Source organism: Ochotona curzoniae, unplaced genomic scaffold (assembly GCF_017591425.1).
Source record: "Ochotona curzoniae isolate NIBS_2020 unplaced genomic scaffold, NIBS_Ocur_1.0 contig_2723, whole genome shotgun sequence".
NCBI classification, from domain to species: domain Eukaryota; kingdom Metazoa; phylum Chordata; class Mammalia; order Lagomorpha; family Ochotonidae; genus Ochotona; species Ochotona curzoniae.
In genome coordinates this window covers 2,761,720-2,883,615 of record NW_024465573.1, presented here as the reverse complement: position 1 = coordinate 2,883,615, position 121,896 = coordinate 2,761,720, and the positions used below count along the sequence as shown (strand labels likewise).

The 121,896-nt window shown below is 44.7% G+C and overlaps 2 protein-coding genes across 2 annotated transcripts; one reads left to right on the top strand and one right to left on the bottom strand.

The window, feature by feature from the left end:
• Positions 1-9,519: 9,519 nt before the first annotated feature.
• JHY (junctional cadherin complex regulator) lies at positions 9,520-74,431 on the top strand. Its single transcript, XM_040977204.1, has 7 exons — positions 9,520-9,871; positions 24,135-24,651; positions 46,306-46,419; positions 52,839-53,500; positions 58,730-59,021; positions 72,490-72,618; positions 74,234-74,431. Exons 1-7 carry the CDS (start codon positions 9,555-9,557, stop codon positions 74,429-74,431), a joined length of 2,229 nt encoding a protein of 742 aa, XP_040833138.1. The 5' UTR covers positions 9,520-9,554.
• Positions 74,432-95,025: 20,594 nt separating this feature from the next.
• BSX (brain specific homeobox) lies at positions 95,026-98,527 on the bottom strand. Its single transcript, XM_040977203.1, has 3 exons — positions 98,266-98,527; positions 96,211-96,407; positions 95,026-95,274 (listed from the first exon to the last, which is right to left on the bottom strand). Exons 1-3 carry the CDS (start codon positions 98,525-98,527, stop codon positions 95,026-95,028), a joined length of 708 nt encoding a protein of 235 aa, XP_040833137.1.
• Positions 98,528-121,896: the final 23,369 nt, after the last annotated feature.

The following is a 121,896-nucleotide window of genomic DNA, read 5'->3' as shown; positions in this document are numbered from 1 at the left end:
TCCACGGGTCCAGGAACATGTTGCAAAAAGCTAGGCCAGGAGAATTGTCCAACCTCTTCTGCTTTCCATCCTTATGCTCCACTGACCTAGCTGGGCCAGCTGGCATGTCTCCTGTGTGCATCTGGGCATGCTGACCACTGCACAGGCATCAGCAGCTGAGGAGGCCCAGTCCTGACATATGTACTACAAGGTTAGGTCACTTATATTATGATTTTTCCTGTAGCTAGGATTTGAGCCTAGCCATTTTGGGGGAGAATCCCCCAAGAAAACTTGCCTTGGGTGACCCAAGTGCAGGGTCAGGCTTGGTACATCACCTGAACCACTCAATGCACAGCCAACAGATACAGCTGCCTGGTCAGTTCTACCCCAGCCCCATCTCTCATACAAACTGATGGGTGTTGTGGCCTAGTCCAGCTCAACCCACCAAATGCCTGGTGTTGCGGCCAGTGAGGAATGAGCCAGCAGATGGAAGATCTCTCAATCTCTCACTCTCTTTCTTAACTCTGTCTTTGAAATAAATAAATAAATAAACTTAAAAAAAAAATACCACAAAAAATTGACAAAACAGTTGAGGAATACTAACCCCTTGGTTTCTTTTTTTAAAAAAAGATTTATTTATTCTTATTGAAAAATCAGATTTACAAACAGAAAGGGAGACAGGGAGAAATATTTTGCACCAATGGTTCACTCCCCAGTTGGCTGCAATGGCCAGAGCTGACCAAGTCCAATGCTAGGAGCCAGGAGTTTCTCCTGGGTCTCCCAAGTGAGTGCAAAGTCCCTAGTTCCTGGGCCTTCCTCTCTTGCTTTCCCAGGCCACAAGCAGAGGGCTGGATCAGATGTGAAACAGCCAGGACATAAACAGTAGTCCATATGGGATACTGGCACTTGCAGCTGCAGGATTAGCCTATTGATTCACCATAATGGGTTCTGCCTCTTTCCTTACATGTCACATAAATCCCTAAGGACATTCCATGTTCATCCCCACCCTTTCATTTTTTAATAGATTTAATTACTATTTTTATTGGAAAGGCAAATTTACAGACAGGAGAGACAGAAAGATCTTTCGTCCACTGGTTCACTCCCCAAATGGCTGCAAAGACCAGAGCTGAGCCGATCAAAAGCCAGGATCCAGGAGCTTCTTCTGGATCTCCCACGTGGGTGCAAAGTCCCAAGGCTTTGGCCATCCTCAACTGCTTTCCCAGGCCACGAATAGCGAGCTGGATAAAAAGCGGAACAGCCACAACACAAACCAGCGCCCATATGGCACATGCAAGGCGAAGGTTTAGCCGTTGAGCCATTGCACCAGGCCCCATTTCTCACTCTTTTGAAGAGAACCAAAGAATAAGGAATCTCCACTTAATGGATCTTCTTAATGCTATCTTCGGGAACAAAGTCAAAGGGTGCTTCTATTACCTTCTCTCCAAAACAAAGCCCAACCTAAAGTGCTCTGGCTCTAAGTGTTAACTATGCCATCTATCATTACATGAAAATCAGAAGAGCGAGGAGATGCCATTCCCCAGCAGACGGAGCAGCTGGCACTATGAGGCCCACTGCCCAGGAAGATGGTGGTTTGAACTGCTGATTGTTAATGAGCCTACTCATTTAACCCAACAACATAATCTCCCATTACTTCCCTTGGTTGCAGTCATAGCAATTTGCCATATTTGCAGTGAGATTTTGATCTAGATGAAATATACTTCTATTTTTGTTATGTGGCACCTTCTAACAGAGAAGCCATCTTCTTTCCTGTAATGTATTCATGTGCAAATTTGTCATCATTGGGCATTAATCTAGATCTGTTAAAATGTGGGGTTTTTTTCCCTATCTTTTCTGCTGAAGTTAGCAAATGTTTCTTACACTCACCCAGAAATGCATCATGGCTGTATCTTGCCCCCTTAGAAGGCCCAGCTTCCTGGAAACCCTCTGTATTAACACTGAAAATTTGGGGGTGGAGATAAGCCTTGCAATTAACTGCCTATGTTCATGCTGGCTGCTGGCATGGCAGGCTTAACTTGATGTGACACAGGGCCAGTTCCCCCCTAATATTTTAAAAATAAGGAAGCAGAAAAGTAAAATGAATTCCTAATGATTTTCCACTAAAATTCTTGCAAAATCGGGTCTGGTGCCATAAACTAGTGGCTGAAGTCCTCACCTTGCATGATCTGGGGTCCCATATGGGCACTGGTTCTAATACCGGCTGCTGCACTTCCCATCCACCTCCCGGCTTGTAGTCTGGGAAAGCAGTGGAAGATGGCCCAAAGCCTTGGTACCCTGCACCTGCATGGGAGACCCAGAAGAAATTCCAGATTCCTGGCTTCGGATCAGCTCAGCTCTGTCTCTCCTCTCTGTATATCTGACTTTGCAATCAAAATAAAGTAAATTTTACATAAATCAATAAATAAGTAGGAGATAAAGTTTTGGTGCCAAAGATTTTGAACTCAAAACATCCAAAGGCTCTTCAGAAACTTCACAAAAAACACATATGAAAAGATCATGCAAGAATTCCAAACTTTTGGCCCAAAATACACATAATTTTAAATTCCATTTTTCCACAGACTTCTGAAAATGCCATATTGTCACTAGAGCTTCAATCCACAGAAAATTCCCAATGCAGAGTTATTCTAAACAATCTTTTTTTTTTTTTGGCATTTGAGGGTTTATCCCTTAGGCTTTTAACCATTTTTGCATTTTGGATAAGTATTTTTTAAATATCATGTACTTTTATCCTTTTGGCTAAGATTTAGTAAATTGATTTACTCCATATTTAAATCAATAATCATTATGAAAAATCAGTCTTTATGCTTGCTCTGGCAGTGTGACTCACACATGAGTAATGCGGTTGCTTGTTCCCCACACTGAATGAGCCAGGTTGCGTTCTGGCTTGCGTAGCCCTTTCTTCTGGGACACTTCCGTCTCTATACTTGCTGACACTGCTCCCCATCAACCCAGTCTAATTTGTTCCTTCCAATTCAATGTATGTGAGGAGAAATCCAACTCTTTCCCTTGAGATGGAGACTGTTCACACTTCTTGGCCACCAGGACAGTTTCTGCTTGTATCTACTAAGCATCCTTTTGTTTTTAACTCTTGCCTGAATTTTAATATTAAATTGTCTGATCATGCTGGTGGTGAGTCCATTAAGAGAACATCCCTATGAAAGAACAGGATGCAGGGGAGGAGGGACAACAACACTGTAGCACATCAGGTTAAGCCTCCACCTGCGGCACCCGCATCCCACATGGGTCCTGGTTCGAGTCTCTGTCTCTCCACTTCCAATCCAGCTCTCTGCTAATAGTCCAGAAAGCGTTGGAGGATGGCTCAAGAATGTGGGCCCCTGAATCCATGCAGGAGACCTGGAGGAAGCTCTTGCTCCCAGCTTCAGGTTAGACTGGCTCAGCTCTTACCTTTGCGGCCAGTGGATGGAAGACATATGTGTGTGTGTGTGTGTGTGTGTGTGTGTGTCTTGAACTCTGTCTTTTCAAATAAAAAGTAAGTCTTTAAAAAAAAATACTTTTACTAGTGTGTTAAGAGGAGTAGTGGACTACACTTTCCGGCTCTTCATTCAGTTGGTAAAGCATAAGGACCTTGTGGCTTTTCTTTGGTGTTTATTGAGCATTTACTATGTGCCATGGGCAATGCTTGCCCTCATTTTCAGGAAGTGTAAGAAGGTAATCAAAACATGCAAGTAATGTTGGGTCCCCCTGTGCATCAGTGTTTGTTTATTTTCAAGGCTGCATGAAACAGCAAGATGGAGAGAGATCTTCCACCCACTGGTTCACTCCCAAACAGACACAACAGCCAGGTTCAGGACAGACTTCCATCCTGGTCTCCCTCATTGGTGGCAGCACTCAAGTCTTTGAGCCACGTCCCACTGCCTTTCCTGGGCATGAGCAGAAAGCGGAGTAGCTGGAAAAATAAGACACAAGTCACAGCTTGGCTTATTATACCGCAATGCTGGCTCCTCACACAGGTAATTTCAATGCAGTGATGTACAGCATATAAAAACAGACCCTAGGGCATCCCCTTGTGTCCTGACCACAGGCTAAGTACTATTAACCTAGCACAGCCAATCTCAGCCTTCTTGGAGTGGGTCATTTGGGGTTGCTATCGAGGCAATGCCGTACACTGTGGGTACGATGTTTAACAGCATCCTTGGGCCCAGCCTATGAAGGCCAGAAGCGTTCCCTCCACCCCGGATTGTGACCATGAACAATGTCTGCTGACACTGTCAAATCTCTCCATCAGGACAAAACGATCCAAGTTGAGAATTCTCCGAGACCCAGAACCACGAGGACGCTGCAGGGGACAGAATGGCAAAGCCGCGTGGCCTGAACAGACATCAAACCAAGAGCGGAAAGGAGGTGGAGGAAAAGTCTTGGCGAACGGCTCCGGGAGATCAGTGCGGAGGCGGACCCCGAGTGTGCATGAACGGCGTATGCATGAACAGAATGGGGCAAGGTATGGGAGAGAGTGAAATTCGGTTTAGTATCAATAGTGTACGTATTTTAGCAGTCTGTGTTGTTTTCCTCATTATGTTTTGGTTAGTTCAAGGTCAGGTTGGCAGCTGAATTCTGAACACACAATATATGCAAAAGCACTTTGCAAGCCCTGTGAAGTGCTATTCATATGGAAATGAACAATATTATTGCCATAACCGCTGATGAAAACGATGGCTTTGTTTTGTTTGCATGCACTGCACAGTCCTCAAGAATTCAGAAGACAGAACATTACCACGTTGCTTATTGTCTGCAAACTCTGAACCCCAAACCGTTTGTCTTCCTGGAACAATACAGACCAAGAGGTTTCCTTTGCCATCTGGCCATTTGCCACCAGGGGGCAACAGCAGGCCACCACAACCTGGATTAAAGGCCATTAGTCCGTTCTCTGCCTCCCATTCCCCCCAGGGTCACCTTGTCTCCTCGGCCAGCCGAGCAGCTGTTTTTCCAGGAGCAGCAGCTGACTCCAGTTTAACCCATATTCCCAGAACCAGCTCCATGAAACCGTTTAGAAACACCAGCAGATGCCAGCTCCGGCTCTCGGAGGGATCCCAGCTCTGGGCAGGCTCAGCTCTGGCATCCGTTTATGACTCCAGGTTTCTCTCTGTGTCCCACCCACCTAGGGGGAGAAGCTGCTTCTCATAGCTACTGCACCCATGTCAGGCCTGCTTGCTTTTAACTTTTCAGTTACTAGGCCTTTGTGCCGAGTGATTTCCACTGACGTGCCTGCTATGAATTCTGTCGCCTGAGCAGCCCCAACAGCCTTGAGTCAGTCTCAGTACCTGGAACAGCCACTAGAGAGGAGGAAGTGGGATCTGTGAGATCGCACTTGTTGCAACACACAGTGGCATCCACAGACCCCTGAGTCATACAGGGACCACTAGGTTTTAGATAAAGCAAAGTCAGGTCTCTCCCAGAAAGCCCTTGATGAGTGAGTTTGAAGAGCCGCAGCATCAGTCCCTCTTGTGAGAAGCAGGACAAGAAGTGAAGCACTGGTTCCAGGATGTGTTTCTCCAGCTGTGAGGAGGGATACATCTTTCTGCCCGGGCTGGTTTTGCACAGCTGAAGCTGCTGTCGCAATGGCTTATATCCTGTGCTCGGCAGAATAACACCGGTGCTTGCAACGCCTTTGCTGATTTCTTCCACAGATAGCAAGGTGCTGTGGTACACTCGTAAGATGAGATACCTGCCGTGGGACAAGTGTGCCCGCAGCCAGGTAAGCTGTGTCTTGCAATGTCAGCCTCCCATGCTGGAATGCCAGAGACACAGCCAAGGCAGCAGCAGAGGACGGCGCAGGTGCTTGGGCCCGTGCCACCCAGGAGGCCTCCATGGAGTTTCTGCCTCCTGGCTTTACCCTGGTTCAGTCCTTGCCATGGCAGCCATTTGGGGAATGAACCAGTGGATAGAGGGTGTCTCTCCGTCTCTCCTTGTCTCTGTATCACTCTGTCTTTCAGACAAATCTTTAAACACACACACACACACACACACACACACACACACAAGCCTGCAGTTAAAAAAAAATTTTTGACTCTAACAAAAAGCCAAAGAAAACAGTCCTACTGGTTACATGGGCATTTCCCAATTCCCTATGATTCCTAGCATTTATTAACCAGCTGATATGGAAGCAACTTTGCCTCTTTAAAGACTCACATTGGGTCAGGTACAATGGATAGATTGACTAACCCTCCCCCTTCAAGCACTGGGATACCATGTGGGTGCCACTCACTTCCTGTCTGCTCCACTTCCCAGCCAGCTCCCTGCTTGAGGCCTGGGGAAGCAGTCAGGAATGGCCCAAAGCCTTGGGACCCTGCACTCATGTCACTAGCATGGGAGATGCAAAAGAAACTCCTGGTTCCTGGCTTCAGCTCAGCTCTGGGGATTGAATCAGCGTTGGAAGATCTTCCTCTCTGTCTCTCCTTCTCTCTGTATATCTCACTTTCCAATAAAAATAAATAAATCTAAAAAAAAAAGCACCCCAAACCATAGTTCTTCTTTGCTGGATAATTGTGGCTGTTGCACAATACTGTGTTTTTAAGATACCTCGGTGAAGCTGTAAGGAACCTTATTTCATTGAATCTTATTGTGGAGGTAGCCCTGCTGTCTACCATGCCTGTGTAAGGAATACTGTGATTTAATGAATAATTCTAGAGTCAACGGTTATTTCCATTATTTCCAATCTGGGCATACATAAGCCAACTCTTCTTATGCATAAATATCCTGAAGAAATTACAGCACCCTATGGGGCATCTATCCAATACAAAGGCAACCGCTTTTTTTAGGTGGTGGCACCAGCTCCCACCCTCAGCAGCAGTACACAGGATTCCCACCCCGCAGCCCTCCATCCTCGCCGGGTCAGGCTTTGCAGCGGGTGTGACAGCACTGTTTTAACTTGCCCACTTCTGCCCATTAGTGAGTTAAGCGCCTTTTGAATAAACATCAAATATATACTGGCCACCTGATTTGGGAGTCGAAGGTGAGGGGGAGTTAAAACTTGCATTCCATTCATTTACCCGTTCATTTGGGGGGATTTCTTTTCTTAATAATTTTCAGGAGTTCCTGGTATCCTAGTCATTTTATTTTCGGCAACCGTCTCCCCTTGTCCCCCGACCCCGGCCTTCCACCCTCCCAGGCGCCCGCGGGCCAGCAGGTGCCGTTCGGCGCGCGCCCCGCCTTCCTGGCGCACGGCGACGCGGGCCCCAGGGGCGCGGCGGGCTGTGTTGGCCGCGGTCTCCAAGGCAGCGCCGGGCGGGGACGGCGCGGAGGATGCGGGGTCGCCGGGGTGGCGGCCGCCGAGGAGCAGGTGACCGGCCTCCCGGGCCCGGGGAGGGAGAGGGGCCCCCGGGCCGGTGGGTCGGAGACGGGAAGCTTTGGACGAGCCTGGGACGCGCCGGGGCGGCAGGGCTGGCGCCGCGGGGACTTGGGCGCCCAGGCCCACCCAGAGGCCCGGCCAGGGCGCACGGCTCGCGGGGGCCGTCACGCTGTGCACCTGAAAATGCCCCTGGTCCCTCAGAAACCGGGGAGGGAGCAAGAACACCGAGTGGCCCTCCAGAGCCGCGCACTTTCCGCCTCTCACCGTGGTTGGCTCCGCCAGAGCCCCTGGTCCCCTGTGAGAGAGGAATGGGGTCTGTCCCAGGACCCGTGGCCTGGACTCAGGTCCCCCAGGTCTGGCCATTTCTTCTTCCCTGGACATTCCGAGGTACACCCCCCACCCCAGCCGGCCTGGATAACTTAGGGTGTCGGTGGGAAACTTGGGCACCGCAGCCGTTTGCATTCTGTCTTAAGACTCCTGCTTGCTTTCGTAAAACCCGCACTCGCCATCCCTCCCGGAAACCCAGGCTGCGTGCCCGTTGACTTTACTCTTCTGAAAATAGCAAAATAATTACGTTTTACATTGTCTTGTTTATGAATTCCAAGAAACCCTAAGAGTGTTCGGGAGAGGTGCGGAACTGACGGGGATGAAAGAGCAATTCTACACTGAGCTATGACTATGATTTTATTCTAAGGGTGACTGTAAAACCCGAGTTGCGTAGCTGCTTCTCTAGTTGAGTGTCTGAGTTTGAGGTGGACTTGTTGCTTTATTATAGTATCCTAAGAAGCAGTGGTCAGTCTGTTTCTGAACTATGGCAGAATGTGTTTTTGAAGTCAGAGATTTAAGACTGGAAGTTGAGCTGGAAAATTATGTTTTCCTTGTGTTCGTCTGGCAACAGAGGAAAACCAGCTCGTGTGTATTCCCATACGAAGGTTGCCTTTTGTCTGTGTTTGTCACGGTGCTCCCCCCACCTCCCCCCGCCCCCCCGACTGGCCTTCCTTGGGTCAACGTGGCATGCAGTCCGGAGAACAGCGACCAGGTCTTATTATTTAGTTAAAAGTTAGAATTCACCCCAAGCGTAAGAAAGAGCATGGCGTTAAAAACAAATGTTATGGTAATCAATAGTAAAGGTTTCCCTTAGCTGATTTGTGGGGATGAAGGAGGGGGAGAATGATGCAAGGATGTGGGGCTGGAGGAGGGGGGGTGGAAAGGCGGTGAAAGGAAAGATAAGCCAAAATAGAAACGCAGGGTAGAGATGAAAGGAAGTACAATCCAAAAACATCATGTGCTTTCAGTCCTGTGTGCACTCAGAGCCCCCTTTCTGGAGAGTGCTTCACGGGCATTATAACAGCCCTTTGAGCCAGCCAGGGTTCGCTCTGAATCACTCTTAACAAGTCGGAAGAGAATGCCACTAACTCTCAGCTGTTATCCAAGCCGGTCTCCCACCCACCCGACTTTCCCCGAATGGCTTCGCTTTCAGGTTTGTGGACATCAGCCTCTGCTTCCTTTGAGTTTGCTCAATAACACAATTCACAAGGCCACTTCATCTTTTGCTGAGCAGCTTTCATCCTTATTCTGTTGCCTTTTTAAAATACTGAGCTGAGGTTGGTCGCCATGTCATGTCTTCCTAAGTCACATGGTTTTAGCCACCTGAATGTTTCAAAAAGTCTTTTCCAAAGGATATGGTCAGTTGAAATAAAACAATGCACCTGTTTATACTTTCCTTCCTCTTGTCTTTACTTTCCCAAAGGTAGACCCTAAATCTGTTATATTCTGTATATTTATTTGATAAATACTACTGAACAGAGCATGTGTATATTACTGCTTTTGGCGTTTAAGACGGTCAGAGCGCTGGGATTAAACACTTAGCTTGGCGTGTGTTTCTCTGTAGCCAGCCTGGGGAAGCTGGAAGCAGCCACTTGATTTCCTCAATAAACTACACCCAGTGTTTCATGCTGTTGATGAACTTTATGTCAGATATATTTCTGTAGGTAGAACAGCAGTGTTGTTTTTTTTTTCTGTGTACCTCACTTATAAACACAAAGGGGCAAATGAAAAAAGCCTGCAGGTGCTAGGTTCCCTGAGTCACCTTTATCATAAACACGGCCATTGAGATCCCAGGAATCCCAGAGTGACAAAAATGTATTTTGTTTTTAGGTAATAGTTTTGTGAAGCACAAGGTTAAATCAACCCGCTGCTCCTGTCAACCGATCAACACAAGTGACCTCTGTGACTTCTCTTACTTTTCGAGATGAGTCATAGCAGGCTGACGCCCAAGCTCTCTGCTCAGTCCCCTGTCCATCATCCCAAGCGAAACCTCCCTTCCTCGGACCCACCTCTGAAGAATGAAGACTTACACCTGTCGAAAGACTCCCTGGAATCTGACAGCCTTGCTCCAGAGATGCAATCCGTTTCTGAACAGGGCAATGACGTGGAACCTGACAGTCTAGAGGAGGGTAGCCCTGATTCCGACAGCCTGAGTGAGACACAGGACGAAGCAGGCAGAAAAAGGGTGGAGACGGCCAGGCAGGAGGACCTGGGTTCCTGGGATAGTGCTGCGAAGGCCAGGTAAGGAACTGGATTGTGCGGGAAGATGATGTTAACTTGAGTGTGACTTGTCGAACATTGCAGCCGAGAGTCAGAGGGCCCTCCCGACAGGCAGCCTGAAATGTGTGAGATTCGGTCCCCCGGCCCCCCCGGCTGCTCAAGACGACTTGGTGACACTCTTTTTCATCACCTTGTTTAATGTTTTTTAATGCAATGATTATTGTGAAGTGCTTTTATATTTCTTATACTCTTTATGTCCACATGTGTCTTTCGAGGTGCCCCTCTGCTGTGAGCTCACCTTGGAGAAGGCCCAGGAAGCATGTGATTGGAGTCTGGTGGTCTCGAGTTGGTCCCGGCACTGCTGTTTAGTGTATAACTGGGAGTTAGTCATCTAACTCTGATGGCTCATTTTGCTTCCACCAAATGATGATTTGGCCTGTCTGTCTCACAGGACAGCTATGAATGTCAACAACATACAGATAATTGAGGAGAGACTCCCTTGAGGCCCCTTCCGAGTTGCACCTCACCAGCCTGCTCTTTATACAAACACACAATCTAAGAGGCTGGAGTTGAGGCATAGTAGGTTAAGCCGCAACCTGCAACACTGGCATATTGTATAAGCACAGGTTTGAGTCTCAGCTGATTCCCTTCCAATCCAGCTCATTGCTAATGCACCTAGGAAAGCAGCAGAAGATGGCCCAAGTACTTACCACCATGTAGGAGACACAATTGAAATTCCTGATTGTTAGTTTTGACCTGACCCAGCCCCAGCCATTGTGACCACTTAGGAAGTACAGCAGCGAGGAAAGATCTTTCTCTGTCTCTCCCTGTCTCTGTAATTCTGCCTTTCAAATGAATCAAGCAATCTTGTGAAAAAAGAAGAACATGGGATGCTAACTTTGTTTTTAGTTACCAAGAAATGTCCAAGAATATGAAACACTGCAATATCACTCTGTCTTAAGGAAACATTAGATGATAAAGCACAGAACAGGAATGGAAAGCTCTGATCAGAAAGGGGTTTTAGTGCAGTGAGCAGACCTTGGGCTCAGAGGCTAGTTCTGCCACTGATCCTGGTCAGATCTACTTAATGCCTCTGTGCTTCAGTGTCGTCACTGATAAAACAGAAGGACACAGTAATAAAAGCAATCTCATGGGCTTGTCATGAGGCTAAAATAATGTATGTTTTAACAGTGACTGGGTCTTTCTATCTTGACATGGTATAACATTTTTTATTTATCTTTTCCTTTTTGTTTGTGTGGCAGCAACACAAACCAAAGGAAACAGAGAGGAGGATTTTCCCTGCACGAGTTCCCTCCACTGCCCACTACAGTCAGGGCTGGACCAGTCCGAGACCAGGAGCCCAGAGTTAACGCAGGTGTCCTGCGCGCATGGCAGGGGCTCAGCTACTGGCGCCTTACTCTGCTGCGTCTTGTGCTACGCATTAGCAGGAAGCTGGAATGAGAAGCAGAGCCAGCCCTTGAACGTGGGTGTTTTGATAGGGGATGTTAGCATTCCAAAGCAGTATCCTAACCACAACACCAGATGCACACCCTAGTTTGTGGGTTTTGTTAAGTAAATCAAATACATTAATGAAAATGTATTGAAAATCTTGGCTCTTGGGTGTGAGTTTCAAAAACAAGGTAAGATTCAGAATCAGAGGTGTCACCTTGGCTTAGCACATAAAGCGTCTGCCTGTGGCACTGGCGTCCTGTATGGGTACCAGCTCAAGTCCTAGAATTTCAGTTTAGTTTCCTGCTAATGTCTTAGGAGGGCAGCAGAGGGTGGCCCAAGTGCTTGGGACCCTAGACCGACTTGAGAGGCCCAGAATGCACTCTTGGCTTCAGACCAGTTGAACTCTGGTTTTTGTGGCCATTTGGGGGAGTAAACCATCAGACCTCTCACTCTCTGTCTCTTCTCTCTCTGTAACTCTGCCTTTCAAATTAAAAAAAAAAAAAAAACTCAGAACAGAAATAGAACAGCGTGTTTGTGGCATATTAGAGAGCCAGTTGGATGGCAGAGCATTTCTTTTAGGCATGAGGAAGATAAACGGACTGAGTCTGGGGATTGATTATAAGGACCTCGACAAGTTGCTCTTGGCATGCAAGGTGACTTTTCAGATCGTGGAGCTGGACCACCCGCCCCACAGATGTCTTGGGCCATAAATGGAACCAGAGAGGGCGCCCAGTCCTGAGGCTTTCTTTTCCTTTCTTCTGCTCCTTCCTTCTTTCACTGAGAGGGCTGAATTCAAACAAACTGCTGTATGTCTTTGGGGGTCCCTGAGGGCAGTGGAACTACTAAGTGCCGTCCCCAAGGCACTGAGGGTGGAGAAGCACGCAGGAGACCGGTTGGCAATGGACTGGGGTGAGTCAGCCAGGAGGAGAGATAGTGGAGTTTGGGGGTGGCAGTGAGCTGAGGCAATGCAGAAAGAAGGTTGCTCCGCACACTGATGCGATTCGCATTGTGATGTCAACACACAATGTGCAAAGCCACTGCAGCATGGTAACGGCAGCAGTGCAGACAGCATCGCTGTCACAGGCCTGTCCAGGGCTCCACTTCGTTCGTTGGTCAGTCCTGCAGGTAAGCTGTTGCTGCCCCCGGAGATGAGCTATAGGCACCATGCTCTAAAGGAATACTGTTGTTATTAATATTTTTCAATTACAAAGAAAGTTCTAACCTACAGAAGAATACAGTAGACAGTATGGTAAGGCTCTAGTACTGCCGTATTTGTTACAGATGTATTTGAAGTAAATAATTCTATAGAAAACGCTTCCTTGTGTCCCTTCTCAAACCTATTCCCCAATCTTCCTCACCAGAGGTAGCCAATACCTTTGCTCACATGGGTGTGCATCAGTCTTGTCAATCTTTTGCTCGTTTCTTATGTGGATTATCTAGAAGTAGTGACTAAGAGTGTGTGTGTGTGTGTGTACTCACCGATTATATGATCAATAGTATGTGTAGGAAAACCTAGTTTTTTCACTTTAAGTTCAGGGGTTGGCATGTTACCATTATATATTTAAATTAAACAGATGGTCTTAGTTCATGCATTTTTAAATTTTTTATTGGTTGATTCATTTGATACACTTGGGGAGGGATGGAGAAAGAGAGAGAGAGAAAGAGAGAGAGAGAGAGAAAGTACACCTGCTGATTCACTCCTATAAAGCCTGCATCGACTCTGAAAACCAAGAATACAATCCAGTTCACCCATGTAGTTGACAGAAACTCAATCACTTAAGATCTGTGCCTGCTGCCTCCTGGGATCTGTAGTAACAGGAAGTTGGAATCGAGGTTTGGGGACATGGCATGTTATCTGCCAGACCAAACATGGGTCCCTGCTTTAATTATAATGCATACAAACATGCATGCAATTTATGCATTTTCCTGTTGGTAACACAACAAGAGTCTTTCTTCCTTTCTTCTGCTTCTTCTTTCTTTCATTGAGAAGGCTGAATCCAAACTCCTGCATGTCTTAACCTAGCAAGTGCCATCCCCAAGGTGCTGGGTGGAGGGTTCCCATTTCTGTGGGTGCCAGTTTCCATAATTCAACACAGTGCTCTATGCACATTTTTTTGTGTCTCTGGGCGGGTGTAAGGATGCATGTATTCCGGAATAGAGTTGCTGGTTTGTAGGAGAGTGGACATCCTCAGCTTTTCCCACCTTGCCTGCACGTTTCCAGCCCTCACAATCACCCAGCCTTTTATTGTTGATATTCTCACGAATTATAAAATTCTATCATTTTATAAATATACTTGTCTGATTTCTTGTGAGCTTGAATATCTTTAAAGATTTCTGTATGTATGTATGTATATATTTGAAAGAACAAAATGGAGAGAGATAATAAAAGAGAAATCTTCCATCTGCTGGTTCACTCCTCAGTTTTACTTCTATTTTCCACAACCGTGCAGAATTGCCCTTGCATGTGAAAGAATCAGCAGAGGTTGGTGACAGATGAGATACAGCAATCAAAGGGAGAAGCCACGAGGGTTCTGGTCACAGGAGCCAGCATTTATTATAACATGTTGATGGTGGACTGAATGCTCCAGCCTTGTGATGGCTCTCATAAGTGAATACTGCAGTGATCCCATTGTAAGGGTTGCAAATGAAACCAAAAGAAGTTACTTTGCACACATTCACCGTGTCTAGTGAATGGTGGAGCAGAAAGCTCAGGAATCTGACTTCATGCTGTAAACCATATTTTTATGCTGACTCTACCCTGAAGGGTGGTCTCCTGTGTAGGAAATAGTAGTCGTTTTATTTGTAGAAATGACAGCATTGGAAAGGAGGGACTTTCTGCCATAGTTGAGTATTCTCAAGATGAAGTCATCAAGAAGGGTCCTTCAAGGACCTTATTTCTCTCTTTCACCCAGCTGTCTGACTTTAACCCTGTTCGTCACCAAACAACTAAAATACTCTTAGTGTATTATTTCAAGATAAACGATACTGCTCACACAAGTCAAAACTGGAGTTTTGAAGAATTAGGGCAATTTTCTTCTGACTTAGAGACCCTTCAGTGTTACTGCTTCCCCCATGTTGATTGACTTTGGAAACATTTACTCATAGACTGTCAGCCCCAGGATTTGAATGCATGTAAACATACTTCATAGTTTGGCTACACAATTCCCTGAACACTAGCAGGCCGAGTTCTCTACTGCAAAGCAAAGCAGGACTGAGCATTTAGCCAAAGGATGCCTTAAAAACGTTATTTGGGTGGGTGTGTAGTTACTGGTCCCTTTCTCCGCCCTGCCTTACTTGGAAACCTTTCCTAAGTGCATTATTGCTTGGATCTGAGTAGCTTGTGAGCCATGAAACACACAAATAAATGGATCGCAGGCTCTCAATATGGCATTCAAGTAGGCTTTCAATTCTGCAAGGTAGACAGCATTCTGGGAATTGTAGTTCAAAATAATTAGTCAAAGCCTTGCCTTAAAAACCAAGGCAAGATCTCTTTCTTCTTACTTTTATAAGTAATAACTGTAAAAGCCGCCTGACAGATCACTTAGCCCTGCGTGTGTGTTTTGATGTTACTAGAACCTCCTCAAAGCAATTACTCCTTTGTATCTCACCAAAGTCAAGCCATAGATCAACATATATGGATTAGAGAAAACCTTTTACTTAATAGAAATTGGAGCAGTATTGACTGGAGTGAATGAGTCAGGAGTGGAATGAGGATCTTCATGTGATAATCCTTAAACCCCACTCCAGAACAAGCCTCGTGACACTCAGAGCTCACAAAGAAAGAGATCAATGTAATGCCAGGGGCATTAGAAATAACCTCTTCAGTCCTGGAGCTCTCTGAAACCTTACATGTCAGGAAAGAAAGAGCAGCAATGGACTACTTCACATATGTGTCTAATAAGGTCGTCTTTACAGGAATACTTACATAATTAACTACAATTTTCTTAAAAGAGCCTCTTAGCTGCGTATTATTTTCCCCGTTAGGCAGATAGGGGACCAAGGTACTGAAATTTGTGGAGGTGCACAGACTTAGGCAGTGGCAGGGCCGGAAATCCAAATGAACTCCCTTAACTGAGGAGCACCATCCCCCGGGGCCAACGTGGTGGTGCTGTAGGTTAAGCTGCCACTTACAATGCTGGCACCCATAGCAGCACTTCTGCTTCAGCTGCCTGAGAAATCAGCAGGTGATGGTCCAGCCATGGGGGGGTCCTGCATCCTATGTGGGAGATACGTGAAGCTCCTGGTGCTTGGCTTTAACCTGGCCCATCCCTCACAGCTGCAGTCAGTTGGGGAGTGAACCACAGGACGGTAGACCTCTCGCTCCTTCTCTGTCTCTATCACCCTGCCTTTTGAGTGAATGAATGAATGAATGAATGAGAGGGTTTTTTTTGTTTTTGCTTTTTTGTTGGTGGTGTTTTTTGTTTTGTTTTGTTTGTTTTGTTTTTACTTAGCCCAAGTCTCTAATCATAAGCATCAAAGCATCATAACAGATCATCACAGACTGACCTGGTGAAAGATTCCAGCTTACTAGATAGTGAAAATGAACAGCGTCACAATCTCCATATGGAGTTAACCAAGGCCAGGGTAAATGCCCATATTCAATTATAAGTTTAGGAAAAGCCTAAGAATTTTAAAGAATATTGCATCCTTGGAATAAAGACTAACTGGATTTTACTTGTGACAGTTGGGGGGTCACACTAGTTTTCATCCTTCAGCACCTCTCCTGGGAAGCAGGCGTCTTCCTTTCTTACTACCTGGAACCACAACCTGCACAAAAGGGCCATTTTCCGTCCAGTCAGCCACCTGAATTAAAAGTGAACAGAGACAGTGAATCCTGTGAGCGGAGACATCCAGGGTATGAAGGGCGTTGCTGCAAAACCAAAACAGAGGCATGATGGGCTGAGAAAGACTTGGGGAGTTCAAAGCTCCAGACTTTGATTCCCTCCCCCAACCCCGCTGTCCTTACAGAACCCTCAGAAATATGTTAGCTGGACTAGATGGCAGTCTCACAAAGATGATGTGGTGATGTTTTCACGCTGGTTGGAAAGGTAATACAGAAGGATTTTAAGACTGATTCTGAGATCCTAGGAGTGTTGAGAGCGTTTGAAGAGCTTCCAGGGTCAACATTACTGCTGTTGGTTTCTGGAACAGTCATCGGGGGTCACTGTCTGTTGTCTTGGATTTGAATTCGTTGGTTGACGGGTCTCTTCAGATGCATTACAGGAGTTTCACAGAACACAGCATTGGGGAAACCACTGTGCGCATTTTAGTTCTTTCTTTCCGAGCACGTAGAAACAGCAATATCAGAGAAGCGGCTTTCTGTTGCACGCAGGTTATTAGTCATTTTTTGTTTTGCGTTCCTTCATCTACTTACAAACTCTGCATTAGTTAAACCCTGACGCACTCGTCAGAGCAGGCATGGTGCCATCGTAACAGATGAGCAGTCGTGTGCGTGGGCATAAATCCTGGCTATTAGAGGCAAAATCTCCGCCAGAAACGCCGAAGCCACAGTGGCTCCTGGGGTTCATTGCCCCAAGAGACATCCACTAGTTCCTTTCCAGCTTAGTTCAAAACTGCGATGTGTTATTCTGTTAAAATAAGTAAATAAATAGCCAGTTTGAAGCTTCACAGACATTTACATGTATATCACCACAATCCTGTGCGTTTCTCAAGAGGATCAAGGAGTCGAAAACCAAGTTACCAAAGGGATGGTTTAATTCAACAGCCTTACATTTTTGTTTATTTCCACTTCCTGATATATCTGAAAATATAAACAATCTTGGTTAGTGTAAATTTTTTTATTTTATCGATTTCAAAAGATTTTCCCAGGACTTACTTCCACTGCTGGTTTTTCACATTCCCAGACCCAATCCAACTAAGAAAATAACAGATTTTCAGAATGGTTGAGGTTAGTAAAGGTCACCCTGTTTGCCTACTGCACAAAGGAACCCAGTATCCAGAACCAGGAAGAGACTCATCCATGTGCACGCTGTTGGTCAATGGCAAAACCTGGCCTGCACCCCAGGCGTCCCTGGCTTTCCCCAAAATAGCACAGCCACCTTGGGAATCCAAAGCTGCCAATGGCTGAGATTTCAAATACAAGAAACTGGATCTGAAGAAAGTACAGATCCCTGGAAATTGTATGACTCTACATCTCTTCCACTCTCTCCACCATTGTTTTGGAGAATGAAGACAACACCAGAGCCTTTTGCGGCCAATGCCTGGTATTAGCGTTGTAAACTCACTGAACGAAAGGAATTATGTTTCTAAACGCTGTGTCATACAGTATTTCCCTTGTGAAGGCACCGCTTTGGTTTCACATAACATAGCCTTAATAGAAGTGAGGCGCTAGAATTTTACATTGCAATTACTAACATGTCCTCTTTAGATAATTTGTTTTCGTTTAGCTCAGAGATTGTCCTTGAATCAAGACTAGTAATAATAAGGACAGGAGACAGATAGCTGGGTATTTTTGCAGCCTGAAATCTGTTTCAAAGAAAAAAAAAGGGACTTTGGAATTATCCAATTACATAATTGCTGCAAATAAAATTCACTAGGTAACTCCCAAGCCCTTTCCCTTTATTTTTCCAGATGTGAGCCTGGCTTTCAGCTGATAAACCATCCTTTTTGTCTTAGAATGTTAATTTTTTTTAGCAGAATAATTGCTCTCATTAAATGAAGTTTTCACCAGCAAACACTTCCATGTATTTGTGGAGCCATATTCTTTAGTACTTGCAAAAGTGAATTTTTAATCTTTTGGATTTATTTCACTTTGTTTACATAAGAGCCATTGATCAGAAGACTAAGATGAGCATAGACTTCATAAATCCTTGGAAACCATTGTCAGTTTTATAGTTTTTTAAAGAAGCATTAAAAACTTTACACTTAGACAAAAATTGAATTCACTGTTCATATGCATAAAAGATTTAATGGCATATAAATTGGGAATAATTGTTCTGTTTAAAAGGATTAAATTAAACCTAAATCAATAATGACATGTGCAGTTTCAATTTAACTGCCTACTTAAAATAAAGTGGCAAATAAATAACAGCTAAATGATTAATAGCAATGCTTTTATTCACCTCCTCAACAGGCAAAATGGCCAGTTATTGAATATTTTATTGTGAGTGCACAGGATGTTAATTGTACTAGAAACATGCTCTAATTTTAGTAATTTTTTGATTAAATACAATGCTGAACGTGAGGCTCTTCATTACATGGAGATTTGATTTTATTTTGTTTGAAGTTATCACAGTAAGTACTCAAATAGGGTCCATTAGAGCCAGCAAATCTCATGGCCTATGCATGGGAGAGCACTCCCACCCCTTCGCTCATCGCCTGCATGGCTGACCTAGGCAGCTAAAGAGGGGACCCTGCATCTGTTGTGTGAATGGCAACAAAAGAGTTGTGTACTCATTGTCTGCGTAACCTCTCTGTCACAGAGGGAGGAGAAGAGGTGCATGTTTTGTGTGCAGATCATTACCTATGAAAGGACACTCTACACTCATTTTGTCCCACTATGTTGACCTGACCCATGAAACACAATGGAGCTTCTTAGCACACAAGCCCAGAACAATGGAATTCTCTAGTATCATGTTCCATCCCAACCATTAGATTTGTTCCTGTGAAGTATTACAGCTTTCCATGCTCATGATTTTTGCAAAGCACAACATCCCATTTGTTTCAGCATGTTTTGCATCAAACTAGGGGTTGTTGTAAGACTGTCATTGCCGGTATAAATGGTGCAGCTTAATGAAAGCTCCTAACAGAGCCTCATTTGCAGACTTAACCCTCCTATAGATGCGTCCTTTGGGTTTCTCTTCAAACAATTGGTTCAAGAATGTTTTTCTCTGTCAAAGCAACGCATTCATTTCCAAACCCTTTGGCTTTTCTAGGTTAATTTTAAACATCGTTCTTTTCTGTAGAATGTGATATTGCTTCTCCAGTCACCTAAGAATGAAAATTTGTTGAGGTGAGAAACTCCAGCCTTTTAGAGGTCTACAATAATGTTGCTCCCCAAGTTTTATCCCCCTCATATTAGCTTTCAGTAGACGTGAAACTATTCCATCATATGGAAACGCTGACATCTCTTAATCCTGTTTCTTAGATTGTTATTCAGACATTATCCACAGTGTTAGTTCTTCACTACCACTTAGTGCACCACAAGATGAAACCTTAGGCACTGGAAATTACTAAGGCCCTGGAGAGAAAAGAATCCCTTGAGCAGGATGCACGGCAACAATGTTGCATCATGGGGACCGCATGTAACACTCAGCAAGCCAAGACCAGGAACACAGAGCTCTCAGACACAGGCTTCCCCAGCACTGATATGACCCTCGCCCTGTCCCAGGAAGATAGTCCTAGACGTTTGCTTGTACTCATTTTGCACATAACAACGCTAAGAGGAAGGTACTGCTATCATCCTTGTTTTACCAATAGGGAGGCTCAAGCACAAAAGGTGATCAGTTTGCCCAAGTTCATGTAGGAATGACTGGTGCCAGGAGTTCAGTGTAGAAACATGGCGACCAGCTGGAGTGCACCAGTTTTCTTAGTGTCACTGCAGACATTGAAATCAGGGAATCCATTTTCTCTGTCCTTAAAGACCACCTACAAAAGCCATCATGGGCTTTCCTCAGTTAGTAACTCTTATAGGTCTATCATTGAATCATAGAATAATGGAGTTGTAATGGGCTTTGAGAGATCATCTAACAACAATGTAGAAATAAAAGGCAGACATAGTTCTAAAGATAAAGCAAGGTTAGTTCCTCCTCTATTCATTATTTTTAAAATTTTATATGGCATGAGTAGATTTAGAAGCATAGGGGGGTCTTCTCTCCACTTCCTCTCCTCCTTCCCTATATCCTCCTCTTATTGTTTGGGCAAAAGGTATTAAGATATGATAGTCATTTCTTTCACAATTACAAGCTTAACGTTCTGATATATAAATATATTGTGACTTGGCAAATATAAGAAAATGAAGAAAATAAAGTAACATAACATAAACATATAGTTTAAAATGGAAATTCTGTTACTTAGGGGGTAAAGACAAGTTTGTTTATTTGAAAGGCAGAATTACAAAAAAAAAAAAATGTGGGGGGGGGAGAAAGAGCTCTTCCATTGGCAGCTTGACTCCCCTGTAGCCACAATTGAGCTGGGCCAGTCTGAAGCTAGCAGCAGAAGTTTCTTCCAGGTTTTCACATGGGAACAGGGGCCCAAGTACTTTGGGCCATCTTCCAGTAATTTCCCAGGCCATTGGCAAGGAACAGGATGTGAAGTGGAGCAGCCAGCACTCAAACTGGTACCCATGTGGGATGCCGCCATCACAGACACTATGCCACAATGCCAGCTCCATGTTCTCCTTTCTAAGTACCCACAGCATCTTGTGTTTATTTATGCATCTGGTTATGCACCAATGAAAGAAAAATATTCAGACCTCCAATAGGATTAGTTATTACAGCTGGTGCATACAGCTTGTCCCACTCACCGGATGGTAAGATCCTGATTCTGCTTCTGTTTTGCTCCCTGCTTTATCTTCTGGGCCTGATACTCTGCCTGTACCTGGGGAGGTGCTCAGTACACAATCCACTGACACCCTAATGGACTGATGGACCAGTAACTTACTCACATCAGGCAGACTCTGCCACACTTGCTTCATTACCACCTGTAAGAATGATGCAACATTATCAGATAAGGATTAGGTTGCAGAGCTGACTGACGTGGTCAGGGCCAGTAAGCTCTGGGTCCTTGGGAGACTTGCATAAGCCTTGGAAGTCTCAGCTCTCTCAAGGACTAAGTGAGGCTACTGATAGTGCTTCCCTCGGAGTAGCTGTGAGGAACAAACTGAGGATTCCCCCCACACACAATTAGTTCTTGGATCAGCACATAGAAAATACTGCACAAGAGATCCCTAGGGTTAACGCCTTTGAAAGGTGGCCAGCCTGCTCTGAGCAACACAAGGTAGAGGACCGCCTTTCTGTCCAAAAAAGACCTTATCGCCTCTGCCAATAATCGCACCCAGAAACTCATCACTCTGACTCCAGAAGTGTTTATTACCACATCCGCCCTCTCAACTCTATAGTTAGTTTCATTCAGCTCAGACTCCGTCACAGAGTTTACAATGGTCCTTCAAGATCTGACATCTGCTTAACTTTGAGCTCTACCCCTTCTGCCTTACTCTCATTGTATCCATACATTCTCTCCATGTCATTTCCATTCTTCATGCCATCCCTCCCCCCATGCCGCACCCCGGCCTGGCCTCTGCCCCTGTCCTGTTTGGCCTAAGGTCTCGATTATGCCATCACTTCTACCAGAAGCCCTCTCCCTCCTCACAAGACAGGATTGGTTGTCCTGCTGGAATTTTGATGGTTCAAGCTTGTCATCAGAATACATGTCAAGCAAAATTGTTCACAGCTTACTCCCTTGTCTGTGCCAACACAATACAATGCTGTATCATTTGCCACTATGTCACTCAAGCTTAGTAAGTGCTCTAGAAAGAAATAGTTTTCAAATAAATGGAGAATGAATGAAAGGTAAATTCAGTTTCTGTTTTCAGCATAGCATGTATGTGGGAAAATAGATTCTTCATTGCGCGCGCGCACACACACACAAAGTATTCACTTAGATTAAGATAATTTTCAGGCTTTCTCCTACTAAATGATCATACTCAAACCTTACATTTGATTCAGTACAAGAAAAGCCCTAAACTCGTTCACTAATTTGCTTCCATGACAAAAGCTTTCACATGTTAAAATCTGACTTATTACCGTTAGTTTTTAAGAATAAATATCTAAAGTTGTATATGTGTTGGCTACAGCGTTTTAGAGACATAGTTCACTATTATAGAAGCATTTTCTTGAAAGGCAACGTTTCAAGAAAGTGAGAGAGATCTTCCAGCTACTGGCTCACATCCCACATGGCCACAACAGTCAGGTATAGATGAGTCTGACGCCAGGAACCTATACTTAATCTGGGTCTCATGCAGGTAACAGGGCCTCAGGTCCTTGGACAGTCTTCTGCTGCTTTCCTGGGTGCAATAGCAGGGAGCTTGATCAGAAGTGAAACAGCAAGGACTCAAACCAGTGTTCAGCTGCCAGCAATGTTTTTTGCCTCTCACACCCACAGCACAGTGTGTGTGCTAGGTCAGATGTGAGGAGTTTATGAAAACAGAGCCCAGGAGCTTATGAAGAAAAGACAAGCTTACCATTGTGAGAAGTTCAGTGAACACAAATATATAGAGCATTATGTGCAATCTTGTGAAATACATACACACACACATAGAAATGATCCCTATTTATAGATGAGAGAAACTTTATCGAAGGTGACACAGTTTGCCACAGATGCATGACAGGTAGTGAGAAACCCCGAACAGGGGGCCAGGTCTGTTCTAGTGCAAGTCTGGAATATGGCCCACTGGGTTAAATTGTGTCTTGTGTACATGGCTGTGAGTTGAGAGCCAAGGTAAAGGCCAGGCAGAGGCGGGATATTGTGTCCTTGAGACAGGACAGGCCCTGAAGAGCCCTGCTCATCAGGGCTAGCACCAGGTCACACTCCAGGGCTGGAGGCGTGATGAGGCCTGCAGTCGGATGTCCTATTTCCTGGTGATTGAAGCCCATTGCCAAGGGCCTGCACTGGAGGAGATTGTAGCTTGTCTCCTGTTTGGAAAGGAAGAGCAACCTATTTTCAAAAAGTTTCTCATCTTAATATGTGAACTAAAAAATTAAAAATAACGATTTAGTAAGGCTTGGGAGTTTTGGCTTTTTGCTCTGGTTTTTGCTTTATATCAAATCAAAGAAATCTAGGTCCACATTAAGAAGAGCAAATTAGCATTAAGGGGACCATTAGTTTGTTTACCCAGCATAAAATTATGTCCTCTGTAAACGGGAATATCAAATAGCATAAAAAGCCTGGGTGATTTACATTTTCTTTTTGATTAGAGGATTGCATCCGCTGTACTCAAGGAAGGAAAATCTCTCCCATTTAGCTTTTGAAGATCAAAGCAGCCGTTAAATATACCGTATTACCAGCATTTTTTTTTTCCTTTTTTGGTTAAGACTAGAGGGATGCTTTACAAATTGAGATTGTCTTGGGAAAAAGAGGACTTCATTTGGGGTCAGGTGTACCGACTATAGACTGCTCACTGCCCCCCGGAGGACCCTATGCTTAACTTTCAATTGAAATAGAGTTGCCCTCGCACTCGAAGCACACACTGACCTACCTGCTGGAGTTGTGTGCAAACGTTACCACGAGCCTTTCAGCAAGCCAGTCTCATTCTAAGCTGTGAGGATCTTGCTGTAGTTCATTTGATAAAATCTGCAGCAAGAAAAAGAAGTGAAAAGCAGTCACTGAAAAGAGAAATGAACCTACAGAGCTGTTTTGTCAGGATGAAGTCTGGCTTTCCTCCCAACAGGAGCAGGCCAAGGCAAGTGTTGTCTAGGTGACAATCCAGATAAACAACCGTGTCTGTATACCACCAGCTAAAATGTGAAATACAATTTTATCTTCACCATCTGAAATATTGAGTCATTGTGGGTACGTGTAGTATCTTCTGAGTTACATTGATGTCGTGGGCCTTGCTTTTTTGTTTGTTTTTTGACATTTAGCACTGAACCACCTTCCATTTTTATTTTGAATTTCAAAGAACTTGGGAAATTCATTTTTGCCATTTTGTTTGGGGAACCAACCTAATCTTGAGCAAGGTCTCTAATATGCAGCTATTCAAAGGAGATATATAAGAGGAAGATGAGTATTGGTTTATAATAAAATAATCAAGTGAATATAATTAGTGAACTCATTTTGATTAAGGACTTGCCATTTCTTTTTCTGCTTTGGGCAGCCAACAACCAATGAAAGAGAAATATTCAGACCTCCAATATGACCCAAACTGGAGTAAGAAACAGGAAGAGCAGCAGTTGGCTTTGGGTGGGTTGTCGGTGTCAGCAGAGAGCTTGCTAGAACCCCTGCCTCTGGATCCACTCTACCCTTACAAGGTGACCTCAGTGGAACTCCCAGGAGAGGAAGACGAGCAGGAAAGGACTCTGCAGAGCGCCACCTCGTTACTCGGGAGTGAATTTTTAAGCACAAACTATGAGCACAGCACGCCTAGCAGTGAGCCGTTTTCGGAGCTGAGCGACAGTGACCTGGAGGAGAAGTCAAGCAACCTGTCACAGTACGTGAAGAGTTCAAGTTCACACAATGAGGTTTTCCTGTCGGAATCACGTGGCCGTCGGCGAAAGAAGTCCAAACAATATTTTGTGGAGAAAAACAAGCTGACCCTGGGATTGCCCACTCCTAAAACAGACTCTTATCTTCAACTTCACAATAGAAGAAAGGGAGAAACCCACCTGGAGCAGGTAGGTGGAAGCTGCTTAACAATCTCCTCTGAATTAGAATTCCTCTGGGAATTAGCTGTTGCTTGAGATAGCTGGCTGTCTCTGTCTCTCCCTTTGGGGCAATGATGTCATTGTAACGGCCTGGCATTGTGAATCAGACTGCCCTGGTAGCGTGAGAATGATTCCAGATTCCCAGCAGCAAAGAAAAGCTAACAGTGGTTTTCAGGCCAATGACTGCTGTCATTCAACTGTGGTGTCTCCCAAATTTTTCCACCTCAGAAATTATGGAATTTTTAAACACTGTATATTCCAAGAGATTCAGGGCTGAGTATTCAATTCTCTGTGAAAATTGCCTTTATTTCCATCATAACATTGTTTTTTCAAGACTATTATATCCCCCCTACACATGGAAAGTACCATGACATACATCAGCTACCAATCAGAAGTGATTTTCAATTCAGACTCTGTATACACATTGGGCGATCATGGGTGGTAGACAGACGGCAACACGTGTTTTAAATATTCTTTTTTTAAATGATTCTATTACTTTGGCAAAAGCCATTGATAATTTTGTCACACCATACTTTGACTGTCCTTCTTAAATTATATGATTCCATTAAAACTTGGTCTCTTCGCCTATACAACAGGTGCTGTGGCACATCAGGTGAGCTGCTAGTTGGGATGCCTGCACCCCTATAAGTGAGCCCTCTTCAGATCTACATTTCTAATCCTGCTTTCTGCTAATGAACACTCCCCGAGACAACAGATGATGGCTCCCGTACTTGGGGTCCCTGACACCCACTTGGGAGATCTGGACTGACTTCCTCGCTTTGTCCTAGCCCCGCCTCAGATAGCACAGGCTTTTTGTAGCAGTGAACCAGCAGATGAAAGATATTTCTCTACCTTCTTTCTCCCTCTTTCTGTCTCTGATTCTCTCTCCCTCTCTCTCTCTCTCTCTCTCCCCCCATCCATCTGTCCCCTCAGCCTTTTAAATAAACAAATAAACCTTAAAAAAAAATACTAAAAAAAAATACTAAATGCTCTGGCTTCATCATCTGGTTATTTTGAAGGTAAATTCAGTACCGAATAATTAATGCCAAACTGTTGGAGCCACAAAAGTTCATTCTGTTTCATGGGAACACGTAAAGATTTCATCATCTCACCTCTTGGCAGACACGCCTGTGCACACAATGAAAAGAGGGTGAATTGGTGAATCAGCAGAGTCCACCACCCTCATTGGAGAAGGGCTTGAGATTCATCGCCCACCAATGTGGGGATCCTTTTCAATTAAATGAAAGAGAGATTTATTATGTGTAATGTAGATGCTGCTAATCCTATTTCGGATCCCAGTTGGGATTATTTAAAGTAATCTAACGTACTCCTAAGTATCTCCTGATGGAGAAACATAGATGAAGTGGATGAACATTTGTGGATTTTATAAGAGAGGTTTATTTGATTTTATTTGATAGGCAGAGTTACAGAAAAGAGAGAGAGACTTTCTAAATGCTAGTTTGCTCCTCAAATGGTTGACCAGGGCTGGGCCAGACCAGAACCATGATCCAGAAGCTTCATCCAGATCTTCCCCATGGGTCCAGGGGCCTAAACACTTGAGCCATCTGCCACTGCTTTCCCTGGCCATTAGCAGGGAACTGGATTGAAAGAGAAGCAGCCAGGTCTGGAACTGGTGCCCCTGTGGAACACCGCTGTTGCAGATCGCGGCTCTACCCGCTGTGTCACGATGCTGGCCTCATCTATAGATTTTTTTTTTTTTAATTCAAAGACTTTTTTTTTACAATGTTCTTGGATTATGCGACACCTTTGCCTTTGTAACACATTAAAATAAAGGAACTGGAATCATATATTTAGCTGAAATTCTCAAGCAACTTTCAACATTCTTTACCCAATTTTAGTTTCATCATTATTTCATAAAAGCCACGTGAAATTTTGAATTTTGTTTATTTGCTTGCTCATTTAAAAATATAAAGCCAACAGTCCAATATCCATGAAAAGTATTTAGCTGGTAATTTTTCCTAAACTTGAAAAATACTTTTTTGTTACTTTAAAAATGTTGGGCCCAGCGACATGGCCTAGTGGCTAAAGTCCTCGCCTTGAACGCGCCCCGATCTCTTATGGGTGCCGGTTCTAATCCCAGCAGCCCTAGCTTCCCATCCAGCTCCCTGCTTGTGGCTTGGGAAAGCAGTCGAGGATGACCCAAAGCCTTGGGACCCTGCACCCACATGGGAGACCCAGAAGAGCTCCTGACTCCTGGCTTAGGATTGGCATAGCATCAGCCATTGCAAGCCACTTGGGGAGTGAATCATTGGACAGAAGTTCTTTCTCTCTGCCTTTCCTCCTCTCTGTATATCTGACTTTGCAATAAAAATAAAATAAATCTTTAAAAAAATAAAAATAAAATAAAAAATGTTCTTAGGGCCAGTGTTGTGATACAGTGCCAGCATACCATCTGGGCACTCATTGGAGTCCTGACTGCCCCACTTCCAGGCCAGCTCCCTGCTGACGTGCCTGGGAAAACAAGGAAAGACAGAAGAGAGGGATAAAAATATGTATCATCACTGGCTATTCAGTAGCACGTTACTTAACTCCATGGTGCTATAAATCTTTTTGTTTCTGTTGTTGATTTTGTTTCATGTATTCTCCTTTAAGAGAATGCATAGTAACTATAGTAGAGATTGTCATATCCAGTTGTGAAGATACAATGCAGTACGTATATTTACTGCCAAATCAAAGATGGACTCCCAATGAAATTGCTAAATATATCTTGATCGTAGGATGCTAGATTGTCTGCCATTGTCTGTACCAGCAATGTTAGGACACAATTAAATAACAGATCGATGGACTTATGAAGTATTGTACTATAGTAATAATATGGGGAAAATCAATCTGGGGGAGGGAATAAAAGAAGGGGGTGGGAAAATACCAGAGCCTATGGAATTGTACCATAAAATTTAAAATAAAATAGGAAAAAGCAAACAATGTATCATATTTTCTGTACGCATAAACAATTGTGGAAGGCTATAGAGGTAGTTGATTATAGAAGAAAGAAGGGAAATAAATGGGAACATCTAATTTTATACTTTTTCATATCTCTTACTTTAACAAATAATCTGTGTCTTTAGTTGAAACTCATGTTACAGATAAACAGAGGCAGAGAGAAAAGCATAGACAAGGTCAGACACAGAAGGAATATTCCTTCCTCTTGTTCACTCCCCTAGATATGTACAACAGCCAGGATTTGATCAGTCTAGAGCCAGGAGCCAAGAATTCCATGCAGGTCTCTCATTTAGGTTGCAGGGACCCAACCACCTGAGCCACCTTTACCTCCCGGTGCATTCTTTAGCAGGAAATCATAAAGAAGAACAGAGCTGAGACTCAAACCTGAACACGTCAGCATGCGATGAAAGTGTCCCAAGCCGTGGCTCAACTGCCTCCCCAAACATCCAATTCATAGCTCTTACTTTTGAACTATATGAATGTGTTGCCTTCTTAAAAATTAAATTGGAATCTAGTAGCAAAAAAAAAATAGATCTTGTACAGATAACTGTAATATACGCTGTGTAGTTACCTGTATAACTGATTAATACGTTAACCTAAATTGTACTTTTTTGGTAAATAATGGTTCAAAGTAGAACCATTGCTCTTAAATTCAATTTTTCCATATTTTGGCCATTTTCATAGATCTGTTGAGTGTACATTAAATGTGCTTTGCTTTTTGTTTGTTTTTAACCATTTTTGTTTTTAACCATTTTAGGGATTTTTTCTCTTCTACTCACTTCCCCTCCACCCACTGATTTCTCTATATTCTTGCAATAGAATAGTTCTTCAAAAACAGTCACAAGTCCTGTCAAGACATATTTAACAGTTTCATCGGGAGTCTTCCTTTTATTCAGGAGTAGAAATGCATACTGCAATATATCTTCATTTCTCAATATGATAATCTCTATTACACAGTTCCTCCAAATGAATATTTCCCATGTGCATGTTTGCCTGTGTATCTATTGACCTTATATTTTATATGAAGGTTGCCTTATATCAGAGAAAACATATGATATTTGTCCTTTGGGGATTGGCTTATTTTCACTGAGCATAATGGTCTTTAGCTAGGACCATTCTGTTACAAACAAATGGAACAATTTCATTCTTTTATTAATGGCTGAGGACTTTCCACAGAGCAGATATACCATGGTTTCTTTATTCATTCCTCTTTTGGTGGGCATCCAGGTTTTTCCATGTCTTTGCTATTGTAGATTTGCTGCAGTAAATATAGGATTACAGGTCATTTTTTCATATGCAGATTTAATTTCCTTTAGATATATTGCCAGAAATGGGATAGCTGTGTCATATGGCAGATCAATTTTTCATTGGTTTTAGTACTCTTCATACTAACCTGTACTCCCACCAGTAGTGATGGAGGTTATATTTCTCCCCGCATCCATGCCAGCAGATATTGTTAGTAGAGTTCTGAAGGTAAGCCAATCTTATTAGAGTTGGGTGGAACTTCAGTGTGTTTTTTTTCATTATATTTCCCTGATAGCTAGGGAGCCTGAGCATTTTTTCATATGTCTGTTAGCCATTTCAATTTGTTCTTTCAAAAAATGTCCATTCAATTTTTAAATTTGTTTTGTTTTTTATGTAAATTCAATTTTTCCACAACTTTTTGGCCATTTTTCCAAGATCTGTTGATTGTACATTTAAGTGCACTTTGAATACTTGAACACATCATGTGAGAAGCAAGGAACTGATGTGAAAACCAACACACACTAGAGGGCACCTGAGTATCACAGCACACAGTAACCTTGCTGGGGGACTAAAATTCTGGGCTTTTATTCGCAATTTGTGCGGTAGCCAAAAAGTATTTGTCTCAACTCGTTATAGTTTGGGTCAATTTATGGTCTACCATGAAAGGAAATTGTGTTCTGAAAAATGAATTACCTCTCTCTCTTGCTTCTATTATGACTTTGAAGGTAGATGAAGGTGAAATTTACAATGATTTCAGGAAAAAGCCATAAGTGCTTTATGCATGTTATTTGGCTCTTACCTTGTAATTTCTTGAAAAGATATTGTACCTGTCTGAATGGGGAAGGTTGTTCAGTTGGGTACAGTCTTCAAGACAATATGAAGCCACAAATAGAATCCACCATCCACTCTGTGGACAGACCCACCTTTAAAACTATTACTCAGACAATAGCTGGTTCAGCCAATAAAATACTGGTTGAGCACCAAGCACTCAATGCTGTTCTGCTCAGTGCCAGGTGTCAGACACCTAATGTTCCTGTCTTTTGGAGGCTTCCATCCCAGTCCTGTGACATGGACAAAAAACAAGCAGCAAAATATTTTCAGGTACTGACCAGCAACTTGAAGGAGACAGAATAAACTTTATTTAATAAAGTAATGAGAAGGACTACAAGGAAGCCTCAAAAAGTGTTTGGAAAATGGAATTACCTGACGGCCTGGCCCAGTAGGTTTATCTACCAGTTACAAAACACTGACATCCAATAGCAGAGTACCAGTTTGAGTCCCAGATGCTCTGCTTTCAACCCAACTTCTTGCTGCTGTGTCTGGGAAGGTATCAAAAGGTAATTCAAGTACCTGGGCTCCCGCCATCCATTTGGGAAACCAGCATGGAGTTCCAGGATCCTGTGTTGCCCTGTATAAGCCATACTTCATGATAGGAAACTTATGAATAACTTTAAGACATACACAATGTTTTGTACTTTGGTATAGAAATACCATTGATCCCATCGTTATGTTGCTAATGTGACTCTCGTTATCTTCAAACCAGAATTCAAACTCTTTAGAGGAGCATGAGAGGATCCTTTCTGCCCCTGTAGCCTCCTCGCTTAGCACGTCCACCTGCTTCATAAGCTCCAACCAAACCCTGGGGACGCTTCCCAGACCCAGCATTTCCTATGGGCTTCTCTTGGTTCAAGCTCATGATGTGTTCTGCCCTGCCTGACCCTCTTTTTGAGACTTGGGTCATTTTCTGGGTATCTTTTCTCCCACTCTCTCCTCCGACCTGCTTCTTCATCCCTGAACAGCTACCCTGGAACGCACAATGCCATGTGGCACTATTTTGTTTCTACATCTCTGTGTTTTCACCTGTGAACTCATTAGGTTATGAGCTTAAAATCCAATTTTAATGACTATTTCTTTGTTCTAAAATGCCACTGTTTTTAAAATGAAGAATACACCCCTGTGTGAACTAACATGCTGTTAACACTGAAATTCAAAGTCAAAAGATCTGATTTGAGTGCCATTGTTATTGCAGTCATTTCCTGCCTTGAGAAATAATGCAAACCCTTGCTGAGCCTTGACTTTGCTCATTAGGGTGGGCTTCTAGTTACTTGTCTTCTACCACAGACTCAGGAGTATCAGGATAATCAAATGACTGGTTGTACAGGCAGGCTTTTTAAAGGCATGAAACCACATATAAAAATAAATGTTGCATTTGTTGTAATGATGTTGATTATCAAATGTTTGGTTTGAATTTGCTGTCTCCTACTAGATAAGATTACTAAGTGCCCTGCTGCTATTCTTTTCCATTGCTGGGAAATTCTCAGTGCCACTCTGGGTTGTCTAAAAGACGAAGCCTCGCCTTTATTTAAATTATAATTATCTTTTCATAATCACTCTATTTAGTCAGAAACGGAATTTTTTTAATCTTTTTTTTTTCCAGTCTGCTGGTGCTTGGGAGTCCCACCTTTCCTATTATCCTTGTAAAAAAAAAAAAGACTCTTCCATGATTACAAACTCTGTAGACATTCATTGACAGACAGATTTTCTTATTTTTGCCCTGTGTTAGCTAAGCACCACAAGAGCACTTACGACAGCATAATTTCAATTGAATGTTATAGCTTTTTCAATACAGGACACTTCTTAAGCCACCTTTCTTGTGTGTGCCGTTTGGCACTTAGTTGTTTAGCTATCCATTTGTATGATCTACAGAGTGACACTTCATTAATCTGACATTATTGAGGAGGGACCCATCATGAAAGCATGCCCTTTCAGCCGCCAGAAATGTCATTTAATTGATCCAACTTTACTGCTGGTTTTCAAAAACGTAGCTAGTGAACATAGTCATTCCGTGCTGTCTTACCCAGGGCCTGTTCTGTAGCAATCAGAACCTGGGGTGACTGGCAAGTCATTCTTTGCCTCTTTAGCAAATGACACCGAGTCCGCAGTCATTTTACTCTGCTCTCAGTATATCTGTTCTTATGGAGCCGGCAGCCTAAAGGGAAGCGGACTTGTAAACAATGATCACCATGTGAAAACTAGGTTGAAATACAGGTTGGACATTCCTAATCCAAAAATCCAAAATCTGGAATGCCTAAGAGCTGAGACTGCTTAAGCACAATGTGCTGCCACAGAGGAACTCCAACCCTGACCCCATGTGACAAGTCAAACCACAGGCACATTAAAATGATTGTTAAGACTTCTTTGGACCTCTGTGTATTACATGTGTGTGAAGCATAGATAAACCCCATGTCTTGACTTGGATCCCATCCTCTTTTTGTTAAGATTTATTTTATTTTTGAGTTCTGGCTGTGGGGTTGCGACAAAAGCAGCTCCCTGTAGTGTGGTGGCTGGGGGCAGAGGGGTGCCCCAGCCAGGCCAGACCCAATGCTGGGGACTCGGGCAGTGACTGAGTCCTAGGCTTTCGGCAGCCAGCGCACCAGGGATATGTAATTGCTGCCTAGGAACACACATGAATAAGGCCAATGTGAGTCTAGGTGAGGGATGAATTCTGGGTGATTCCCAGCAACCTGGTCCCAGAACTTTCTGGCAAGCATGGGAACTGAGACCTGGTGGTTTGGAGGGGAAAGTTCATAAGATCTATTTGAGTCAGACCGATTCACCAGCCCACATGGGAGTCCGGAGATGGACTGTTAGTATAGAGCATCATTGACTGCCACATACCAGTCCACACGAAAGCAATGGATGGGGGCTTGTCTGGCAGGGCTAGGTGCCAGTACCTGCATGGGTGGTAGAACAGTGGGATGGGTCACACATGGCAGGGTCAAGACACTAACCAGCACACAAGAGAACCAGGTCCAGGGGTAGTCTCTGGGATAAGTGTGGGTCCAACACTGGAAATACAAGTCCCACTGGTTAGCTCACAAGCTGGGGTGGTGATGGACTGAGCTAGGTGTGACCATGGAACCTGCCATCACTTACAGATAAAACAACTAGCAGTCTGGGCAGGTCAAGGCAGCAGCACCCAAAAGTACATCCTAAAATAGGATGTGGGGTGGGCCGAGCCACAACTGGAAGAGGGTAGACCAGGCAGGGCTGAGCAAACCTCCTTAACTCGTAAGAACAGAAATCAGGAGGGAAGCACAGGTCATTCCAACCTAGGCTCTTACATCAACTGGTCTGCGTGAGCCAGGGATACTAGGCCACAGCATTGAAGGCAAAGGCTGAAACAGGTGAGGGGTTAAGCCAACTGGGTCAGAGCACCCACTGGCACGCATGTAATCTAGGGCTGGGAATAGACTCGGTTGTGGAGCTGTACAAGTACACCCTTGCTGGGTTGGGGATTCCATGGGAGAGTATGGGGGGCCATAGTGGGGGCTGTGTTCTGGTCTGGATATGGCTGCAATCTGCCTTGGCACAAGTGTGAGCTGGGGCTGGGCACACCTAACCAAGCTAGACACCAGCACTATCTGGTGCTCTGGAGAACCTGTGTAGATGTAAGACGGACTAGGCTAGGTCTCTGCTCCTACTGAGCCATGTGTGAGCAGTGTCTAGGTATGGACAAGCCTTGGTTGGGCTAGAAACATCCAACAGTAAGAACCAGAATGTATTGAAGGCCAGCAATGAGGGCTGGCCCATGAACCCACCAGTAGGCGCAAGATTTGGCATAGGGAAAGGTTCTGATGGAGGAGCTTGGGAAACTCCTCTGTAAGGACACGGTCCCTGCAGGTGAGCACAAGAACCGCAAGAGAGCAGCCCAGACCAGGCCAGAGAAAAATACTCACTGGCATACATTTGGCATAGGTCGGGGCCAGACCAGGCTGAACAAGGTCACATCACCTGCTGGCAAAACCAAGCACCAGAACAGAGTGTGGGTCGGGACAGGTTCGATCACAAGACAAACCAATGTACATTACAGAATGCCAAGGTGAGGTGAGCCCATACCAGATGTGGTCGCAGCACCCAAAAAGCACACGTGAGAACCAGGGAGGAGGGGGCAAAGCTGGCAAGGGGAATGTGGGCTCCCCTGCTGGACAACTATTCCACCTGGAGAGTGTGAGTCAGGATGGGGGCAGACCAGACTTGGCAGGGCTGCAACACCTGTGGGCCTCATATGAGCTAGATTAGGGAAAAGCCAGGCTGAGCTGACTGTTCAGACCGGTGCAAGCAAAAATTAAGAGTGGGTGAGGGTTGTTTGGGCATTGCCAGCATCAGCTGGCAGATGCTGGCACTGGAGGCTAAATCTGTTAAGTTAAACTCCAGAACCGGGCCCGGCGCGGTGGCGCAGTGGTTAAGGTCCTCGCCTTGCACGCCTGGGATCCCATATGGGTGCCGGTTCTAATCCCAGCGGCCCCGCTTCCCTTCCAGCTCCCTGCCTGTGGCCCGGGAAAGCAGTTGAGGACGGCCCAAAGCTTTGGGACCCTGCACCCGCGTGGGAGACCCAGAAGAGCCTCCTGGCTTCGGATCAGCATAGCATCGGCCGTTGCGCTCACTTGGGGAGTGAATCATCGGACGGAAGATCTTCCTCTCTGTCTCTCCTCTCTGTATATCTGCCTTTCCAATAAAAAAAAAAAATAAAAATAAATTTAAAAAAAAAAACTCCAGAACCACCTGGAGAGTGCATAATCCGGGAGTGGGAGTTGCCTAGTAGGGAGCTAGTGGGCACCTCCCTCTTGGGTTACCATTCCCACCGAAGAGCACGGAAACCAGGACAGGCGCAGAGGTGGCTAGACAGAAAGGCACCCACCAGTATGTGTGTGAGCTAGATAGTAGGGTTGATTGAGTTGAACGAGGCTTCAATGCCCATTGACATGTTCGAGAGCTAAATGGTATGTGGGACAGACTGAACAAGTCTGCGGTACATACTCCCATGCATGGGAACCAGGGTAGGGAGCAGGCCTGGTGGGGGGTTGGGGGAGTCGCCCCAACTAGGCTGCAGCTCCCACTGGTTTGAGTATGAAGTGGGTAGGATCAAGCTGGACCACAACACTCATTGGTTCAAGTGGAAGACAGGGCTGGAAACAGAACTGGCCCAGCAAGTGCAACAACCAGCATGAGCATAAGCTGACGGTGCCGGACCCTGTACTGGCAAGCACATGCAAGAATCAGGTCTGGGATCACCTCAGTCGAAGTTTCTTTGGAGATCCCTCCAACTGAACTGCTGATCTCAGAACCCCAACCACAAAGAGGTTATGTCAGCCAGTAGATTCTGAAGAGATTTCATTGCAATTGGAACGACGAAATTGGCAACAATTCAGAACTGTTGAACTATCAAAACTGCTTGAGCAGTTCCCTTGGAGCATGCCTCACATTGGGCACCTGGGATGGGTGGGAGGCTGGGTGGGGCTTCTCCCTTTGTTTCTCCCCTGACCCCAGATACAGGGGGAAATGATATTAGTGTGGAAACAATGGGCTTACCTACTTTCCTGTAGCCCTTGACTCTTTGTATACCCTAATCTACTAAGTAAGATTATAAACAAAAATAAATAAATAAACTTTTTAAAAATTATTTATTTGATTTGATTTTTATTGCAAAGTCAGATATACAGAGAGGAGAAGAGACAGGAAGATCTTCCATCTGATGATTCACTTTCCAAGTGGCTTGCAACGGCCAGTGCTGCACTGATACAAAGCCAGGAGCCAGGACCTTCATCTAGGTCTCCCACACGGATGCAGGGTCCCAAGGCTTTGGGCCGTCCTCAACTGCTTTCCCAGGCCACAAGCAGGGAGCTGGATGTGAGGCGGGTACAACAGGATTAAAAGCAGTGCCCATATGGGATCCCGGCGATGCATTCAAGGTGAAGACTTTAGCCACTAGGTCACTGCCCCAGACCCAGGTCCCATTCTTAACATATCTCACTGTGCATATGCGACATAATTCAAAATTGGGGAAAAAAATCCAAAAACCAAAAAACTTCTGGTCCCACACTACCAGATACCTAAGATGTCATTTGTGTTGGGTACATGTAAGGTCGGCAAGGTGACCCAGAATCAACTGTGCCTCCGTCTACCCAGAGGAGGGAATAATAAAATAGATTCTCTCTTTAAAAAAAAAAAATTATTTTTATTACAAAGTCAAATATACAGAGAGGAGGAAAGACAGAAAGGAAGATCTTCCGTCCAATGATTCACTCCCCAAGTGACCGCAACGGCTGGTGCTGCACCGATCCGAAGCCAGGAACCAGGAACCTCTTCCGTGTCTCCCATGTGGGTGCAGGGTCCCAAGGCTTTGGGCCGTCCTCGACTGTTTTCCCAGACCGCAAGCAGGGATCTGGATGGGAAGTGGAGCTGCCCAAAGCCCAAAGCTTTGGGACCCTGCACCCGCGTGGGAGACCCAGAAGAGCCTCCTGGCTTCGGATCGGCATAGCGCTCACTTGGGGAATGAATCATCGGATGGAAGATCTTCCTCTCTGTCTCTCCTCTCTGTATATCCGCCTTTCCATTAAAAATAAATCTAAAAAAAAAAAGAAGTTGTTAATGGGGGATTGAGTTGGGGGGTGGTAGTAAGGTTATTGCATAGAAAGGAGACATGTACAATGCTTTAATATTGTGAAAAAAAAACACTATGGATAAAATTTCCTATACAGTAGCAGCCTCTGACTACTTAAGTAGGAACTGATAGTTGGCAAATTGGTTAAACCAATTTTCTACCCAAGATCCAAGCCATTTTCTATCACTGTGGATTTGATTCACTAGTTTTACATTTTTGTTTCAGTTTAAAAGTGTCTGTGATTGCCAGTTTTACGCTTTTTAAAATATTTGTTTCATTTATTCAAAAGCCAGAGTTACAAAGAGAAAGATATCCCCATCTGCTGGTTTGTTCTCCAAATGACAGCAACAGCCAGCCCAAAGACTGGAGCCTGGGACATCCTGTGAGGATGTAAGTGACAAGGGCTCAGGAACTTGGGCCATCTTAGGCCATCTTCCATGGCTTTCCTGGGAGCATGCACAAGTAGCCGGGTTAGCAGGTAGCTGGACTAAAAGTGGAACAGTCGGTACTGTAACTGACTGGTACTGGGATGCGTGTGTCATAATCACTGCAATTACAGGTGTAATTACTACAATGCTAACTCCTGAAAACAAAGCGCAAATCATCTAAGAGCATAATCTTTTTAGATCTTATGAACATTTTTTCTGAATCTTTTTCGGTTTCTGGTCTCTATGTGTTATTTTGCGTTTATTAAATAAATCTAAATAATTTAGTTTAGTTCTCATGAAAATAACATCTCCAGGGACAGGTATGTGATGCAGTGGTTAAGTTGCCCCTTGGGATGCCAGCATCCCATGTTAGCATGCCTGGTTCCAGGAGTGGCTATCAGCTTCCCATCCAGCATCCTATTAATGTGCACCCACATCGGAGACTGGCGTAAGTTCCTGGTTTCTGGCTTTGGCCTATCCCATCCCTGGCTGTTGGGGGCTTCTGGGGAGTGAACCAATAAATAGATGGTCTCTCTCTCTGCCTTCCAAATAAATCAAAAATATAAAATTTTTTTTAAATCTTTCTGTTCATACCCGGATTTCTCCAGAATAATATTTAAGTAAATGTCGTAATTTTGACAAGCACGGTAAGAATAAACAAGTTTGAGAACAAATATAGAAGATTCTTATAAGCATACAGCTCAACTAAAGTAAGTGGAATTTCTGTCATCTATCAGAGAGAGGCTGCCAGCCACGGACAATTCATTTGGCTGTGGATCCCAGTGAGGTGTTATCAAGAAGAACTAGACAGTGTTGCTAACCCATAAAGTGGGTTGAGAAGGTACATGCTGCTACAGTTATATATCCCTGGGAGTTGTGAGAATGAGCCTGGGGGATAAAGGGTAGAGAAGATGGCAGGTGTCCTTTATGGAGGCCCTTGGCTGTCATGTAAAGACGAAGCTCTCAGAATCAATGTCCAAGGCCAGGAGCACCAGCATCACCTGGAAATTCACCAAAAGGTACAGATTTGGAGGCCTCATTCCAGTCCTCGTGAATTTGAAACTCTGGGACAAAACCCAGCAATCATATTTTACCAGCATTCTGAGTTATTCTGATATGTGACCAAGTTTTGGAAAAGTTTGGCCTTGAATGATTTCAGCAATGGAACAATATGAGCACAGTGTGCAAGTTTTGTGGCAAATGACTTAAAGAAAAACACCTTCATTATGACATCAGAAGCCACACTTACAAATTCCTTGGGTTTTTTTTAATGGAGAATTCAAATTAGTGGATAATTTATCTTCTTACATGGAGTATTCCTAAAAATCTCATTTGTATTCTCTTTTTGAAAGACAGAGAGAAGCAGGAATATAGAGCAATTTTCTATCTTTTGGTTCATTTCCCAAATGCCCATCATAGCTAGCTGAGTCAGGGCCAGGCTGAAAACAGATATCGAGAACTCAGTCCAATCTCTTCTGTGGATGGCAAGAATCCAGCGACCCAAGCCCTCACGGGCAGCCACCCAGAGAGCACTTGACCAAGAAGCTGAGTCAGGAGCAGAGCTAGGACTTCACCAAAGCACTACACTGTGGGATATGGGTGTCCCAAAGAACATCACCAGTCTCATTCGTTTTCTTGTCACTATCCAATGATTTTGTTAGCTTACTAATAATCTTCATTATATGTATCAAGTACTGGTACAAGTGCCTGGGATATGTCACTGAACAAGGAGGACCCAAAATCCAGCCTGGAGCCGGCACAGTAGCCTAGTGGCTAAAGTCCTCACCTTGTATGTGCAGGGATCCCATGTGCCAGTTTGAGTCCCAGCTACTGTGCTTCCCATCCAGCTCCCTGATTGCGGCATGGGAAAGCAGTAAAGTATGGTCCAAGCCTCGGGACACTGCACCCATGTGGGAGACTTAGAGTTCCTGGTTTGGGATCAGCTCAGCTCTGGCCATTGTGACCACTTAGGTAGTGAACCAGCAGATGGAAGATCTTTCTCTCTGTCTCTCCTTCTCTCTATAAATCTGACTTTCCAATAAAAATAAATAAAATATTTTTTAAAAAGAAAGAGATAAGCTTAAAAAAATTCCAGCCTTCATGAGGCTAATTTTTGTTAGGAGGAAACAACAGACAAAATAGAGAAATGAATGTGGGAGCAGGCGGCAAGTGCTAGATGCTTGCAGAAAGTAAGGAGAGGGATAAAACAGAACAGGTAAGGGCTGCAAGGTGAAGGAACACAAATTTTAAACAGGTTGTGGGACAGACTCTCAGAAGGGTATGCACTAGGAAAGAGGACTCCTGGGAGAGTAATAGCCAACAGCAAAGCTCAGTGATGCAGGGCTAAAGGGAGCAAGTGCTGGGACCAAGTGCTCAGTGGGAGGAAGGGGAGAGGAAGGCCCAGGACAGTACCCACCTTATTTTGTTGAACGGATGCTACCTGGACTAACAGAAATCACAAACCTAATCAGATAAGCAAGTAGGTTACATGGTTTTTCCCCTGAATTCACTGGAAATTGACTCTAGGACCAAAACTGGAGGATGGTCATGTCTGTCACATTTGTGTGTAGCCTATTTATATATTCCCATTCACTTTAAGTCATCTTTAGATGACCTATTAGAGTAAATAATGCAATATAAGTGCTACATGAAGAGCTGTTACATTGTATTATTTAGGGACTAAAGGTAAAGTTTTGAAAAAATGAATACATATCCAGTACAGATACAGTTTTGTTTTGTAATCTGTTTTACTTTCATTGTTATTTGAAAGGCAGAAAGACAGAGACAGAAATCTCCCATGTACTTGTTCTCTGCTCCAAACGCCTGCAGAAACTAAGGCTGAGCCAGTTCAAAGCCAGGGGCCAGGAATGCCATCCATGTGCCCCATTTATGAATAGCCAAATACTTGCAACGGCTTTCCTGCCACCTCCCGGGATGCACAATAGCAATAAGTTTACTGGAATAAGAGAAGTGAGGACTAGAACCAGGCACTCTGTAATGGGATGCAAGAATCCCAAGCAGGGACTCACCATTGTAATTTCTTTGTTTCCAAGTATTTTTGACTCACAGTTGGTACAATCTGTCTGAGTGAAAGCAAGTGTGTAAAATCCTTAGGTATTGAGGGTCAAGTATATGCATTCTGATACATCAGTCAAATTTACTGAGCATCTGTATGCCTGACATGTTCAGCGTCACCAAGGTCACCATGTAGCAAGTATGACATGTGGAGTGATACACTGTGTGGCGGCCACACACTGCTCCTTCCTTTTTCCTGCCTCTGTGGAATTTACAGTCCTGCAGGAACAACTAGCGTAATTACCTGGGTGAGACTTGTTATAAAAGAGAAAAGCACAAAGCATTAAGGCTGCTTGCTCGCATGCATCAAGCATAGCTTCTGCTGGAGTGTCAGGGAGGGCTTCCTGGAGGAAAGTGTGTTTCAGCCAAGGCTAGAATAATGAATAGAATGGTCAGAGTGAAGGAGATGGGATGAAATGAATCAGATGAAGCAAAGGAGAATTCCCAATGAATGGCCTGTGCACAGACTCGTAAATAATGGTGTCTATGGCCTATCAGCAGAACTGAAGGTAGTATTAGAGCAGGATGAGATGTTCTTAGAGAACTTGGATGATTAGGGGCAGTGGCAGTGGCAGAGCTCTCCAAGGTTTTTAAGTAGGTGACTGAGTATTCATTTGGGGGACTTATTTTGTTTGAGAGAGAAGAGAGAAAACGCAGAGTTGCTATGTGCTGGTTCATTTCCCAGATGTCTGTGATGCCTGAAGCTGGGCTGGTACTGGAGCCAGGAACTGGGAATCAATCCAGATATCCCGTGTGGATGGCAGGGACTCAAGGACTTGAGCAATCAGCTGCTACTGCCCAACTACTACCTGAATTAGTAGAAGACAGGGGTCAGAAACTAGAGCCAGGCATTTCCCCATGTGGGACATGATTGTCTTAACTGCTATGCTAAATGCCTGCTCCCAGTTTGAGGTTTTAAAAAAGCTCCAGTGTTTTACATGAAAAGTAAGTGTAAATAACAATAACATTCAGTGGTCTCAGCATCATCAAATTCCTGTTGAGCATCTACAAGTGCGTGCTGAATACATCATGAAATGTTCCATAGGAATGGAGAAAGTAGCCAAAGCATTTCATGTGTTTGGCCTCTCAACAGCTGAAGGATACAGACCCTGGGGTAGTTAAAGCAGCTGTGGGAACTGTCACTGCTGCAGCCTCACAACGGTGACTCCTGTATCGTCACGCACCTCAGCCTCCTTTGTGGGATTCATATAAACACAGGCAGTAGCAGGGCTGGCTTTAGCAGGTATAAACCAACACATCGCAAATTTGCTTAGAAGTGGGACAGAAATAAATACTTCAGATCACTGACTAACTCATAATAAAGAAATGCTCCCTGAATCCCATGATTATGCAGAAAAGAGAGAGATTAAATCGCAATATGTTGAACTGATGGTTAGCGAAAGCAAGCTTTAAAAAAAAATAAAGGGAGTAGGGGGAACTTTGGCTCCTTTCACTTGGAAATATGCAAGTTGTCAATACAATACCATCAAGGAGTGACACAAGAATCTAATAAACCAACAGATAAACATCAGGTCAGCAGTAAAAACAAAATCTAAAGGACAAAGGGGCAAAACCTCCAATGACTTCAGAACTTAATGGTAATATGCTTATTGGCGCATGTGTAAGTACGTATCTAAGCAGGTGCATTAATTCGTACACGGCTGTCCATAAAGCAGCAACTTTTTGTGGCACCGTCTGATTCTCTAAGAACCTGATGAGTTTCTTTGAGAGAGCAGCAGCAGCGCAATCTAGCTCAGCTGTACTCAATCTGAGTTGCTGTCCTCCCTACAAACCCTCACTTCAAAGCAAGGAACATAATGTACAATTTTTTAATGGCTCTAGACCCAGGCACTCAGACTCTCTGCTCTGCGCCTTACCTCAGTGTAAACACCTAATCAAGATTGCCTGCGCTTCAACAATAGCAGCCAAATGCAATTCGAGAACCATAAGCCTTTGAAGTCTTCCCTGCAAAGGCCGGTTTTCTAGTCTGGGATAATGACATGCCATGATTGCTGTCTTTGTTGTATCTTTTCAGTAGAGAAGCAATTATAGGCCCCAATTTAACAGAATAGACATTACACAGCTTATGATGCTCAAAATGCAATTTCATTTGATCATTTTCTCGATTTGATTGGTATTAATAGAATGGTTCACAAAAAAAAAAAAAAATAGCTGGCAGAGGTTGTGTCCCATTCCACTTTCAAAGAGATAATGTAGGAGTATGCTTCACTGCCTGGATCCACTCCCGGGGTGACTCAGCCACCGAGTTCCACCAAAATAGCCTGTGGAGGGAAACATTGTACATGCTGCGTTCTCACAGGGAGCGGAAGATCTTGTATTTTTAATTTGTAAACTTTTCGCCTGTTTAAGCTGTTCACAGGAGCCTATCCTTGCCAATCAAACAGTTCATATCACCAGGGATAAGCTAAATTAATACAGCCGAGTCCCTTTTATTCCTTAGGCATTTCTGAAAGTCAGGTCATCCACGTGTGAGGGGAAGGTGTATGAAAAAACCCAACTTGCGTCCCCCTGGCCTCCAGCTGACAGTGCGTCAGTGAGGTTGCCTCTCGGTGACTCACACAGAGGATTGTTTCCTTGCCTGCTTAGCTTACTTAGCTGCTTTAGTCTCTTGATCTTCATGTCTTCCTCTAAGAATCTTTCCTTTTGAGAGAATTTCTGGGTGTTTTTTTTTTTAAGATTTATTTTTTATTTATTTGAAAGGCGGAGAGTTAGAGAGAGAGGAGGAGAGACTGAAGAATATTCCATTCACTTGTTCGTTCTCCAAATGGCCACAAAGGCTGGGGCTGGGCAAGGCCAAAAGCCCAGAGCCAGGAGCTTCTTCTAGTTCTCCCCCACAGGTGCAGGAATCCAAGCACCTGGACTACCTTGTGCTGCCTTCCCAGGCACACTACCAGGGAGCCGGATGGGAAATGGAGTAACTGGTGTTGGAACCCATGTGGAGTGCTGGGGGTTGCAGGCTGAGGCTTTATGTGCTACACTACAACTCTAACCTGCTACATTTCTGTTTAACATCATGGTAGTTAGAGATCATCCCATTTTGCAGAAACAAGGGCAGTAGTTTTAAAACAGAGCACTTCCATGGTCGGTTTGTGTTTCGGGGGCAGCACTGTGAGAGGGGCTGATCCACGATGGGCAAGTGAGCAGCAGTACTCAGAGTTCTCAGCTTGCCATTTCAGCACAAGTTCGACTGTTGAGTGATTGTCCCATTGGCAGAGTAGGTGGGTTATTCAGAGCCTAGCGATCACTTCCACTTACAGCCGAAAGAATTACAGGATCACATAGCATGTTTGGGAACAAAGAAGTGAAAATTCAGGCAGAAAAGTGTTTTCATTATTTTCAATTTTTAGATCAACTTCCTAGTATTTAAAAGTCTACCACCTCTATCCAACTTATATACCTACATTGTGTATGTGTGTATACAGTAATCATGATCCTACATCAATTGAATTAGTAGAGGAATTAGTTCAGATAGGCATAATGAAATAAAAAAATAAAATGTGTCTTTGTGCTACAGAAGTTTTGCTGAGTGGCAAACAATGGAATGAACTTCACTGACAAATATTTACTTGTCACTTAGTATTTTTTTTTTCTTAGAGGCAAAAAGAGAGGAAGCCAGGGACAGCAGGTCTGAGAGAGCTCCCCGGATGCCTGCAACAGCCGAGGCTGGAGCTGGGAGCTGAGGACTCGAGCCAGGCCTCCCGTGAGGGACAAAGGGACCAATTACTTGGCCTGTCACCACTTCCGTGCAGACTGTGTGCTAGCAAGAAACTGAAGTTCAGAGCCGGAATCAAGGACTGAACCCATCCACTCTGATGTGGGAGGTCCATGTCCTAACTTGCTTCCTAACCACCATGCTAACTAAGTACGTGCCCCATCACTTCCTATTTAACACCCGTGTTTAACTCTTTCTGAATTAAACACTATTCTGCATAAGTTTGTGGCAAAATTTCAGCAGCAGAGAGAATGTGAACAAAATCATAACAGATTCCAAACCCCGCCTTCTTTCTGGTCATTCACCACAACTCTCTTCACCCTGCACACCCACAGTAGAAAATCCTGAATCTCAATTTTAAAATGAATGATGCCAGTTCAGAAAGGAGGAGACAGGCCAGCATCCTAGGTGAGGAACCAGAGACTGCAATGGAGAAAAAATGCTGAGACGCCTGCTCTAAGTAAGAGAAGGCTGGGGAAAGACACCTGTGTCAGCCTCTACACATGCAGGGTTGTCGCCAGAAAGCAGGATTGACCTAGCCCATGTTGCTGCAGAGGGCAGAGCAGTAGTGCTGAAAGGCATACTTCACTCATGTAAGGAAAAACACGTCGGCTGGTAGTCTGGTCAGCAAGGGACTAGAATATACATCATGTGTGAAACATAGATTTTTTCCCCTCCTGCTTAACTCATGGAAGATCTTTGCCTATAGATGGACACTGATAAATGAGTAACTCCTGCCAGGGGATGGAGCAAGTGCTTATAGCAAATATCAGCATCTCCCCAGGGTGGTCTGAATGTTCAGGAACTTCAACTGGCTTAGCTCCAGGCTCTCTTTCAACACTGAGACCAGACAATTTCAAGTCTGCTTTCTGCACTGCATCCTTATTGCTAGAATTTCAAACAGCAACAAGAGACCTGTCTGGATTCTTGATTTAAAACAGAGGCTGGGAGGACAGTGTGGCACAGGCCCACCGTTTGAGGCTCCCACATCCCATTACGCAGTGCTGGTTCAATTCCCAGCTACTCTGCTTCCAATCCAGCTTCCTGCTCTTGCATTCCAGGTAGCAACAGACAATGACGCACATGCATGGGCTCCAGCCGCCCACGTGAGACCTGGATAGAGTCCCTCCAAAGTCTGCTTAATGTGGGTATTGAAGGAGTGAATCAGTGGATGAAAGATTTCTCTCTCTCTCTCTCTCTCTCTCTCTCTCTCTCTCTCTCTCTCTCTCTCTCTAAGGACTTCATGAGCATTTGCTGACCTAAGTAGTCTTTAGTTTCTCAGGTACTAAGTTTCTTTTCGTCTCCAGTGAAATGCTCATACATACACCAAAGGGCATTGTATAACTGAACTGGGCAGAAGGAATACTCTTTCCAAACTCTCTGTATCTCTCTCTCTCTCTCCCGCCTTCCTCTCTTTCTCTTCCTCACTAAGCATTTCAAGTAGTTGAAAGTAATAAAAATGTACATTTAAAACAGGCAAGCTAAACCTCTGCCTGCAGTTCAATTCCTATTGGCTCCACTACTGATCCAGCTCCATGCTAATGGCCTCAGAGAGAAGCAGAAGAGGGCCCATGTCCTTGGGTCTCTGCACCCATGTGGAAGACCCCGAAGAAGCTTCTGACCTGTAGTTTTACTCTGGCCCAGCTTCAGCAGTTGAAGCCCTTTGGAAAATGAACCAGTGGATAGAGGATTCTTTCCTCTCTCTCTTTCTCTCTCTCTCTCTCTCCTCTTCTTTCCATAACTCTGCCTTTCAAATAAAAATAGATCTTTTTAAAAAAACCAGATAGCCAAAGGAGAGAATGAAGGGTTCTTAAATAACTTGGGGACCTAAATCCCATGTGGCTACCTTCATCAATGGTTTTAAACCTGGCTAAAAATCAGACCCACCTGGAGAGCTTTTCATCTTTTATTAATAGGCAAGGGGATTTGAAATACACTGCATTCCCAGTGCTTTTTATATAGTTAGTTTGGGGTGGGATCAGAGTGTTCATATTTCTGCTTTAAATTTAGAGGTTTTTCTTATATCTCAATGGAGAACCACTCATCTACATTATTAAGATATAATGAGTCTCAATGGATCCCAAAGGTCCAGCATGATATTTGTTAAGACTGAGATAACCGATCAACGTTGTTAAACGGTCAGGCTTTGGAGTTTTAAATTGCCTGTCTCCCCTACTGAAGAGCTGTGGGTCCCAGAAAAGTCACTCGCAGTTTCCTCATTTGCCCAAAGGAGATTACAGAGCAGATACCTGATCAGGTGGTTGAGAGGATTAAATGATTGTTAGCATGCTGGAGGCTGAGGACAGCTGCTGGCACACCATGAACAGTCAGTGTGCACGAGAGATTATTTCTGTCTCTGTCGTTAACAAGTTGGAGTGCGGTGTCATTGCATCGTGCTTCTATGGGCCTGGTCAAAAGTTGCTTGCAACATCTAGTTGGGATGCCTGTTCTAAAGACAGAACTCTTAAGTATCAAGCGTTTAAACGAGTAGTGATTTAACCTCTAAGCATCAGTTCTTCCTGGTGCCAGCAAGAGAAAACATTGTTTAGTCTTGCTTTATTTGTGTGTGGGGGGGGGGGGGGGGGAGTGGAGGAGGCAGTTCTTGACTCTGAGAGCTAAAGACAAGTCCTTAAGATAAAGTGAAAACAAAACCACTCCTGGAGTGTACCAACTGAAGCCCCATGGCTGTAAAGCAAGAATTGAGCCAGTTAACATGCTCTGTGCTTCTTCCCTCGTAGATCTCTCAGCCAGCCAGGCTAACGGAGCAGACGCCTGTTCAGGATGCAGAGGAGATTGAACATGCTTCCATCGATCCCGAAGACAAATGGCATCAAAGAGCACAACAGCTAAAGGTCAACCGTTACATTGCATTTTAAGTTCATCTTGCTAAATATAAGTAATATCCATGACCAAGTTACTTAAGGGTTTGTTTTTATGCCTAAGGACAGTTACCCAGCTTCGTGGGGTGAGACTGGCCTCTGCCCAGAGCGACCATTGCTTTCTCTGCCGGTAATCTTGCTTTTCCAAAGGCCCTGTTTCCAAGCAGGACACTATCATGTCACACTTTAGACATATTAGTTCACACAGGACAGGAGGGGAATGCAAGAAAGCTCACAATTCCAGTACTGTCCATATGTTCTAAATCCATTTCCTCTGTGGGTTGCCAGTTGTGTTTGATTCCAAGGAGATGGGGTTATCACCCCCGAAAGTAGATGAGATCCCCAGAGCCTCAGCAAACCCTCATTTGCAGAATGGAAAAGCTCCTCAACAGCAGTTGGGCACAACAATATCTTCTAAATGTAATTTTAAGGAAGATTTTTCTGAAATTATTCTCACGTACTGGTTTTTAAAAAGAACAGGAAAGCACCTGCAGCTACTTTCTCCTTGAGCCCGTGCATGGAGTCCTGTGGAGTCTTTCTTGGGCCAGGTCTTATCTGTACTTAGGAAAGAAGGGCCCGTGTGAAACCATCGAGACTGGAGCCTATTACCAGCATCTTTTAAAACCAGCTGCAGAGGCAAATGTCTTGATAAAAACCACACAGTCCACGCCTGCTGAAGAGGGGCAGCCCAAGTCATCCTCTTTTCCTCTGCACTGGCCTCCAGGCCCCTCTTAGCATTGAAGGGAGACAAGGAGGGAAGAAAAACAGCCAACTGTGGCACCTGAAATGGCAGCCACACATAGTAGCCAAGGAGGGTTCCCCTCTTTTGTTTAGATACGATTCATTCGCCAGCTACATCCTAATGGTGGCTAAGTGCTTGGTCTACTGCAGGCTGCCTGTCTTCTTACACTTTGAATAACCATACATGGTGCTTTCCTTTGGGCTCCCTCCCCTCAAGTGCCATCTCCTACAAGGCTTTCCAGTCTTTCCTACCCCTTTTCTGCACTCCTCTCAGCTCCTCTGCCAGCTCTTTGTAGCTGCTGCCTGTGGGTTGTTTTTGTTTGTTGTTTTTGGTTTGTTTGGTTGGTTGGTTGGTGTTTTTTGCTTGGTTGGTTGTTTGGTTTACCAAGTACACTCGGTTTCATTAGGATGGTAGTTTTTCCTACATCCCTTACCACAATGCTTCTTTGCTCTAAGATGGTGCTCAATAAATTCAAGGCAAGCACTTGACAGAGCAACTAGGACACCACTGGTGCTGTCTCCATCCTTTGTCGGAGAGCCTAGCTTGAGACCCAGCTGCTTTGCTTCCTATCCAGTTTCCTGTCTGTATGCACCCTGGGAGGCAGCAGACGATGATTCAAGCTCTCCCTGCCACCTGTTGTGGAGACCTAAACTGGGTTCCAGACTCTTGGCTTCAGCCTGACCTCACCCTGGCTGTTGCGGAGACTCGGGGAATGAACCAGCATTTGGAAGCTCTCTCTTCTCTCTCTCTCTGTTTCTCTGCTTTCAAACAAAATGAAAATTAACTTTTGGGGGGGAAATGAGATCTACTCATTGACTAAAGAAACATTTAAAGGTCATTTAGTATGTGTCCAAGTGAAAATGGACCTCATTTTCTTGAAAGAGGACTTGGAGAGCATGGAACAGATCCTTCAGCAAACCTGGCCTAACAACAAATAGCTTCTAATAAGGAAATGCCCCTAGTGAAACAAAAATAACTCACATGACCACTGTGCATTGAGTACCTACTAGATTCCAGGTACTGCACATTAGGGACCTGGCCTGAATGATAATCCGAGAAAGAACCACCGCAACAGAAGTCTCTTCCATAAAATAAATAAAATTTGAAGGATAAAGGTTTCAGGAAAAAGAATGGTTCCTCCCCTTTAAAACATCAGTGAGAACACTGTTACTGGGATGTAATGATAAAGAAGTGGGACAAAAGGCAGTGGGCCCAGAAGAGCAGCAGGTACATTCCTAAACAGGCAGAGAAACCTACCCAGGAGACACACCTTGAGAGCCAAAGAAGACTAGAGAGACAGCGAGACCAGGATGGGGACATTCCTTGTGATTTCTGTGAGGCAGCAGGGAACTGCACTGGCACCAGCACTGCTCTGTCTGCCATGCAGCCCACATTCCCAGTGTTCAGTCTGACGGATGTCCCTTCCTCCACCAACCAGCTCAGATCTCCTTCGGGGCAGGACAGCACCTGATCCCTTCCACTCCTGCATAGAGATGATTAGCAAGTGGCACCAGCAGACACTAAGAAGTGTCCAGAATGATGGCCTAAACAGAGCCAGTCCTGTGGGAGGTGAGAATGGAGGTCCTCCCTCTGTCCTTGTCAGGGGTAGAGGTCACCGTGGGAGATAGGCAAGGAGCCCGGTGCAGCCCACACTCCATCAAGATGTTTGGCAGGCAATTCAGATACAGGTAGCGTTTAACAAAAAAAAAAAAAAAAAAATGGGACCAAAGGTTGGTTTCTTTCCTGTTTTCATAGGTAAGACAAAATGTTTTCCACATGCTAGATAGAATGAGAAACTAGACATACAGGACAGGGAAAGAAAATAGGCATGGAAGTCATACATAGGTTTTTTTTCATCATGTGCATTATTTATGAACCTTTGAAGTTCTCCTTCTATGCCTTGATTTCGAGTTTTTGTAACAAAGTAAACCTATCTTTTAATTCCAGTTTTCTGTGAACTTTTTTGTAGTTCCCTCCTAGGCCCAAGATGATTTAAGCCCATGTATTTTCACTGTCTATCTGAGAATGAATAGTCATCCTCATGTCCTATGGATGAATCTTAGGCATTCCTAAGACCTCCACTTCAAGACAAGGAACCCCTTTTCATCGAACCTTCCCCCAATGCCATCTATGATTGTCCAAAATCCCCATGCTCCGTTGTGAATCGCACAGGTTTTCTAAATCACATTTCAGTTGTGTGGCCAGACAGAACACCGCATTTGGTGATGGCCCTCGCTAGGCAGTGTGAGGAGCCAGCTTCCACCAGCAGACAATCCTTTTCGAGGTCTTCCTCTGTATGAACCACCACAGACAGCATGACTTATAAACAACGGGAACTTATTTTTATCATTGTTGAAGAGGCTGGAAAGTCCAAGTTCAGGACATGGGCAGCCTGGTGTGAATTCTGCTTCCTGCATCATGGATGGCACCTCCTTCTGTGTCCTCACATGTAAGATAGGGGTGCAAAGGCTCCCTTGGCCATCAGAAGCACACCCGCCCCATGCAGGAGGGCTTTGGCCCCAGAACCAGTCACCTCTCCTTAGCACCCTTCCCCTTTGTATTTTTTAAAGATTTATGTATTTTTATTGAAAAGCCGATCAGATTTACAAGGGAAAATCTGACTTACAGAGAGGAGAGACAGAAAGATCTTCCATCCGCTGGTTAATTTCCCAGATGTCACAATGACTAGAGTTGAGCCAATCTGAAGCCAGGAGCTTCTTCCGAGTCTCCCACACAGGTGCAGGGTCCCAAGGCTGGGCTGTCCTATACTGCTTTCCTAGGGAGCTGGATGGTAAGTGGAGCAGCCAGGGCACAAACCAGCAATCACCTTAAGAGGTGAGGATTTAACCATTAAGCCGTCACCAAGGCAGATCTATGCTGCCTCTTTATTTGAACCCAGATTTCCATCTTGCCACAATGAAACCTGTACCCAGTTGGTAACAGTGGTTGCTGTCAGAACGTGCATTCTGCCTTCTGCTGTTGGGGTGTCAACAGGAAATGTGTAAAAGGGAAACAACCACTGTGCTGCACAGGCATAGGGCCAGACTGCCCCCAGCACCCCGCTGCCACAGTGTGAGTGCACTCCCATATCTAAGGAGGAGGCGTACGCAGAAATGATCATCTCAGCATTAGGCCTCCAGGTTTCCCTGTGCTGCTGCTCTGCTGTGCCGTGAAAACCCATTGCCATTAAGCAGTTATTCTGAGTGTGTATAGCAGGGACCCGATTGTGAGTGTTGGCAACAAAAGAACCCCAATGAGAGCAGGAGGGAATGGAGGATTTCAGGGCTGAAGGTGATTAAATAGCCTGAGAACGGCTTTGTACATTAACTTCAGGGAACTCTGGGGTCTTGCCACCTGAAGAGTGACACCTGATGCCTCCATTGTAAGGTCATAAATCTCAAGTAAATCGTGGATTTCAAGGGGGCGGCTCAGAAGGCGACAGAAATCACGTCCAGCGCAGGGCTTTCTGCCTTTCTGGGCCTAGGCACTTAGGCTGACATGAATAGCGGATTTAACACTTGAGACAATTGAAGTTTCATAAAATGAGAAGTCCTTGGCCCTGTTGACAAAGCACCCCATGAAGAGTCCTATTGTAAGCTGAATTGTCAGCAGCAAGGGCGATCACCTGATTAAAAGCAAGTGGAACCAAGGCTTTCTAAACCTGGTCTCCAAGAAAAGAGATACGCAGCCCAGGGACCATTTTCTGAAACAAACACACACACACACATATATATATATACACATACGAGTGCATGTGCACATGTACACATATGCACAAACACACGGGAATGAGGAACAAAAATTGGGAAAAGTAGAGTCAGGTGCGGGGGAAGGTTCCCGGTCATTGGCTTCTCTACAGAGACACAGACCGGACAAACGCTGAGATGAAGGACACCATGAGCATCAGTTAATATTAGGAGAACGTGGCAAACGACAAAGCTTCCCTGCCCTTCATGCGCAGTCATGACAGCCATGAAGAGAGCAGTCTGCTGTGTTTTGCAGTCACACCCATAACATTGTAAACAGCAGTCTTCCTCTGGATCCACTGTGAGGCAGGACACGATTAAGGCTGCCAGAGTGTCGCTATCCACCTCCACCCCAGCCGCCCCCCAACACACAGCTCAACACACTGCACCAGAGAAAGGAGGCCGCTAGATGGGAAGGAGGGCCCCTCTAAGTAAGGGGGGGCCCATAAAATAAACCTTCTTTTCTTTCTTGCTCTCTTTCTTTCTTTCTTTCTTTCTTTCTTTGTTGTAGAGCACTACAAGGAAAAATTTTAAGTTTACAGAAACCTATTGGGGCCTGGTCAGTCCTCCAGAAAACTCAAATTTCAAGATGAACATATTGTAAATGCTAAATTAGAACTCATTTTTACTTAAAAACATGACATAGTAATAAGAAATATGTATTACTATCTTAAAAATCTTCCACCTACTCATTATGATATAATTTTATTTAAAATAAAATGTCACCTCTATTTTAATACGCAGGAATAGACTGTCTCTTAACAACTATATCAGAAAAATGAAATAAAAGCTGGACTGCTATCCCAATACTGTGATTCTAAAGAGCTAACCAAAACAAAGGATTTGCAAGTCAGCATGATTTCTTTTTCACTACAAGATTTTTTTCTGCAAACAGCTAACTGTTGCTTTTTTCTGAATTGAGGTTGCATAGATAAATGCCACAGAGGTTTGTTTTTAATAGACGTGTATGTTCGGAAAGGGAGAAGTTACAGTTCTATGAAACACCGAGGCATATGGTCATCTTGCTGTTTTCAGTAAGCATTTAATCTTTCTTTCCGAAGTCCTCTTCACTCTGCTAGTTTTTTGTTTTTTTTTTTTCACAAAATAATGAGTGCTTCATCCCTTGGAAAAGATCTCTAAATGGCTGTGGCACAATATAGTGCCAGAGTGTATCCATTATGCCAGGAGTACATGTTGTTATGAGGGGACTCCGGAAAGCATAAAGACTGCTCTGAGATGGAAATTTCTCCCCCAGATGTTTGATTGCTGAGTACGGGCTGCATTAAGGAGGAGACGCCTCACAGCCCCTGCGGTTCCGTGCAAGTTCAGTTACAGCCCGGTCTCCTTGCTAACCCCTGAATAAACTTTAATTTGCTTCATCTAGTGAAAAGGCCACTGCTGCCTTCTGACCTGTGTGAGTAAAAGCAAGTTATCTGAAAGGCAGTTCATGAGAAACTTGCACGTAGTTGGTAAACCAATCATTTCTCTTCTCTGGCTAAGATTTTGCTCCAATGCCCGTTTTGCTGCAAGATGTTTGCCTGCTGCTGTGAAGATTAACAGTCTTAGAGCTAAGGCTCCCAGTCTGCTTTCTGTGCCTTCCCGCAACGACTTGGTAACACTCTGCGTTACAACATCCCAAGTCAGAAGCTTCTCCTTAATATGAAGCCTAAGGGCTCCATGTTTCTCAGGCAGGCGCTCTAACATCTTCCAGAGGACACTCTTAGCCGCCCACTCTCCAATTACCAGACATCAGGAAATGACCCCTCTGAAGTCTTTGTCTACTGGATATCAGTTAGTGCCTAACTCCGTGGTCAACCTTCTTTGAAGGGTTAATCCTCACACTGAAAAATGTTAATTTAAACGTTGTCTTGTGATTGTATACTAACCCAGAATATCTTCTTTAGAATTACCAGGAACACTATTCTCAATATGAGAGTGCAAAACTGAGAAACACAGCCCAGGGTCCATCTTCTGAAACAGAGAACAACCTGCGAACTTCTAGAAGAGCAGCCAAGGCCAAGATTGGAAAGCAGCATCGCCACCAGAAGAGCCTGAAGTCTCCGATGCCTGAAAAGGTCACTGTCACTCAAGGAAACAAGAATAACACTCCCATGTGGCAACAAAACCCAAACCAGCCAAGTGATGCTTCCGTAAGGCACGAATCAGCCGTGATTACGAATACCCCTAACAATAACCTACGAGACTCAAGTGCACTTAGGAGGCAGAATCCCAAAGTAACCTCTGATGCATCTGCTCCAACAAAACAGACTTTTGACAGGGTATTGTCCAAGAACCCTACTAGACATCACTCAGGGCAGAATGTTAATAAAGAAAAAGGGCGCAGAGACCAAACAGAGAAAAGACCGTCACATGAGCAGCTACACCTCAACACTCTTTCTAATACGGACTTCAGCAACCTTGATGAACTCTCTAAGAATCAAATGCACATGACCCAGAGAGGTTCTCAGTCTGTTCATACCATAAATGATCATGGAGCGACCAAAAATAACAAACAACCCAAGCAACCTTATACAGAGACAAGATACAGGAACTTGGAAATATTATGGTAAGAATTCTGTTTCCTCAAATGGTGTTTTGGAGGAGAACGGGGAGGGTGCTGGAGTAAGCCAGAGAGCTACAAGGGACAGATGAGTCCCGGAAGATGGTAAAATGAGCAGGAGAAGGCAGCTAACAACTCCTGGGCTCTAGTAACTGCAAAGTATTGTCTCTGATGCATTTCCTTTCTGCTTTCTTACCTTTCTCTACCTTTCCCACGTTAGTTAAATTAGAAGGTTAGGAGTTAAGAAAGAAGGACACAGGGACCCAATCTTTACAAAAAAAAAACAAAACTATGGTTTTAGATTTGAAAATAATGCTTGGTGGACACCTATTATCTTGAACACTATAATGGTTTATCCTAAGAAACTAATCTAAAATGCAGGAAAATATATATGCACAAACATATCATTATTTATATAAATGACCTGAAAATCTAATCATAGAGAAATGTTTAGGTAAGTTATAATATTTCATATCATATAAACATTAAAAATTATGAAAGAAATCCTTCCTTCTTAATTTATTTTTATTTCCATTCAAAAGCACAGTTACAGGGAGGGAGAGACAGAGAGAGGTTTTTCTTTCCCTGGTTTATTCCACAGTTGGCCACAACAACCAGGGCTGGGCCAGGCTGAAGCCAGGAGCCAGGAGCTTCTTCTGTGTCTGCCATGTGGGGGCAGGGGCCCAAGTGCTTGGGCTGACCTCCACTGCTTTCCCAGGTACATTACCAGAGAGCTGGAGTGGAATTAGAGTGGCCAGGATTCAAATCAGTGTCCGTATGGGATATTGACATCACAGCTCGCCTAGTCTGCTGCAGTACGACACCAGCCTCTCGTGTATGTCTTTTGTTTCGGTTTATTTTCTTGGAAGATTTTTAAATTCCTGCTTCACTTACCATAACGGTTATAAATATTTACAATCTGTTTCCATCTTAGTCACATTGATAAATTACATTTTTCTAGATAAAATTTCCCTTCTGGATCAATTTAAACTGTAGTATCATAAAGCTTTTCATGTTCACACAAACTGCATATTATTTAATTTCCACTATCTAGTCTTCCTTTTCTTTCTGTGCTTCCTTATTTTGTAAAGTCTTTATTAACTGTTATTTGAGAGGCAGAGACAGCAAAACAGATGGACAGAGTCAAGCACAATGGCTCAATTGGCTAATCCTCCCCTTACAAGCAGCACCAGGATGCCATATGGTCACTGGTTTGAGTCTCAGCTGCTCCACTTCTCTTTCAGCTCCCTCCTCGTGGTCTGGGAAAGCAGTGGAGGATGGCCCAAATCCTTGGGATCCTGCACCCATGTAGGAGACCATGATAAAGCTCCTAGATCTTGGCTTTGGATGGACTCAGCTCCAGATATTAACAGCCCACTTGAGGAGTGAACCAGTGGATGGAAGATCTTTCTCTCCTCCTCCTCTCTATAAATCTGCCTTTCCAATAAAAGTAATAAATCTTAAAAATAAATACAAGCAGATGGACAGAGTTCTCATCCATGATGACCACAGCTGAGCCAAGCCAGAGGCCCTAACTAAGGAATTCAATCCAGGAATTCAATCCAGGTCTCCCACAGAACTGGCAGAAGCTCAGAGCAATCTCTACTGCCTCCTATCAGAGAGCAGTCCAGTGAAAGACACTGGCATCCTAACTGGTTTCACCATTAGACCAAATGCCCATCCATTCTTATTTATTTTTTTAAGAGTAATTTTTCAACCAAAGGTTGAATGCATACGTGTTAAAAAGTCAAATTGTGACAGGCATTGTGGCACAGTGGGTTAACCTGCCTATTTAGGACACCCCCATTCCATTTTGGCTTGCCTCTTCTAGTCCTGTCTCGGCTTCTAACTCAGATCCTTGCTAATATACCCTGGAGGCAGCAGATGATGGGCCAAGAATCTGGGCCCCTGGTGCCCACATGGAAGACCTGGACGGAATTCAGGCTTCAACCTGTATTGTGGGCATTTGAGCTTCGAGAAATGAGCCAATAGATGAAAGATTCCCTTTCTCTCCCTTTCTTTCTGCCTGTCAAATAATATTCTTTCTAAAAGAATTATTTAAATAAATGAATAGTCAAATAGGCTGGTCACAACAAAGTGCTTCCCAGAGGCTGTGGCTGATGGGGCCGGCTGACTTGTGGAGTGGTCTGTGTGGACCGTGTGATGGGAGGTCTGGCTGTCAGCATTAGGTTCATTCTGTAAGAGGCTGCAATGGCCAGGACTGATCCAATCCAAAACCAGGAGCCAGGAGCTTCTTCTGAGTCTTCCACATGGGTACAGGGTTCCAAGGCTTTGGGCCATCCTCAACCGCTCTCCCAGGCCACAAGCAGGGAGCTGGATGGGAAGCAGGGCTGCCGGGATTAGAACCAGCGCCCATATGGGATCCTGGCACATTCAAGGCAAGGACTTCAGCCGCTAGGCTACTATGCCGGGCCCCCAAAGTATCTTATATACCTAGATTTTTATTTTCCTATCCCAGGATCCAATCCATGTTCATACATTACATTAGCACTTTTTTTAGTCTCTTTAATTTACTTTAAAAATATATATTTTTTAAAAAGATTTATTTATTATTTTTATTGGAAAGGCGGATATACAGAGAGGAGAGACAGAGAGGAAGATCTTCCGTCCGATGATTCACTCCCCAAGTGAGCTCAACGGTCAATGCTATGCCGATCCGAAGCCAGGAGCCTCTTCCGGGTCTCCCGCGGGTGCAGGGTCCCAAAGCTTTGGGCTGTCCTCGCCTGCTTTCCCAGGCCACAGGCAGGGAGCTGGAAGGGAAGCAGGGCTGCCGGGATTAGAACCGGTGCCCATATGGGATCCTGGGCGTCCAAGGCGAGGACCTTAACCACTTGCGCCACCACGCCGGGCCCAAAAATATATATTTTTTTATTTAAAAGATTAACAGGGCCAGGTGCAATAGCCAAGAAACTATAGTCCTCACTGCATGCGCCAGGATCCCATATGTGCACCATTTCTAATCCCAGTGGCCCCACTTCCTATCCAGCTCCTTGCTTGTGACCTTGGAAAGCAGTTGAGGATGGCCCAAAGCCTTGGTTCCCTGCACCCAGGTGAGACCTGAAAGAAGCTCCTGGCTCCTTGTTTTGTATCAGCACAGTTCCAGCCATTGGAGCCTCTTGGAGAGTGAATCATTGGACAGAAGATCTTGTTCTCTGTCTCTCCTCTTCTCTGTACATCTGACTTTCCAATAAAAAATAAAATAAATCTGGGCCCGGCACAGTGGCCTAGTGGCTAAAGCCCTTGCCTTGAATGTGTCAGGTACCCATATGGGTGCCAGTTCTAATCCTGGCAGCCCCACTTCCCATCCAGCTCCCTGCTTGTCGCCTAGGAAAGCAGTGGAGTATAGCCCAAGACCTTAGGACTCTGCACCCATGTGGGAGACCCAGAAGAAGCTCCTGGCTCCTGGCTCCGGATTGGCACAGCTCCGGCCATGGCAGTCACTTGGGGAGTGAATCATCGGACAGAAGATCTTCCTCTCTGTATATCTGATTTTGCAATAAAAAATAATCTTTTTTAAAAAATAAATTTTAAAAAAGATTGACAGAAAAGGAGAGACAGAGAAAGCTGGGGAGTGGTTCACCTCCCCAGATGGCCATGATGGCAGGAGTTGGGCTGGTCTTAAGTAAAAAAAATCTAGAGCTTCCCACATGGGTTCAGTAACCAAAAGACCTGGGCCATCTTCCACTGATTTCCCAGACGCATTATCGTTTAACCTAGTATTCAACTCTTCAAAATATTTCTCTGTCTCCTAATGTTGCTTTGAAAAATCTTCTGTCAATATAATTGTCACTCTTCTGTGTTTCTTAAACCTGATTATTTCTATCTCACAGATTCAAAAAAGAAATCGCAGCCCACTTTTTCTGTGAATATTATATCTTCTAGATTTGCTGCATTTTATTTCACAGAAATAATAAGTGTATGTGTATTAGATTTTCTTGTTCCACGCCTTGTACCTCTTAAACTTTATGATTTTACAGCTTTTATTTCTGTGCTTCTTTCTAAGAAATTTCTTCATGAACATTTCCCGACCCAATAACTCTTTGGCTGTGTTCCACTGGCTTCTTAATGTATCCATTGAGTTTTGGTGTGTTATGTTTAGAATGTCTGTTTGATTCTGAAGCTTTCTGTGTATCTATCCCCTACCAGTCTGTCATTATGCCTCTCAAATAAACAAATACATATATTGCTCTTTGGAAAACTCAACCCAAATGCGCCACAGCAGAGGCCATTGTCTCAGCTAATCCAAAATTTGTTTCATCTGCTGGATCTCCTTTTCTGTTTTTGTCCTTAACAGATTTTGTGCCTCTCTTACAAATTTAATTATGTATTTTAAAAGATTTGTTCAATTTAATGCATCGTTTCAGTTATTTTTCAGTGAGAAGTTTTTTGATTTTTCAAAAGGATGTTTAATCTTGAATGCACTATATGAAATTTCTAAGTTAGTACTAGAATAACCTAAGGAAAGAGAAAGATTTTGTAAACAAAATTGTGTGTGTGTGTGTGTGTGTGTGTGTGTGTGTGTGTGTGTGTGTGTGAGTGTTTGAAAACCAGAGTTACCCAGTGGAAGAGAGGGATAGAGAGAGAGCAAGAGAGAAAGAGAGAAATGGCTTCCATCCACTGGCTCACTCTCCAAGTGGCAACCACAAGCTGGCTATTAGCAGGGAGCTGGATTGGAAGTGGAGCAGCTGGGACACGAACCAGTGTACAAATGGGATGCTCCGTTGCAAGTGACAGTTGTACTTGCTACATCACAATGCCAGTCCCCAAAGAAGGTTTTAGGGGTTGGTGCCTGCAGGGCAGTATCCCGTATGAGGGCCAGTTCAAATCCTGGCTGCTCCACCTCTGATCTATCACCCTGGTAATGTGCCTGGGAAAATAACGAAAGATTGTCCAGGTCCTTGGGTCCCTGCACCCCTGTGGAAAACCAGAAGAAGCTCTAAGTTTCTGGCTAAAGTGCTGGCTCATCTCTGGCCATTATGGCCATTTGGGGATTGAATCAGTAGATACATCTCTCTCCTCTGTGTCTGTGTCTCCTTCTCTCACTGTGAATCCACTTTTAAATAAAAATAAAGATTTCAAGATAAGAAATTAATATATACATTAAAAGACTGAGTGAAGGACAAATGCATGGGGTTAGTGCTTCATGAAGATTTTTAGACTGGAAGTCAGGTGAAGCTAGATTTTATAAGGGATTTATACTTTTTGCTCCCTAAGGAAATTCCACTCACCCTCTGATGGCCAGCCCGCAAGAGCTTCTCCGGACTCGCAGCTCACTCGGATCATGGCACAGCATCAGCAAGCCCTGGTGCAGCTGACCGAGGTGCAGCCCCACGAGGTCTTCACCACCATCACACTGCCGCCAATCTTGTCAAGGGTGGAGAGCGAATCCCGCCTCAGCTCCAAGAGAAGCCAGAGACTCCAAATGAAAATCAATCGCAGCAATTCTGAAGGCTACCTGCTTCAGCTGGAAAAGGGAAAGAGACACAGGAAGAGAAGCAGCATTAAGGTAACGCCGGCGTCACTTTACCGAGAAGCCTTTTCTTTCCCATCACACACATAGACCTTGATTTTCAGCCCTTCTCTACCCCCCGCGATTACAGCCCTGGCATAGGGGTGGTCGTGATGGAGTAGCCCAGGTCCTGATGAGCCCCTCTCCTCCAGCCCCTGCTCCTCCTCAGGGAAGCCCACTGCCACCTCCTTATCCCATCTTCTCATGGAAGGGTCTACATTTACAGTGAGCCAGTCTCCTGCTTTCACCTCCAGCTAAAATTCACCAGAAAAATATCTACAACCTCTCCCCATCCCCACTGCTCTGTAAAGAAGAACTGATGGGGGGGACCACTCTACAAAAGAGCCCGTTGCCTCTGGGTTTTCCCTGCCATCCAGCCCTGGCTCCCTATCCCTGGGGAAACCTTCAGCCTTTTCAGTACAGCACCAGCCAAGGTCTCATCCTTCCTCCTCATGCTGCCTACTCTTCCCTGAGTCCTTGCCAATGAGATGCACACTCATCTCTACACACTGAAATCCTTCCCCATATGGACTGCCTGGCTTAGTAAGTAAAGTCAGGGAGCCCAAGGTAGAATATTTTTAGGAAGAAATGAAGGCACACAGGAGACATTTCCTGTCCTATGCGTTTCTTCACTGTTTCAAGCAATAGAAATCCCTCAGGATTGGCTGGTTGGTTGTAGTCTCAAACAGTATGGAAGGAATCTGGGATATGCATGCTCTCTCAGGGCACTGGGGAAGGGGTGGTTGGAAGCATTTAGAGGCTTGCCACGAAGCCAGTTCCCTGCGCACACACTCTAAACTGGAGGTTTGAGTGCAGCAGGTTCGTTAAGGAAGCACCCCGCCCCCACAGGGCAGTGGGAGCAGCCACGATGGAAGCCTCTGCTACGGCTCTGAGGACTTGTAAGCTATGGCTCCACGGCCCTTGTAAGACAAGAAGCCCAGGCTTGCGATTTCCCACAAAAGCCAGTCACTGGATAACGACTGTCCCGGGGAGTAGGTGAGACTTGGGCCACAGCAGCTCCACTTGGCTGAGGGCAGTTTGTCTTTCTTTTTTTAATAATTTTTTTGATATTGCTTACATAGTTGACAAGGACGCATGCCCATGAGGACCACTGATTTGAGTTGGAGAGGGTTGGGAATGAGGGAAGGTAGGTGAGACAGATGTTTCTGATTTTCCTTTTTTTCCTGCATGGAAATGGAGGCAGGGGTAAAGTGAAGGAGGGAGACGAGTCACTTCCAAAGGCCAGACTGCATCAGTACCCGGGGGTGCAGGATATCTGCTTGATGTCATCTTAGAAACCCCGATGTGGAGAAGAATGTTCCGAGGGTAGTGCTTGAGTGGTTTTGATGGTTCTGAGATGCTGTTGGTTTCATTGCTCCAAGGTGGACAAAATCTTTCCAAGCTCCGTTGGCTGGCAGAGTCCACCCCATGCACCCGCTCACCCAGACACTTGCTGCCAAAGTTCAGCCAGGAGAGTTGTCCACCCAGTTATGTGCCCCATCTTCTGACATGGCACTCACTATCCTCTGCAGGCCCAAATGAGCTGGCCATCCTGGCCCCCCTAGGTACCTCGGCATGCTGTCTACTGCACAGGCATCAGAAATCAGAGAGGTCCAATCCAGACACGTGCATGTGGTGTAAAGGTAATCCACAAAACCTGATTTTCCCTGTGGCCAGAGTTCAGTCGTCCAGCTGTGGAGTCCCCCCAAGAAACCCCACTTGTGATCATCCCCCTGACTCTCACATGTGCCAGCCAATACAGGGTCAGGTTCAATCAGTCACCCACGATAGCCTACACACACACTGGTGATTGTAGTTACCTGGTTCTGTAGTTTTGTCCCCAGCTCCATGTCCTGGGCAAACCTACAGGTGCTGCAGCCCAGCCCAACCCAGCCTGCCACAGGCCGGCCCCTATGCACACCAGCGGGAGCTTCAGCGTAGTGGAGTGACCCCCAATAACTCCCACCAGACCCACCCCCCAGCCCTGGTCCCTGCACATGCCAGTATGTACAACAGGCTAAGTTGGTCCATGCTGCATCCTAATTGAGTTCTCATATACACCCATGGAAGCTGCAGCCTAGCTCAGCCCACGCCACCCCACAACCCAATCCACACGTATACCAATAGGTGCCATCACCCTGTTCAGCATAGTCCACCCCCAGCCCTGGTTCTCAAGCACTCCAGCGAGAGCTGCAGCCCAGCAGAGGGGTGCCCACAATATCCCTACTAGGCCCATCCTTAGTCCCAGATCTTGCCTTTTCCAGAGAGTACTGCAGTTCAGTCTGACACAACTTGCACCCTGCCCAGCTGTTGCCAGTGGATGCTGTGGCAAAGTCCCACCAGTTAGCACTTATCCTGGCTCTTGAATGTACCAGTGGACACAGTGACCTGGTCTAGCCCAGCCCTCCCCCAAACCCAGCTTATATGCAGGCCAGTGGTTGTTGCAGTCCTGGCTAACCCAATATGCCCCTAGTTCCAGCTCTCATACTCACCGATAGAAGTAGTTACCCAGCAGGGGAGTCCCCGCAGTCCCCCCTCAACAGATTCACTCCTAGTCTTGGATCTTACATGTGATCGGATGGCCCATCTTGAATCAACATTTGCAGGTGGGTGCTGAGCCTGGCTCCACCTGGCCTGCCCCAGTCCCAGCTTATTCTGGCAGGTGCTACAGCCTAGCCCAGCCCAGCCAGCACCCAGTTCAGGCACTAATATGAACTAGGAGGTGTTACATCCAAACCCAGCCTGGCCTTCACTTTGTCCTAATCTCACACCTCCCAGAGGATGTTGCAGACCTGCCCAGTATGGCCTTGCCCCAGACCTGTTGCACATGCATGCCTATGGGTACTGTAGCCAGGCCTGCTGTCCCCAGCCTTGGGTCTTGCCCTTACCAGAGAGGCTACATCTTACCTGGGTAATTCCCCAAGTTCCTCTATCATACCAGCTCCCAGTCACAGATCTCCCAGTTGCACACCGGTGTTTGGCTCAGTCTGACTTGGCCTACTCCATTCCCAACATTCACTGACAGGTACTGCAGCCTTAGCAAACCATCCCACACCTGTTCTGGCTCTCACCGGTAGGTGCTACAGCCCAGCCCTTCCTGGCCCTCCTCTAGATCCAGCTCCCAGGTGAATCAGTTAATTCTGCAACCTAGCCCAGCCTATGACCTGTTTGACACTTTATTTAAAAATAATAATAATAATAATAATAAGCAACTATGGTATAATTAGCACAAATTTCATGTTAACCAGGCGCCCAAATGCCCACCAGCTATTGGCTGCTTTTCTCCCAGCAATGTAACACTTACCTAGGTACAATTCAACCTAGGCAATTGCCTATAGCTGGGGAATTTTTTTTTTTCAATATTACAATTCCACAGGCTCAGACATTTCCTTTTCCAGCCTTCCCGTTTCTCCCTTCCCCGCTGTTTTTTCCTATATTCTGAAGGTAGTTCTAGGGAGAACTCTCGACTTGAAGACATGCCCAGTAACTGCAGGCACAAGAGCCTCTGGCCAGAGGAACATCCTCACCGCTCCCCAACTGAGTTTGGGGAGAACTAGCAGATCCTCCTTTATTCAAAATAGTGGTTTAATTCCTACTAGGAGCATGCTGGGGGTGGGTTATCAAGATGAAAAGAGCCATAATCTGTCCCCTGGAAGAATCTTAGGGCTACACAGATCCAGGGAAGATCAACAGATTAAGTGGCTTCTGTATAATGTTGGGAGCAAAGTAGTCACCAGTGTATGTGCCTGGGAGTCGGGAGAACACACTCTCCAGCCTGGCAGACAGCAAAACTGTGAGAGACAACTTGGAGTTGAGTCTTAGAGGGCCGGCCAAGGACGGAACATTATCAAGAGTGCTTTAGGCCAGGGCAGTTGGCAGGAGCAAAGGTTCCAAGACAGCAACAGCATGATGCCTGCCAAGAACGAACCAGCACTCCTGTCCCTTTCACTGAAACTGGGAGGCACTGGGTCTGGGTTCCCACGGGTGCTGAGTAAAAAGAACCAAGTCTTAATCTTGTTAGTCCTTCAAGGAATAAAGACTTCGATTTTGTATGTGCCCCTTCCCTCAGGTACACGTGTTGAACTGTAACCACAAGTTCATATTGTGATGAACATCAATAGCTACTGTAAATGGCTTGCAACTGGGAAAACTCCTGGTTTGACTGTAAATAAGGAAAAGTGTGTTTCTGGACCCAAATTGACTTGTTTTCCCACACAAAGAGCATGATGGTTAGATTCTAAGGTGCTTTATACTGACCAACTTGCCAAGGGCCTATTGAAGATTTTTTAAACTTCACTATAATGCACAAGTGATTGAGATTTCTGAATTTGGATTTTTTTTTCATGTTCATCATCTATAGCACAAGCATCTTGGGATGCTGGGCAGTGGCACAGCTGCCAGTCAGCTCCGTGATCACAAGGGGAAGTCACTAGCTCCAAAGGGTCTGAGCTGGCAAGCTAGGGTGACCAGGTTAGGCAACATTCAGTGCATTTTCAACCAGGATATTTTCAACTTGCAATGGGTTGATGAGGACAAAAAAAAATTAAAACTCAAGGAGAATCTGTATTGTATTCAAGTATTTCATAAATAAAATAAGTTTTGTAGAGTAGATCAGGAAACTGGATATTGTACATATATTTTATTGTTGTCATAGGGAAACATGTTCAGTGCTTTGGGGCACATTGTCAAGCTGAAGACAACCTGTTCACTGCAAAGCTTACAAGTTGTTAGACTCTGCAACATAGCTCAAGCATACCTCAGAAGGTAGCGTTCCATTTGGGTGTTCTTTTTTTCTGTTTTAAAGATTTGTTTTGTCTGTTTGAAAGCCAATTACAGAGAGAAAAAGAGAGATCTTCCATCTACTGATTCACTCCCCAAATAGTCACAAAAGCCAAGCCAAAGGCAACAGCTTCATGAGTCTCCACATGGTTGCTGGGGCCCAAGGGCCTAGGCCATCTTCTGCTACTTTTCCATGTGCGTTAGCAGGGATCTGGGTCAGAAGTAAATCAGCTGGGGCTCCAGCCAGCACCTGTATGAGATGCCAGTAGCACCTAAGCAGTTATGCCACAACACTGGCTTCGAGGTTAGGTTTCTTTTTTTTTTTTTAAAGATTTATTTTTATTATTTTTTCATTGGAAAGGCGGATATACAGAGAGGAGAGACAGAGAGGAAGAGAGGAGAGACAGAGAGGAAGATCTTCCGTCCGATGATTCACTCCCCAAGTGAGCGCAATGGGCCGATACTATGCCGATTGGAAGCCAGGAGCCTCTTCCGGGTCTCCCACAGGGAGCAGGTTCCCAAAGCTTTAGGACGTCCTCGACTGCTTTCCCAGGCCACAGGCAGGGAGCTAGAAGGGAAGCGGGGCTGCTGGGATTAGAACCAGCGTCCATATGGGATCCCGGGCGTGCTAGGCGAGGACCTTTAACCACTTGCGCCACCGCGCCCGGCCCGAGGTTAGGTTTCTTGGCAACTATGGATTATCCCCAGAAAGCTTTTTAGGTGGAAAAGAAGGAGGGGGAATTTTGAAAGTTTTCATCTGAAAGTAATCTTAACACTATTAAATTGACAAATATGCTCATTTAAATTCCCATTCCCATTTTACCAACACATACATTGTAGATACACAAATAGATGTTCTTGCCACATGTCAGTATCCATTCATAAGAGTCTAGAAATAGGGAAAATAGATTTCCGTTAACCCACAAGTCAGTGATTGTTTTCCTGCAGTAAAATTTAGCAAAATTTCTACAAATTAGTAATTAACAATGATCTTATTTCTGTTAACTGACAAGGAAACACCTTCAAAACTGCATTGCGTTAAAATTTCTGTACTAAAATGTAGAAAGTCTGAATTATGAATATTGAAAAGTTAAAAATTCATTCTTCATTCCTGGTACCACTAGCACAATTTATAGGGCAATATGCCTAATGTAATGAAAAGAAAAGGGGCAAAGCTACAACAGATAAAAGATCTCAGGATTGTTCATGTGTTTGAACACTGCATTATATTAACCAATAGCTGTTCTTTTTGCAAACTCTGATTGCGACAATCTTGAAAAAATAGTTTCGTATTTAGGCTGCATTCACTTTTATGAATTCAGTCTGCAGCAGAACTTTCCAAATTTTTTTTCTTCTTAATATTGTTTACATAATTGAGAGGGATGCTCACCCATGTAGGCCTCCTGTTACGGTGGGAAGAGTCAGGTATGGAGGAAGTTGGATGGGACAAACACTTGAGGTATTTTTTTCTCCTGTGTCCAAATGGGAGAAGGGAAAAGAACCACTACTTACTGTCAAACTACATGAGCACCCGGGGATGTGGGACAGTCATTTGATGACGTCCTAGAGACTCCGATGTGGGGAAGAGTATTGAGTGGTTTTGATAGATACGAAAAGTTGTTGGTTTCATTGTTTCAGGGCTGAGAAAATCCTTCCAATGTCTATTGGTTGACAAAGTCCACCTTACTGTATCCACAAGAAAATGCTGCAAAAAAAGCTTGGCCAGGAGAATTGTCCAACCTGTTCTGCTTTCCATCCTCTGACAGGCAGTTGATGTGGCTGTCCTGAATGAGTTGGCTTTACATCCCTCATGTGCATCTGGGCATGCTGACCACTTTACAGGCATCAGCAACTGAGGAGGCCCAGTCCTGATACATGCACAAAAATATCAGACCACACATCTGTGGCCAGGGTCTGAGTCCAACGGTCTGGTTGCAGGTGTCACCCAGGAAACCTCATGTGGGGTGACCTCAGATTTGACTGTTGTATATGCCAGCCAGAGAAGAGTCAGGTGCAGTTTGTCACCAGTCGACATACATACTGGTAGATGCAACCACCTGGTCCATTCTGCCCTAGCACCATACCTTATGTGAACTGATGGGGGTTGTGGTCCAGCCCAACCAGCCCACCACAGACCTGGTCATCATACATATCAGCAGATGCCATGGCTTAGTCAGGGCAACCCCCAATAATTCCCACAAGGCCCACCCTCAGCCCCAGATTTTGCACATACCAGCCTCTACTATAGCCTAACCCAGCCCAGCCCACATCCCATCTGGTTCTGGTGTACACCCAATGGTACTAGGGCTTAGTTCATCCAGATCTACCCCCCAGCCTGGTTCTTGTGCTCACAACAGTAGGTACAGCCTAACAGGGGAGTACCCACAGTTGCCCTGGCAGGCATGCCCTTCGTTCCAGATCTTGCTTCTGCCAGAGGATACTGCAGTCCACCTTACATGACATGCACCCAGTCCTGTCACTTGCCATATGGTGCTGTCACCTAGCTCACCTGGCATGTCTGGGACAGATTTTTTGCAATTCCTCTAGTGCATTTTGGATGACTGTGTCAAAATAGCCCAAAGTGTCCCAAACTCACCTGTGCCAAGGCTGTTAGCTCTGGTGCCTAAAATCCATATGACCCAGACATGTGATGTAGCACAGCCCCAACTTCTGTATTTGCTTTATCAGAAGGCTTGCTCCCAATGTAGATGTGCTGTGGTGTTCAGCAAAGTCTGGCATCATGCAATGCCTTAGGTTATTCCCAGGCAAAGAGTGTACATCAGCCGGGTCTAGCATGGTAGCGTAGCAGCTGAAGTCCTCACCTTGCACACATCGGAACCCCATATGGGTGCCAGTTCTAGTCCCAACAGCCCTGCTTCCCATCCAGCTCCCTGCTTGTGACCTGGGAAAGCAGACAAGGACAGCCCACAGCCTTGGGACCCTGCACCCACGTGGGAGACCTGGAAAAGGCTCCAGATTCCTGGCTTCAGATCTGCTCAGCTCCAGCTGTTGTGGCCCTTGGGGAGTGAATCATCGGATGGAAGATCTTCCTCTCTGTCTCTCTTCCACTCTGTATATCTGACTTTCCGATAAAAATAATCTTTTTTTTTTTTAATGGGGGATGTACATTGACAAAAGGGTCACTTCTTTTTCCTTCCTCTGTTTCTTTGTAGTTTGAGTACATGTTCTACTAGGGAATAAAGATAGAAGAAAGTGCATCAGAAATTGACCTGGGAGGGCAGGCAAGTTTCCAGTTAATGCTTCCCACGCCGTCCTTTCTGCTGAGACGATCCCTCAATGCCTTGCTTTGTCTCAGGAGGCTTCCAGCCCTCACACAGCCATCTCTCAGGTCTTCACATTCACCTCCTGCTGGCAAAGCCACAGCAGCACCCTTTGTCTTCAATCTATTACAGAGGCTGAAACGACTTAGAACTGAGCTATTTGCATAGTATAGTAGGTAGCTGGTCCCGAGACATAGGAAAGCATTTTTCAAGTCATGCCTGTGTGCTCGTCACAAAAAACTCTTGTGGTTTCCAAGGGAAGCATCCCAAATCACATTAAAACTGTGAGGATTTGTAAAGCTCATAGGCCTAAGAACCCTTCCTGCTCTCCTGGTCCTTGAGTTGTGATGGATTTATGAATGTCAGACATTGTCCATGCCATTAAGTCCAGACGTCAGACCATAAGAGTTTAACACAGTGGCACAGGATGATGAACAATATAAATGTGTGCTTGTGGTATAACAACACACCACTCAGAGGCTGCTGATGGCTGGCTGTGCTGAGCTGAAGGAATTAACTCATGTGTCTGTTGTCACAGACAATCTGGGCATTGCTGCTTGACTGCTTCTGAGAAGAGCTTTGTTTGGATTAAGTTTAGCAACCGCAGAGCAAATTTCCTTTGCTTGCTGTTCCCCAGCACTTGAGGCATTTTTCTTTTCTGTTGCGTTTCTCAGTAACTTTTCTCACACTTACACAGCTGAGGAATTTTGTGGTGAATAGCCCTGCGGTGTCCGGCGCGGCAGGGCATGACGCATCAGAGCTGGAACGAGCCCTCAGAGGACCCTCCATGTCACACTCAATCCAGGCACACTCTGCCCCAAATTGGCAATAAAAATTACCCTTCTGATGTGAGGAGAATTGAAATTAATTACTGTAGGAACCTCCCATGGGCAAAGTCCTGTGCCGTTGTCTGCCACAGTGGCCAGCAGTGAACCCTAATTCAAAGGGGCTGACCAGGAGCCGTCGTGTCAGCCCAATGAGTTTATGCAAAGACCTACAGCAAACTCCATCTGGGGTTTGTTGAAAGAGTGTCTGTTTTCCAGTTTGTTCCCTCCGTGTCTGGAGACTCACTAGGACTATCACGGTTAATTTAATGCAGCTTTGTCTTTCAGGAACGATGCTCCTGTGACCTGTTAATTTTGTAAAAGTCAGGGAGAAGGAAACCAAATCAAATTGGGATTATTTTATTATATTCAAGACTTTCGAAGAGACAGAAAGCATATTTACATTGTCTAGGGCTGCAGGTGAATGGGCGGGATGGTAAGGGAATGACCCCTAATGATCTCTTTTTAGGAAGATAAAAACGTTCCGAATTGGATTGTGGTGATGTTTAGACAACTCAGTGAATAAACCAAAAAACCACTGAATTGTCCAACTTCAAATGGATGAGTTTTGCTATGTTTGAATTATGTTTCAAGAAAGCTGTTAAAGAGATTTTTTATGCAGCAAGATCAAACAAAACTGCAGAGCTGAGAACCAATCAAGATTACTTGCGCCAAAGTTAAGTAAATCCAGGAATCTCATTGCCAGTCACCCAGAACAAACTCTGTTAGGAGCCATCACTGTCCCTTGAGCAACGTCCGTTGGCTCTAAGCACTTCATTCTGCAAAGGGATCAGCACTGTTTGGAAGTAGCCCCTTTGAGCCACACTGTCTCTCTCCATGTCCACAGGCAGTGCCAGTTCCTTGGCTCTGTTTTCCTGTTTCAGCCACAGCTCTTACTCAAGACGATGGTAAGAACTGTGTCTGGAGAGCAGTGAGCAATTACTCATGCCTCACAATGAGTCTTTTGTGAGTCAGTGGAATGGTTGAAAGTTAAGCTGCTTCCAACTAAGGATGTGATTTGTGCACACTGATCATTTCTTTCTCATCATCTTTGGACAAATTGGATTTATGACTTGACTTTGAACAGGAGGAGTTTCTTCCTTTCTTTTAATTATTGGTTTACTTGGCAAATAGGTGGTGATTTAATGACCGTAAACCAAAGGGTGTAGATGGCATATGTGAGAAAAAGAACAAATTTACAATTGCAAAGTATAAGTTGTCCGAGTTTACTCACCTATTAAAAATCAGTAAGAGCTTTAAAGTGTGATTGTATCTAGTATAAGAAAGGTTTGGGCAGAAAGAAATCTTACTATATTATTGCTAATGGAAGTGTTTGTTGATGGCCTTAAACATGTTCAAGTATTTCAATTTTATTGATTTCTTTCAAAGAAATAATCAGAGTAGCTCACAAAGAAGCCCCCAGGCATCTTAAATATGGAACATTTAGAGGAATAACTAAATTATTCAACTGTAACGACAATAAAATGCATAAAGGTCACACTTATTTTAAAAACATTTAGTAATGAGAAAAATACTGTACTGCTACAAAGCTTCAAGAATGTGATTCTTAGTGTATAGTTAATTTTATAAAGCTATAAAGACATTAGACAGAATGCAACTAAAGTGGTTTGCTGGGTAATAACTTCTGCTTCTTAACTAAAATGTATTGCTTTAATTTTAAATTATTTATTTGAGGGACAGAGAAATAGGTGATAGATTCATATCTACCTACATGCGTACACACATACACGGGGCCTCTAGTCAGTGAGCCCCACCCAGAGGCTTACCACAGCCTGAAGCCAGAATCCAGGAACTCAATCCGGGCATCCAGATAGAGAATAAGAACTCAGTTATTTGAGCCATCAGCACTATTTCCCAGAGTCTGCATGATGAGAAAGTTGAAGACAGGTCCTAGAAATGGGTATGGAACCCAAGCACTTTGATATTGGATGCAAATATCTGACTAGCATCTTGACCATTGGGTCACCTAAGAAATGTATGATGTTTTAAATAACCTTCAATAGGCAACATGAGAGCACTTCAGAAAGTTATCGGAAAATGAAGTTAAATTATACTTCATTTTGGTGCAAAAAATACTTTAATACACAGTGCTTTCATAATATTACTTTTCCAGAAACTTCTGGAAGATACCCTCTCCCCCTAATTTTTTATATCTGCGGGGTTAGTTTTAATGAGTTTAGTTCGGAGGCTTCCTTAAGACAGATTCTGGAGGCAAGCATTTGAAACACTGGGATGAAGTTTAAGACACCTCATATCCCAGTGTCTGGAATTGACTTCCACTTCTGATCTGGCTTCCTAGTAATGCACACCTTGGGAGTCAGTTAACAATAAATCAGGTATTTCAGTCCCTCCCACCTATGTGGGAGAGCTTGAGTCCTGGCTCCTGGCTTCAATCTGGTGTAGATCCCCATCCGCGCCCCCCCCCCCCGCCCCGTATACAGCCATTGAGCGGTGAATCAACAGGTGGAAGAACTCTTTTTATCTCTCTAGCTCTGTTACTCTCCATTTCAAATAATACTCATTTTTTAAAATATGGGAGGATTGCCTAAGCTACATGAAATACAGTGCCATACATGCAGGAGGCTTGGAGATCTGCAGATTTTGTTATCCAAGGAATGTTCTGAAACCAATCCCCAGTGGGTACCAAATGACTGTTTTTTCTATGACCTGTTTAAGCACAAACCTTACAAGTGACCTAAAACATTATCATTCCAACTACCTCTGTCCCTTACCATAAAAAGAAACTAGTTAGCAAACTAAAAGAGGAAATAATTTGGTGACTCCACAAGGCAAGTAGCCAGTCTAAACTCACCTCTAATTTTAAAAAAATAAGCCCCAAAAAAGATTTATTTATGTATTTACTACTTTTGAAAATGTAACAGAGAGAGGTCTTCCATCTGCTGGTTCACTTCTCAAGTGGTCACAAGAGCCACGGCTGAGAAAGAGAGGGAGAGAGACAGAAAAATCTTCAGTCTGCTGAAAGCAAACAGCTGCAGTGGCTGTGGCTGGGTCATGCAGGGGCCAGAAGCCTGGAACTTCATCCAGCTCTCCCACATGGGTGGCAGGAGCCCAGGCACCTGCACCATCTTCCACTGCTTTCCCAGGTGCATTAGCAGGGAGCTGGATCAGAAACCAAAACAGAGGGGACCCAAATAGGCACTGATAAAGGATACCAGATTCACAGGCAGTGGCCTAACCCACTGCTGTAGCAATGCTGGTTCTTCTCTTCCCCCGCCCCCCTTTTCAGCAATCAATAGCAAAATTTCAAAGTTGCAGTCTTTGCTTTTCTTCTGTGGCGCTCCTATGGACAGTACTACTCAGCACTGGTCGAATATTCCCATTCACTGACATGGAGCCTTTGGGCTGCCTTTCCCAGGGAACTCACTTGGTTTGTAAACTGCATGAGTCAGCAAACAGCATTGACATGCATGTCTTATATCAAACACATTAACAACCAAAGACCCCAGTACTAGCACCAAATTCTTTATAACTTCCATAACTTTGTCTTTATTGCAGCAGCAGAAAGATTAAAACCTGTTAGTTAACCAGCTATAAATTACTAAGGAGGCTATTATCAGTCACTAACATTAAAGCAGAATTATCAGGGAACGCACCCTTCTCTACCATGCCATACAGGCTCCCATTCCACTTTTTTCCTTCCCTTACGTGACAACTTGCAAGGACCAGGCAAGACTTCACAAGACATAATTTCTGCTGGGCGTGTTTTTAAAGTTCCAAGTGGAGAAGTTAGCAGAGCACACATGAACCTTGGAGTCCTAGACCTGTTTTTGAGTCCATCAGAGACAAAGGGAGTGCAAGGTGTGAACAGTGATTTGCAGCTTGACTCTGCCTATCTTTTAGCAAAACTAAATAGAGGTGCCCACCCTCTGGAATCAAGATGAGACCCCTCTTCGATAGCATTTTCCAACAGAGATCCAGCCAGCCCTGCACACCTCTTTCCGTGAAATGAAGATACTTAATCAGTATGGCTTATGCACCAGCCTTTCAGTCAGTGCAGAAACCCAGACGTGCACGTTTGAAAAGAGATGTGAATGTGGTGGGGTTGTCTCTCCTGCAAGAGTTGTCTTGGTAATTCTGAAGAGTGGCTACAGAGAAGGCACTCAACCTAAGAGTTTCCCAACCACTGAAAAGTGCATCCACTTTATTCTCTTTCCTCTCATGAAAGCAGATCTTCATTTAATGTGTTTTAACTGCAGTTGCACTCAAAGCATAAAAAGACAGTGTTGTTCAAAGTTGGAAGCAAAATAAATAAATAAATAAATTGGGTAAATGCAACAAAAAGGGACTAGATGTGATTTAGCCCCTGTTACAGGAACACTGGGGTGCCGTGTCAAATGGGGTCCTTTGTCAGAAAGAGGCCATTACGAGGAAGAATATTCACTTAACCAGTTCACCGCTGGCACTGCACACCTTGTAGGCCCCTTTCTCTAGTGCTGCTGATGCAGGTTGCCCGCTTCGTGTCACTAACACCAATGTCACCTTGAAGGGCGGAGAACCAGAAGGATCCGTGATTCCTCATTGTTTTATTTCTTTGGACAGATGCAAAAATTAATGCAGCAAAAGGAATACACCAGGCAAATGAAGGAGTACAGCATGAACACACTGTCCCTTTTGGCAAAACCACAGACAGCCAAAACAGAAAATAAGCCTGTCATCCCTCGGCAGAAGGTAAGAAGTTCTCAAGAAGATGTTTCCTTCCTCAGCATGAAAAAGAAAATTCTGTTAACTCCCGATGTTTTGGAAGGTATTTTAACTACTGCCATTCCTGCAGCTACTCAGCATTCATAGATATTAATGTCATGGTCTTTCTCTCTCTCTCTCCCTCACAGATACACACACACACACACACACACACACACACACACACACACACACACACACACAAATAAGGTTAAGTTACCCTCCAAGTTCATTGTCCCCACATCTTCCAAAAATAGTTTGCCACACACACACACAAAATTAAACAAGAAAGCAATTTCCCAATAACTAGTTGTCTTGTTTAACTGCTTATTTCATTCTCCATCAATAAACAAGCTTTAATGAAATTAGTGAATTCCTAGTCTTTATATGTCAAAGAGCAATCCCTCATTGTTTCTTACAAACTCAACCTCCTGTGCGTCTCCGTAAGGTTCTTCTATCTAATCTCATGAAATACCGAATGTGCTCCCTGTCTGGGTCTCCCACTTGTAAGTGATGATGTGAATGAAATACCTACCATGGAGACATGGAGTCTTGCAGCTCCATCTTCCCAGTCCCCGGAAGGACCAAGGACCCTCTGCATGAGAAGCGAGCCCTGCCTTGGGGCCTTTAGGAATCTGTACTTCATGCTTGCTTTCCCAGATCACCAACTTTTCTATCCATTGCCTTTCTTCCTCAGGCTGGGAAGGCCTCAGCTCCCTCTAGTCAGTTTCCATAATGCCACCTTTTTCTTTTCTCTCCGGTGCCCATTTGATTTTCATGAAGAATTTCAAGGAAGCAAATCTGTAATTAGAAATTCCTATGAAATCCACATACACACACTGTAAAGCCTGGGTTGGTTTTTTGTTTTGTTTTGTTTTGTTTATTGTGTTTCAGACTTTTTGTTCCCTTGCCAAGGTGGAAATATCCTATCCCCTTCTATTTTACTTCTCAGGAGATTCTTATTAAAATTCAAAACTGATATAATGTCAGCTTTAGAAATTCTGGTTGGTGAGTTGTGATTTGTGTTGCAGTGCATCTTCAGAACTGACAAATCTGGGGGAAATTCTACCATTGTCTCAGTATCTGGACTTGCAAAGACATGCTGGTGAAATAAAAGAATGCCCACCTCTAATCACTTGAGAACCAAGCATCAAAAACAGCTGATTTAATATTGAAGGTTCCGTTTTCTATCAACTACAATGTCATCATTGGTCTGAGGCTATGCTCCTTGGAAAGGAAGATGTGTTAATATCTCCCTAACAGAAGTTGGATCTTAATTAAACTGCCATAAACCAAATAGATCAGACACATGAGAAATCTATTTTGAAACACTTGAAGAAAACCTGCAAAGGGCATGGTTATGTGTATCACAGTTTGGCTCTTTTTTTTATCCACAATGTTTTGCTTTGTGGGTCATCTGTTCTCCTTAAGCTATGCACTGTATTGTACGGGGCCGATTCTTCTACATGATTTCCATTTCCATCCATGTTTCAGTAATTTATTGTCACAGTAGCCTCCATTTATGCCATAAACATGTAAATATGTCCTAGTTTAAGGAAGACTCATTTCCTGTTTAAATAAAATTTTCTCTCCACACATTTAGGCTTTGGAATACGCTAAGACCATTCCAAAACCCAAGCCGCCAAATCCAACTGCTCGAACCGCAAAGGAGAAAAACGGCCCGACCTATGCTGGAAAAGAAGCAAGTTTACCCGAAATCTCCCTGCTGGAGATGCTGCAGAGCAGACACGAAAGAGAGAAACAGGCCGTGGCCGCTTTCAAAGTCCTTCACATCGTGTAAACAGCCTACATCTGCGAGGAGTCCAGAAACATCCAGGACACGCACCCCAGTGGGGAGACTCCAGCAACCTGCCTGCCTGGCAAGGGGGCCTGACACCATCGTTCCAACTGCGTTCTAGCCTTTGCTGTGCACAGGACTTCAGATGGGGGCCCAATCACATAATGCTACCAGAATTTCCATCTTACTAAAGAAAAACATTTTTAAATTATTGTCAAATCAGTTAGAATAAGAACAACTAGTGAATAAAGCCTTTGGTTTTATATTATATATATGTATATAATTTTTTTTAATTTCTTAAATTATCTTTACCCTTCCTTAGCATAGTGAAAATCTTGAGTTACCCTGGACATACCTTAATCTATGTGTTTTTCTCTCTTCGCTTCCTGCTTTGGGGGGAGAAGTTACAAACACTTCAGGTTCTCCTAATTTGAACTCAACTGGGCTCATGAACACAACATTTTAAGACAACAGTTCAACAATATTACTAAATGCCCAAGGTCGATTTATAGTAATTGGATATTGCATCCGTACACTAGACTCTCCAGCTACCGATCATGTTAACACCTACTTAGGGCAAATCTGTTCGCCTGTACGTGTAGCGAAGGACTAGCCTTGGAGAGTCACGCCTGCACATCGTGTGCATTTTGTACACACCGTCACGTGGCATAAAATCTTCCTGGACACAACTGCCTCAAACTGGAAGCAGCAAGGGTTGAGAGCCTAGAAAAATTACAAATATCTGAAGATACATAGCGGATGGATCATGTTTCAGTAATGTGTGGAAAGTAATATCATATATATACATATATAGAGAGAGAGAGAGTTTAGGGAAAAAATCACAGCCTAAACTTCTCCCAAAATAGACTTTTTGTAAAAAGAGCCCCCTTTACAATACATGGTGAAGTTATTTATAGAAACCTGAACTAGAATTTAAAAATCTTTCTTCATTTATTTCCTTAATAGTCTCAAATGTAAACTTGCCCTAGAAGAAAAAAAAAAGGCTTATAAAGCAATCTCATATTTTAACACTTAAAGGGATGGGGCAAAGTTTTTATTGGAAAGGCAAAGTTACAGAGAGGAAAAATAGATCTGCCATGTGCTGACTCACTCCCCAAATGGCCACAACAGCCAGAGCTGAGCCAGTCCAAAACCGGAAGTCAGGAGCTTCTTCTAGGCTTCGCACGTGGGTGCCAAGGGTCCAAGGACTTGGGCCATCCTCCACTGCTCCCAGATCATTAGCAGGGAGCTAATCTGGAAGCAGAGCATCCAGGACAGGAACCAGTGCCCATATGGGATGCTGACACTGCAGGGGAAAGCTTAACTTGCTAAGCCACAACACCGACACCTCCTCCCTCCCCCAATGTTTAAGCCTTCTATTTTTATTAGCATTTAGAGCTTTGGAGAACATTTCTATTGTTCAGCTGCATGTTTTTCAAGAAGAGAAAATGGAGTGAAGGCAGAATGAGTGGCACACAAGTTCCTGGGTCCTGTCCAGCCAGCTCTCAGTCCTTCAACACCAAGGACAGTGTACTCTTGTCTGTATGAGTAACAAGCAGGTTAGTTGCTATGAATTTTAACTTGGGGCCTGAATTTCCATCAAGTTTTAGAAATATGTGAACCTGCTAATTTTTTCTAACACAGAATTTGGCAGCCTCTTTATGTCGTAATGAACATATAAAGCATTTTCTTTAAAGATTTATCTATTTTTACTGGAAAGACAGATATACTAAGAAGAGGAGAGACAGAGAGGAAGATCATCTGTCCGATAATTCATTCCCCAAGTGACCACGATGGCTGGAGCTGAGCCAATCAGAAGCCAGAAGCCACGAGCTTCTTCCAGGTCTCCCACATGGGTGCAGAGTCCCAAAGCTTTGGGCCATCCTCAACTGCTTTCCCAGGCCACAAGCAGGGAGCTGGATGGGAAATAGAGCTGCCGGGATTAGAATTGGCACCCATATGGGATCCCGGCACATTCAAGGCAAGGACTTTAGCCACTAGGCTACCACGCTGGGCCCCCTATAAAGCATTTTAACCTAGATACTGACCAATTAAAAAGAGATCTTGCTTCACCTTTTCTTTTCGCATTACATTTCACAATCTTCCCATAACTGTCATTCTAGGATGACTAAATGCTTCAAGTACTTTCACACATACTGACTAAAACTCACTTACCCAAGTAGGTGAAGTGATTTCAGTTCATACCAATTTTCACAGAATCACAGAATTATTATCCCCCAGGACAAAAGACTTTCCAGTACATAAGACTGAAACATCAAAATGATCATATGTTGTCAGTTGAGATCTAGATAACCCTCACAAACACACACCAAAGCAATCTGCTGAAATTTTGAATTGAAATCATGAAATGAATCAAAGGGGTGACTCGAAGCCATCGCACAGCAGAGTGTCAACAAACTCTCAGGCAGGGAAACGGTTCTGCAGAAACAGCGCATGACCAATACTTCTGTACCCCTCCTTTAAAGCGCATTGTACTAGTAACAACAACGTTGATCTGTTATAAACTCAGGTGAATCATTGATCAGCTCTGTAGCATTTCTGCTTCAAACATACAATGAGTGAAAACAATGTAGCTGTTGACAAGAAGGAGCTAAAACACCGGAGGGCTTGTATTTGACCAGATGTTCTGTATGTCATTGAAAGAAATAGTGTAATTCAGTCTAATCTCGATGAGCTGGTGCAAATAAAGGCCTTTAAACCACGTATTCTGTTGTACTACAGTCTCCTTTTATGCTGTTTTTCCATCTTGAGCATCCTCTTAAAGGGAGCTTTTTCACAAGTAGCTGAATTTAATGACAGCTGTCTTCCTGATATTGTTTTCTATAGTAAGGAGTCTCTTGGGAGTTATCCAGCAACCAAGTCAAGGAAAGACAATATTGAAGGACAAAATAAAAGGTACGCCTAGCAAAGGCACCGCGGCCTAATGGTTCCAATTGGGGCCTTATTATTGGTTAATGAATCATTGTCAAAACATCACAGCAAGCATGAGCGTGCACAGTCTAGTCTATAGTGAGAAAATGACTCTTCATCCCAACAGTTATTAACTGGGAGTTGTTTGAAAACACGTCCAGTAATTATAACAACACTGGAGCTAATTGAGAACTTTGAGTTGATAGCAAATGGCCTACAATAGCAAGCCAGATCAACTCAGGGGGATTCATTTTAAATTACTTATGGAAAAATAGCAGAAAATGAACTGAATTTGGGTGGTAAGTTTAGCCAGTTTCCAAGATGTGCTTAAAAACATATATGCGTGTACATATGTGTGTGTATCTCCATTGTATATAAAGTAGCAGTGGAAAATATAGTTCTTAAAAATAAATAAGGTTTGTGTTCCTAAATATTTTTAATTAACTTTTCCTGTTAGAATATCTTAAATGGCAGATAGTTCATCCAACTCTCAAGTTCCTGTAGCATAACTATAAGACTGCTCTCTGATGCTTCCCCCGCCCCAACTTGTATTTCCTAAGGGGAGAAACAGAGACAAATAGACACAAAGACCACATTGCCTCTTTCTTTGCTTTCCTTCTAGGGAAAGTATTTAAAACTCCAGCACAAGGCAAAAATTTTGAATTACTGTGAGTTTCATCAATTTATGTTGTTTTCCCTACCCTGTATTTATTATTATAGGAAGTTATCTATATTGTCAAACAAAATTATTTCTATACTATCAAAGTAAAATAGATCATCTAGTAAAATAACATTTGCTTTCACCAACTTTTTAAAATATACTGAAGTGTAGGGTCTTAGAGTGACAGAAAAAGTCTGATATTCAAAATTCTCCCGTCACCTTGTTGCCTCCAAAGGACGTACAGTGCTGACCTCTGCTCACTGTCTGACTTCATTAAGCAAGCTGCACCTGCTTCGCATGGAGGGACTGGCAAAGTGGAAGATGGCCGACTTTGCTAACCAGACATCTAGCGATGGAAAGCAGCTTTGGGGAGCAGACTTTCCATTCATTTACTCATCTTCCTATATTGTTTCCCAGTCTGAAACATCCCCATTTCTCATGTTTGATTATTCAATTTGGACTCCATAAGATAACTGGAAAGTTGGGGTTTTCTGAAAACATCACAGAAACAACACATCACAAGATGCAATATTGTAAGATGTAAAATGAATACGTTTTTCAGCTTTTTCTATCCTTTAATACAAGACTGTTAGGAAAATATAAAGAGAAAAAAAAGAATTTGATCTGTCTCCCTTGTTGCCTCTCCAGTGCCTTTTCATTCCCTGTTACAAACCTGGGTAATGTAAGTAATTAATTTTCAATAAGCTGAGTAAATAGTCTTCCGCTATGAAACAGCTCTAACAGGTTGAGAGGATCACCATGGTGTGAGAATTGCACACAAATGTATTCTGTGCAGTCTTGGAAAATTCTGGTAAGACAGTATATACACCCTTTACTGAACTAGCAGCTCCTCCATACCAGCCTCGGGGTTGAGCCCGCTAGCCTCATTTCTCAGGGTACCCTCCTCACTTCGGGCTTCAAACTTTCGCAAGAAATGTGTAAGTGCTAGGAATTCCCTAAGGTGCTAATGTGACAGTAGGGGAAATGACTGATACAAATTCAAAATCCATAAAGTACAATCAGTCATGTTTCAGGAAGCTCGCTACACTGGAGCAGGATGGAGGGAACTCACAGAAGAAAACCGGAGGAGAGCTCTAGCTAAATCATTTGGCCCCATGTGCATTCTTTGCTCAGTGTCAAATTGAGCTCCCAAATTAAGATTGCACTTTCTGTATTTCACCATTCAGACAACTATCAAAATCAGTAACACGCTGCCAGACTGGCCCGAGCCCACATTCCCACCCCGTCACCTGGCAGCGGGGCCTGTTCCCATTTCTTTTGCTCCCATTTAATGGTGACATTTTGGAAATAGTGCTGATGAGGTCCCTAAATTTGTTGTCTCTACTTAAAATTGCTAATCTCCAATGATACAAACCTCAAGCACCTATTTTTAATGAAAGCTTTAGATGAATATCAAAGAACTATTTAGCCGTGTCTAATATTTTAATTAGATTATATTCTCAATTTAACCCATTAAACCTCCTTTGATGATCCCCATAGTTAGTGTTTAGCCTCAGATGCAGGAGGCAATGAATACCGGACCTTTTGATTTAATGAGAATTTCGGCTCTTGCAGCCTGCACCTCTTTGTATACCTTTTATTTTGCTGGCTATAGAATTCAGTTAATTGAAGAAGTCTCTTACCATCACACATTAAGGGGTATGAATTAGCATCCCTATTTGGATTGGAAAATGCAAGCCGACAGTTGTGCTTTGATGTGAGGATTGAGCTGAAGAAGGCAGCAGCCCTCTGAAAATGAGCTGATGGCCTTGTTAGCAGGACAAAATGCAGATGCGTCCAGGCTGCAAAACACTTAATGTCTTAATTGATCACCTTCCAATTTGCCCTGTCCTGTGCACACCACGCTCTTCAGGAACCTGGGCTCTCGTGCGTCTGTCTCTTGCTTGCTCTGGGGATCTTTTCTGTTTCTCCCTAGTTAGTTAGGAACCAAGGTTTTATTTCACGTAAGACCAAGGAAAGGAAATAAATTCCCAACCTTAACACTGTTACTACCACCCTGTAAAACAAGCCAGGACCTTCCCTACAGACCGTTAGCAGCTCTCCATGCTGTCAACCAGGCAGATCGTAAGCCTTGGGACTCTGTTGCTTCATATGACATGGGAAGAGCCCTTGGGTGCTTGCTTTATTTCTTTTTTCCCATCTCCACAGAGGATGGAGCTAGAGAGAACACACACTACGAACCAGTGTGAGCTCTGTGTTAAAACATTTGGATCCCGTATCTACTCTGTCTCCCATCGCAGTTTCATCTCACAAATTGATCTGACTCACTATGGCTTTTTGCGATCCAGACAGCTGTCAACATCTGTCACCAAGCCTGGCTGGCCCTCCTCGCCTCCACCCTGCTACCTAGCTTTGTAGCCCTCCCCATGCTCTCTGCTTTTCATCTGTTCTGGTGATTACGCGATTTCTCCCACACCGTGGCAAATTCAGAAAGAAAGATCAAGGTGAGAGATCAGCGTGAAATCCCATAAAATTCCAATCACAAGACTGCTGGACAAGCAGGGCAGATGGAACACGCACGTCTCTTTCACTCCTGCATCTAGACACATCCAAATCAAAATAAAGTATTTTAAGATGCATAAACACGGGCCTGGTACAGTAACCTAGCAGCTAAAGTCCTCATCTTGCATCCCTGAGATCCCATATGAGAACCAATTCTAATCCCAGAGGCCCCAGTTCCCATCCAGCTCCCTGCTTGTGACCTGGGAAAACTGCTAGGGATGACCCAAAGCCTTGGTTCCCTGCACCCACATGGGATACCCAGAAGCTCCAAGCTCCTGGCTTTGTATCAGCGCAGTTCTGGCCATTGCAGCTCCTTGGTGAGTGAATCAGTGGACAGGAGATCTTCCTCTCTTGTTGTGTTCTAAGGAGTTAATGGTGCTTGTTAAAGTGAGCAGTAGCAGTAACTGGGCTTCTGAAGAACAGACTAAACTTTTAACCCTGCAAAGCAGCTGGACTCATTTTCCAGACTCAGAAGAGTTGGACTCAGCTGTATGGACTGAGCAGAACTAGGCTCAGCTGTATGTAATTGTTTTTGCCAAAGGCCTTTGGGGGAAAGATCTCTAAGGCGAGGGGAAGGCGTAATAAGGAGACAGGAGAGAGACTTCATCGAGACTCCATCCATCGCTGGTCTCCTGTCGGTGCTACATCCCCAGACCCTCTCGCCCCACATTACTGCTCTGCTGGCCAGAGCACTCTGACTCTCCTCCTCTCTATATATCTGCCTGTCCAATAAAAAGTAAAATCAATCTGAGCCTGGCATGGTGGCCTAGCGGCTAAAGTCCTCACCTAAGATACCACGATCCCGTTTGGGCGCTGGTTCTAATCCCGGCAGCCCTTCTTCCCATCCATTGCCTGCTTGTGGCCTCAGAAAGCAGAGGAAGATGGCCCAAAGCCTTGGGACCCTGCACCGACATGGGAGACCCAGAAAAGGCTCCCGGCTCCTGGCTTTGAATTGGCGCAGCTCCACCTGTGGCTGCCACTTGGGGAGTGAATCATAAGACGGAAGATCTTCCTGTCTGTCTTTCCTCCTCTGTGTATATCTAATTTACCAATAAAAATAAATGTCAAAAAACATAAATAAATAAATAAATAAATATCTTTAAAATGCAGAAACCTATATTTGAATTTTTTAAAAGTTTATAAACATTCTAGAACGAATGACAATTGTAATAAAATTTCAAAATTCAAGAAAAGATGAGTTTCTTTAAAAAAAAATAGACTCCAGAAGCATTAGCTTCCAGTCTGACTTTCTCTATGTAGAATCAAAAGTGTTCAGGAATTAATGGTGTTGATTATCTTCAGAAATAGGGTGAAGGGCCCAGTGCAGTAGCCTAGTAGCTAAAGTCCTTGCCTTGCATGCAGCGGGATCCCATATAGGCACTGGTTTTAATCTCAGCAGCTTTGCTTCCCAGCAAACTCCCTGCTTGTGGCCTGGGAAAGCAGTCAAGGATGGCATAAAGCCTAGGGATCCTGCACCCCCATGGGAAACCTGGAAGAAGCTCCTGGCTCCTGACTTCAGATCAGCTCAGCTCTGGCCATTGTGGCCACTTGGGGAGTGAATCAGCAGATGGAAGATCTTCCTCACTATCTCTCCTCCTATCTTTATACCTGGCTTTCCAAGAAAAATAAAATCTTTTAAGAAGAAGTACAGTGAATCAGAATAAAATGACTAGATGAAAGTCTAAGAATACGTAGTCATGGGCCTGGTGTGGTAGCCTAGTGACTAAATTCTCTCTGCCTTTCCAATAAAAATAAACAAATCTGGGCCCAGCGCAGTAGCCTAGTGGCTAAACTCCCTATCTTGCACACTCTAGGATCCCATATGGGTGCCTGTTCGTGTCCCAACAGCTGTACTTCCCATCCAGCTCCTTCTTGTGGCATGGGAAAGCAGTAGAGAATGGCCCAAAACCTTGAGACCCTACACCCATGTGAGAAACTCAAATTGTGTCCTGGCTTATGCCTGCCTTTCCAATAAAAACAAATTTAAAAATAAGTAAATAAATCTGAAAAAAAAGAGAGGGAAAAAGAGAGAGAGAGAGAGAGAGCGAAAGAAAGAAAGGAAGGAAGGACAAAAGAAAGAAAGAAAGAAATGGCTAGACCTGCAGGTCCTTCCCCCAGTGTCCGTGCAGCCAAACTCCGCCCTTCAGCTGGCCCAGGAAGGAAGTCAGACGGCCGTCTGTGAATGAGTCCACTGTGACTGCATGGATCCAAATACAGAGCTCTCAGAGCCTCTTGCATCTGGCTCTTACAAACAGGGCTTTGGAAAGAAGCTCTGCGAAACCTAACCAGTCTACAGAAAATACCTGAATCCTCATCTCAGCGCCATTCAAGTAAAGAACTCAGCCGTGTTATCCAACAGCCAAGCTCAAAGTCAACAGTTCTACTCACACATCCACAGCTTTCTATTAGCTTTTTAATTTTTCATGCTTACACGAGTAGACAATCGAAGATTTCCAAAACCTGAAAGTTTACACAGAATGCCTCTCCCCACCCCGAAAAAAAAGGGGGGAAACAAGGAAATGAAAACAAACCTTTGAATTAGAAATATCGGAGGGCGGCTGACACCATAACACAGTAGGCTAAACCTCCGTGGACGGTACCAGCATCCCATGCAAGTGCTGGTTCAGGTCTCAGCTGCTCCACTTCCCTGCTCTAATTCCCTTCTTCCGGCCTGGGAAAGCGGCAGAGTGACTTCAGTCCCTGGGTCGCTACACCCATAGAGGGAAACGCAGAAACAGCTCCTGGCTCCTGGTCTCAGACCAGCCCAGCTCTGGCTGTCAGGACCATTTGCAGAGTAGGTCAGTGGAGGGAAGATCTTGATCCCTCTCTCTTTGTGTCTCCTCTCTGTAACTCTGCCTTTCAAATAAATTTAAAAATATATATATATATAGTAGCAGAAATTAAAAGTCAAAAGTAAAGTCAGAAGGTAACAGTAAAACATTTTCCCATAAGTCAGAGCAAAAAGAAACAGGGGTTTTAAAAAGGAGGGAAAAATGGCAAGAAATCGACAGACTAAGTCCAGGAGATAAAATCCAAATAATAAAAAGTTCCATAAAAAGGAGAGATAGAGGGCCTGGTGTGATAGCCTAGTGGCTAAATCCTATCCTTGTGTGCTGGGATCCCATGTGGGCACTGGCTCATGTCCTGCCAGCTCCACTTCCTATCCAGCTCCCTGCTTGTGGCCTGGGAAAGCAGCAGAAGACAGCCAAAAGTCTTGGGACCCTGCACCCGCGTGGGAGACCCGGAAGAAGCTCCTGGTTTAGCTCAGCTCAGCTCTGGCTGTGGTGGCCACTTGGAGAATGAGCCAGGAGATGGAAGATCTTTCTCTCTGTAAATCTGACTTTCCAATAAAAATACATAAATATGGGGCAATAAAGTCGTGTTCTGTGCTTTAATAAATTAAATAAATAAATAAATAAATACGCTTAAAAGTGAAATAAAGATTGAAATTAAACAACTTAAGGTCATTCATAACTGGAAAAAATGAGTTTTTGCAAGCCGACACGTGGCTTGCAGGATAATCCTCCATGTACAATAACAGCATCCCATATGGATGCAGGTTCTAATCCCAGCAGCTCCACCTTGCATCCAGCTCCCTGCTTGTGGCCTGGGAAAGCAGTGAAGGATGGCTCAAAGCCTTGGGACCTGCACCCACGTAGGAGACACGGAAGAAGCTCCTGGCTCCTGGCTTCGGATCGGCTCAGCTCTGGCCACTGAAACTGTTTAGGGAGTGAGCAAGTGATTGGATGATCTCTCTTTTTCCTGTCTCTAACTTTGGCTTTCAAGTTAAAAAAATTTTTTCTTTAAAAAATGAATTTTTAGACTAAGGCAGTCTCCTGAATATCCAAAAAAGTGAAAACAAAGCACATAGTTGTAAAATTTCATTAAACTGGCTACAGAGAGAATCCTACCAGCCTTTAAAAAAGAAAAATGAATAAATAAAACAGGAAACACAAAGAATCAAGAAACAAAATAGCATTAGATGTTACGGTAACTGTTTCAAGGTCAAAAAAAAATGCTGCATTCACAGTCAAAAATTATTTCTAGCCTAGAATTCTGTACTTAGCCAAATTACTACTAAATCATGCGACCAAATTAAAGATTATTTTTAACAAGAATAATCGAAATACTTATATGTCATGTACTAATTCTCAATAAACTATGGTTGAACATATGCCACCAAAATGTGGGCGTGCACGAAGAGAGAAGATCCAAGAAGCACGAGGGGGTTAGCGCTACGGCGCTGTGGGTTAAGCCCCCTTCTGTGAGCTGGCATCCCCTGTGAATGTTAGCTCACTTCTGATTGAGCTCCCTGCCAATGCACCTAGAAAGCATTAAAGATGGCTCAGGGTATTGCTTCTCACTTGAGAGATCCAGATGGAGTTCCAGGCTTCTGCCTGTCCCAGTACCAGCAACTGCCACCATCATTTGGGGAGTGAACCAAGGAGTAAAAGATCTTTCTCTCTGTCTCTCTGTCTCTCTCTCTTTCCGTGTGTGTGTGTGTGTGTGTGTGTGTGTGTGTGTTTGTCTTTATAACCCTGTCTTTCAAATAGGCAAAATTTTTTTTTCAAAACACTTAAATGAAGTGAAAGAAATTCCCAGGATCACGTGGCAAGGAGATGCCCTGGCTTAGAATGCAAAGTGGTTCGGTAAGAATGATCTGCAAGAGACTTGTTCAGGAAAGTAAACTGTTCAGAGCACACAAGTATTTGGGGAGTGGGATACAGACAAATGGTGAGGAGTTCATGACTACCTTAGTCATAAGTACATAACAAGAATATGCCAATTTCCCTAATTCCCAGGAAAACCAAAAGTTTTATAGGGAAAAAAAAAAGCCAGCAGTTAATTAGCTGGTTTAGCTGAAAGTTTCATAAATACACAGATATGTGTGTGTATGTATACAAATAATCCAACCCAATTGACAACATTGAGAAGAAAGATAAAGTGCACTTACGTAGTGGACGTAGAAGAGAAAGAAATTTAATTTTGCATCTCATCTTTTGTAGTACAAAGTACAAGATGATTCCTAAAAGAAATACAACCATCTGCACTTAATGATATGGATATAATCTGAGACAGGAGTTAGATATTCTTTCTCTCCTTCTTCTCTTTCTCTTTAAGAGAACTATTTGCTTTTTCAATGATAAGTAAATTCGGGGTATGAGGTGATGTCATGCATAGTCGGCTAAGACCACCTGCAGTGGTAGCATCCCATACAGATTCTGGTTCCAGTGCCAGCTGCCTCACTTTCAGTCTTACTAATGGCCACGGAAAGCAGCAAAGGATGTCTCAAGGTCTTGAGCTCTTTCATCCATGGGAGAGACAAGAAAGAAGATCCTGGCTCTTCGATTGACATAAGCCCGGCTCCAGCAGTTTTGACCACTAGGGGAGTGAACCAGCCAATGAAAGGCCTCCCTCTGTGTCTTTCCTTCTCTCTCTGTAACTTTGCATTTCAAATAAAAAATGAATCTTTTCTTAAAACTATGTGTAAATGATATAACATGAATTTTAATAGAAATAATTAGAATTGAAGAAGAGAAAATAGAGGGAAGAGATTAAATAGATTATTTGTTTTCTGAAACTGATAGGCCACTCTCTGTTTCCTATTAATATTGCTTTCCACAGTATATTTCCCATCTCAAGATAAACACTAACAAGGAATAAAGATGTCACTTGTTTAACTTGTGGCTAGTTAAAGAACAAGTGTAGCCTTTTTCTATTACCTGTAGCTATGAAGGCTAAGCAGAGAACATATTAGAAATCATCTAATTGCAAAAATGAAAGTGCATCTTTCTTAAGCTAAAAAAAAATTCTCTAAAGCTCAAAGAATACGCCTCTTCCGGACCTGTCCTACACATGTTCTCTTGAGAGAGAGAAGGAATAGCACCCATCAAAACCAAAGATAATGTGGAGACCATCCCAGCAAAATGACAACAGAGGACTAAACCAATGAACAACCCATTGCTAAAATGACAGGACCAAATTATCACCTATTCATATTTACCCTGAATGTAAATAGATTGAACACATCAATCAAACATATATTAGTGGACTGAATCAAAAACAAAACCAATCTATTGCCTACAGGAGACACATTTCACCAACAAAGATCAGCAGAAACTGTATCTCATGGATCATGATGTTTTTCTTCAGTTTCATTTCCTCAAAACATTTTTTCTCATACCAAATTCTTCCCTGACTCATAGGTCATACAGTAGCATCATTTTATTCAAGAAGATTCTTGATTTTCTTTTTCATTTCTTCAGCAACACCCTCTGCCATTGTCCACACCAGCAATATCAGGACACACTTAAGCGGCAGAATGATGGACTTATGACAGTTTATGAAGAATTATACTGTTGTAATAATAGAGGGGAACTCAATGGGGGGAGGAAGGGACTTGGGGAGGGGTAAGGGAAATCCTAGAGCCTATGGGACTGCATCATCAAATAATTTTAAAAAGAAAAAAGAAAAGAAATAGATGTTAAACATAAAGAAAGTGTCAGAAAGAAGCTTAAATCCTGAATTTCTGCTAATACATTATGAAATGGAATAACCATTTCTTGTCTAGCAAAAAGTTTCCCATACATTTGACTTCCAACTTTTCTCCCTACATAACATCCTACCTGACAATCAGCAAGATAAAGAAGCCCGAAGTTAGGGTGAAGGTAGACGAGGCACAAGGGGAGAAAGCAGGGGTGTTGTCAATGAAATAGTCAATGTAACCTGGATGCTGTTTCCCTGAAGGGCTTGCAAGTCCACTCTCAGTCTAAGAGGCAGAGCAATGACAGGGAAAGAAAAATCAGATGCAGTTGTTTCAACGATAAATTCTTCTGGAAAAGACATACTGATTCTTTATAATGTTGTGATGGGGCACAAGGCTACAACTCACCCTCTGGTTAACCATGTGGCTTGTTGTAGTCCTGGGAGGCGCAGCAGTAAGGACTTCCTTCTTCCCTGAGTTGTAGACCATGGCCTTAACCTGGCTCTTACATCACATGCTCTTGTATAACATGCCCTCACCATTCTTAAATGACCCACTGGGTGGGGCACTCACTTTACCCAGATACCAGGGAAGACAACATGTTATCATTAGCAAACATAATACCGGATGGCAAGCCCCTTAGCCAGGACAATGGCTAGAACGACAAATCCCATTGTGGCTCCCCAAAAATAGCACCTGAATGAGAAAGAGAAAATTCACAGAATTAATAAAATGAATCTTAGAGGAAAGATCGCGTGGTGTGTACTGGGAATCCTCAGAGGGTAGGGGTAAATAAAATGACAGAGAAACAAATGTGTACTTACAATGAGAAAGTACAATGTGAAAAAAAAAAAAAAACGTGAGAACCATTGGCGTTTTCATCTTGCACCTAAATATCTATTGCAATTATTTCTGACTTCTAGCTATATTAATTCTGTAACTAGGCAAACGAACAGATCACATGATATTGGGTGGTCTCAGTCACAAATAAGAGATTAAGTCAAAATTTTCAAAATAGGGTCAGATGCTGTAACTCAGCATACTAATTCTCCACCTCCCAGTGCGGCATCCCATACGGGCACTGGTTTGTGTCCCAGCTGGGAAGAGAGCAGAGAATGGCCCACTGCACCCATGGGGGAGTCCTGGAAGAAGCTCCTGACTCCTGGCTTCAGATTGGCTCAACTCTGGCCATTGCAGCCATTTGGGGAATGAACCAGCAGATGAATGGTCTTTCTCTGTGTGTCTCTCCTTCTTTCTGTAAGTCTGCCTTTCTAACAAGAATATTAAAAAAAAAAAAATGAAAATGCTGGGGCCTGGCACAGTAGCCTAGTAACTAAAGTTTTCACCTTACACATGCCAAGATCCCACATGGCACCAGTTCTAATCCCAGAAGCCCTGCTTCCCATCCATCTCCCTGCATGTGGCTTGGAAAAGTAGTCAAGGACGGCCTAAGACCTTGGGACCCTGCATCCGTGTGGGAGACCCAGAAGAGGCTCCAGGCTCTTAGCTTCAGATTAGCGCATCTCCAGCCATTGCAGCCACTTGGGGAGTGAATCAACTGATGGAAGATCCTCCTGTCTGTCTGTCCTCCTCTCTGTATATCTGCCTTTCCAATAAAAATAAAATAAATCATATTTTAAAATGCCTTAAAACCAAACAATGTAGACATCTAAGACCTGTTTGAGATCATCTGACTCATTCTGTTGCTCATGGGAATATCTTCGTGAACATTCCAGCAAGCGAGTATTCAGTCTTGCTCAAATGAAGACAGAGTTCACGGACACTGTACCTCCCAGGAGAGCAGATTTGAGTTGCAGATGGCTCTTAATTAGAATTTTTTTTTCAAAAGTGAATCTAAGGTCTTACTAAAGGGGCTGGGTTGTAGCACTGTGTGTTAAGATGCCACTTATCGTGCCGTCGTTCTATATCAGAATATTGGTTCAAGTCCCAGTTACTGAGCTTCCAACCTGGATTCCTACTAAGGAGTCTGGGAAGGGAACAGATGATGCCCTAAGTACTTGGGACCCTGTCATCTCTGAGGCAGACCAGGATGGGGCTCTGATTCAGACCCCCTTCTCTACTGTCACAGTGACAATAGTCCCACCATTCATTATAGCACAGTGGATGTTACTGGCTTTTAGTCCAGGTCCCGCCACTGCCTTTGGCATAGCCCTCATAATGTCTAGCCTTTAATGTTCTTAACTGACAAAATGAAGGCCTTACATTTTGTTAAATGTCTCTCCTGACAATGGTGATTTTTTTCTTGCCTGTAGCTTTGTTTTTTATGTCTATTGCTTTGCTACAGTTAGGCAGCAAAAAGTCCACTTCACTCTTAATTTTCTAGTAATTACAGATATATTTAAATTAGCACATATGAACTGAAGTCCTAGTGAGATGATGATTGCAAAAATTTGGAATTTATAGTTCTTTTTTATTTTTTTAAAAGACAAAATATTGGGCCCGGCGCGGTGGCGCAAGTGGTTAAAGGTCCTCGCCTTGCACGCCCGGGATCCCATGTGGGCGCCGGTTCTAATCCCGGCAGCCCCGCTTCCCTTCCAGCTCCCTGCCTGTGGCCCGGGAAAGCAGTTGAGGACGGCCCAAGTCTTGGGACCCTGCACCCGCTTGGGAGACACCCGGAAGAGGCTCCTGGCTTCGGATCGGCATAGTATCGGCCCGTTGCGCTCACTTGGGGAGTGAATCATCGGACGGAAGATCTTCCTCTCTGTCTCTCCTCTCTGTATATCCGCCTTTCCAATGAAAAAATAATAAAAATAAATCTTTAAAAAAAAAAGACAAAATATTATGATCTTATGATTAGAAAAGACCATTCAATCCATCTGGCCCAATCTCCTATTAATGGAGAAATATCTAATAGAGAATCCCTTGAACCTTATCTCCGAGCCTGTGCTTTTTGTGCTTTTTATTTTAAAAAAAAAAAAGATAATTAATTAACTAGTTTGAAAGGCAATATTACAGAGGGAGAGTTAGAGAGAGAAGTGGCATGGCTGGGGCTGGAATCTTGGATTTGAGGCACCGGCTTAACCTTCAGTGACACAGTGCCAGTCCGTGCTGTGTCGTTCCCAGTTCAGAGGTGCTTGGCATGGTCACAGCACCTCATCTATTGGAGGCACTCCAATGTGGCCCCGAATCTCCTTCAGGCCCACCCACTGGTTCTGGTTCTGACAGCTTTAGTATGGCAGCATAGATGTTCTCCTAGTAATCCATAACCCTTCCACCATACAGTTATAACAGCTAACTTCCTCTCCTGCTCCCCCTTACAAAACTTCCCTCCTTCAGGCTCAAAAATGCACGCTCCTTCAGCTGTGGCTTTGTATACCCTTTCCTATCCAGGATCCTGCATACTAGATACATGCTTATTTGCCCAAGCCCTCTTCAGAATATGATGCCAAAAACTGAACGCATTAAATATTTCATTTATTTCTTCTGTTTGCACTTATAGTAAGCCCCATTTAGGAAAACTAAGATGTCACTGCTGTAATTAATGTTTCTAGCACCATCCTCTTAGCTCGGAAGGGGTGTGGCTTCTTTGATGCTTTCCCATTTCCATCCTTCTGTCAAATACACATCTGAAAGCCAGCACTCTGTCTTTGGAAGTGGCGTCATGGGTTCCAACTAGGCATTTCTTCATGCCATTATCAGTTAATACTGAGCTGGGTGGCGACTTGTCCGTTTCTTATCATCTTATGACGTGTGAGCAGAAATACCCTGTCTCTCTGAGAAACCAAGAAGCAAAGTCCATCAGAAACAAAACAGTAGGATAAATACTGAGATGGTTATTTATTCCATTGGAATTAGATTGGTATTACTTGCCCACCTCGGTTATTTTGAAGTGTTTTACCCAGGGGCACTGGCACAGCGGCATATCAATGGAAAGCCAATGCCTGTGGCAACAGCATCCAAAAGGAATGCCATCTCAAGTTCCAGCTGCTCCACTTCTGATCCAGCTCTCTGCTTGTGGCCTGGGAAAGCAGCAGAGGATGGCTAAAGCACTTGGCTCCCTGAGACCATGTGGGAGATCCAGATAAAGTTCCTGGTTCCTGGCTGTAGATCACCCCAGCTCCAGTCGTTGCAGCCACTTGTGGAGCAAATCAGCAGATGAAAGATTTCTTCTCTCTCTCAAATTTGCCTTTCAAATGAATAAGTTTTTATTATCACACTTAGACCAATGTGTCTTCCCTTAAGATATCATAATGGACACAGCTGGATCAGATCTTTACCACTGAGAAAAGGTGAATTGAGAATTCATAAAACATCTCTTCAGCCTTTGGAAGCTTTAGTGAGTACCGAAGGCCGAAACCAAAACCTGGGTGACATTCAACTGAGACTACATTGTGTTTGTTGACCACATTCCTTTGTAATTCTCTGTTTTCAAGAAGCAAAGCAGCAGGGACAGCTCTGCTTTGGGACTGTTGGCCACCAGTTTCAGGGAGTGTTTAGCCACAGTTCTTGTGGCTAGTTCCCAGTTCGAGCTCTTCCCTACTCACTGAGGAGTGGCCACAACGAGAGGTCCAGGGCGAGGAGGGACGAACATCCTCCCATATTTCATGTTCATAAATTAAAAGTCCAGACACAGTTGCCTATATGCTGACAGGGCGTCCCATTTACCTGCTTTTTTCAAGTATGTGGAATGCATTGAACGTGCGCCATTTAGACCAGGAATAAATTGTAGCATCTTGTGAAAGCAGGGGAAAAAAAAATAATAATAAATGCCTGATGCTTTGGGGTTTGTGTTCAGCACCTACTTTGTGCGCGCATGCTTACACACACATATACATATATGTACACACACACAATTACCCCAGATACACAATATTTCTTCCCATTTTAAGATTTTTTTTTTCCTAGCGCCTGGCACAGCAGCCTAGTGGCTTGCGTCCACTGGGATCCCATAAGGGGGTTGAGTTCATGTCCCTGTGGCCCCACTACCCATCCAGCCTCCTGCTTGTGGCCTGGGAAAACCAACAAAGGATGGTCCAAAGCCTCGGGACCCTGCTCCCATGTGGGAGACTGGAAGACGCTCCTGGCTCCTGGCTTCAGATAAGCTCAGCTCCAGCTGTTGCAGCCACTTGCATAGTGAACCAGTGGATGGAAGATCTTCCTCTCTGTCTCTCCTTCTTTCTGTATATCTGACTTTCCAATAAAAAATAAACAAATCATCAAAAAAAAAAAAGAATTTTTCTAGATCCTGTATAATAGCCTGGATTTTTGTTTGTTTGTTTGTTGTTTCCAGGAACCAGGAGATGTGGAGGTTTCCCCACTTAGCTACTTGATCTCATAATACTCACCTTTCCTTTCAGGTTACCAGTAACATTTGTATCCACCAATCACATTTTCTGTTCTCTGCAACTAAGTCTTTCATTTTGGCCATTTGCCATAAACTCCCACCTTAAAATGACACTGTTGTTATGTGATCCGAGATGGACAGGAGAATTTTGGGCCCAAATTTGCTGCCAATAGTCATACCTACACAATCTAGCAAAATGAGAGCCATGTTCTTGAAATGATGGAGACTACAGGCCATCGGAGGCATTGTTATCAGGGGAGGTGGGGAAAAGAAGGAAGGGTTTGCTTCATGGTTCAGAGAGCTAGACACCCACACCTGTGGTAGTCCCACCTGCTCCACTTCTGATCCAGCTTCCTGCTTATAGACTGGGAAAGCAACAGAAGACAGCTCAAGTCCTTGGAACCCTGCGTCCATGTGGGAGACACAGAAGAATCTCCTGGCTCCTGACTCTTGGCTCCTGGCTCGGGATTGGTCCGGCTCTGACCATTGCAGTCATGTGGAAAGAGAATATCAGAGGATGGCAGATTCTCTCTCTCTCTCTTTTCTATGATTCTGTTTTCTAAATAAAATAAATCTCTAAAGTAATAATAACAAGATGCATGTGAAAAGTAAAAAGGAGTTAGAAGAGAGATTTTAATGCCCCCTGACTGACAGCAAACCCGAATCCAGGGATAAATTATTTAATGGTGTCAAGCCTTAATTTTCTCATCCATGAAAGAGAAAAATAATCCTTATTAGCGTGACTCACAAGTTCATTGATTGATGGCAGGACAGTTTGGGAAACTGAGGCAATATACAATGCCTGTGTTGTAGGCAGCAGCAGTTTCAGATCCTCCGGGATGCTTTTTGGGTAGGGTTCTCTGGCTCAGCCTCTGCTAAGGTTTCCCCCAACAAACCTGCGGTTTAAAAAAAAAAAAATCACCTGCTTTACAAAGCAGTCTGCTGTGTTCCTACGACTGAAGGTTCTTTGGAACTCATCCCCTCATTGGAGAAATGAGGAAAACCACTCCGTGTCCCCCAAGCTCTCACCACGGCAGTCAGTGCAATCACGGTTCACTATCACTCCCTGCAGGGCCGGGACTCGGGACTCCGCCCCAGCCTCTCCAGGCTCACTCATCTTCCGACAGCACAGGCAGAGAAAGGAAGATGGGAAGCTCAAGTCGCCTCTGGCTTAGCTGCTGTATTTAGTAAGTGTCCAGGGATGCAATGTCGTCGCACACTTCCTTAATGTAGTTTTAGACTCCAAATATCAAGAGATCTTTATCCCGTCAGCACTTCAGGGTGAAAAGAAAAAAATTAAAAATGGAAGAGAAGGAAAGGAAAGAGGAGAGAGAAGGAGAGGAGAGAGAAGGAGAGGAGAGGAGAGGAGAGGAGAGGAGAGGAGAGGAGAGGAGAGGAGAGGAGAGGAGAGGAGAGGAGAGGAGAGGAGTGGGGGGGATGGGAGCGCCACTGTTGGTGACCTCTTCCAAGACCCCAGGTCTAGGATTAAAAACGGAAAAATTGAAGTGAGGCGAACCGGCTCTGTTTGCGAAAGGTCCCTAGCCAAGTTCATTTCCAGCAGACACAGGAAACAGCCTAGGGCGGAGAAGAAATGTGCCAGTAGTAAGTGGATGCGGTGACCAACAATCCAGTTTTGCCCAGCAAGCCCTTTATTATCTAAAGAGACTGCAAACCCGTTAGAGAACATGAGACCCTTTCTAGAAAAAAAGGAGAACGGTAATGCGAAAGCCCGTGGAACACTCCCGCCCCACCGAAACAGTCCCGAATCCGGCGCGCGAATCTAGGCTTTGAGCTATTCGACGGCGTGCTGTACTTTGCCCTTAACCTTGCTCAAACTTCACATTCCCTACAGCACACGGAGGACGAGCTTTTCCGCGCACAATCGGGTGAACACTCGCTATGAAAATAGTGGACGTCGCTGGGGCACGGAAGTGATAGGAGCGCAGCAAGTTTGGGAAGCAGAAATGCTACCGGGGGTTTCTCTGCCCGAAGCTTACCGCCGAGCTGGGGCTCCGCTCGGAGCAAGGCCGGCTGCGCCCGGGGTCCCCTCAAGCTCGGCAAAGTGACCGGGGATGCAGATTCGCTTGCAGTGGACCGCAGCCTGCTGGGACGTGGGAGGGGATGAATGGAAGCGCGGCCTGGAGAAGCAGGGGGTTCCCTCCATCTTTGAATTAAAGATGGGGAATCGGGGGTGGGCCTCGCGTCTGTCCAGCCCTGGAAGTTTGACGGATCTGCTGTGATCCGCGAAAAGCGCAAGGCCCCAGACACCTGGCCGCCTGGCCGCAGCCCACGCGACTGCCAAAGCAAAGGCAGAAAGAGTCCGGGTGGAGAGGGCGTGAGACCCGGGCAACGGAGCTGGCACCTGGCTGCTGGGACGCGCGGGAGGAGAGTCTGAGATCGCGACGGAGGAAAACGTCCGCCTGGTGGGGGCTTCAGTTTGAGCAGCAACCCAACAGCACCCCAGTCGCTGCAGACGCCGCACGCAGAAGGAGCGAAGCCAGGCGCCGCTCGCCGGGGAAGGGCAGGGCAGGGCAGGCGCCGCGCGTTGTGCAAGGCTAGCAGGTGGATTGTGTCTTCCTGGAGCCCACTCCGAGGCCGCTGCGGGCCGCAGTCCGAGTCTTGCTGTCTGGAGAACTGCGCGGGGGACCCCCAGCCGTCTCCTCCCCACTGCCGCCCCTTCCCAGCCCTCCAGCTCACAGCACGTGCGCCCCGGCGCTGAGCTCCCCCTCGTCCCCAATGTCCACCTCGTCCTCTGGCTCGGTCAGCACGAAGGGACCGGCGGGCAGGTTCAGCCGGGCCTCGGTGGCGGCTACAGCTGCGGCGGCCTCGGAGCCGCGAGGGCTCTCCGGGCTCTCCGGGCCGTCCGGAGCTTTGGGCTCGTCTTGGCTTTTCCTCAACTGTTTTTTATGCTTCATTCGCCGGTTTTGGAACCACGTCTTCACCTGATTTCGAGGAGACAAAAAAAAAAAAAAAAGGAAAAAAGGAAGGAAGGAAGAAATTAACTTGTCATGCCTTCAGAAGCAGAGTTTCTAAGATCCGAACAATTGCTGAGTCAACAGAAATGAACCGCAATTCACCGACCAGTTGTTCGGCAATGGGACAGTCTTGGGTGAAGTCTCAGCCCAGCCCTGACGCTCCAAAGCATCATCTTAGGCTGCAGAAGAAGGAAAGGTCCCCAAGGTTTCCCGGAGTAATTGTCCCAAAGTAAGGACCGGAAGAGTGTGGTGATCTAAGTGTTAAGCAGCGCTGAGTTAGGTGAGCGCTGAGCGTTTACGCTCGTCCAACTCACTCCTCTAAACACCTGGCCCAACCCGGGACCGTGAGATCCGAACCTGCTGGCTCTCCGTGGGGGGAAAAAATATATATCAGCACCCCCCCCATCTCCCCCAACCCGACAGGACTAAGGATTTCACAGCATATTGTGTTTGGGCAAAGAGTTGGGAAAGTGGGAGTAGAAGGAATGGGGCCACGGCAGGTGCGTGATGGGAGAGGAGGGCAAGAAGCTTTCTTCCACTCAGAAGGGAACCAGGGAGGGAGGCTCAGGAAGTGAGTATGAAGAAGCGGCTGTGATAGAGATGGAAATTGGGAGGCAACGGCCTTTAGGGAAAAGAGCACTCTAATCATCCTTTTACCCGTTTCTGGTTCCAACTCACGCTGGAACAAGAGAGACAAAGTCATCAGAACTGCAGAGGAACCTTTGCTGGGGTTTCGCCTAAGGATTGTCCGTAGTAAGGTTGGTGTGTCAGTACTTTTACAAAGGGAATTTACGGAACCCGGGGCTGTGTCGGGAAGAAGGAGGCGTGAGGTCATTCTGCAGTGCATCCGGAAGGGGACCTGGGAGTGCCGAGCTGGGGGAACCTCGCTCTCCTCTCGCCCACCTGCGTCTCGGACAGGCTGAGAGCCGTGGCCAGCTCCACCCGCTCCGGTGTGGACAAGTAGCGCTGGATCTCGAATCTCTTCTCCAGGCCCGAGAGCTGCGAATCGGAGAAAACCGTGCGGGCTTTCCTTCGGCGGCAGTGCTTCCCCGGCAGGTCGGCATGCTGGGCGTGCGGGAAGAGCGCGGGCACCGGCACCCCTGCGGAGACAAGAACGGCGAGGTGCGCGGAGGGGCCGGGGTTGCCGGGGAACGACCTCCGCCCCGCGCCGTCCGCAGCCGGGGCCCTGCTCCCCACTGCGCCTCTGGCCTCCACTAGTAACCCGGCTTATCCCAAAGCGGCTGCAAGCTCTTCTCCCAGGAATCTCGGGTCAGGGATAGAGGTGGGGAAAGTCAGGAAAACAGCGCTTGGAGATCTTTAAGCGTAAGGCCAGCTAGAAATACCAAATAATAGCAACGATAAAATAAGCAGCTTCGTGAAATGGACAGGGAAATTGGAAAATAGATCCGGAGACCTTTTAGAAAAAAAAAAAAAAGAGATTTCTTGGAGAGACTTGGGTAGAGTCTGCCCGTATCTGCCCGTATCAAGTCTGCTGTTGGCACCTAGCTAAGTTTTCTGGCAAACCTCTGATGGTCCACCGGCGGTCACCGCTCCTCCCAGGCGCCGATCACACTCGGTGCTCCTATGGAACTGCATGAGATCTTAGCTCCCAGGCACACTATAAGCACAGGCCCATTTCCCGAGCCTCCCGAATCCGCCCGCAGTCAGAGGGAAAGGAGCAAAAACTCTTAGCCAGGGAGGCTTGGCAGCTAGTACTAGGCTAATTTAAAGGAAGGTAATTTCCTTTTTCTGGTCCCCTAGTCCGTTTCAAGGATGGAGCAGGAGACTGCTATGTCCATCTGGTCCGCAAATTCTCACTCCTTCCCTCGGACTGCAAGCCCAGCAGGAAACAAAACAAAACAAAACGAAAATTAACATGTTAAAGAACCATTTCCTGGCAAGCTGGGGCAGGAGAGGGTTGGGTCTTTGCTTGTTTCTCCGTATCCAGAAAAGCTTTACTCCGTATCTAGACACATCAAGCAGATAGACGGTGCCACAGACTTCAATATCAACCATTCCCACAGGGAAAAACAAAAACAGCCTCCATCTCCGATTTGACCTCTGCTGTATGGGACAGAGCCCTGGCAGGTGACAGATCCAATGCCAGGGTGTGGGATGTGAACTTCCACGCCAATACCCCCAGAATCAGGGTGTTCACACGCCACACGTTTGCCTTTTGTTCCAGATTCCAGTGCCAACAGATTGCCTCTTGTCCCCTCCCAGTACCTGCCCAAAACGCGATTGTTTTCTTTGCTGTTCTCAGTATGAGGATGCAATGAATTATTCTACTCAGACTGGATTGAAAATGCTGGTGAAGAAAGCATGGCTGTGTCCTCTTGAAAAGAAAGGGAAAATTGGAATTTTCCCTGGTCGAGTTGCTCCCCAGACTACCAAAATCAAAATGTTATAGCACCCTGCTGCAGGGACCCCAGCAGCTGGAGCACAGCAAGGAACCCCGGCCCCAGAGTGGGAGTTAAACGCTAGGGGTGTGGGTGTGATGATGGCTGAAGGGCTCCTCCAGATGCTTCCCTCTCTCCCCATACTCAGGCCAACCCAAAGCCCCCCTTCACTCCTATACCCTCCACAGGACCTGCCAACACTCAGCAAGTGGAAGGAGAGAGAGCTGCCCAGCAGGGACATTTTCAGCTCCTGAGTTGGAAAGTTGAATCTCCCTCTGATAGGGCAGAGGGACCAAGAGGACCATGGAGATCACTGATAGACCTGAACACTATCCATCTAGATCATCCTCACCTCCCATCGCCTCGGGCCAAGGACCTCTCCTCTGTCCTTGCAAATGTGGAGTGAGCATGATACACCCCAGGGAGCTCCGTAGGCTCTAAGCAGCATCCCCAGCCTTCCTCTGCCGCTTAGGAACGGAGGCTGCCCTGCCAGCCCAAGCTGACCATGGCCTTAACCTGCTCTTTGGTTGCCCACGTCTTGTGGGCCCTGGTAACTTACCCGAGGTGGTCAGGAAATAAGGGTGGTGGTGCTCGCCCTTATGCAGGGGGTGATGGGCATGAGGAGCCAAGAGGGTAGGTGTGGGCATGAGTGGGTAGCCATAGTCTAGCAGAGGCACCCGAGAGGCCAGGGAACTGGCGAAGTGGTCGGGGGCCACCTCCCTCAGCGGCTTGGGCTTGTGCAGCAGGATGTCCTCGATGAAGAAGGATGTGGGCCTCTGAGAAGACGCAGGATGGAGAGGAGAGGTGAAGTTGAGATTCATTTCCAGCGGAGCCGCTGCCACACAGGACGAGGGCTGCAGACAGAAGGTAGAAGCAGGCAGCTCCGCACGCTGGGTCGAGATTCTCCAGCCACCTTCTCTCGAGGCTCGGATCTGCGCTGTTCCCTACTCGGCCTGGGCTACCCCGGGCGCTGGAGAAGCCACAAGACAAGCTCCTGGGTAGGTTGGGTTTATGTGTTGGAAAATTGGCAGCTTGGAGAGGGAAGTCGAGAGAGCCAATAGCGAGGCTGCCAGAGGCAGAGGGGAGGGTGCGGTGGGCTTGGGGCGGGGCGGGCGCTGTCCGCGGTGCTGGATGCTCCTGGCCAAGCCTGGAGAGAGCCAAGGCGATTGACTGCCAGGCTTCCCACCGCGAATTCTGACCTGCTAAGGCAAGAGCTACTTTGTTCCCGGTCATTTTTAAAAAGAGAGATGAAAGAATAAAGTCTGTTTTCCTGCAAACTCTTCTGTAGAGAAAAGGCACTAAACGGGCCCCAGAGCAATGGGGACAAATCACTTACTTAGATATTTGGGCCTGGACTCTAAGGCAGTCTAAGAGTTTGACTGCCTGATGGCAGAAAGAAAAGGGGGAGAGGTGAGGAGAAACAGCGTCCACTACCTCTAAGTTGCTAGACTCAGCCGAAGTTGATGGCTGGAAGGGTAGATAAAGAAAATTATAATGACCCCAAGTTTCTCAGCTCAGAGGAAATGGGTAGGATACAGTTATATCTACCTGGGTTAGTCAAGTGATTTGATCTTTGTAAACAGACCGCTTGACCTCTAATTGCCAACTTCTATATCCTCTCAAACTTCCATCTTGTTTCAGTCAGTTTTTTTCATTTCTACTATACGTCCCATTTCTTCCCTAGTCTCCCAAAATAATTAAGTCCTAAGTTCTTGTCTCAGAGTCCTTTTTCCAAATTCTTTCCTTTCATTTCCCTCCCCAATCTTTTGTTTTTCCTGTTTGTCTTTTTCTAATCTATCACATTTATTTTCCCTGGAGTCAATTTGCTGAAATTAAGGTGATCATCCACAACACAGCAAGGATAATTTTGGCTCACATCTCCGAAAATTGCTCTAATTATTGATGTTAAACTCAGGGAAATTAAAAGAAGCCACTTCTCTTCCATCTCCCCATTTTTAAGCTCTAATTTGTAGAAATCTAGTCATCATCACAATTCCAATCACTACTGTTAATAGTAAAAGTGATTTAATAGAGACTGAGTCCACACAACCCATACTATTAGATAATTAGGGGAGGTGTTAGAAAGCCAAGTGCTAATCCTTGGGTGTGAGAGTAGGATTTACATCTGATGTAGCAGGTAGAACAAATTAATTACCAGAATCAATTAGGCCCCAAACCGCTGTGCTCCAGGAAGTGGAAGTGTCCTATTCCATACAGATGACCTGGTAAAAATCGTACACAGAGCAGGAGAATAAGGGAGAGAGCCTTAAAATAAGATCTTGGCAAGCGGACACTTTAATGAACACTTTGTCCTGGAGTCTGGGGCGTGTGTGTGTGTGTGTGTGTGTGTGTGTGTGTGTGTGTGTGTGTGTTTATAAATAAGAACTGGAGACCCAGAACCAGATGGTGATGGAGGGGGAATAACAGACTTTCTGGAAGTCACTCCCTCTCCCTTGCAGGGGCTGGAGGAAGTAGAGATTAGTGTGCTAGGGCGAAGGTCCACACCAGCCAGGTGTCCCTTCCCGGCGTGAGTTTGTTCCTATCCAGTCCGCGCTGTCCCCTGAGACCCTGCATGGCTGCTGAGGGCTGCATGAGCGTACCACCCCGAGGCCATCCCCAACCGGAGAGCGTCGTTTTTACACCCAGCACTGGGGGCGGGATCTTAGCTTTGTCCTGGGGCGGGGACTAACATGAGTAAACTAGCACGAGTAAACAGATGAATGAATGTCACTGTAAGAGAGGGGAATAGTTAAAAACCTGCACGGGTGGCTTTTTGACCGGGGCACTGTACAAACCCTCCCTCAGAACTTAGCGCTGGAGGCGTGTGTGTGTGTGTGTGTGTGCTAACAGCAAAGGGGAACGGGAGCTGGCCTTGGCGACCTCGGTCTGCTCCCCCAAAGCAGAGGCGGTCTCCCCGAGGCCCTGCTCCCCGCGGCTGGCGCTGCTCACGCCGAGGCCAGCCCTTCCCGGAGCCACGCGTGCTGGCGGCGAGACAGGTGACGGCACTTCCCTCGGGAGTCTGGCTGCCCACTCCTCGCAAGGCCCCAGCGGGCGGGAGAGGACACTGCATCGGTCCAGGGAGAAGCAGGACCTCCAGGACCGAGATGCTGGGAAACAAAAGCTCCTCGGCTGGGTGCAAACCAGGCCGCCAGGACCACAGCGGGCCCTGGGAGCTCGGCGGCTGCAGCAGAGGCACGCTGGTGGAGGCGTCCTTCTTGCCTCGGAGGGCGACCCCTTCTCACCAGATTGCGCCGGAGCTGTGCACCCAGCTTTCCGATCTCCAGCTTCCTTCGGCGCCACGTCCCGGGCCCTTGGGGAAGTCGCGAGGCTGGCGAAGTCCGAGTGTTTTCCGGGCTCTTTGGCGGAGGAAAGTCTGGGGTTCGCAGAACCAGGCTGTAACTGCTGTCCCCTGCCCCACCTGTGCCAGTCCATCCTCCTCCCGCGGTGGAGGGAAGGGGGTCCACGTTGTCCAGTCCTTTGCTGAGATTCAATCTTAGCAAGCAATCTTAGCCAGCAGCTGTCCCCGGCTGCCCACTGCGCACAGGCCTCAGTGCAGCCCAGGTGTTGCGGGGAGAGGCTGGGAAGGGAGAGTCACTGTAAATTTTTACACCACTTGGAAAGACTGCGACTAGGACCGGCGTGAAGAACATTTTCTTCTTTAAAATCTCGGCTGTTTCATTGCTTGGTTTTCTCTCAAGTCCAAATCAACGCTCATCAATAAAAATACAGGCAATCTCGAATTTTTTATTAGTTAAATTCCAAAAACAGGGAGTTAGGCCCGGCGCGATAGCCTAGTGGTGTAAGTCCTTGCCTTCCCCGGGATCCAATATGGACGATGGTTCTAATTCTGGCGCCCCGCTTCCCACCCAGCTCCCTGCATGTGGCCTGGGAAAGCAGTGGAGGACGGCCCAAAGCCTTGGGACCCTGCACCCGCGTGGGAGACCCAAAAGAGGCTTTGGGAGCTTGGCTTCGGATCAGCTCAGCTGCAGCTTTGCAGTTGCAGAATATCTTTATCCCTCTCTTTGTAGAGCTGCCTTTCCAATATAAATAAATAAATCTTTTTTTTTAAAGAAAGAATTATGTTTTAAAAGTAGGAAGATATGGATGACATGTCATGTATTTTGTTTAAACCATATGTATCACTAACAACACGACTCAACATTAATCAATGTAAATAATCTTAATCAGAGTTTTTACACTCACACTGAATCTTCAAAATCCAGTGTGTTTTTCACACTTACTGCACATCCCAGTTGAAACTAGCGTAATCCAGGTGCCACGTTCTGAGTAATGGCTATTGTGCTGCGTGGCATGTATGTAAGGGTTGTAGTCCCTGTTACTCCACCCCAGCACAGACGGACACACAGAAGAAAATGGAAAGCAGTTTCTGAAACCAGCCTAGCACAGCCTCAACCCTTGTTCTTCACCAACCAAACACCCAATTCATCCCAGAATTCGTTGAACATCTACTCTACGCCAGATTTTTTTGCCTCATACCTTCCCAAATGTCCCCCAAACCTGAGGAAATTAAAGGCATCCACACAGCATCTACTTTGGATTCTCATTTAACTCAAGTCCATCACCCAGGACCAGCAGGCTAGAGCTGTCTGCAAGGATGACACATAAAGCCAGATCCCGCACACCATCCAGAGGAAAGCAAAAACATCAAATGAGTGTTCTCCCCAGCCCGCCCGAAAGACCTGATGGTGCTCCTGCTTGCGGCTTCAACTGAAAAATTATTAATTTCAAGAGGGAAGAAAAAGACACACTGTTCAGACAGATAATAATTAAACAGTCCCTCTCTCTTTCATGTCAGTCTCAGTGAAAACTGCCATCTGAGCTGGGACTTAGTTTCCCGAAAAGATAACCCTATTGATGATCAAAGGAAGAGGATGGTTCCATTAGCCAAGTTGCCTATACCGTGGCCTTCAAAATAAAGGGAGAAATGTATTTCAGAAGGATCTGAGTAACACACTTTACTCATAACATTTTGTATTATATTGCTTGTTGTCTGTTTCAACTTACCTTCTATCTGAGTACTTTATTTTAAGCGCTACCAAAGTAGATGACTTGTCTACAAAAGGAACAGAAGTTGCTGGCTGCTTCTCGCAAATGCATCTTCAAAAATAATGCTCTTGCACCGAAAACTGAGATGTGAACACACAAGAAGCCACGTTCAAGGACATAATATTCAAATCACAGTGTTCCAAATGTAAAGAGTACCAAATCTATCCAATTTGCTCATTCAGAACTAGGGCAGCCTATAGGGCCAAAAACCATCATTTCAATTCACTCTTGAAGTTGTTTGTGATGCCGTTGGCATTTCAATTCAAAATCTGCCTCATAAAGTGAGGGAAGAAAAAGGAGAGCCTACACATGGGCGTTCATCCCTCTCAAATATGTAAATAATGTTAAAACATAATAATAATTTTTTAAAAAGAGGGCCTAAATGAGGAACTAAAGGTTTGGAAAATGAGACACTCTACCACTTCTTACTTCTATAAAAGACATATGGAAGGATGAGAATGATATTTAACCACTCTCTTATCTGTATTCTGCCATTTTCCTCCTCCAATCCTGACAACATGTACAAATATATTGTCAGGGGAGAAAGGAAAAGCTTATAAAATATCTATTAAATATCCTCTCCTTTCCTTCTAAGACCTTCAAATTATATGATTAAGTTTAAAATGTAGCACCTGGGGGCCAGGCATGGTCACTCAGTGCCTAAATTCTAGCCTTGCAAATGCCAGGATCCCATATCTGCACTGATTCATGTCCTGGCTGCTCCCATCCAACTCCCTGCTGGTAGCCTGGAAAAGCAGCAGAGGATGACCCAAAGCCTCGGAACCATGCACCAGCTTGGGAGACCAGGAAGAAGTTTCTTCCATTGTGACCTCTTGGGAACTGAACCAGTGGACAAAAGATCTTTCTCTCAGCATCTCTTTCTCTAGAAATTTGCCTTTCCAATGAAAATAAATCAATTTTTTTAAAGATAAAAAATAAATACAATGTAGCACCTACATAAACAATAAATGTCTAAGAATAATGCCGCCAAATTATTATGCATAGAATTGATAATAAAAGGCAGGACCAGGCACAGTAGCCTAGTGGCTAAAGTCCTCGCCTTGAATCCACTAGGATCCTATATGGGCACTGGTTCATGACCCAGCCGCCCCACTTCCCAATCAGCCTTGTACTTGTGGCCTGGGAAAGTAGTTGAGGATGGCCCAAAGTCTTGGGACCCTGCACCCATGCGGGAGACCCAGAAGAAGCTCCTGACTCCTGGCTTTGGATCGGCTCAACTCCAATCATTGTGGCCACTTGGGGAGTGAACCAATAGATAGAAGACCTTTCTCTATGAAAGTCTGCCTTTTCAATAAAAATAAATTTATCTTTAAAAAAAGAAAAGAAAAGGTCTGCTACTATTTTATGTGGTAAGGTGCACATGATAGAGACTGGAAGACCTTTTCAATTTCTGTTGAAAGAAAGTACAAATATTATTATTATAAGAGGAGAATATTGAGTTTGACCTAAAGCATCCAGACAAAGACCACATTAAAAGCAAATGGAAAAAAAGTACTGGAAAATATTCATAAATAACACTGAAATGCAAAAGACCACTCTGTATATAACATAAAAACTTGGAAGCCATACTAGAAAAACAAATATATTAATATATGCTCATTTTTAAACATTCTATAGGGCATTTATCAAATTATGAGCAAAAAGCAAAGCTGGGAGAAAGAATTGGTGAATTATCACCGACACAGGGATCACGTTATATATAAAATGTCTCTACAAATCAACAAGTAAAAACATGAAAAATACAGCTTAATGAGAAAAGGAAAGGAAGAAAGATTTCATCAAAAAAGAAACAGTAAGTGACTCCAAAGCACTTGGAAAGACACTACTAACATATTTTACCTATACCTTTAAAAATTGTAATAACCAACTCTTGATAAATCTGTGGGAAAATCACTGCCATCCATTAATGCACAGAATGTATATTTGACCTTTATGATGAAGAATTTAAAATACCGATCAAATAATAAATACTCATTGAAGAATTATTGAGCATGGATGATTTGCAAATCATGGTTAAATTATACATACATGGGGGCTGATATAATAGCGCAATTGGCTAATTCTCTATCTTCAAGGACCAGCATCCCATATGGGCACTGGTTCTTTTTTGTTTTTAAAGATTTATTTTATTTTTATTGCAAAGTCAGTTATATATAGAGAGGAGGAGAGACAGAGAGGAAGATCTTCTATCCATTGATTCACTCCCCAAGTGGCTGCAACAGCCAGTGCTGCGCCAATCCGAAGTCAGGATCCAGGAATCTCTCCGGGTCTCCCATGTGGGTGCAGGGTCCCAAGGCTTTGGGCCATCCTCCACTGCTTTCCCAGGCCACAAGCAGGGAACTGGTCGGGAAGTGGAGCTACCAGGATTAAAACCAGTACCCATATGGGATGCTAGCACATTCAAGGTGAGGACTTCAGCCGTTAGGCCACTGCACCAGGCCCAGGCACTGGTTCTTGTTCCGGTTGCTCCATTTCCCCACTAGCTCCTTGCTTCATGGCCTGGAAAAAGCAGTGGAGGATGGCCCAAAGCCCTGAGACACTGCACCCACGTGTGAGACCTAGAAGCATCTCTTGGCTCCTGGCTTCATATCAGTTTGGTCCAGCAATTGCAGCCATCTGGAGAGTGAGCTAGCAGACGGAAGATCTTTCCCTCTCTGTCCTTTTCTCTGTAAATGTCCCTTTCAAGAAAAAAATAAACCTTTCCAAAGTAAACCTTTACAAACACAGAGAAAAGGGACCGTAAGATATACGGTTAAAAGGAAAGGGTAAAGTTCAGAATGCCAATTTGTTTTACAGAAGGAAAAGAAGAGAAAGCCACTCGATTATGCATGTGTTGCTCAACTCTGAAACGTTGTGCAATAAAATCATGACATGACTTGTTTGTGGAGAATGGGGTGCTAGAGTCTTGTAAGATGATTCCCCCCGCATATCCTCATATGTTACTAGGTAAATCTAACAAATGTGATATCTACTCAACATAAATAATATTAAAATTTCAAAAATTAAGACAATGGAAAATGCCTTGTTCTACTTCAATATAAAACTGTCCAAATTAAAATTCAACACATTTTTAACTGAACTTTGAGTGACTCAGGCCCAGAGCTCCAAGTCAAGGCCATGTGTCAGTTCAGTTCTGCAAAGATTTCCCCCAATTCACCTGCACCCATGTGAGAGACCCAGAAGAATTTCCTGGTTCCTGGCTTCGGATTAACTCAGCTCTGGTGGTTGTTGTCATCTGGGGAGTGAACCAGCAGATAAAAGATCTTTCTGTCTCTCCTCTCTGTAAATCTGATCTGCCTTTCCAATAAAAAAGATTTCTCTATTTACTTACTTATGTATGTGTGTATGTATTTTGAAGTCAGACTTATAAATCCAGGGAGAAACACAAATATATAGTCCATTCACTGATTCACTTGCCAAATGGCTGCAATGGCTGGGATTGGACTAAGCAGAAGCCAGGAACCTGGATCTCCACCTGGGTCTCTCTCAAGAGCGGCAGGAACCCGAATGTTTGAACCATCATCTTCTGGTTTCCCAGGTGGACTAGCAGGGAGCCAGATTAAAAGGAGAAGAACAGCCAAGACTCAAACCAGTGCTTATATGCGATGTGAGCTTCAGAGACGGTAGCTTAAACTGCTGTGCCACAATGCTGGCCCCAACAAGGATTCTTTCAAGAATTTTTTTTTTTTAGATGATTAGTAAATACTATCCCTCATTCCTGAATACAGTGAAGCTTGCTAATTTTTTGAAACCACATATAGTTTATGTGGTTATGTGAACTGAATAGTTGCAAGAGCTTTACTAATGGATGAATTTAATATCTCTTATGGAGAAATGTTAATTAAATACAATCTACAAACATGGATCACAATATACAAAGAAGAGCAAAACTCAAAGAACGTAATGAATATTGACTCGGATTGAAGTAACAACAATTTTCCCCTTGTGATTCAATTTTTGAAATTTTCTATTGATTTTTAAATGTATTTTACAGCCATGTAGTTGGTATTCAAAAGAACATATAAGGTGAAAAATTTAAAAATAAATAAATGAAAAAGAACACATAAGGTAAAAAAAAGTTCCCTTTCACCCTGTCCCCAGTACTTCAGTCCCCAGAGGAGGGTATCATGGTGAGTTTCTTCTATAACTTTGCAGAGTTCTACACTGCACACATAATCAGGTGTGTACATGGGGGTCCAGGGCCATGGCTTAGCAGCTAAAGTCCTCACCTTCAAAGTGCTGGGATCCTTTATGGGCACCGGTTCTAATCCCGGCAGCGCCACTTCTCATCCAGCTCCCTGCTTGTGGCCTGGGAAGGCAGTAGAGGACGGCCCAAAGCCTTGGGACCCTGCACCCACACGGGAGACCTGAAGAGCTCCTGGCTCCTGGCTTCAGATCGGTGCAGCACCGGCCGTTGTGGCCACTTGGGGAGTGAATCATCGGACAGAAGATATTTCTCTCTGTCTCTCCTCCTCTCTGTATATCTGACTTTGTAATAAGAATAAATAAAAATCTTTTTTAAAGGTGTGTATGCAGTGATGTTCCTCTCCTCTGTCTTATGGCAAATGTCCAGATTCTGGACTTTGCTGTCTTCACTTAGTGATATGTCTAAGCACTCCTGTCTTTTTGAGTTCATATACTTTTAGCCATGATTATTCCTTTTCTGTCTTCTTCCTAGTATCTCTCCACTTGTGTAATTCTCATCCAAATCCAGCTCCAGTTCATTTCTTTTCCCCTTCGTAAAACCATTATAACCTGCAACAGTCATCAGAGTGACCTTGGCAGTGAACTAAATACTGCATTGATCTCTTTCCAGGGCCAGCTTCTAGATTCCCAACCAGACTAGAGGAATGTGCACTGTTTTGTCAATGGGTGATACATAAAAATAAACTAGAAGTTCTAAAAAGCTATAAAGTGAAATCTCCCCCCTTTTCTTACCTTCCTGGCACCCAGTTCTCTTTCTGGAGCAACTCTTGTCATCAGCTTCTTGGTTTTCTTCCACAGACACACATGTGAGGCTTCTTTTTCCTCCTATTTTACGAAGGTAACACACCACATATTCTTTTGCATTGTAGTTTTAAAGTGTTTTTTTTTATTGTTTTTTAATATTGTTCACAGTTGATAGGGACACATGCCCATGCAGGCTTCGGATCAGGATGGGCAGAGTCAGACAAGGAGGAAGGTGAGCAGGACGCAGGGGCCAGTCCTCTTTTTTTTCTCCCTGTGCCTGCAGAAGGAGGAAAGGGCTACTCCCCACTGTCAAGTCACATCAGCACCTGGGAATGGGACGCAGTCCTTGACGACACCCCAGAGACCCCGACAATGTGGGGAAGAGTGTTTGGAGAGTAAAATAAAAGTAAACTAATTATACAATAAATAAATAAATAAATAGTGATTATATAATAAAGTACTTATTTCATTTTTATTGGAAAGGCAGAGTTGCAGAAAGAAGGAGATACAGAGAGAAAGATCTTCCATCCATTGATTCACTCCCCAAGTGACCACAATGGCTAAAATTGAGCTAATCTGAAGCCAGGAGCCAGGAGCTTCTTCCAGGTCTCCCACGCAGGTACAGGGTCCCAAGGCTTCAGACCATCCTCTATTGCTTTCCAAGGCCACAAGCAGGGAGTTGGATGGGAAGCGAAGTAGCTGGGATACTAACTGGCATCCATATGGGTCCAAGTGCATTCAAGGTAAGGACTTTAGCCACTAAGCTACTGTGCTGGGTTCAATAAAATAAATATGTTTACATTTATTAAATATATAATATAAAAGTGTATGCTTAATATGTGCAAAGTATATTTAATATATTTGTGCATATCTAAAAATAAAATATTTAATATTTACAGTAATTATATTTATGATCCACATGTTTGATAAATTTAATTTTAATAAATGTAAAAAATGCTTATTTTGTTTCTACTGGAGAGGCAGAGTTACAGAGAGAAGGAGAAACAGAGGTTTTGATACCCTAAATGGCCACAATGGCTGTGGATCTGAAGCCAGGAGGCAGGAGCTTCTTCTGGGTCTCCCGTGTAGGTTCAGGGTCCCAAGGACTTGGACCATCCATGCCATAAGCAGGGGGCTGGATCCGATTGGAGCACCCAGCACACAGATTAGTGCTCACATGAGATGCCAGCGTTACAGGCAGAGGCTCAGCCACAGCTTCTTACACAATCACACAGCTGATGAATGGCAGGAGACATATTCAAATTTGTGCTTTCACAGGTGCAAAGTCAGGGATTTTCCACTGAGCCACATTTTCACTTCTACCTGAGAGTACGATTCTGCTTTAGTTTCTTAGTGACATGTTATTTCTACCACCTATCAGATCTGAGTGAGTTGAGGGCACAGCGCAGGCCCTGGGACTAGAGCTGGACCATTTAACGATTGACAGAATTGAGCAGGTCTCGTCCCAGCCGTTGCGGCCATCTGAGGAATGAACCAGTGGATGAAAAATCTCTGTCTCTTCTTCTCTCTGTGTAACTCTGCCTTTCAAATAAGCAAATTAATCTTTAAAAAATAATAATAGGGCCCGGCACGATGGCGCAAGTGGTTAAAGGTCCTCGCCTTGCACGCCCGGGATCCCATATGGGCGCCGGTTCTAATCCCGGCAGCCCCGCTTCCCTTCTAGCTCCCTGCCTGTGGCCTGGGAAAGCAGTCAAGGACAACCCAAAGCTTTGGGACCCTGCACCCGCGTGGGAGACCCGGAAGAGGCTCCTGGCTTCGGATCGGCATAGTATCGGCCCGTTGCGCTCACTTGGGGAGTGAATCATCGGACGGAAGATCTTCCTCTCTGTCTCTCCTCTCTGTATATCCGCCTTTCCAATGAAAAAATAATAAAAATAAATCTTTAAAATAATAATAATAATAATAATAATAATAATAATAATAATAAAGGGGCCTGACACGATAGCATAGCGGTTAAAGTCCTTGCCTTGCACGTGCCCTGATCCCATATGGGCGCAGGTTCTAATCCCAGCAGCTCTGCTTTCCATCTAACTCTCTGCCTGTGGCCTGGGAAAGCAGTTAAGGACAGCCCGAAGCCTTGGGACCCTGTACCCGCGTGGGAGACCCGAAAGAGCTCCTGGCTCCTTTGGATTGGCTCAGTTCCAGCTGTTGCAGCCATTTGGGGAGTGAACCATCGGATGAAAGATCTTCCTCTGTGTCTCTCCTCCTCCCTGTATATCCGCCTTTCAAATAAAAATAAATAAATCTTTAAATAATAATAATAAGTAAAGGACAGGTGAAGCTGACTCTGTGCTGGTTGAGGAGAAGGGCATGAGTGCCCAGAGGGTGCGAGAACGTGCTATACTTGCTGGAGATTCAGATCAGCGTAAGCAGAGTAGAGATGCCAGGATGCTTGGCAGGTGTGGGCCCACTCTTCCCAGCGAACACTTGGAAGACAATCGGGAGATTCTCCTTGATTTTCGTGGACAATGGGGTGGTGGGATGGTGCAGACACAGGAGACAGGGAGTGGAGAGGCGGCAAAGAAATTTCTTTGAGCAGAGCTATCACCCTGTATGACAATACTTTTGGAAATTTTGTCTCTGAAGAAGGAATTGGAGGAGAGGTCCTGGGAAAATCAGAAGGTAAATGATCGGTGTCTCTAGATGTAGTTCTATTCAGATAAGAAATGTTACATTTGTTCTTCAAGTAGGTGAGAGTCACCTTCTATGGATGGCAGCGATTGCAGCACTCGCTTAGAAGATATAAATGGAACTTTGTCCTGTCTTCTAAGACTTAAGCCTCAGGATAATGGCCACAGGCAGAGGATGAGCCAATAGAGCCATCCCACTGCCCCTTCCAAATCAATCTTTTTCAAAAATATTTTCGGGCCCGGTGGCATGGCCTAGAGGCTAAAGTCCTCGCCTTGAACGTGCCAGAATCCCATATGGGCACCGGTTCTGGTCCCAGCAGCTCCATTTCCCATCCAGCTCCCTGCCTGTGGCCTGGGAAGGCAGTCGAGGACGGCCCAAAGCCTTGGGACCCTGCACCTGTGTGGGATACCCAGAAGAGGTTCCTGGATCCTGGTTTTGGATCGACATAGCATCAGCTGTTGCGCTCACTTGGGGAGTGAATCATCGGATGGAAGATCTTCCTCTCTGTCTTTCCTCCTCTCTGTACATCTGACTTTCCAATAAATAAATAAATCTTTTAAAAAATTAAAAAATTAAAAATTAAAAAGTTTTAAAAATTCTCTGATGGAGTGTTACATGGCAGTAATAATCTAAAAAACAAACAAATTTTTAAAAACTCCCATGGGTTGGTTTCCCAATGCTCTAACTGTCCCGCATGTCATATTCTGTCATCCACAAGTCATGGCAGAACCTTTCTTGCTCTAGACACCTCTCATTCCATCATTGGCTTCCTCCTCAGAGTCAAACATTGCTTAAAAAAAACCATCACAGCCTCCCAGAAGCCTTCCTTGATACCATCATTAGAGATAGGGACCTCGTCTCTGTGCTACTGCATACTCTAGAGATGGCAAGATTTTTGTTTTATGCTAACTTCCTTCATCTCCCTGGCTGTGCTGTAAACTCCATGTCAGAAGGCCCAACTACATCCCCAGTACCAGATCAAACTCTGGCACGCAGTAAGGAATCAACAGATACTGACTGACCGAATACATAAACACATGGGCAAAGCCACAACTCGAATAAGCTGGCTTAACAGATACTACTTTGCTTAGGGAAAAAAAGCAAGAATTTTCCATCATTTATAAAATTCAATGAAGGGGCCATGTTACCATGCAGCCAGTTAAGCTCCCACAAAAGAAGCCTGTCTCCCACCTCCGAGTGCCAAGCTGCATACCACCTTCACTTTCCATTCAGTTTCCTGCCAGTGCACCTGGGAGGCAACAGGTGATGGCTCCCAGGTAACTGGATTCTTGCTACGCCCACGTGTAATGCAGATGAAATGCCAGGCTCCTTGCTTTAGCTTGGCCCAGTCCTGTTCTGAGCAATTGGAAAGTGAATACACAGATGTAAGATCGTTCTCTCTCTGTCTCGCTCTCTCTGCCTTCCAAATAAATAAAACTTCTTTTTAAAAATTGACATGAAGGTTACTCAGTCCCTCGTCGCCTCTCTAGCTCACCGTCAGTTGGGACAGAGATACTGGTTGGCTATGGAGTCGGAATAACTGATTATGGTACAACAAGCTGTAGGAAGAGTGGTTGCCATAGCAACCTTTAAGCTTATTAACTACCACAAGGCTACAGGAAAACCAGATTCAAGTGGATTTACGGTCTGCAGGCTCCAACTATTTTTGGTTTATAAAGTTCTTTGCACTTCGAACCCATGCAAGCGAATGCTGGCAGAATGTAAGGTATGTTTCTTTTTGTAGTTCTTGTACACAAATAAAGTCCAGAGAAGGTAAGTGATCTGAAGTCACAAGGCAAATTAGTGACAAATCAGAAAATGGAAAACCCGAGACTCTCCCCTGCCATCCGCTGAGATGCTAGTATTTCAACAAAGGCTGTGCCCTGTCCCAACTGTGTCAGTAACAAGCGTACAGCACTCCTCGTTTTGCTAACTTTCAAACTTCAGTCCCTATCCATTCCTTCATCCTCTAGTACATATTTACCAAAAGTTTCCGCCAAATGTTACTATTAGGTGCATCAGAAAATAGTAAAGTTTCTAAAGCCAGGTACACAACCCTCATTTGCTTCTGGGTTGTAAAATGGGACCACCTGAATGATGCCAAAGTGCCACTCCACAGACAATTCACTGCTTATAAGATTGTCAATTTTTACATGCCCAGGCTGCCACCACTTGAACACGTTCATCAATTTTAGCTGCCGACTGGTAGAAACCCAGACAGCACACCTGCCTCCTGTGCTGATGCTGCAATAGCTGTAAAGTGTTTGTAACAAGATGTTTAACCAGGCTAAGACCTGGTTCAAGAGACAGAATATGCCAAGGCTAAAACAGTGAGCTCAGCTAGATTGCATAAGTACTATCAGATGAAGCCCGGAGATCCAACTTTCCACGAGGCCTTTGCTCATTTCCTTCAGCAAGGTGATGTCACAAGGAACATAAGAATAAAGCAAGAACTAGAGACTTAAGAGACAAAATCCAGTAGCCTGCATGTTTCCTTCACTGGATCCTACCATGAGCAGACCACCCAAAAGGATACTTTTTGAGAAATGGGCAAACTTGGATATGGACTAGGAACTTAATATTAGAGAATTTTTGTTAATTTTCCTCAATTTTTGTTAATTTTCCTGTAATGCAAATATCATTTGAAAAGGATATTTGCATACCAGGCAGGGCTACAACACTTGTTGACCCACATGTGAACTGGGTTAGGGGGAGAGCCAGGCTGGACTAACAGACTGGATCCACTGGAGCATGCATGAGCCAGTGTAAGTACAGGCTGGTTGGGCTTTGCTGCAGCATCGGCTGGCAAGTATTGGGACTGAGGATAAATTATGCCAAGCTAGATTGCAGAACCACTTGGAGAGTGTAAGATCCGGAGCCAGGAGTGGGTCCAGTGCGGAAACTGTGGGCAACTCTCTGATTGGCTGCAGCTCCCACTGGTGAGCATGATGACCACAACTGGGGGAAGGCCTGTCTGGACAGGCAGTAGCACCTGCTGGCATGACTATGGACTAGAGGGTGGAGTCGGTTGGGTTGAGTTAGGCGTCAATGCCCCTTGATGTGTACGAGAGCTGAATGGAATGTGGGACACATTGGACCAGTCTGCTGCACATACTGGCAAACCCAGGAACTGGGGATAGGGGTGGGCCTAATGGGAGTTAATGCGGGGTCACATCAACTAGGTTGCAGTTCCCACTGGTATAGGTGAGGGCCAAGTATGTAGTGGGCTGGGTTGGGCTGAGCCACAGCATCCATTGACTTGTGTAAGAGATGAGGTTGGATTCAGAACTGATCCAGCAGTTATAATTACCAATGTGCATAGGCTTATGTGGGAACAGACTGAGCCAGACCCCATACTGGCAAGCACACACCAGAGTTGGGTCTGGAATCACCTCACACAAGATCTCTCCAACTGAACCACTAGACTCAGAACTCCAACCATGGGCTGAATCGCAGGATCTGTGATCTGTCTATGGAGTGCATGTATCAGAGCTAGGCCTCCACAGTGGCTTAAATGGAGCAGTGGATGGCATGCCCACATGCACATGAAGGGTATGGCAGTCCCTGGAACCTGCAGAGAACATCTGATACTATGGCAGAGGAAAGAGGGCGGAACAAATTGGACAGCTACCCCAGCCAAGTTATGACAGCAAATATCTGGGTGAATGGAGACTCTAAGGTGAAATCAGTTAGTCAATGGACCCTGGAAAGATGGATTGCCAAGATTGACCACATTTAAACTATCAAAATTGCTTAAACAGAATCTCTCAGAGCATGCTCCCCACCAGGAATCCTGGGCTGATATCAGGTGGCCATTCCCCATCCCCTAGGGTGATGGGGAAGCTGGGTCTGGCTTCTCCCCTTGTGTTCGCCTTTCCCCCAGATACAGAAGGAAGAAAAACAAAGCTTGTAGGCTGTGGTCTCACCCACTTTTCCCTAAACTTTGATCCTTCCCACCTTGATCAACTATGTAAACATCATCAAAAATAAAAATTTTTAAATGAACAAAATTATAATATATGAAATTATATATTCTATATTATAGAATTATATAATTGTATATTACACATTATAATATATTATAATAATTACATACAATATATTATAAAATTATATATTAATATAAACAAATTGATATGATAAAATCATAATATTAGTCATATTAATATGATAAAAGATTAATATTAAATGGTGATGATTATCTGGCATTTCTTAAGCTGTTTCTTCTGTTTTTCTGTTTTGAGTATTTCCAATATAAAAGGAAAAAAGGGGGACAAAAAGTGTCATTCAATCACAGAAGGACAAACGATGATAAAAATTCGTGCCTACTCAGTTGCCAGCATTGAGAAAGCCACAAAGCCCAGGAGAAATCAGACCTTGTGGTTTGAGGTGGGCGAGGAATACTTCCTGGAGGAGGTTGGCAGAGCCTAGGACGGTAACCACAGCAGAATCAAGACACTTGTCAGTTGAAATACTCCCTTGCCACGTGGCCTGTAGCAGGCGGACTGGCGCTCTAACCCTCTGAGATGCCAGGCCTCCGTGCCCAATTCCATGTTGAAAATCTGTTGGGCTGTGCCTGAACTTAGAAACTGACCTCCTGCTGCGCGCACTCTAAGCTCCCAGGCGAATAATCAAAACTCATTACAAACACAAAGGGATGCTCATTTGCAAAGAGGTGACCCCCAACTACTTGTTGCATCGTTCAGAGGTCAACCCAGTCCAACCCAATTAGTATTTCCACCAGAGATTCCTGTGACTTGCTCCCATCACAGCTCCAACTCTGACAAGACAGGGGGGGTGGGGTTAAGGGGGCGGAGAGGGGAAGAAACCACCCAGGAGCCTTTGAAAGCCAGAAGACTGTGTTTTCTTCCGAGCTCAATGTTGGCCATTTTGACCGAACGCTTAGGAACAAAATCAGCGAGTCCACATCAAACAAACAACAACCGAATGGAGGATGTTGCCATTTATGCGCTCTGACTAATGCAGCTCCTGATTTCCCTTCCAAATTAAATGCATTTCGCTTAGTACATTTTCAACAGACGTTACTCATCTGCCCGATTAATGAGTTTGCTGTGAAAGCGTACTTTGGTAGCAATTTGAAACAAAAGCGCCTTAACGTGACTGTGGCTCTGCTTCCCAGCCCTCTCCATCTCAGCCTTCGCTGCCTCCCTCGCCCTCCCCAGAGCAAATGCATCCCGTTGCCAGCGCAGGGAAGCTGGGGCCGGCTGAGGATTCTCTTCTGTGTCACTACACTACATTAGGAATAAAACCTTCCACTTAAACACTTAAATGAAAACATCGAGAAACTAATTTGCTATTTGCAACCACATGATTTAAGCCGAAGCTGCCTTAATTTCCGTCCCATTTTGCTTCATATTCAATGTGAGCGCACACTAGATTGGTCTATGAAAAGGCTGTCTTCGCATCACAACACTTAAGACCTCTTTCATTTTCTTTTTGATTAAATAATTGAAATTCCTGTCAGGGCCTGCACTTTACTGCCGCTCAGATTTGGTGTGTAAGGATAAAGACCCCATTTTTTTCCCCCTGCCTGGGTCTTAAAAGCCAGGGAGCATTACTTCATTGAGGGGGCTGATCAAATGGAACCAGGCTATTCACCCATTTCGCAGAAATTTCCTGTACCCATTAAGTGATTGTTTGAGACAAATTATGGAAAGCATGTCCCCTCATTTAGCCTCTCTCGTTCATCTGGAAACTTCCATCCACTCAGAGGGAGCTCAGCTGCTCCAGTGCCAATGTCATCCATTAGGGAACCCAAACCAAAAACTCACTTGCACAGGTCCATCCGGGCAGACACACAAGTTGCAGAAAACTTCACTAGGTTCAATTCAACAAACCTGTAGTTATTTACCTACCTCGACAGGCCATGCATGATAGAGGAACCCCAGATGAACACCATGGCCCTGTGTGTGGCTGGGACTGTATGCAGCTTGGTAAATAGGGCTGATTCTAGATGAGGGACGGACAAGGATACAGCAGCTCACCTCTTCAATGTGCGTGGAGCCCTAGAGTGTGTCTCTGTGTTGAAATACAAGTTGCACATCTTCTACAAAGCTGGTTACACAGCTAGGCTCTGTGCAACCACTCTGCCTAGCTGTGTGCTCCAGGCATGTCATCTGTGACCTCTAAGGACCTCAGAGTCCTCTGGAACATGAGGGCAAAGATAAAGGGCCCCAACCTTCTCATAGCATGCTCAGGAGCTCTCAAGTAGACAATGCAAGGAAGGTTGGCATAGGGCACCTGGCGCAGTGTGAGTGTTGAATAAAGTTAGGCAAGAGCGCTGGCTGCTGATGCAACTTTCTGTACATATTTACAGCTAGACCGGGCTTGCGTTCTCCCACTGAGTGCACTTGGAGAGGATGGTCCTATCCACATCCTGCTCATCAAAAAACAAACCAAAGCTGTTCAAGGTTACAGCTTTAAGGCATCTTTGGACAAGTGTTTTGTTTCTTTTTCTTTCTTTTTTTTTTTTCATCAGAAATGATCAAATTATGACAGTACGATCTCTTAGAACAATTTTGGGCCCCATGGCTGCCCCTTCCCAACAGAATGGATCATGTGACGCTGGGGTTGAAGCTCCGTTGCTTTCCTGCCTCCTCAAGAAGAAAGACACTTCTGATTTTGTCACTGTTGTTAGCCACAGGAAAAGCAGCTCACCACCCCTTACTGCCTCTGAACTGCTGTTTCTAAAAATGCCATCTCCTTGTGCTTTGTATCAGCCAGCACTGATTAGCAAAGCTTTTACAATGTTTTCCTACGTTGAAGCTGTGCTTCTTTGGCCTCGGGCACAGTCGCCAGCCCTTCTGGCTAGGAGAGCAGGCTGCAGTCAAGGTGGGTGGTACCCTAACCTTTCCAACTTTCCTCCCCACCCACTCCCCACTTCCGGTGAGGTTTCTGTGAGGGCTGTTAAGCATACACCCTGTAGCTTACTGGTTTAAAATGCACTCTCCTTTGGGGCTGATTGGGAGAAAGAGAAACCAATAGCAGATTTTTTTTTTAAAGATTTATTTATTTTTATTAGAAAGGCAGATGGACAAAGAGAAAATTTTTCCACCCACTGGATCACTCCCCAAATGGCTGCAACCACCCAGCTGAGTCAATCCAAGACCAGGAGCTAGGAGCCTCCTCTAAGTTGGCCATGCAAGTACAGGGTCCCAAGACTTTGGACCATCCTTCACTGTTTTCCAGGCCATAAGTAGGGAGCTGGGTGAGAACTGGGGGAGTCGGGACACAAACCAGCACCCATATAGAATGCCAGTGCCTAAAGGTGGTGAATTAGGCTGTTGAACCACAACAGCAGCCCCACCAACAGCGTTTCAATACTGAATGTTGATAAGTATCTTTCTGAACAAAACAAAGTCTCCCTTCTCCATGCATAAAAAGAAACAAACCAAAAATCTGTAAAGTATAGGAGTATCAAGTGCTACACACACACACACACACACACACACACTGAATTTTATAGCAAGACAAAGCTTTATCCTGGGTACCTGATCCAACCTCTGCCCAGGGTAGCCCTCCAGCTGAAAACATCTGAGTCCACTCAATGTCTTCTTCACAAGAAATGACAATCGACTTCCACGTAACCTCAGCTGCTGTTCCCTGGAATTGAAAATTGAATGCCACAGAGAAGCCGTCTGATATTAAAACAAACAACCAACTCTTCCCTAAGTGTCCCAATTCTCAAAATAAATATCCCACAACCTTGTTTTGTTCCTCACCTTGCCCTGTCACTAATACTGACAGCTGAACTTCAAGAGAACTTCCTTGAATTGAGCGTAACACTCCAAATATGTTCTAAATAATGTTAGGGAGAAAAATGGATTTCGGACCCGGTACAGTGGCCTAGCGGCTAAAGTCCTTGCCTTGAACATGCTGGTATCCCATATGGGCGCCGGTTCTAATTCCAGCAGCCCCCTTCCCATCCAGCTCCCTGCCTGTGGCTTGGGAAAGCAGTCAAGGACGGCCCAAAGCCTTGAGACCCTGCACCTGCGCAGGAGACCTAGAAGAGCTCCTGGCTCCTGGCTTCAGATCAGCACAGCTCCAACCATTGCTGTCACTCGGGGAGTGAATCAATGGATGGGAGATATTTCTCTCTGTCTCTCCTCCTCTCTATATAGCTGACTTTGCAATAAAAATAAATCTTTAAAAAAAAGAAAAATGCATTTCATTCAAGTTTAATTCACTAATAATCTCAACAGTTACTGACATACAAATGAAGTTACATACATGGCAAGCCTACAAATTCATGTAATAAATGCTGAGTATGAAGGATGACCTCTTGATTGTGTGCATGTAAAATTTCCTTGGCAAAGCCTTAATTCCAAGAAAGTTGATTCCTTCTCAACTGTGCTGTCTGAAATTCATTTTGCTCTCCATTGTTGCAGACTCAAGAACACCAGGGCCTGGTGGCGTGGCCTAGCGGCTAAAGTCCTTGCCTTGAACGTGCCAGGATCCCATATGGACACCAGTTCTAATCCCAGCAGCCCTAGCTTCCCATCCAGCTCCCTGCTTGTGGCCTGGGAAAGCAGTCGAGGACAGCCCAAAGCCTTGGGACCCTGCACCCACGTGGGAGACCTGGAAGAAGTTCCCAGCTCCTGGCTTCAGATCGGCTGTTGCACTCACTTGGGGAGTGAATCATCAGACAGAAGATCTTCCTCTCTGTCTCTCTTCCTCTCTGTATATTCACCTTTCCAATAAATAAATAAATCTTAAAAAAAAAAAAAAAAGAACACCAATTTATTTTTTATCTAAACCAAAATAATAAAAGGAGACACAGTTTCCACAGCAAGTTATTTCACACTTTTCAGTGTTGGAACAGAACAATCTCCAACAGCAGCCACTGTTTTGTACCATTGTTGGATCACCAACACCCCCCCCCCCGGCCTTTTTTGTTTTTGTTTTTTGACATTAGCCCTGATGACTGACAATGAGTTCCATAGCTAATGAAGCAAATGACAGGGCCAATGTTATAGCACAGCACGTCAAGCGGAGGTGGTATCCCATCCAGGTGCTAGTTACAGTCCCAGCTGCTGCACTTTCTTTCCAGCTCCCTGCTAATGGAGCTGGAAAGCCATGAAGGATGGTCCCAAGTCCTTGAGTTTCCGTACCCACTGTCAGTGACATTTGGGGGAGTTAAACCAGCAAATTAAACATCTCTTTATGTCTCTGCCTGCCTTTCAAATAAAATGAATAAGTTAATTAAATACACATTTTTTAAAAATTCTAGTGAATCCTTTCTATGAAGCAAAGCTAACAGTAGTCATGTAGAGTAGGAAAAATTGAGTACTTATTTCCCAATTGTTTTCCATTTAATGTTTATTTATTTGTTTGAGTTACAGAGACAGTGAGAAAGAGACAGAGAGAGGGAGAGAGATGTTCCATCTGCTAGTTCACTCCCCAAATGGCAACAACGGCCAGAGCTGGTCAGGTCAACACAAGAGCCAAGAGAATCTTCCAGATCTCCCATATGGGGCAGGGGATCGGAGCACCCGGACTGTCTTCCTCTGCTTCCCCCAGACCACTAGCAGGGAGCTGAATTGGAAGTGGAGTAACCAAGACTCAAACCAGCGCCCTTGTGGAAGTCAGCATCATGGGCAGCCCCACCACAAGGCCAGCCCCATTTCTCAATTGTGAACAAGGACAAGGATCTTCGCCTTCATTGTGCACATAAAACTGTTATTAATAGGACATCAAGATCATTAAAGTGGCTGTAACAGCCACTTCAATGGCAAGGGCGTTTGATTAGAAAGACTCCAAAACTAACCAACCATATAGTTTGCAACAGTTCCTACACACACAGAAGCACATTTTTAATCTAATGTTGTATTTATGTATTTATTTGACAGGAACACAGACAACAAGAGACTGACAGAACTCTCCCATCCGCTAACTCACTCAATACCCAAATGCTCACAATAGCCAGGTCTGGGCAAGGTCAAAGCCAGGAGAGGAAGCTCAACTCACATCTCCCACGTGGGTGGCAGGGACTCTAGTGTTCGAGCCGTAAACAGCTATATCCCAGGATACATGTTAGCCAGAAGCTGGATCCAGGGGCAGATCCAAGAAATGAACCAGACATTCTAAACTGGAATGTGGCTATATATATATATATTTTAAGATTTGCTTATTTATTTGGAAGGCAGGGGGTGAGAATCATCCACACACAAATTCATTTTTCACATGTCTCCCAAAGCTGGGACTGGATCAGTCCAACAGGCCAAAGCCAGGAACCAGGAACTCTACCGTCAGGAGTGATGGGAACACATGTACTTGGGCCACTGTCTGCTGTCTTCCACAGATCCATTAACAGGAAGCTGGATTAGAAAGCAGCTGGAGCCCAACTCCAGGAACTTTGATGTAAGGTGTGGGCATCCCAAGGGATGCCTTAACTTGTTCTACTACAATGTCTGCCCCAGCAATAACTTTAAATAAAGGCAACAGAGTAGTCCAGTAGAGTAGCTATTTAGAGATCACAATTCTTCATGTTATTATTATTTTTTAAGATGTTATTGATGCATAAGATTCACAGGCTGAAAACTACCTCCCCACATCAAACTGCTTTCTTGTGAAAAGCAGTGCAGTTGGGAGCAAGTCTCTCCCAAGAGACTCACATTTACACTATTGCTGCATGTGATTTAAGGCAAATTTTAATGAAAACCAACATCCCCAGTCACTTTTCCCAAATGACAGTGAGGCTGGTTTAGAACAGAAGTCAGCTTGAAGTCCTTCTTGGGGGCGAATTGCATGATTGCCAACCAGAGTTTGTTTCTCGGCAACTTTATGTGTATAAGAATGCACGAGTTGCAATTAATTCCCAGCAAAGTCACTCCTCAAGTTAATTAGAAATGCAAAGTGTGAGTCTAAATGTTATGAGATTATAAAATGGCTTAATAATGGGAACAATGAGATTGAAGCATATGCATTCTGGCCATGTAAATATTTCCTAACAGTGCCAATCTGATTTCATTTGCCTAATCATGCCATTGATATGCAGCCACCAGCCTGCAAATAGAAAGGCTGAATTGCAGCAGATCACCCTTCTAATGTCATAATTATTAATATTGCAGGGAAATGGAGCTGGTACACTCCACTGGAAGCTGCCAGGCTGTGTAGATTGCAATGGGGGATAGCACTGCTGGGGAAAGAGGAGGAAGGTGAGACACCAGTCCCGGCATGCTCACTCTGCTTGTTGGGCAGAAGGATCTAGGTAATTAGTCAGCTGAACAAATTAAGGTGATGAGGATGCTGGGAGAGAAGAGCTGTAGGACATCAACTCCCCAGCACTCCATCAAAATCATGATGAAACACACATACACATACAGAGAGACCACAGACCTACACACATACACACACAGAGACCACAATTACACACAGATACACACACAGACCACAGACCTATACACACACAGAGACCACAGTTACACACAGATATACACACACAGAGACCACAGACCTACACACATACACATACACACAC

What these genes read in the sequence shown, in the direction of transcription:
- BSX (XM_040977203.1), bottom strand. Translation starts at nt 98,527, where the DNA reads ATGAATCTCAACTTCACCTCTCCTCTCCATCCTGCGTCTTCTCAGAGG. An exon ending in TTATTTCCTGACCACCTCGG is followed by an intron (nt 96,408 to 98,265) that starts GTAAGTTACCAG and finishes TTGTCTCCGCAG; the next exon opens with GGGTGCCGGTGCCCGCGCTC. An exon ending in TCAGCCTGTCCGAGACGCAG is followed by an intron (nt 95,275 to 96,210) that starts GTGGGCGAGAGG and finishes CCTCGAAATCAG; the next exon opens with GTGAAGACGTGGTTCCAAAA.
- JHY (XM_040977204.1), top strand. Translation starts at nt 9,555, where the DNA reads ATGAGTCATAGCAGGCTGACGCCCAAGCTCTCTGCTCAGTCCCCTGTC. An exon ending in AAAGAGCACAACAGCTAAAG is followed by an intron (nt 46,420 to 52,838) that starts GTCAACCGTTAC and finishes TATCTTCTTTAG; the next exon opens with AATTACCAGGAACACTATTC. An exon ending in GGAAGAGAAGCAGCATTAAG is followed by an intron (nt 59,022 to 72,489) that starts GTAACGCCGGCG and finishes TTCTTTGGACAG; the next exon opens with ATGCAAAAATTAATGCAGCA.